We start from the raw sequence: 142,832 nt of genomic DNA on the forward strand, positions 1-142,832 counted from the left end.
TCCCCATTGATTTCTATTTGTTTCCATTAAAAATATGAAGATGTAGGTCCACGGGAACGTCTTGTTCTTCGTATGTTAGTTGTCTCATATCAGTTGGATAAAAAAACTTGGGAATTATATATATGGAGTTGGACAATCCTCCACCCTTGAGCTATTTTTGGGGTTAAGTCCACTGCTATGTGTTAAACTATCTTTAATTAGGTCATCCATTCTGCTCATAGTTGCGTCATTTGTAAATTTCACGTTCCAAAAATGTTTATTCCCAGGGATGAGAGATCTGTGTTAGTTGACTCACATCCGTTGAATGAATAACCTGGGAATTACATATATGGACTTGGACAATCCTTATTCGATCCGTACATAGAAAAATAATATTTTTCACAGATCGAATCGATCATTCACAAATATAAATCCACAAGACTGTCTCATAATAGACGTGTGGGTTACAATTTTTATGATATGGGGTATTCCAAGAAAACCTAACAAGCAGGACGGGCTGCCACATACCCCCAACTAAAGCCATTGATGATATTTACATATGCTAATTTTCCGCCGTTAACATAAAATGTGTGTGCCGTTAAAAATTAACATCAATACTAACGACGGACTGTCAAATTCGATTGTTAACGTGTTTCCTTATTTAAAGTTTGACGGCGAAATTCTATTCCGTTCGTTAATGTTTTACGATGGAACACGATGGAAGAATAAATAGTATTTATCTATCATGATTCGTAGGTTTTTCAACCACCTGTATTTTTGGTTAAAGATCAATAATGACCGATTAATCATGATAATTAGTATTCGAAAACAATTTTAGTCAAACAAGAAAATTATTAATTTACCGAAAACATATGTAAAAAAATATTAATTGTGTATTCAAATTTTCAAATTTATTTTCGCATCTTAGCAAGAATAATTTATTTTCTAATGTGACGAATTCCCAACTTATTTTCCTCCACAAAGTAAATAAATGATAATAATGATATTTAAAAAAAACATTCTAAAGTGATAATAGAGGTAGAAAATAAAAAAATGGTGTTGAGGATCGGATAGACATTACGCACGAGTAAAAGTAATTAAATTATTTTAAAAATATAATATAATATTATTATATTATATTTTTAACAAATTAAAGTTAATCAATTTATAGGATGATTAAATCGATTAAATGCTCATTAAATATATTTTTTATTTATTAGATATATGAGATGAACTTGAGTACTCAATTTTACTAAAATTAAAACAAACTAAATGGCAATAATACAAACATTTTAATAAATCCAATGCATAAGCATGGTAGATTATTATCTTGCAGGGAAAAAATTATAAAAATCATCATATAAATTGTCTAGATTGAGTTTCACTTATTTATATAGCCAAAATTCGATATCAATACGATACATTAGTAATTTGTTTAGACACAACTCAAATGTCGCTGATATGCTCAACAAAACTGAAAACTCCGACTGAAATAGATCTATAGGATTGTCGATATTTATTTCTTTTTTTTTTGCCCATCCCTCATAAAATATTTACGCGCTAAACTGCTAAGTAATCAAGCCACCCATATTTGAATTCAAAGCACACAATTTTGGAATTCAACAACACAATTAACACATGTGTTGATTAGTCAAAAATAATGAGGTAAGCCATGAGGTTTTATTTTTTGTTTTTTCCCTAAACTTTTCCTATAAATACCCATCCATTCTTCATTTCAAAATCACACCAAAAACACAAATCCTCTCATCTACAATCATAAGTGTAGAAGTGAGATAAAGGATTTAGTGTGAGATTTCTTAAGGAGTGTTTATCCTTGGAAGGAATAGGATTAGTGGAGAGAAAGTGAGTGTTAAAATCAGAGTGTTCTGAGTGAAATACTTTGTATTCTCAATTCTCTTGTCTTCTTTGTTATTAATAAAGAAGTGATCTCCTTGAGAGGTTTAGAGTGGACGTAGCCCAATCTTGGGGTGAACCACTATAAATATTGGTGTCCATCTTATTTATTGTTGATATCACTTATGATGTTCCGCTGCGATGTTACCTCGTTTATTTCCCTGATATCCCAACAACTGGTATCAGAGCTAGATTCTCAAATACTATAGGAAGTCCTCGTATGCTCTGTGGTTGCAGCTTAGTCTGAACTTCCACATCAGAAAAGGCTTTCTAGACAGTATTAGGGAAGTGGTTCTTTTGTGTTCAGGCTTTGACGATTATTCGTTGGTAGCATTCACAAAAGATGGAGGTACGCACAAGCAAGATGATTAGCCTTAATGGCTCTAATTATCAACTTTGGAAAAGTAAGATGAAAGATCTTCTATTCGTCACCAAGATGCACCTACCGGTGTTCAGCGAGTCTAAACCAGATGATAAATCAGATGCTGAATGGAACTTCGAGCACGAGCAAGTCTGCGGGTACATCCGACAATTTGTCGATGACAACGTGTATAATCACATCTCTAACGAGACACATGCTCGTACGCTTTGGACAAAGTTGGAGACACTATATGCCTCCAAAAGTGGTAACAACAAATTGTTCTATTTGAGCAAGCTTGTCCAGGTTCGATACAAAGAAGGAACTCTGGTCGCAGATCATCTGAACGAGATTCAAGGATTCGTGGAGCAGTTATCAAGTATGAGCATAAAACTTGATGACGAGGTGATAGCTCTGATTGTGCTAGCTTCATTGCCAGAGTCTTGGGAGACTCTGAAGGTATCACTCACGAACACAGCACCAGGAGGAGCCGTGAGTATGGACTTCATCAAGAGTGGCATCTTGAATGAAGAGATGAGGCGGAGATCTCAAGGTTCCTCTACCTCACAGTCAGATATTTTGGCTGCTGAGTCAAGGGGAAGAAGCAAGATCAAGAAAAACACAAATCAGAAGCCAAGAAGAAGCAAGTCCTCGGGGAGATATGCCAACGTAAAGTGTTATCGCTGTGGAGAAAACGGACATATTAAAAAATATTGTCGGCAACCGAAAAACAAACATGAAACCGATGATGAGCAAACAAACGCCATTGACGAGTTCAATGTTGTTCACGAGCTAGAGCAGGAGTCCGTAAATTTGGCAACTCAAGTAACTAGTTGGGTGATCGATAGTGGAGCAACAGTCCACGTCACATCTCGAAGAGAATGCTTTACATCCTACACACAAGGAGACTTTGGTGTGGTGAGGATGGGGAATAACGACTTATCCAGAGTCGTGGGAAAAGGAGATGTGAGCTTGACTACCGTGGATGGCTCTACACTGATCCTGAAAGACGTCAGGCATGTGCCAGATATGCGCCTGAGTCTGATATCAGTCGAAAGACTCGATGAAGAAGGTTTCTGTACAACCTTCCGAAATGGGGTATGTAAGATTTCAAGAGGATCACTTGTGGTGGCAAAGGGATTAAAGATGTCAAAGCTATATGTAGTTCAGGAAAATCATTCCGAAAGAGTGAACTACGCAGGGGAAGAAAACTCAACAGAGTTGTGGCACCGACGTCTTGGTCACATAAGTGAAAAGAATCTTACACGCCTTGTGAGCAAGCAAGTTCTGCCCGGTATAAAGCAGGTTCATATGAAACAATGCACAAACTGCTTAGCCGGAAAGCAAAACAGGATATCATTCAAAAGTTCACCTCCTAGCAGAGCCGAAAAAATTCTAGATCTGGTGCACTCAGATCTATGTGGTCCGATGCCATTGTCGCTCGGAAGAGCGAGGTACTGGGTAACTTTTATCGATGATCATTCTCGGAAAATTTGGGTGTGGACACTCAAAACCAAGGACCAAGTTGCGGAAACATTCAACAATTTTCTAAACTTGGTTGAACGGCAAACATGCATTAAACTCAAATGTATTCGAACGGATAATGGAGGAGAATACATTGGATCCTTTGATGAGATATGCAAAAAGAACGGAATCAGACATCAAACAACACCACCAAAGACACCACAACTCAACGGATTAGCTGAGAGGATGAATAGAACTTTGGCAGAAAGAGTCAGAAGCATGCTCTCACATGCAAAGCTGACTAAGGAATTTTGGGGTGAGGCCGTGGTTGCTGCTGCATATATATTGAATCGCTCACCTTGTGTTCCTCTCAATTATGATGTCCCAGAGCAGGTGTGGCAAGGCAAAGAAGTTTCCTATAATCATTTGCGGGTATTTGGCTGTGTTGCTTATGTTCATATACCAAAGGATGAAAGACAGAAGTTGGATGTCAAAACAAGAAAGTGCATATTTATAGGCTATGGCGAGGATCAACTTGGTTACAAGTTTTACAATACAGATCTCAAAAAGCCTATAAGAAGTCGTGATGCCATATTTCAGGAGAATGAATTCTTGGAGACTGCGGAAAAGGAGAATTCTGGATCTGAACAAGATCTGGAATGGTGGCCTTCAACGGTAAATCCACAACCGGTTGAAGATGAAGAATTGCAGAACGATCATGAAGATGATGATGAGATTCGTGTTCACAGTGAACCACCAGCAGAAAGTTCTCGTGGTACAATGACCACACGTTCTGGAAGAGAAGTGCGACCCTCAACCAGATATTCCTCAAATGAATATATCCTGCTAACTGACGGGGGAGAACCAGAGAGCTTCGAGGAAGCTATTACCAGTGAACACAAGGATAAGTGGATGGAGGCTATGCAAGAAGAAATGCAATCATTGCATGATAATGAGACGTTTGAGCTGGTGAAGTTGCCGAAAGGCAAGAAAGCTTTGAAGAATAAGTGGGTGTTCAGATTGAAGCACGAAGAACACAGTAGTCAACCAAGATTCAAAGCTAGGATTGTCGTCAAAGGTTTCGGACAGAAACACGGGGTCGACTTTGACGAAATATTTTCACCTGTGGTGAAGATGACATCCATCCGGATTGTGCTAGGGTTAGCAGCTGAGCTTGATCTGGAGGTGGAACAAATGGATGTCAAGACCGCATTCTTTCATGGGGATTTGGAGGAAGAAATCTACATGGAGCAACCAGAGGGGTTTGAAGAGAAGGGGAAAGAGGACCTCATGTGCAGATTAAAGAAGAGTTTGTACGGTCTCAAGCAAGCACCAAGACAGTGGTACAAGAAGTTTGAATCGGTGATAACTCAACAGGGATTCAAGAAAACCACTGCAGACCATTGTGTGTTTGTCAAAGATACCTCTGATGATGATTTGATGGTGCTTCTACTCTATGTAGATGATATGTTGATTGTTGGCAAAGATGCTTCTGAAATCAAAGGCCTAAAGAAGCAACTAAGCAAGATTTTTTCAATGAAAGACTTGGGGCCAGCAAAAAGAATTATTGGCATGGAAATCCATCGAGACAGGTATGCCAAGAAGACCTGGTTGTCGCAGGAGAAGTATATTGAGAAAGTACTTCAGAGGTTCAACATGGACCAGGCCAAAGCGGTTGGATGTCCTCTTGCCAACCACTTCAAGTTGAACTCAAAGCAGAGTCCTATTACAGAGGATGAGGAAGAAGAAATGAAAAGTGTTCCATATGCTTCAGCTGTTGGAAGTCTGATGTATGCCATGGTATGTAGTCGGCCGGATTTAGCTCATTCAGTAGGTGTAGTGAGTAGATTCCTTTCAAAACCGGGAAAGGAACATTGGGCTGCAGTAAAATGGATATTCAGATATCTACGGGGAACCTCTAAACATAGATTGAGTTTTGGAGGATCCAGACTTGAGCTTGTAGGCTACACAGATGCAGATATGGCAGGAGATGTTGACTCCCGAAAATCCACATCAGGATACCTGATTACATTTGCAGGGGGAGCTGTGTCATGGCAGTCAAAGTTGCAAAAGTGTGTAGCATTATCAACCACTGAAGCGGAGTTCATTGCAGCAACTGAGGCATGCAAGGAGCTATTATGGATGAAAGGGTTTTTGGAGGAATTAAGTTTTGTGCAGGATCAATATAAGTTGTTCTGTGATAGTCAGAGTGCAATTCATCTTGGAAAGAATCCTTCAATGCATTCAAGATCAAAGCATATTGATGTACGCTATCATTGGATACGGGATGTATTGGAGAAGAAGTTGTTAAAACTTGAGAAGATTCACACAGATGAAAATGGATCTGATATGATGACCAAGACATTGCCAAAATGGAAGTTGGAATACTGTAGAACTGTTGCAGGTTTGATCGAATCACAAAATGGGCTTGAGGGGGAGAATTGCTAAGTAATCAAGCCACCCATATTTGAATTCAAAGCACACAATTTTGGAATTCAACAACACAATTAACACATGTGTTGATTAGTCAAAAATAATGAGGTAAGCCATGAGGTTTTATTTTTTGTTTTTTCCCTAAACTTTTCCTATAAATACCCATCCATTCTTCATTTCAAAATCACACCAAAAACACAAATCCTCTCATCTACAATCATAAGTGTAGAAGTGAGATAAAGGATTTAGTGTGAGATTTCTTAAGGAGTGTTTATCCTTGGAAGGAATAGGATTAGTGGAGAGAAAGTGAGTGTTAAAATCAGAGTGTTCTGAGTGAAATACTTTGTATTCTCAATTCTCTTGTCTTCTTTGTTATTAATAAAGAAGTGATCTCCTTGAGAGGTTTAGAGTGGACGTAGCCCAATCTTGGGGTGAACCACTATAAATATTGGTGTCCATCTTATTTATTGTTGATATCACTTATGATGTTCCGCTGCGATGTTACCTCGTTTATTTCCCTGATATCCCAACATAAACGCGGTTGAAGGGTAAAAACTAGTTTTATCTTTAAAAAAACATCTCAAATTAGAACTTAAAATTCAATAGCTTTTCTCATAATAGTTCGGATAGGACTTGACTTTGGAATATGTCAATAGCAAAGAGCGTGATTTACTTTAAACAATTTCTCAAAAGCATTTCACATTTTGGGTTCAACCCGATTTGACAGTGAAAGCACACATCCAAATTACAACAGTAATTCTCGAATATTATGATGCTTACATAGATTAACGTGACACCTGGAATCAACGGTGGTGTTACAGCTTGTGACAACTCAAGATTTGATGGTTCAATTCCAGTCATTGTTTCTGTATATCTACACCATTATTTCACATTGTTATCAATTTTATCGACAAAAAACCATAGGAAAAACTACTAGTTTGGTCCTGTAATTTTTTATTTTTATGTTTTTGATTTTTTGTTATTTTATTGGTCAATTCACATTCTTAGTTTATTAAATAATTATTGTTTTGATTTTAGTCTTTTCACTTGACACGTCAGTTTTTTCGACTAACTAGTCATCATTTTCATGTGCTAGATCAACGTTTCGATGAAATAAAAACTAAAATGGGAAAAGAATAAATTAATTAATAGTGTAAGATTGTAAATTAACCTACAAAATGATATGAAATTAAATGAAAAACATGTCATTTAAAGATCCTGAAACATAATTTTCTCAAAAAAATGAAAATGTTAGAAACTAATAAATTATAAAGCAAAACATAAGAATTCGGACTAATTTGGATTAGGATCGAATATATACTTTTTTTATGACGAAAACTTGTATAAGACGGTCTCACGAGTCATATTGGTGAGACGAATATCTTATTTGTGTTATTCACGAAATAATATTATTTTTTATGCAAAGAGTATTACTTTTTATTGTGAATATGGGTGGGTTGACCCGTCTCACATATTAAGATCTATAAGACGATTTCCCATGAGACCGATTCTTTTTTTAATATATATTTGTAACTTCATGAAATTTGTGGTATCATGAGTTGGGAAGGCTTGAGGCGATGGTGACCTTTCGCGTGATTATTGAGGCTTCACGTGTCAGAAATTTAAATACATGAAAAATATTTTTTAGAATATGTTTAAATAATAAGAAATCTATGTCTAAAATGTTAAAGATTGTCTCACGGATCTTAATCACACCGATATTCACAATAAAAAATAATATTCATAGCATAAAAAGTAATACATTTTCATGGATGACTTAAATAAGAGATTTATCTCACAAATACGACTCATGAGACCGTCTCACACAAGTTTTTGCCAATATCAAATTACTTAGTGCAAGATTTGCCTGATTTGATTTTGATTACTTGGATCTGTACGTGCTAAAATGTATTCACGGTTAGAATTTTTATTTTTGAAAAAACAAGAATGTAAACAAAATTTAAAGTTGTCGCTACTTAATTAAATCACATTTTGTTAGTTTTTTTTTTTTATAAAAAAAAAAAACTACACACAAAAATATATTTTCTCGTCTACGAAGATAAATATAAATTGTTACTTGGAGCGTTTGCAACTTCAAAAAAAAAAAAGTGACTAATTATTTTTTACTTTAAAAAATCGGTTCTTTGTGTTTCATGAACGAAAATTTTTTTTTGAACACTAATATTTTGTATGATCCAAAATTACCATTCACGTCCATTTACATTTCACAATACATTATCAAACCTTATCTCCGATAAGAGTATTTTTGTTATATTTTTAAACATCTAATATTACGATTACTCATTTTCCAAACATCCTAACTTAAAAAAATGTCAGTAATCTATAAATGGGAGTATGAATGTCAGTATGAATTCGATTCCACTTACCATGGCTCGAATTGGGATTAGACTTTCATACATATATAATCTATGAATGGATTATTCGATTTGATTTAGCTCGTTTACAATCCCTATATAATATACGATGGGACATATTTTTGTTCGAAGAATGAGATGATATAATATATATAATATATGAATGCTAAATGTATATATATATATGGTTGAGATAATGGCTTATAACTCTAATTTTTTGTAAAACTTTAGTAAAATATTGATATATAATCAATTAATATCTTATTGTTCACACAAAATGATAACGTAGTCGTCTACATTTTGTAGCCATATAGTAGCCATATATATATATAGTTCTGAATGATAATGATACATATTATTTAAAGGGTAGGTCTAATGTGAAACGATCTCACACTTGACGGATAAGCCTATCATACTATACAAAGTGAAATTTAATACTTTTAATTTGAAAACAATATTTTTTCATGGGTTGGATAAGAGATCCGTCACACAAAATTGATCTATGAAACAATATCATAAGAGTTTTGTGTGTATTTAGAACCCGTCCATCAATAATTTTGCCGACAAACAATGAAGGGAAAGTTCAAATGTCACAACAAAAGAGTATTTTACATATAAATGTATAAACAAATATTTTTTCCGACGAGTAGTTTGTGTAAATAAAGGTAAATTAATAAAGCTTCAATCCCATCCGTTTAATGAACTATGTATTCGATGTTGATCCTCCCACACGATTACCTGAAAACATAGGCAAACATTAAATTAATTATCACTTTTAAATATTTATTATATTTCATTTATTCAACATATTTCTCATAAAGCGATTATATATAAATGAAATATAAGAAATATTGTTACTTATTATATAATGACACATTACAAAATTTATATTTTGTCTATGTACTTGAACATATAAAATGTAGCATCAATTTAACTCAAGTATAACATAAGTTAGATTATATACAATATACTAATCGGAAATAAATATGCATACATCATTTGTATAAATTACGATGAAAGACAGATATTCGATCGATGCACACCCCTAGTTATGAACGAAAATTTATATTAACTATATTCAAAGAATTTTTGTGGCTACAGCAACTTACCATTTGCGTTTCTCGCAAGAAAAGCTCGGATATGTGGATCCATAGGAAGACCAATTTCTTCATACTTATTATCATAAACTGTGTACCTGAAAAAGTCCATTTCCAATCCAAGAATTAATTATTAATGAAAATCAGCATATTATTTATTTAAAAAACGAGATTATATATATATATATATATATATATATATATATATATATATATTAACAAACGAGAAAATATATGTGTGTGTGTGTGTGTGTGTTGTAGAGCTATATTTTTATATTCACCTTTGACCAGGAGTATCAAATACCATGAAGTTTTCTCCTTGAAAGTTAATATTGCCTTGGGATATCATTGTCCTCTACAAAAAAAAAAAATGTTTTAATTAGAAAAAGCTAAATTATATATATAATGTGATATTCGACCAGGCTGAGTACTGCAACTCATGTCCTGTGTTCCGGTATATACCTTGTGTGGTGCAGCACCTTGAGCCGAGCTCTCTCCGACGATGTAGGTAGTAGAGCCACCACCATCCGAAACATCGTTTGCATTTGGCATGCCTTCAAATCGCAGCGCTCTACAATTAATATAGGTATAATAAGTACTAGTTTGTGTACATATATAAAAATTTACTGATTTTTCAAGAATATAGGAGCTAGTAAACATTATACACCTTGGTGGCAAGGCTGGCAGTGGATCGCCTCGCAGGTTTCCAATTAGTGCCTGCGATAGAGAAGGACCAAATATTTAGAAAATTTAAAACATCCGAACAGATCATGCAATGGATTTAACTAGTAGATTTGAAATTCTTTCAATTCAAATTCTTCGATCGATTATAAACACGGGTATATACATACTCGTGATTAATTCGGGCACATACGTACTTACCCGGTGCGTCAGAGACGGGCGCTGCTGAAACCCGAAAGAGTATAATGGTTCAGGTAAAAGATATCCTCTCGCAAAATTCTGGTAGTTTGCAGCATTATTTGTGGCTGCATGCAGCAACATAGCGTTGGAGTACGACGACGCTGGATAAATTGCTGCATGATCCCTGCAATTAAATTAGCTAGGCGTGAATCTGCTGTAATTAAGAATATATCAAGTGGGACATGCATTATTCACATTCTTGGGTTACGAACAATTTTACAACACACTAAAGATACAAAAATATGACTCTAATATTGACGAAAAATATACACTTACAAGCGTTGTTGTTGTTGTTGTGGTGGTGGTGGTTGTGAACGCTGTGAAATTCCTTGCAAGTAGACTGAATACAGATCTTCAGTAGTTCTTCCCGCATATGATAATGACTCTCTCTACTCGTTTATAATCAATCACATTCACATATTAAATATATATGGAAGAAAAATGTATACAAATGGAAAACCGCAATTTTTGGTCACCTATGTTTCTTTACGATTTTGATCATGTGTATGTTGTTCAATATCACTTAAGTATATTTCAATTCTGGGTAATTGTGGTTATTTTTTAGTAAAATATTGATATGACACTGCACACATCGTCATGTCGAAGCGACGTAGATGCATTGGTGGCACAACACATCAGCATTATATCAGCAAAATGACAAAAGATACCTCTGTATGAGAAGAAGTTGATTTGTCTTGCGACTCTGCTGCACCCTCCATTGATCTATTTCCAATTAAAGGAAAGGTGTGAAAATAAAGCGACTCCACAGATTTAGAAATACATGAAATTAATTTCAAAAGATTTTTACATCCCTTTTTTTTATAAACTCGGATACTACTTTATAGTTAATATTTTCTGTTTTTTGCATGGGATTCAGTATTTATATATATATGGGAGATTTATACCACTTCAAAATAAAGGGTGATGCATGTCACTAATTATTTATTATCTAATTAATATAGACAATCAACCAAAAATTAATCAAGAAAAATTAAGTTCTTATATCCAAAACCCACATAAATAAACTGGGAAAATTATTATAAAAACCAAATAAACGTATTAATTTTGTTAACGAATGAACTATCGGATCAAGGGGACATATGATTTATTTTCGTTAACGATCGAATCTATAACTTTTTAAACGAGAAATTATACAACTATCAATTTTTTTCGGCACATAAAATTCGTATCGATCAATTATATATGTAATCTATAGCATTCATGTTTATTGCCGATCGAGTACATTCAGATAAATGAAAACAAATGCAAATTAAATGTCAATACCTCAACTCGTACTCCTCCTCACTTGAGTCACTTCTCAAACCTATAAAATTATTCGAAATTGCACACGCGTAACAATAAAACGAATAAAAACGATAAATATAAAAAGCGAAAAAGAATTAAGAGCGCATGAATAGATGGTTAGAATAGCGAGTATACTTTTGCAAAAGACTTGGCAAAGAAACGAGTTTTCCAAATAGATTCGTGGTCATTTTTATAGTGAATAATATTAGCTTAATTAGGTTAAAAAGAAAATGAGATTGCATGTATAATAATTACATTTAATTTTGCCTTCAGGGTATCCCTTAGGCGTGATCTGTCCTGTCAGATAAGCACCCATGCAAAAGCACAAAATTATTTAATGCGTTGTTAAAATTCAAAACCCAAAATTATGCAAGGAAAATATTGCCATGAACTCCAACATTTTTACGGTTTATAATTATAATTTAATTTCAAAGGTCATAAATCCATTGAAACCACGATACATATATGTAATTACATGTTTTTCAAACATAAGTAGATATCATGTGAAACGATCACACAGATATGTATATGTGTGGGACAGATCGGTCTAGAGATGACAACTTTTCCCACGGATTTGTGGCCCCACGGGAAAACCCCGAAAGGATCCTCGATTTTTTCGGTTTTAGGTTCTGATTCGGGGCGGATATGTGATTACTACTCTATCCCCGAACTCGTTCTGAAAATAATATCAATAATAATATTATTAGTATCAATAATATAATAATAATATTATTTTTAAAATATTAATAATAATATTATTAATATTGATATTAATATTATCAATAATAATAACAGATAGTAATTAGTTTTGGTTTGAGAAATTAATCTCCGAATTCGTTATCGTCTTGTCATATTAATGTTTTTGAAACGGGATGAGGACGATGATGAAAAGTTGATCCTCGAAGTTTCGGGTTTGGGAATTCCTCGAACCCGAAAAAACAGAGATCGGGACGGACATGAGTTGTGGATGAAATTCGGGGACGGGGATGTCAAACCCGCCCCCGCCCCACCCCACCCTTCCCTAGGCCGGTCCTGTTTATCAAATGTATCATATTTCATTAATTATTTAAAATCAATTTTATTATAACTATCAAGTTAAAAGAAACAATATGAAGAGAAAGATGAAATTTATTTAAATGATGAGAATGTCTCATGAATATTTATCTGTGAGACGGATCAACCTTATCGATAATCACAATAAAAAATAATACTCTTAACATAAAAAGTAATAATTTTTCATAGATAACCTAAATAAGAAGAGATCTGTCTCACAAAATATGATCTATGAGATTGTATCACACGATTTTTTTCATTAAATGATATATAACTCGAAAACATGTTAGGTTAGATTTGAGGGTTTTCCAACGCATTTGTAATTGTCTCACGTAACGAGGTTAAGGATCACACGACTCCTTATCCGATTTCAAACGCTTTTCGGGTGACGTGTCGCCCTGTATTCCCCATTTCTCAATTCATACTTCGATACTTTCGTATTTCTTCATTTGCTGCGTGTCACTGATAATGTTCAAAACAGCTATTCCATTCAAAGGTATGTTCTTTCGTCGATGGGCATCTCACACTTGCTCAATTAAAGCAGTCGCATTATCATTCTGTTGCCATTTTTTGCTTTAAGTTTTTCCTAGCTGCATCAGAATTCTTGCATGTGTGACGGGTTTGTTTATGCGAATGTGAAGCTTGTGTAATCATGTATATTGCTGTAAAAGATTATGCAGTGCAATTCTTGGGCCAGAAATTGGTTCTTGGACTGAAGAAGTCTATTTCAGGAAATTGTAAAAGTGGACGTTTTTGGAGGGTTATGGCCTTTAGTATAAGTTTTCTTTGGAGGCTTTTTACCATTCTTGATTGCTCAAAGAGTTTAATATAATTAAGTTTGCATTTGGCAGTCATCATAGTGAAACATGGCTTTTCCTCTGTACTCGGGAGAGCTTTCGAATGGCCGAACCATTATCTTTCGTGCTAAATTGCCACTGGCTAAAAGAATGTGTTCCAATAAATGGAACCCCCGACACTTGGAATTGTCGAAAGCTCCTCAATTTTGTGAAGGGTTGGGGTTGAAATGCTCGAATCTGTTCTCTCGAGGAATGGATAGGATTTCTTCAACCTGTCCGAGTAATGCAATAATAGCTGAGGTGACTTGTACTTTTAGCCCTTTTTACTGCTTTTACAACATCGACTTTTACCTTTGGAACTCATCATAATGGAGATATTTGCAGGGCATAAAGAAAGTAAACTATGTAAGGGAGGTGACCCTCGTTGCATGGAAGGAATGGAGCTATATCGGGTGTGCAGCAGTCTTACTTTCATTGACATTGTTGATCATCCCTGCAGCTGATGCTGTGGATGCTCTCAAAACTTGTGCTTGCTTGTTGAAGGAATGCAGGTAAATAGACGGATACATGCTATGATGCTTGTGGAATGAGTAATTTTAGTAATTAGGAAGTGGCTTTAGGGTATCAACGCCCTGAAATCCCTTTACATGAGCAATCAGATCACTAAAAGTTGAAGTTCATTGCATTTCTCTATTTTGTGGTGGACTAATTTTTTAACATCTGGACATAGTGTTTACATGCTTGAAACCTAATGTGATTTTTCGAAGTTTTTGGCTTCTGGCTTTTGGTTTCCAGATTGGATTGTTATATTCAAAGGACTTGACTGATTGGTTCTGGATCTCCAAACACAATTAATTCTGCAAATATTGACTAATGGAAAAGGAAGATATATTTAGTAATATGAAATATAATATGAGAAATATATCAGCCAAAGATATATCCTTTTACAAGACGAATAAACTCACTCTCCTTGTCCCTAGCACAAGCTAGCAAGAACAAAACACAATAAACATGAATGAATCCCTTTCCCATTTCTCCCGCCTAATTTATCTTCTCCCCCTCCTAATCCCTTTCCTCTTCTCCAAGTTATTGTTTCTAGAATTCTCTTGATAAATGCAGAGGCCCAATTTATCTAGGCCCATGATACTAATCCCATCTTTAATAATCCAACCCAATTTTCTTAAGTGCCTAAACTTGACTAGAATTCATTCCTTGTCACCAAATATTCTTGATATTTGAATTAAATTTTGCATTGTAAGGGGCCATGAATGATTACTTCATCTTACGTTATCAAATTGCATGATGTTTGCACAGGTTAGAGCTTGCCAAATGCATAGCAAACCCATCATGTGCCGCTAACGTTGCTTGTCTTCAAACATGCAATAATAGACCTGATGAAACTGAATGCCAGGTAACACCGTCGTCGTCCTCTACCTTCATTGTGATTGTGTATCTGCCAGGTCGTCCTCGACCTTCATTGTGATTGTGTATCTGCCAGGTCCTTTTCTGATCAGAAGTAAATCATGTTTACACAGATCAAGTGTGGAGATTTGTTTGAAAATAGTGTCGTAGATGAATTCAATGATTGTGCGGTCTCACGAAAGAAATGCGTGCCTCGTAAATCTGATGTGGGTGAATTTCCGGCTCCTGACCCTGCCGTTCTTGTGCAAAACTTCAAAATCGATGACTTCAATGGAAAGTGGTATATAACTAGTGGTTTAAATCCTACATTTGACACCTTTGATTGCCAATTGCACGAGTTCCATACCGAGTCCAACAAACTTGTGGGGAACTTGTCGTGGCGGATAAAGACTCCAGATACTGGTTTCTTCACTCGATCAGCAGTCCAGAAATTTGTGCAAGACCCGAAATATCCTGGGATATTGTACAATCATGACAACGAGTTTCTTCACTACCAAGATGATTGGTAACTCTACTTTTTTAACATGATTCCATTATATTGCATCTGGCTGTGATGTATTAGCTGTGTTTGGTTGGATTTTGAGTGGAGATTGATTGCCAGACAAACTTTGAAAATTAGGTTTGTTTTTCTCAAAAAGTTTTACAAGCTATAGATTTTACGTTTCAAATCAATTATTCAACTTATAATAACATAATCACTTTGTCTCTCTCTTTTTTTCCCAACAATTGATAAGATTGTGTTTTGATTTAGATATTTGGATTTGTGGGAGAATTGAAATCCAAATGACTACGTTGGAAAGTGTGTTTGATATTGAAGAAAAAATATGCTTGAAACAAATAAAAAAGACTGAATAAAAGGCACCATAAGTTTTCATTCTTGAATACTGTACTTGCAAATGTTGCCTGGATTGTAACTGAATGATTAGCATCCGAAATGAACCTGAGCAGGTATATTCTCTCATCCAAGGTGCTTAATGAACCAGATGACTACATATTTGTGTACTATCGAGGAAGAAATGATGCCTGGGATGGATACGGAGGCGCTGTGCTATACACACGAAGTCCTGTTCTGCCTGAAAGCATTGTACCTCAAGTGGAAAAGGCGGCTCAAAGTGTCGGCCGTGATTTCAGCAAGTTCATCAAGACGGATAACACCTGTGGGCCGGAACCTCCCCTTGTCGAAAGAATAGAGAAGACGGTGGAGGAAGGCGAGGAGATAATCGTTAAAGAAGTTGAAGAGATTGAATCTGAGGTGGAGAAAGTGGCTAAAACTGAAATAAGCTTGTTCCAGAGACTGGCAGATGGATTTAAAGAGCTTTGGAAAGATAAAGACTATTTTTTGAGGGAGCTGAGCAAAGAAGAGATGGAGGTTTTGCGCGAGCTTAAAATGGAAGCTGCTGAGGTTGAGAAACTCTTTGGGAGAGCTTTACCAATAAGAAAATTAAGGTGAGTTATAGTAGTTTGTGTCGTACAAACAAAGTTTAATGAGAGCACAAAAACGCTGGAAATCCACGTTTGATCTTCTTGTTTCAATAACATTTTCTGTGTAAATTCCTGGCAATATATAGTCATAGCATTTCCCATTTTTGGTATATTGGATCCTTTCTTTTTTTATTGGTAGGATCATTTTCATTTTTTGGCTATCTGATTCCATGTATCATGAGACAATAAACAATTTTCGTAAAACGTAAATAAACATAATGTGGGACTAGATGTTAGAGTTTAGTTTTTCAGGCTCTCATCTAGTTGGCTTGGTGCGAGCATGATGAAATATTAATGGAGTAGACAGAGTCAGAACAGGGATCTAAGAACTAAGAGGTGTCAAATTCGGGAGGAACCATAAATGTGGAGATGCCCATAACAGTATACAAGATAGGGGTATTGGTCAAGGGGAGGAAAGTGATAAAGGGTTGTGCAGCAGTGACTGAACCTGGTGGTGACAGTTTTGTGGAAGGTTCTAACGGTCTCGCTGTTTTGTCCCAAAATGAACGAGGCAGTTTACCTCTTGAGAGAGACCCCACAGGCAAGGCCCTTCTACACCCAACAGTCAACACAAGATCCATATGTGGCGGAACAACAGGGTATTCTGCCTAACATTTAGTGCATTTTCCTTTTTTAAGAAAACCATCCTAAAACTAGTATCCAAAGTACCCGCCTCATATGTCCTTTGCAACTACCCTTGCTTTATTGCCTAGCTGCAAGTAGATCTCACCTTCTCTCAGTCTCCTGCTTCTCGTCATCAATAGCACATAATTTTGTAAAGCATAGCCCATATTAATAGAGTCAATAAAAGCATTAAACTCATTACAAACCCGAAAAACCATTCATTACGAACACTGTGAAGTATGCTTGAACTCGTATGTGTTTCTTATGTTATGAATCGAAAGCTTGAGATCTTTGAATATAAAAAAATTAATTTTCGCTGCGCTTAGTTCTGAAATTCCAAAGAATGCTGACAGCACTAACCATTCTAGCATCTTTACCCCTTGCTTGTTTAGGCCTATTTCTTGTGTTCTTTTGCAGGTATGAAATTCCTTGCTGTGATTCGCCTATTTCAGCCTATACATATGCTTGAATATTAGATTCCCCCCCCCCCCCCCCCCCCCCCCCCCGGTTAGGTGTTCTACACAATCTTGAAATGGCTGCTGACACTTCGAAGGACCACAAGAAGCAAAATAAAGTTCACAAATTGATTAATCTACCAAAAAAAAAGGTCCTTCGTTTGGGAAGCAGTATCCAAATCAGAGTAACAGAGCCAGTGCCAGAATATGAATGAATGGTGGACCAATTTATGGCTACACCAGTGGGGATGACTGAATATATATGCTGATAATAACTCTCAATCTAGTTGCAACAACAGTACTCAGAAAGAAATCAACACGGAAGGCTTTAAGATATAGTGGATGATCGAGTAAAAGTTTCTTTAAAAGAAGTTGAAGGTTTACATCTCTAATCTGGGTGTTATGAGGCACAAAATCGAACCTATTCATCCTTGCTTAATCCAATTTATAAGAAGTTGAAGATTTACATCTAATCTAGGTAGTATGAGACACAAATGCAAAATTATGCATCCTTTCAAGAATCCCACTTGCTTTCCTCTTTGCCCTTGAAGTTCCTGTTTGTGCTACCTGAGTGAGAATTTCACATGCATTCTCGACCCCCCTAATCTCCCTTAACTTTCTTCTATCATTATAACACATTGTGTAAAGAATCGCGACACAAGTTTCCTTGTTATGTTCATCAGTGTTGTCCATAAGTATATTGAAAAAGTGGACTATCCCACCGTGCTCTTCTATCTGTTCGATAGCCTTGTGATGACTAGAAAGTTTAGCAAGAATCTTCAACATTTCATCTGTAAGTATAGAACCTGTAATCTTGCACATCAAAACAGCAATAGCTCCTTCAGAAATAGCTTTCTCCCGATTCTCAACCACAGTGCAAAGATTTTTCAGAGCTAAGGCTGCATCCTTTGAAACCAGCGGATGCCCTTCTTCAAGAAGATCAATTAAGAGCTTAACAACGCCCAATTTTCCTAATTCGTGTTTCTTTGAGTCAAGGGCTGATAATAAAGAAAGTACCACAGCAGCATGGCTTTTAATTTCAGTCCTATTGACTTTTAAAGACTCCATTACGAGTGACACCGCTGATGGAATTTCAGATACCATATTCATGACGTCATTGTCATGAATGGATATATTCAAAATCGTTGCAACAAAATCTTCTTGAAGATCATCATCAGAGTATATCTCCTTGAGTAAAATTGGATTGAATAACTGAGGAATGGCGTATGAAACATCTGCAAAAAGAGCTTTGAAAGATGGAAATCTATTTGTGAGCATTCGGAGTTCTTTTCCTGCACTTTTGGCATCAGAAAGAGAAGAGGATGATAACTTTTCGAGAAGTTCAATCAGATGATCCGAGTTTTTGGCTGTATTTTCTTGATCGTTATCAATTATCCTGCATGGCACCTCACAGTTATGCAACTTGCACCATTTCACCACCATATTCTTGATTGAGAGATTCGGTATAAGAACAGTATGGGGCAGTAATTGATTTGTCCGAGGGCACGTCTGATGGCCATCTTTCAGCCCTTTCTGGATAAATGGCTGATCATATGTCTGCAAGATTCCAACCCAAAAATCTCATCACGTATCATCCAAAACGCATAGAACAATATGGTATTATAGGCTTCAATAATGGGCAAAGGCAGACATATTTCACTTTTTAAATTTAAATTCAAAACTTTGGATATATCAAGAAATGCTTTGGATACATCAAGAAGAGCTTTTTAATCCCATTCATTAATCCAAGAAAAGTTGAAGTAAAATCTAGTTTTTGCCTCAGTATTGTTCATTCGTCTTCCATTCATAATATATCCAAAAACTTGAGTCACATACCTTTCTTTCCCCATCAAATATAGAACTAACCATCAACTAAAAATTTAACAAACTAGCAACTGATTATTATAAAAACAGTGCTAATAATAAAATGTGCTGACATCGAAAGATGAGTATAAAAATGCAAAGATAAAACGAAAGAAGATCATAGGTACTCCATATCCAAGATTCACAAACAATTTCCTTTTTTTCTCATCGCACAACGAACAAACAAAAATCCAAGCCGATCCAACCTGACCAGAGGCTAAAACAACAGGTTCTTTGAAGAGAAGCCCAGAAATCGGGCACCTGAATTCAACAGGTACCCCTTCAGAATCCTCGCTCAAGCCATAGAGACCCTTCAATTTCTCAGATTCTTGGGGCTGATTTGACTTTGAGTTTCTAAGTACAAACAAAGTTCTTATTGCATGATCAGTAACCTCCAAACAGTAATAATCATCACTCTCATCTTCTTCTACAATGGCTTCCACCAATCTTTGCAACTCTTTCTTGAGCTCTGTAGCACCCTTTGCTCCTCCTCCTTTTTCGGCCATTCTCCAGGCATGAATTATATCAACAGAATTTGAACTGAGGATTGCGAGATTGTTTCTCTAAAATTCATACTTTTCTTGCTTTTCTTTTTCGTTTTATCATCACTGCCACACTCATATGAAAAACGGTTTAATAATAATATATTATTATTATAAAAAAATTTGTTGGTAGTTTTTCACTTTAAATTTCGATTTGATTTATATATTGTATGGTCCTTTCCATATTCAATATCTGATAAATTGCCAATTCTTCTTATGTTCACGAGTTCTTGAATTTTGTTGATTTGGATAGAAATAGAAAATTTGTGTTTTTTTCTGGGTCGGTATGTCTGCCTATTTGGTGGCAGCATGAGGCGGCACGTGTTTTTTTTTTCGTTAAAAAAATAATATTAGCAATCTATATTTTCTAAATTAAAAAAAAAAAAACATTTCTTGATAATTAAGTAAAGAGGGTAGATGCAACGTTTTTGTACAAGTCTATTATTAGAAAAAGGTTGGTTGGTCTAAATAAATTAATCCATCAAATAAATAGACTTGAATTGGGTGTTTTCATGCGTGTAACTTCTTCTTACAAGTTCGACATCTTTTCCTTTATATCATGTAATAAGAGTAGGTTTTATGTGAGACCGTCTCACGGATCTTAATCCGTGAGACGGGTCAACCCTACCCATATTTACAATAAAAAGTAATACTCTTAGCATAATAAGTAATACTTTTTCATGGATTACCCAAATAAGAGATCCGTCTCACAAATATAACCCGTGAGACCGTCTCACACAAGTTTTTGCCCATGTAATAATTAAAGTTTGGTTTATATTTTTATTTTTAGTGTATTTTATTTAGAATGTTGATACGACATCTTTCACACTTCTTAATGTTTGATGTCATATCATCGATATGGGACGTTAGGTTAATAATCCGTTTATCAATTTATGATATCACATTAGCATATCAACGAGATTAGATTAAAATCAAATTTTGATTACTTATAAATCCTAAAGCGAAAATATGTTAGGATGATGAATTTTGTAATTTTTCAAGATATTTTTGCCTCTATAATTTTATTTTCTCTTTTGTTTTAGTGGTTAGTTTTTCAATGCTGTGACCTTTTTTTAAAAAAATAATTGTTTCTCTATATAAAAAGTGACATCAATTAAAAATGTCAGGATAACTAATTTAATATGTTTTTTTTATTTTACACATTATTAATTTTTTACAAGTGTCATTATTAAGTATTTATAACAACATTTAATTAAAAGTGTACAAAAAAGTGTCACAACAACCATTTATTGTTGTAGTGAAATTTCCTCGTTTTCAAGATTTGTTTTTTAGTGGCTATAAGTGGGATCTTTGTGTTTGTGCATGAGTAGCAACTTAAGATAATAATATGAAAATAATATATAAAACTGGACATCGAGATTTACTTGAAAAATCTCAGCGAATTATTAGGATAAAAGTCATGTACAAGATTAAAAGAATTTCAGTATAATATTTTATGGTGTACAATCACTCACTGTGTTTCCAAAGATAACATGCATTCTCTTAGTACAGTAAAAAAACATCTCGTAAATATTATAAAACTAAGCACTCAAATGCTATGAAATGAGAGAAAAACTCGAATTGAATGATTTCTAAAAGAGAAGAGAAAGAGAACTCCTCGTCAGCGTGAAAACACGTCTTCCTATCTGAATGCTTATGTTGTCAAATTTGATACACAAAGCTACCGAATCATTTCGCTCAATAAACATGACATCCAACTACGAGCATCAATGCATTTAATTCATTTCATGTGTTGTCATCCATTTCTTTGCCGACACTTTGTTCATGCACAAGCCGGAATTTTATTTTCTTTAGCTGTTGTTAGGATTATGCAATGCTTGGTGATTAAGCTTTTTCTGTTATTTCCTCATATTTCTTGTTGTTTTTTAGTCTTTCTTGGAGCCGAATGTGGATGAAGTTATACTCTTGGTTTTGTTGTGGGCATTTTAATGTTTTACTAGATGATTCGTTGAGAATCTTGGATTCTAGACCTTTCCTCTTTTTGGTATATCTTTTCGGGAATGGATATGTTTTTATATTCATGCACAACCATGCGTGTGTGTTGTTTATCTTTAGTGGGAAAAAGGTCGATTGCTTCAGAATGTAATAGACTTGCTAAATTCTAAATTTTATTAGGATTGATCATTAAATAATTAAAACCAAAAAAGTGAATTTACTTTTTGTCGCAAATTATTTGTGCATGATGTATGTGTGACGTCATTTGTGGTAATTATATTTAAGTTCTACGATCGTAAAATTATAATAGTTCACTTGTTGTGTGCGGGTAAATATAATATATTTGACCATGAATATTTTGATTTTCTATTTTAAAAATAAAAAGACAAAAAAAAAAACTCGTTTACTTTTCTTATATTATTGGTGTGAGATGTGATGTTTTGGCTCCAAAAGTCCATGTTATGTGAGGTGGATAGGTCCATAGTTTTGATAGGTTGGTAAATTGTTAACTTAACCCAAGTTACGTAATTCATATAGAACGAATATGTTGATTTGCCTGAGGTTGTGCTTTTTCATACATTCTTTTCCGATAAAAATATGACAAAAATTTATGTGAGACAGTTTCACAAATTGTATTTTGTGAGACAGATCTCTTATTTGGGTCATCCATAAAAATGCATTATTTTTTATGCTAAAAGCATTACTTCTTATTGTGAATATCGATAAGATTGACTCGTCTCACAGATAAAAATTCGTGATACTGTCTCACAAGAGATTTACTCTAAAAATATCTCTAATTATGGTATAAATATCTCTAATTATGGTATAAATAATAGTTTTCATTTTCATAAACTAGGTGTCTTTTTATCCTGATATGATACAATATCATATATGAGTAGCATGTAATGTGATGTTTAAACCAAGTAATATGCAATGCAAGATATTTAGTTACTAAATTGAAATATGTAGCACAACGTGGAAGGAAAATATTTCACTTGGTTTTCAAAAGAGTGATGAATTACTAAAAAAGAAAAAAAGAAGAGTGATGAATTGAAGGTGGAACACTAAGGGAGACAATTGAATACTGGGAATTCAAAAAGGAGTTGAAATGTTACATCAACTTTTAAAACTATATAAATTATGTTCTTCGTTATTTTACCATTTATTTAGCAACCAATATGCATTTTATACGTTTAGAAAATTAGCATCCACATAATAAGTTTACATCACATGATCAATTGGGGATATACAAAATCCCAACATCATAAAAAGTAGAATAATTCTCAGCATCAATCTCAACATACTCCAAATATGTTCCAAGACTTCTTCGACAACTCTAAATTACATAGCCCTCAACCTAGAGTACTCCTTCCCATAATCTTCCAGAAGAACTCTCGCCAACATCCTGACCTGTTATCAACCACATACAAAGGAATAACCGCTCTCGAGGAGATGGCAAAATAGATAAGCGAAAAGTAACAAAGGATCAATGTTCAACATGAATGCTAACAACGTACTTCAATGTTACATAAACGAAAAGTATTGTATTGACAAAATAGATTTTATTTTCACGCATTGATGTTTTTATGAATACGTCAAATCACACAGCCATGTAAATGTCACATAAGCCATGTAAGTAACCTAATCGCATTACAACACTGTAGATACATAGCGTACTTTAATCGGTTGTAACATACCTTATCGAAATAGTCCAGTGGCTACAACAGAAGCTGGTATTCATAGTGAGGAGGTGATCACTCTACAATATCAAATTGCAAAACTAAAAAAAATTAATCGCATGTTGGACTTTCGAATTCGCATAAAATGGCTTAAACTTGTCAAACCCAAGCATAAACTCGAACCATATGACATTGAGCTAGGTTCGAACAACATACATTAAACTAAGACAGGCTTTACTCGCTCAAAATATGTGGCTCGAGTCTCAGCACAAGCCAAATACTTGGTGTAGGTGTGATTTATGGTTCAAAATTTTCACCAAAATCCTCGATGAACAACAAAAAATTACAATATTATAAACCATGTTATCAGCCTCTAAACATGATTTACAAATATTGAAACATCAAAAAAATCCAAAGATAAAGGCTAAAACTCGAAACACACAGCAATGATACTTAGACATAACAATATGCAACTGATATCTTCGTAAAAGTATTGTAAAATATTTGTATAAACTACGAACCATGTTCTACCATTTTCGGATGAAAAAATAAAAAAATGATGAAAATTAATGTTTTCAAACAAATCTTGCGTCAAGACAGAGCATGAAGAGAGGAGCGCAAAATTATGTATGGATCATCGAGATACCGAACAATCAGAGCTTAAAATGAAGTTAAATAGCCTGGATCTCTCTCTCTAGATGTTTAATGTGATGGTGAAAAGTTGTGAAATGCCACGAAAACGTTGAGATTTGACTTTAAAGAAATATATCACAAAGGAGTGGATTTGTGCCGGGTCTGGACCTATTGTTTTGAACTTCAACCAACTTTGACTCAAAAGATTTAAGGGGTCCGTGCAAGGTCCGTGCAGGGTCTGTGCACGGTTACATGTGTACTTTGCCCATGGAACAAAAAGAACTCTATGTGTCATGGCATCTGTGCAACCTCTGCGCCATTGTTCGTGTGCGCTTTGTCCAAGAACACAAAATTTAGCATTTCGTGCGGTGTTTGTGCAAGGTCCGTGGACACCATTAAACGATATACTAACACACAAATGTGACACGGGATATGATGCACATCAAAATTTAAAATGTTTTATGAACCACACATGATTAAAAGGCACCATAATTCTAGTAGTTGTAACTGATTTCATGCTTCAGCAATGTCATCATCAGAAGCACCACAAGTAAAGTCATCACCTGCAGGAAAACTTCTTGGACTGTTGCTATGCTTGACATGCTTGGGTTGTGGATCATTTACATCACTAAAAAATGACTCTTTGCGTTTTTTACTGCTTTCAGCCTCCACGTTTGCAAAGTTATGAGCAGTGCCCCAGGGATCATCACCAATTCCTCGACCTTCATTGACATCAACATCTTCAGAAGTGAATACAGCATCGATTTCTAGACCATTGTTCACAACAGCATCACCGATTTCTTGACCCTCATTGACATCAACATGGGATGAGAGGTTGGTAAAATTAGGTGCAAAGTTGATTCTTGGCGCGAACATTGATTTGTTGGCAAGAACCAATGTCTCTTCGTCAAATATTCTGATACCATTTCCTTCAAGAATCAATAGCCATGCTGCAATCAAGATCAGTCACAGTTACACCACTTGAACAAAAGCAAGAAAAGAAATGGGATTGAAATGAAATATAGCATGTTAGTGTAGTAGTGTCGATAGGAGTTTGGTGTAGCCATTATCTGAGTAGCTTAATAGTACCGTGATTCTGCAGCTTTCTATAAAAAAAAAATATGATTTATAAAACTGGGATACAATGGTATAAAACACAGTCCAGGTATACCAGCAACTCACCGATGAGAACTTGAGGATGCTGGATGTGAAGCCTATTGATTGGGTCCTCAATTCCAGCTTGAAGTTTTGCCCACTTAATTATTTCGGTGACTATTTGAGATTCACCAAAAGCATTAATATATGATATTGCAGTGGCGAAATCATTTGCAGACCTAATCCACAAATGAAAGGCATTACTTTTTGAGTTTGGAGAATTATATATGTAGACTTTAAGAACTTATCCCGTACAAAGCAAATCGAATCGCTTTGTCAGCAACTAACAGCCATAACAGAGCCACTTTTTTGGGTTGGTTGTCAGGTGAATGACTCCATCTTCCAAAATAAAATGAATAGTCAATCAATACCACAGCATCATACAGCACTTTCCGTAGAAGAATCTCATCTGTAGGGCACTGCAACAATCCTCAAGTTCAGTTTGCGGAGCATAAAAACTTTGAGATTTTTATAAATTATTCTCTAGCATGGCACCAAATTAGAATCATGAAAGAGTTCCACTATAATAAATTATTTCCAGAAACTACACTGCAAGATCCTTTGAAAAAATTTCGATCGTGTCAAGTAAACATGATCTATGTCTTTTTACCAAAAGTAGCAGAGTGACGTGCCACCAAATTAGAATCATGAAAAGGTTCCACTATAATAAATGATTTCCAGAAACTACACTATGCAAGATCCTCTGAAAAATTTTCGATTTATAGATGAAATAAATTGTGTCCATTAACATGATCTATGTCTTTATACAAAGAGTATCAGTGAGACATACCAATAAGGTTTTAACAGGCAAACTTGGCTCCAACAGCGTTTTGAAGAGTATATCTGTCAAGGAGCACACCATTTTTTAAGTATATTGTGTGAAAACACAAAAGCGAAGTACAAATATGGAATTTCATTTAGTGCAGGTAGAGACAATTTCTAGAATGAATAGGAACATTTAAGCAAAACTAGAGGGAAGAAAATTATTGGTGTTGAAGAAAGTTATCACTCTGAGTTGTCATTCAACCAAATCTTTTAATTTGGCTGGATGTGAATCACACTTTCTTAAGGCAATGAGGCATTACTAGAAGATGATCAAGTCCACAATCACGAGCTTCCGTTATTGTACAAAGAAAAAATGCACAAGGTATTTGAAGTGAGTTCCACTTTTATCATGTGAACAAAGATATTTCTATTCAATCACACTCCTGACATTTAAATTATAGTTGTTCCAATGTGCAATAGAAATTAAACATAATACATGATGCACGGCCTGATAAAGCCAAAACACCATAGCTAAATAGCAAGAGTACGTATGCATCGTTTAGCCTGTACAAATTAAGAAATTTGAAGTTGGCACCTAGAACCATAATTGTCAAAAGTGCAAGACGCATTAAAGCGCTCAAGTGTCCTGGGTGCAATAAATAAAAAATATTCTAAAAATTAAAAATAAATTCAAATTCTTTTAAAAATATGAAAAATAAAAAATCAAATATTGAAATCATCATTTTTCAAATATCAAATATTAAAACGCAAGAGCAAAGGGCCAAGGTGACACACGGGCAGAGGTGATGGGAGGAAATGCTACGCGATGTTGGGGTTTCATGTGCTCTTTTTATGGGGAAAAGGCGACAAAGGAGAAACTGCACTTTAAGGCAATTTCACCTCTATCAGATTTTTTTTTGGACAAAAGTCTGTTTTCTCCTAAGCGAGCTTCAATGTGAAGAGCAAAGAAACGCACGAAGCACGCGCTTCATGGAAGTCGTGTGCTTTGAAGCGCACTGAAGTGCAGGCAATGCGCTTCGCTGTGCTTTGCACTTATTAAAGCGCACACTTCTTGCAATTTTGACAACTATGCCTAGGACTTTAATTTAACAACAAATTGTCTAACATTCTCACCAATAAAGTAAAAATATTGAAAACCCTTGATTGTCTGGATAGCTAAACTTAACATATCTCTCCGTGAGACCTCCTCGTTAAGGCCTCGATCAATTCTCAGGCATATCCTTAGAAGTAAAGTTTCATTCATGACAGCCCCAGCCAGATACCGCGGCTGCTCAATAACATCCTTTAGAAACCTGTTATTTAGAATTGGAAAGAATGTAGCCGAAACACATGCATCACAGATCCCCCTGGTCTGATCAATGGTCCAAACCCTTATTAAGTCCACAAAATGTTCCCCAAAATTATTCAACCCCTCATTTTCTCCATACAGATATTGCGAGCAATAAATGCTAAAATAACAAGCAAGTTTTTCTACAACACTCCCAATCTCTTCCAACAAGAGTGTATTCCTCTCTGACAAATTAAGCCCTAAACGATATAAAAGATAAAGAATGGGGGCAATCAAAGCAATTTTTTTTACCACACCGCATTGATGTGAACATTTTCTTATTAAATGCAATAAACTCTTAATAAGAATAAATCTCTTCTGAGGCTTTAAATTCTTGAAACTGGAGCTGTGAAAGGAAATCGCAACATAAAACCATAAAATCTCCAGAGGAGGATCTTTCAGTTCTTGTACCAATTTTTGGTACAGAAGAAATAAAGACGAGAAATCCGAGCCATTTTTAGGGTATTCACGCATGAAGTAACTTATTGAACATTTGATCACAAGATCATGACCCACTTTTAGGTTCCGACCATCGATCAAGTTCATGACTGGAGCACTCATATTGCTTTAAGGGGGGGTCAAACTAAGCTATTGTAAAGATTAATTGGTGTTGCGTGTATGATAGGGAGACTATGGAGAAAGTTTGGTAGGTGAATACAACTGAGAAGCAATTTTCGCCAATGATATAAAGTGCGATGGAGAGAAATTTTCAAATGCAAAAGCGTGCAAAGTGAGAGCAACTTTAAGGAAGGCAATTTACTATTCTAGTAATTCGAAATCCAATTATAGCTTGCTTGTATGTTATACATTACAATAATTAGATTTCACAATTAAATGCGTTGGAAAGAAGAACACAGTTAATTGGAGGAAATTTTATATGCTAAGATAAATCGACTAGTTCACATAGAGCCTCTATTCCACTATTTGACATATATGCATATGGGAAAATTGATATTAGCGCTGATTTGGTACATAATAGGCTACTTAATCTCATTCGAACAACTTTAGAAAGACAAGATTCACGGGGCTAATTCATTCTGCAACAACTTGCAGAATATTAATTCAAATGAATCACGACAATGTCACAAAAGAGAACCATAGGGGCACCATAAGCTTATCGAGCAATGTGATTGAACATTGACAAAAGAAAATTGGATTCAACATTGAAACTGTAACTTGTATCAAATGTTGTTGACTGATCTATTTGTATTCCATCGCCTCTTCTAATATCACTTTCTATGATAAGGTTGTTACTTTATGTCCTGTAATATTATCAAACTCCTTGAAGCTGTATAAATATGAGGGCTCCATACCACGGCTATCATTAGTTGTTTCACCAATTTACTGCCTCACAAGTGCAAAAAATAATCTATCAATCACAGCCCTCTCACCATCCATGAATTTTCAACTGCCGAACTACGCATGGTATGACCTGCTATATCCCAAGTCTTCCCGTTGTCAGGCTTATGTTCTACGTGCAGCATTCAGACCGAATGTCTATATGAAATTACAACCCATGCTGAATTTATTCCTTAATCATATGAAATGAAATATAAAAAAATATAAGTTGATTCCACGAGCTTTCACAAGCTGTGTAGAGTAGTTTTGCATTATAAGAAACCCTTCATTACCAGATATTTACTTCAAGGACATAATAACAACAACAGAAAGGTCTTTTTTTTTCTGGATTTCGCTGTTCCCTTTTTTATATAGAGGACTTATTCAAAGAAAACTAGCATAAAACTCAGTTCTGTTGCTTAAAACCAGAGCCTTTATTCTCTTGCAAGACACTGAACAATTTGAAGCACGTAATTCTCTTGAGAAAATAAATCTAAAATAGTGCAACGTTACCATAACGTAGAATTGCTTCGAATTGGTATAGATTTTGGGGAGTATAGAAGTTTTGTAAGTGTTGTGATAATTCAAGATTAATAAATTTTCGTTTTATACTTTGATTACAAGTAAAATATGAAGTTAATGAAACCTCACCTACAAAGAAGCAGTTAAGTAACGCCTTGATCATGCGAACAGTATGAATTTTTGTGTCTTTAAAAAAATCTTCTTTACTCTGACCCGTACCAAAATTCAGACACAGCTTCAGCAAAAAAACTTCACATAAAACTATCCCTACAAACTCCTGCATCCCCTGCCTCGAATTCACCCCCCTCCAAATGCAATCACTCGAAACCGGAAAAAACACAGTCAAGTTTTCCCCGATACTGCGACTCCCACCACCTCGATCAGCAGTCCATACACGAACCAAATCCTCAAAATGCACAGCCATGTTTTCAAATTCCATAATTCCTTTCCCATAGTCATGAATTCCAGTGAACAACGTGATATGATTAGTAATATTCTCCAACAATTTACTGACTTCATATTTCACACTTAATTCGTTTTTTCCAAAATCATACAAGATATTGTACAACTCGTATACAACAGGAGCAAGCAGCACGACCTTTTTTGACGTGCTACTCAAATTAGAACACGAAATATGCAAATTCATCAAGTCTTTTACTATGAGAATTCGAGTGGGAAGGTCCTCCTTTTGTGAGCTGGACTTTGCGGCGTGAAACGTTACCGCTGAGTAGAACCATGTAATTTCGACAGGTGGATCGAGCATTGTTTGTATTAAACGGAAGAAAATCGTCTCAAAAAACGAGAAATCGGAGCTCCCATTTTTGTGCAGTTCAAGGAAGTGCTTGATTGATTCCTTTAACATAAGTTCCTGATTCTGAACAACGGAATTCATCGGCTTTGGGGCCAAGAAAATGAGGGAAATGGCAGGAGATCGGTGGTAAAAAAAGGCTTGAATTTGCCTACTTCAAGGATTCTTCAGGCTGAAAGGTGGAGATTTTAGGCTTCAAATTCAGTTTAATGCCCTAAAATGGACATAGTTGAAAATTTGGGGATTTGTAACGGATCAGTTATTTGAATTTCCCCACAGTATTTGAATTATATATTATATATTTTAATTTTATTGTGCATTCATCGTGTGTATTGTGTGCTTGTCTCATTCATTCTTTGTGCGTAATTATTTTTTAAGTTTGGTTAATTTTTATATAAAACTATTTTGAGTAGGTCTTTTGTCAAACGATCTCACAATCTTTATCTGTGAGACGGATCAACCTACCGATATTCACAATAAAAATTAATACTATTAACATAAAAAATAATATTTTTTATGGCTGACCAAATAAGATTTTTGTTAAAACAAAATACGATTGAGATTCATACAAATTTTTGTCAGATATAAGATAAGTACAAATATGAAGGGAGTGATTGTTATTTTTAAATTCATTTGTTTTTTAAATTGTCATAAATCACAAGGTTAATAAATTATAATTAACTTTATTTTATTTTTTTTTACCGAATACACGCATCGTGTGGTGCATAATGCGCTAACATATATAATTCATTACAATTATATTATTAAAAATCATTTATCTTTATATGAAATATATTTGAATTCACTTAATATTTTATATATTTAACCAAGTAAAAAAATTTTGAAATCACATTCGATTCAAAACAATCAAATCGAATAGATAATTAAAATAGTCCATTTCCACGTTGACCTGATTAAAAAATAATTGACAAAAATTTGTGTGAGACGGTCTCACGAGCTGTATTTTATGAGACAGATCTCTTAGAGCACCCACATTGGTGCATTCATGAGTAATTATTAACATCAATTAATATTCATGCACCAATGTGGATATATAAATTATTAATATTGGCTGTCATGTCAGCATGAAAATTAATCAGTATTAATCTCATTAATTCACATACTTTTTTTTAAAAAAAGACAAAAAAAGGCAAATGCCTCTTTTGAATATAAAGGTTGATATTAAATGAATGTGAGTGTGTATTAATAATGAGAAAGTGTTAATATAATGACTATGTGGCTCGCGGACCACATATTTTTTGAAAAGATGGAAGATTAATAACATAGATTAATGACTACGGATGCGGATGCATTTATTTGGGTTATCCATGAAAAAATATTATTTTTATGCTAAGAGTATTACTTTTTGAGTGGGTCTCATGTAAGACTGTCTCACGGATCCTAATATGTGAGACGAGTAAACCATATCCATATTTACAATAAAAAGTAATACTCTTAACATAAAAAATAATACTTTTCATGGATAACCCAAATAAGAGATTCGTTTTACAAATACTGCCTGTGAGACCCTCTCACATAAGTTTTTGCCTTACTTTTTATTGTGAACACCGATAGGGTTGACTCGTCTCACAGATAACGATTCGTGAGACCGTCTCATAAGAGACCTACTTAATATTAAAACCAAATCTATTATCAATCTTTCATAAATTAAAGATCGAATTATACGTATAAATAAATAAATAAGCTTTATCAAGCAGAGTTTTTGCTAAAAATAGTAATTTCTCGCCAAAATGTCATTTCTAAAAAAAAAGCTTTATCATGAATATTGACATATGTGCACTGCAATAAAACGATGACTTCAATTATTGTTTGCATGATTTTATCAATTCATTTAATTCAATTTTGAATTTAATTAATTTTTATATTAATTCAAATGTAATTTATGTATTATATGTTTTTTATTTTTTTATTTAAATTTGAAACTAATATCTATTGAAAGCATAAATTGAAACATATGATTTTGTGTTACTATGATATATTTATTTTTTATTAAAAATTGTATACATAAATTTTAAATACAAATGATTGCAATATATATATATATATATATATATATATATATATATATATATATATATATATATGTGTATGTAGAGTTTTTGCAAAAAATAATAATTTTCAGTCAAAATATTATTTCTAGAAAAAAACAGATATATCATAAATATTGACATTTGTACTTTAATAAATGATCATTTCAATTATAGCTTATATTGATTATATCAATTTATTTAATTCGATTTTGAATTTAATTAATTTTTATATTAATTCAAATGTATATATTATATGTTTTTTTTATTCAAACTGAAATTAAACTCTATTGAAAATATAAACTATATTAAAATTTTTGTATTGATTATATCAATCAAATTAATTAAAAACTGTTTAAATAAATTTAAAATACAAATGATTGCAATGTTCAGTATCACTCAAGAGATAAATCATTCAAAAATACATTTTGCTATTTTAAGTAATTTCCTATCCAAATTACTTACTAAAAAAATACAATATTTAATTAGTTAATTTAATTTTCTAAAAAAAAAATTGGTTGAATATTAAAATTTATCACTGCAATAGGGGTTTTCCAATGGACATTAAATTACCGTTTAATAATCATAAATTTTTTATCCCAAATACATATTATTTCGAGATTACCTTAATTTGAAAGAATTGATGTAGTGTAGTTTTCTTCCAAAACTATATGTATATTGTATATCTTGAATTGTCTTCTTAAACATTCAAATAAGAGAGCCCAAGAAAAATTAAAAGAGATAGATTCAAAAGAGTTTCAAATGGACATTAAATTATCAATAAACATGTATATTACCCTCAATAATCAGAAATGTTGACACCCAATGCATGCAATTCGAGATTTTCATAATTTTAAAGAGTTAATGTATGATATAATTCTGCTTAAAGCATCCAATTTATAATTTTTGTCTCTTGGGATGTCTTATTTGAATTTTAAATTATAAATAATAAAATATTACATATTATATTAAAAACCAATTTTATTCTATTTATCCAAAATTGAATTATGAAATGACTCATCTTTTCAGCACCATATATGAGCTGAATTCTTCTAAGATGTAATGTTCGTTTATAATATAAAACTTTAGCACAGTAATTTTAAAAAATATACATCTTGGGCAGGGAAGTTTCTTTCTCTACTCACAATACCACACCAAGAAGGAAGCCTGCGGAGATGATGGGATGGGACCATATCCGACGGTTCATTTCACCCTACCTTGTGAGGCACTGCCTCCATGAGGTGATCAAAAGTCCAGATTTAAACACACATACACTCCATGAAGTGATCAAAGGCCTAAATTTAATCACCATGTAAAATCAATGGCTGAGATCCTGTGAGGACACTGCCCACAGGGGTAGGGTCGAGTTAACCATATCCGGCCAACTAAACGCGGGAGAACCGTCGGTTTTTCAGCCTATTCTTTGGTTCCATGTGTAGACGTAATTTTACCCCAAAAAGCTTGAATCCAGTTAGAAAACAAAGTAGCATATGAGTTAAACCACTGAAGGTTGAAGAGGTCTAAACACTTCAGTTTCTCACATATAAATAGCTGTTGGAATGCCAAGCTGCGGGAAAACATTTTTGCTTCCGACATCCTATAAAAAATAAGTGTATCCAGTCCACTATACATGCTTAAATTGTGGACTCATAACCCAGGCAATGGGAATTGGGTAGTAAGGGCCTCCACTCGTTTTCGCAGATCCATTACCTTGTCGATCAGAGGAAAGCTTGGCGAAGTGACAAATTTCATAAAGTCTTGAAGTTTCGAGCCGGTGACAGATTTTTTGGCTTCTAGGGTGATTTGCACACCCTCCTGAATAAAATCTGCGGCTGCTATAAATTCATTTTCACTAAAACCTCGGGTAGTCATTGCAGGTGAACCTTTGCGTATCCCACCAGGCACTAGTGCACTTTTGTCGCCTACAAATTTGAATGGGTAAAAATGAGGGAAGCTGAAAGTTTCTGCGCAGAATACGAGCTCAGGCATTCAAGTATCCATTTTCTATTAAAATTTGATATAATAGACCTCCTTTATCAGACTATGTGCTAATCTTTTGTATTTTATTCAGAGAGAATGCTTAGCCTAGCCCCTTCTCATATACTTATTTCTTTATTATTTATACCTGGATAGCGATCTATGTCAACCCTGTATAGGCTAAGATTCTTGAAATTCATAAAAATGGTCGGGGCATATATGGCAGAAATGGATCTTGTACACTCACCAGGTACGGAATTTTTATTGAGGGTGATGGATGCCATATCGAGAATTTTCTCCACCCTAGCACCGTCTATCCCCTGCAAATGGGAGAAGGGTCGATATATTACAACATATCGCACATGATAAGGCATCCAAAGAAAATAGGCAATAATAAAACCAAAGATTACAAGTAGTTGATTTCAATTGTACACGGGTCGGTGGGCAATTGAGTGCTAGTAGAAAAAATTTAAGAACAGTTTGAGTATGAAAACACAGAATATTTTGACTCTAAATTTAATGTTCTGGGCTATATGAGAACAAGAAAGATGAAAAATAAAAGTCAGATGCTCACCAGGGGGTGGAGATCCACTAGGACCAGATGGTTATCACTCCCTCCAGAGACCAGTTTGTATCCCAACTCCATAAATCGGTTGGCAAGAGCTCTACAATTATTGACCACCTATCAGACAAATTGATGGTGTCAAAATAATCATACATGAAGGGATCATTGAAAAAATAAAATAAAACATCAAGAACCTTATTTTGATAAGCCTTGAAGGCAGGTGATTTTGCGTGTTTTAAACAAACAGAAAGCCCCCCAATTGTGTGATTGTGTGGACCTCCCTGTTCATGATAATAAACGGTTTGATTAACTAGAAATATATTCGACCAAAAACGCAAAAATTCCATAATGTCAATATTTAGAGCATACTCAATACATCAATGACAAGCAAAGCACAGACTCCACAGACCTGTAGACCTGGAGAAACAGCATTGTTAATGGCAGATTCTAAATCAACTCCCAGAACAGGATCCTTCTTGAAAAAGATCATGCCGCCTCTAGGACCCCTCAGAGACTGAAAAACATGTCCAAGTTATGGTCACCAAATTGAAGAGAATAAAATTTTATAAATTCAAGGATGACCCGCTGCTGTAAAATTTGACGATAAAAAAAGAAGACCACGAATTAATTTCTACTTCTCATAGGCGGCAAATAGCAATCCAGGTGCTTTGGCCCATGTTTATACAACTTACATAGAGCAAATAATTATAATTTATAGCCAACCTTATGTGTTGTAGTCGTAACAATGTCACAGTAATCAAAAGGATTAGCAACAACAGAGGCAGCAACAAGTCCACTTATGTGAGCCATATCCATCATGAGAAAAGCACCAACAGCATCAGCGATCTTAATATTAAAAACTAACGTTTAGATGCTGAACATGGCCGAAAACAGGAAAAAAAGCATGATAAGCATACGTTTTGGACGAAACAGAGTGGCTGTTTTCTTAAGCATGCGAGGATAGTCAAAATCTCTAGGATAAGCACTAGCACCAGCAATTATAAGTTTTGGACGAAACAGAGTGGCTGTTTTCTCAAGCATTACATAATCAACAAAGCCTGCAAAAAGTTTAATGTCGGTGATGGTTACAATTAATATATGAAATCATGCTACTTAAAATTCATAACAAAATACCAAGACCTGTAGACTCATCAAGTCGATAAGGCATGGACTCAAAATAAATAGATGTGCCAGAAACTCGTCTCTTGGGAGTCATGAAACCATGTGACAAGTGTCCACCGTGAGGTAAATCCAATCCCTGGAGTCACTCAAATCCCAATAAAAAAATAACGTCAAATAATTCAACAGATTGATGCGGGAGGAAAAGATGGTATTTTACCATTATGCGATCATGTGGATTAAGAACTGCAGTGTAAACCTCAAAATTAGCAGGAGAACCTGACAATGGCTGAACATTTACACCCCATTTTTCCCCATCCAAGCTAAATGCTGCAAGTGCCCTCGCTTGACAAAGAATCTCAAGTTCTTCAATGTACTCGTTGCCACCATAATATCTAGGCAAGTAAAAATAAATAAATCTGGCAAACTTGTCATGAAGTCCAGTGCTTATTATTGTACTGATGTCATTTTCCTTCATCCAAAGAATTACCTTTTACCAGGTAGTCCTTCTGAGTATTTATTAGTGAGGCAAGAACCAACAGCTTCCATCACTGCACGTGACGTAAAATTCTCTGAAGCAATAAGCTCTAAGCTTCTAAATTGACGATTCTTCTCCCTGTCAAAAATGGACTGAACTTCGGGATCTGCTTCACTCAAGCCATAGTCCACATAGTTGCTCCCAGCATCTAATCATCCATTTCACGATGAAGAAAACTTGCACTATATAATCAATTACATGAAGGGAAAACCATGGAACTTTATGCCAATTCATCCCAGTTGCCGGGAGAATAATGGGAAAAGTATCGAGTCGCAATTTCTCTGAAAGGCTCAAGCATTTTTCACTAACAAAAAATTGCAATAACAAAGAAAATGCCAAAGCTTCAAGGTCAAAAATTAATGCACACATATAAAGACAATCGTTAGTCAAAACACTACCAAATCTCCCGTAAATATCAGCCAATCAATTGCCACCTCAGCTAGCTTACACTCATTGAAACTCAACCGGAGAACGTTGCAGACAGCAGTTACAGAGAAAAATATACTCGAAAATTATGAACTGGCTTAATAATTATCACGAGAATGCAAGGGGATGCTGCACAAATGGCACTCCTATCATTTTAAAATGCCATACCCTGAGTTGTAATCTTTCATGATAACAGATTCAGCGACAAATTCTAATTTCTTGTGTCAGTAAAAGTATAAATGTGTAAGGATATCTCTTTAAACCAAAAAACACAAAATCATGCTTATCAAAATTTAAGGAACTAAAATCACGTGAGGCTCAGGTCTTCATGGAGGCATAATTAAGTTTCACAGAAAATATCAAACAAAATAAGATTCTGGGGCGAGAACCAAAGCAGACATTTATTGACATTTACAGAAAAGAACCACATATCGATGCAAAGGAAATTTACACACACACACACACACAACACTTGCAAGACTTAATGATAAATCCCGTACGCAGTCAGCAAGCAAGCGTGAAAATAATCCACTGTTTTTCAACATTTGAACTATGTTAGATTTATAATGTTTACCACATTCAATTTTATGGATAGGAACAGAAGCAGAAGAGGCTGGCTTCCCGGTAACCAAGTTCACTTCCAATGGAGACGACCCACATGGCCTCGTTGAACTCAATTTCACGTTATTTGAGCACCCATTGAGACCAACCAATTTAGAAGGAAATGCTGATCCCAGTGTCCAAACAGTCTGTTGAATAGAGCTCATAATTGCAGATCCACCACAAGCCTGCATGCTCTATCTCTCTGACGCCACACTTTCAAGTTTACGGTGTTTAAACAAGATCTCCTGCCTGAAGGGTAGAATTCAAGAAAATTAGCTTCATGAAACAAATTTTAAATTGCAGGCGGCTGATGCATAGCATGCAGGGTATGACAGCCATTTCACTGATTACCAAAAAAATCAAAGGAACGTGATCAAACTGACATCTTGTATAAGTTCCATTATACAGAGGTAACATAATTAAATCCAACAAAAGTTAATCAGCTTCTCCATACATGAATTCATCACGAAACATCCATAAATTCGACATGTTCAACCGGACTTCATGATGCTAACATCATTAACCAGCTCAAAGAAACATCATAAACCCCCAACCAATCCAACAATATATGTTTTAGTATATGTAGCAGTTTTGCACAAACCAAAACTCCGCATAGGCAACTCCCTTTCCTGAAAAAGTCAATTCAACTTCGCATAACACAACACGACGAAATCCCACAACAAAAACAACTTAATGTTAGGGGAAAAAAATTTACATTTTCCTATCTTTGATAATCCTTCGTAAATTATTTGGTCCTCTAGCTCAAAGCACACGTAAAACAATGAAAACAGTGTATCAAAACTCACACTTATCATGCTTATTCCTCCGTATAAACTGGATTTTCCATAATAATTATTTTAAATTGGTGTTTTGGTTCTCTCATCACAAGGAACCATTTTGTACGCAGGTTTTCATACAGGAGACGAGAGCAAGGTCGAAACCTAGCCAAGGTAAGAACGATCTCTCTTATTTTAGCGTTTAATTTTTTTTATTTATTAATAGTTATAAAAAATTAAATAATATGTAAATTAAGGTTTATTTTTTATTATTTTAAATATGTAATTCAGTTTCAATATTATATTTATATTTTTAAAATTTTATTATTGCCATTATATTTTTATTAATTAATTCTTAAACATGTCGTTTTTTATTCATTAAATATGGATAAATTAATAAATTAGTATGTAAATTTTTTTTCTAATTATTTCACAATATTTATAAAAAAACAAATAAATCTATATATTTGAGATGAAATGAGTTATAAATAATATGTGAGCTCTTGTGAGACGGTCTCACGGATCTTTATCTGTGAGACGGGTCAACCCTACAGATATTCACAATAAAAAAATAATACTCTTAGCATAAAAAGTAATACTTTTTCATGGATGACCCAAATAAGAAATCAGTCTCACAAAATTTTTTGCCCTAATATGTTACGGATATGATTAGTTTTTCCTTATTATTTCTTAAAAAATAAGAGAAAATTATAATTTTAATATTGTATATTTTGTCATTTTGTGCTCTTGATTATCTGTATTATCAAATATTAATTTTTAGTCATTATTTATTTGTTTTAATACATGTTTAGTCATTTTTCCACGTGGCGTTGAATTCGAACCGACATTATACTGACTTGTTTTATGTTACATCAACATTTATACGAAAAAATTGTAGAAAATTGAGAAATCGACACCTAAAACTAAAAACTATCAATATACATAATTAATATTGCAAACATGCTAATAAGTAGGAGAAAAATTAGAATATTTCCCCGGAATTAAACATATTACAACTCATAGTTTATAGATCTAAGCATAAAGCGTGTCTTTTCTATTTAATAATGTATGAACCCCTTTGAAAAACATCCTCAATTTTATTTATGGTAAAAACTTGTGTAAGACGGTCTCACGGGTCGTATTTTGTGAGACAGATATTTATTTGGGTCATTAATGAAAAATTATTACTTTTTATGCTAAGATTATTACTTTTTATCGTGAATATTGATACAGTTGACCTGTCTCACAGATTAGGATCCGTGAGACGGTCTCATATAAGATTCGCTCTTTATTTATAGATAAAATATAGAGAATGTTATTATTGTAATGTTGACAATCCATTTTATATTTAACTTGTAACAATATCTACTTTCTCTTCTCTACTATCCTTGTGTAACTATCCCTATATATTCCAAGTAATTTTTCATTTTTTTCTAATTATTTATGTAAATATAAGCTGAGCTTAAGTATTAGATAATACTTTTTAAAGTTTTATCATTAAAAAAATTTGTTGAGGATTTTTTTTTTCAAAAAAAAGGAAATTATATTTTGGTCCATTCACCGAAACAAGGAAAGGTTTTTTTTAATATATATATATGGTGTTATCTTACATGCACGAAACTATAATATCATGATGAAGATACCATTGATATATATAAATATATAGTTTTTTATAAAAACTTGTGTGAGACGGTCTCACGGTTCGTATTTTTTGAGACGAATCTTTTATTTGGATCATCCATGAAAAACTATTATTTTTTGAGCAGGTCTCTTGTGAGACGGTCTCACGAATCTTTATCTGTGAGACAAGTCAACCATACCGATATTCACAATAACACGTAATACTCTTAGCATAAAAAATAATATTTTTTCATGGATGACCCAAATAAGAGATCTTTATCACAAAATACGACCTGTGAGACCGTCTCACACAAGTTTTTGTCTTACTTTTTATACTAAGGCACCGTTTGATTCGTGTGATAGGATAAGTAAATGATATATAATAATAGTGATTATAAAATAAAAGGTAAGGATACACAATACATTATGATAAATTATATGATGTTTGACATGAGTTTAATTTGCTTGATTATTTTTGTTAATTATTTACTAAAATGTCCTCATCATATATTAGTTAGTAATATATTCTTAAAATGATTCAATAAATAAATAAAATATTTAGAATTAATTGATTTAAAAAATTACAAATAAAATTTAAATATTATATTAATTATTAAATTTTCATTAATTCAATTTTCCAAAAAAAAACTAAAAAACCGATTAATATTATAAAAAATAATTAAATTTTGATAATAATATAAATATACATTTATTGTGATAATTAAAATATTAATACAAATTTAAATAATAAAAAATGGTTAATAAAAATTATAATATTACAGTTAAAAATAATATAATAATAAAAAATATGATCAATAATAATTAAATTATTTATAATATTAGTCAAATTAAAAATTATATTTAAATATTATTAAATTTTTTGAATCTATAATTATTTTAAATTTTAGAATATTAAAAAAAAATTAAATTAATCAAACATAAACCCTTCTCCCCCAAAAGATTATATAATCACCCACATGAGGATAATAATGCATATAGTGCGGGTCGGGTGCGGGCTAAACGGGCCTATCACAATCTTAATCATGTACACCAAACACATGATAAGTGAAGGATTAACAATCAATCCCCCCTTATCACGCTCACCAAACAATGCCTAATAATATTATTTTTTATTGTGAATATCAGTGGCTTGATCCGTCTCATAGATAAAGATTCGTGAGATCGTCTCACAAGAGACCTACTCATAGTTTTTTATGTTGTATACTCAATGTCTATATTTATATGATCATCGGTGAATTGACAGTCATTTATTAGATGTATAATTTTTATGTGTTTTATTACATTTAATAGATAAATGTCAATTCATTTGTGTTCATATAAGTATGAATATGTAACATAAAATATAATATATAGTTTTTACTTCTATTTCGACAAAATAAAAAAAACGAAATTTAATAATTATCAACTTCATTTTTAATCTATGAATTTTAAATTATTTCTTAGATAACTTAATTAAAGTGAAAAGGGTAAATTTGTGAAAAATACATCTGTCAAAGTTCAAATTAAGATTCAGTACCTAGCAATATTTTTTTAAGAATTAGAACCTGACAATGCCATAACTTTAGGTTTAACTCCCCACAAACCCAAATTTACATTTTTGTCCTTATATTGTTTAAATAATATATTATTTTATTCACAAAAATTTCATAAGTCTTCTCAATCTAAAATATATTTTTTAAATAAATATTTTTTTCTAAATTATCACGGAATAAGAGTAAATACTTATTTTGACATACAAAGTACCTATTATTGGGTTTTAGATACTTGATTCCATTTTTTGAATACTCCAAATGTATAAGAAAATACTATATTTTCGATTAATCACCACAAATGTAGGGGGGTGTATTCAATCTAAACTTTTAATGACTTTTTTTAAAAGGTGGACTTTTGTGGAGTTGATGGATTTTGATTGACTTTTATAGAATCTCATGGAATTGTAAAACATATTTCATAGACTTTTATAGACTTTTTTTCAAGATTTTTGTAGACTTTTGTAAACTTTTGTAAACTTTTATAATTGTGATTTATTTTTTTATTAATTCCTTTTAAATAATTATTGGACATGTATAACCTATTAAATTTTAAATTTTTTTTATTTATGAAAATGTAAATAAATTTTACTTATTTAAAAGTTAAATAAATTTAATTTGTGAAAAACGACAAATGAACTATCCAATTTATTGAAATCAAAATTTCAATTCTTTATGTCAATTCAACATATTAATGAACAATATTTTTATAATTTCATAATAAAATTTTATTAAAATGAACAATTTATGAAATACAATAATCATAATGATTCAAGAAAAAAACAACAATTCATCTATTTTTACACATAAATATTGGCAATATAATAAATTCAAGATTGACCAATCATACCTTTGAATAGAAGAAATTTTTTTGAGAGAGAGAAGAACCCTAGAGAGCTTGGGATAGAAGATAGATAGCATATTTTTCAAAAAAGAAAGTCCATCAAAATCTTTGGTATAGGTGGAAGAATATTTTTGATTTTCTGCAATTGTACATAAGGCTTCAAGGTTTGTACATGAATAATAAAATAAGAATCCTTGAAAATCTATGGATTTTTTGGATACCTCTTGACTTTTGTAGAGTTTTAAAAAGTCAAGTTTGAATACCACATGACTTTTTAAAACTCTACCAAAATCCATGTTGAATACCACTAAACATATATAGAGTCATTAAAAGTTTAGATTGAATACCTCTAGATTTTAAAATTCCATAAAAGTCATTAAAAGTTTAGATTGAATACACCCCCCGTAGTCATTGTTGGGTTTTCATGAAAAATGAATTAAGATGACTTATTCATGTAATTTTATTTTTTCAAAAAAAAAAACATAGTTCATCACTTATCATGAAATAAGATTAAATAATTATTTTGACATATAAAGTACATATTTTGGAGTTTCATATGCTTGATTTGACTATCTGAATACTCCAAATATGTAATAAAATACTAGATCTTCGAACGATCACCATAAATTCATTAATTGGTGGTATTTTCATATCATTTTATTTTTTAAAAAAACATAAGTCATCACTTATCATGAAATAATATTAAGTATTTATTTTGACCAACAAAATACATATTTTGAAGTTCCAAATGCTTGATTTTACTCTTTGAATACTCCAAATGTATAAGAAAATACTGGATCTTCAAGTTATTGCAATAAATTCAATAATTGTTGGTATTTTCTTTGAAAATGCATTAAGATGACTTATTCATGTCATCTAATTTTTGAAAAAACGCAATTTCTCACTCATTGTTGAATTAGAAAAATTAATTATTTTGATCGATAAAATACCTATTTTCGGGTTCCAGATATTTGATTTGGCTATTTGAATACTTCAAATGTGTAAGAAAATACTTCAATTTCAAGTAATATTAAGTGACTTTTGATTGTGTCATTTGTGAAGTTAAAATGCGATACTTAAATTGATACACATAGTATCTAATTAGAGCATATAAATACATGGTTTTTCCCCGTAAATACTCATATCCAATTATTTGAGGATGTCAAAACCTAATTTGAAGTTAATATTAAGTGACACCGATGATGATATTCATGAAGCAAAAATGTGATACCTAAATTCATATAAATAATACATAATTCGAGTTCACAAACACTTGATTTTACCTTTTAAATACAAAATTCGATTGAGTATGTCAAAATATATAATTTGAATATAATATTGAATATTTTTTGATGATGAATTTGTGAATAAAAAACGTGCTACCTAAATTGATACAAATAGTACCTAATTGGATTTCACATATACTTGATTTTACCCTTTTAAGACTCAATTTTGATTATTTTGGGATATAAAAAATATAATTTCAAGTAATATTGAGTGTAATACCTAAATTAGTACAAAAAATATCTAATTCGAGTCTACCAATACTTTATTTTACTCCCTAAATGAGAATTATTTTATTTTGAGTTTGCATATACTTGATTTCATAAATGAGATACTCACAATATGTATTAAAATACTGGATATTCGAATAAGCAACGTAAGTTCAACAAATGTTGATATTTTTATGGAAGATACATTTGTATAACATATTCATCTTATTTAATAATAAAAAAAAACAAATTCTCAACTAAGCATGAAAATTTTAAAGTACTTAGTTTTACTTGAGAAGTACCTAATTTGAGTTTACAAATACTTGATTTCGTAAATGAGATACTCACAATATGTATTAAAATACTAGATATTCGAATAGACAACGTAAGTTCATCAAGTATTGATATTTCCATGGAATAAGCATTTGGATGAAATATTCGTATCATTTAATATTTTTTCTGTAAAATAAAAACAAATTCCCAACTAAGCATAAAATTTTTAAAGAATTTGTTTTTATTTGAGAAGTACCTAGTTCGATATTGCAAATATTTAATTTAGTACATGAGATACTCATAATATGTAATAGAATACTGGATATTCGAATATGCAAGGTAAGTTCACCAGTATTTTAATGCATATTGTGAGTATCTCATTTACGAAATCAAGTATTTGCAAACTCAAATTAGGTAATTCTCAAGTAAAACTAAGTACTTTAAAATTTTCTGTAATGCCCGAGAATTTGATTACCGTAATCTGAAATGATTTGGGTATAATTACGTAATCTGAACTTAATCTGAAATGATTTAATGATTAATTGAAGTGATTATAGCCGGCCAGTCCAAGATTAGATTGGGCCAAGAATATGAATGATACGAGTTTTGGGCAGAACAATTGGCGCCCGAGCGGTAGAAAGTAACCGCCCGAGCGCCAAAGCTCAACATGGTGTGTTTCGGGCAGAGGAGGTGGCGCCCGGGCGGTAGTTTTTGACCGCCCGAGCGCCAACGATACATCGTGAGGGCAGAATACCTCGTGCTCGGGCGGAAATTTATTACCACCCGAGCGCCGAGCAAAATGGAGGAAAAGTTGACACGTTGAGTTACATGCAACGTGTATATATATATATATATATATATATATATATATATATATATATATATATATATATATATATATATATATATATATATATATATGTGTGTGTGTGTATACAAACCATTTGCCTCAGAATTGAAGAAAGGGCCGAGGAAGATTCACGAAAATCCTTACGCCTTTTTATTTCAATCCGTCCGTCTGATTTTGAATCTGAGTACAGTACCGAGTTCCTATCAACGTAGGCTACAACTGGACGTAAGTTTTGCTACGTTTTGATATGCTTTGAAATTATGATGTTGTCAGAATTGAATAGAATTCATATATGATGTTCTTGTCATGTTAGACATCATAGAATCGAAGTCAGAATGAGAAACGGACTGACTATGTAATTGTTATGATTTTTGGAATCGATTGGACTGAGAATTCATATCAGATATGTATTGTTATTGAGATTATGACTGGTATCGATGTTGATTATGAGTTCTGGTATTATATCAGTGATGTTCGGACTGACGGGGTTATCGAGACTGTATTGATATACCGTCGAAACATCAGTTAATGGATATTGATCAGATTTTATTGTGATATGAATATTAATCAGAACAGGTATTGAATTGAATTGAATATTGATATTATATCTGTTCGGTATTGGTATTACCAGATTGGGAATGGACCGAGATAGAGTCGGGACTTCTTCTTCTTCTTCTGAGCGAGAAGATAAAGGTATAAGTCAATGTGGTATTGGGAGATCGACTTGAGTCGGATTAGACTTAAGTTTCCCTAAATCACATACTTTACTTTATTGCATTGATATTTGCATTGATTTGACTGATGTACTTGTTCCCTTGAATATAGATAGCAGGTATCAGATGAGTTATCTTGTGACAGAAGTTCCTGATAGTGGTGGAATCGCCACGGGAACATTGCACGATGTCTCGAGATAAGGATATTAGCGATAGAGCTACAGTCCATGACGGATAGGTCAGGACACCAGATGTTTGGTTATATCGAGTAATAGGAATTGGAATTCTGCTATTACGGAATTCGATATAGGAACACCATATTTGGTTATATCGAGTAATAGGAACGGAGTTCCTTCTATTACGGAATTCGATATATGAATACCACATTTAGAAACCGGGATCCCTAGACTAGGATTGAGTCTAGTCTGAATGATTGTTTATGTTTCAGATTTTGATACATACATTTGTTACCTGATTACATGCTTTATATGTGTTTATATGATTGCATGTTTCGTTGATTTATACTGGGATTTATTCTCACCGGAGTTATCCGGCTGTTGTCTTGTCTGTATGTGTACATGACAACAGGTGGGACAGGATCAAGGTCCAGGAGATGAGGAGAGATCGTGATTAGAGTGGAGGCTCCGGACTTGGATTGTATATAGGGGTTAAACACTTGATATTAGTTTTTGAACCATAGTTTGTACTGATTTGTAGACGGTACAGGACTTGTACTTTATTATATACTGATATGTATATTAGTTTGATTTCACTACGTTCCGCATTTTAAAAAAAAAATTTAGACCCTGTTTTATAATTGATAATTAGTCTCAATGATGATTAAGAACTTGATTAGCGTCCGGGTCCCCACATTTTCATACTTATTTGAGAATTTTTTTACCAAAAAAATTATGAAATAAGATGAATATGTAATACATGCTTAGTGATCGAGCAAAACTTTCATTGTAAAATTCTTAGTAACAATTAATAATATTCAAGATCGAAATAATCACAAAGTGCACGATGTCAAGTAATAATATAATCATGGACTTTCAATAATCGCAAGTGCACGATGTCAAAATGTTCCATGCTTAGTGATTGAGCAAAACTTTCATTGTCTAAGAACTGTATTTCTCAATTATTATTCTCAGTTATTCATTTTTTAGCAGTGATACTTCAGATGATTGTTTACTACTATGATTATTAAATAAAAAATCAATGAAATGGTTCAAGGATTAAATGATGAAATAAATAAGATAGAATGATTGATTAAAGTTCAATGAGAAATGAATTTGTTGGGAATCTCGGTTCACCTACCTCTCGCTAATCTTCTTAATTCATTCGACAATGATCTATGCTTTCGACGAGATTTCACATCCAATTGAACACACACTCTAAAGTTATGTCAAACTAATTCAACTCAGTGAATTAATTAAATCTCTTTAATTATTTATTAATGGTGAATTGCATGTCGTTTATTAAATCTCATAGCTTTCGACCTATTGTATTATGACTATTGACGTGTATCCGACTTCATATTTCTCTGTAAATTTTAAATCCACGGATTATGCTATTCGTTCCTATCACGGGCTATTCTCTCGAAGAACATTGTCCGGAAATCTCCAAATCTTCGCTCTAAGCCTTTTTTCTCTTTCAAAGCTTTGCGGCTGTTGAAAAGTCCTTGAACATGTCATCCAAATGCATTTTGGATAGAAATGCGAGCACTTGGTGTATTTACGTTACATATTCGAATATTTAGTATTTTAGTACTCATTATGAGTATATCATTTACCAAATCAAGTATTTTAAATATGAAATTAGGTATTTCGCAAGTAAAACTAAGTATTTGAAAAAGTTCAATGCTTAGTTGCGAATTTATTTTTTTAACAATAAAAAATAATTAAATAAAATGAACATGTCATCCAAATGCATCTTAGATGAAAATGTGAGCATTTGGTGAACTTACGTTTCATATTCTAATATCCAGTATTTTAATACTCATTCTGAGGATTTCATTTAATAAATCAATTATTTTAAAATTGAAATTAAGTATTTCGCAAAAAAAACCAAGTACTTCAAAAGGTTCAATGATTAGTTTCGAATTTGTTTTTCTTTTAAAATAAAAAATAAATGAAATGTACATGTAATATAAATGCATTTTGGATAGAAATTCGAGAACTTGGTGAACTTAAATTACCTACTAGAATATCCAGTATTTTATTAACTTTTATGAGTATCTCAATTATCTAATCAAGTATGTAAAATTGAAATTAGGTATTTCGCAAATAAAAATAAATACTTCAAAATGTTCAATGCTTAGTTGAGAAATTATTTTTTTAAAAAATATAAAAAATAATTAAATGAAATGAACATGTCATCCAAATCCATCTTGGATGGAATGCGAGCATTTGGTGAAATTACGTTGCATATTCGAATATCCAGTATTTTAATACACATTCTGAGTATCTCATTTACCAAAAAAAGTATTTTAAAATTGAAATTAGGTATTTCGCAACTAAAACTAAGTACTTGAAAATGTTCAATGCTTAATTGCGGATTTGTTTTTTAACAATAAAAAAATAATTAAATGAAATGAACATGTCATCCAAATGGATCTTGGATATTTATAGACTCGAATTAGATACTTTTTATATCAATTTAGTTATCACATTTTAACTTCACAAATAACATATCAAAAGTCACTCAATATTACTTGAAAATATATTTTTTATATCCCAAAATAATCAAAATTGAGTCTTAAAAAGGTAAAATCAAGTATATGTGGAATCAAATTAGGTATATTTGTACCAATTTATTTATCGAATTTTTAATATCATTAATTTCATCATCAAATACTACTCGATATTAAATTCAAACTATATATTTTGACATCCTCAAATAATAAAATTTGTGTATTTAAAGAGTAAATCAAGTATTTGTGAACTCGAATTATGTATCATTTGTATTAATTTAAGTATCACATTTTTACTTCACCATCAGTGCCACTCAATATTAACTTCAAAATATATTTTGACATCCCCAAATAATTGGATATGAGTATTTAAGGAATAAAATAATGTATTTTTTAGATTCTAATTAGATATTTTTTTTTACCAATTTAGGTATCATATTTTATCTTCACAAATGACACCATTAAAAGTTACTTAATATTACTTGAAACTCAATTATTTTCTTAAACATTTGAAGTATTGAAATGGCCAAATCAAATATTTGGAACCTCAAAATAGGTACTTTATCGATCAAAACAAGTATTTTTTTCTAATTTCATTATGAGTAGTGAGAAACTGTGATTTTTTAAAAAATTAGATCACATGATCTTAACGCATTTTCAATGAAAAGACTAACAATTAATGAATTTATGGTGATGTTCGAAGATCCAGTATTTTATTACATATTTGGAGTATTCAGATGGCCAAATCAAACATCTGAAACTCCAAAATAGGTATTTATATGTCAAATAAATATTTAATCGTATTTCATGATAAATGATGAATTATGCTTTTTTTTTTTGAAAAAATAGAATTACACGAATAAGTTATCTTGATGCATTTTTCATGAAAACCCAACAATGACTACATTTGTGGTGATTAATCGAAAATATAGTATTTTCTTATACATTTGAAGTATTCAAAAAGTGGAATCAAATATCTGAAACCCAATAATAGGTACTTTGTATGTCAAAATAAGTATTTACTCTTATTCCGTGATAATTTAGAAAAAATATTTATTTTAAAAATATATTTTAGATGGAGAAGACCCATGAAATTTTTGTGAATAAAATAATATATTTATTTAAAAAATATAAGGGCAAAAATATAAATTTGGGTTTGTGGGGAGTTAAAACTAAAGTTATGGCATTGTCAGGTACTAATTCTTAAAAAAACATGGCTAAGTACTGAATTTTAATTCAAACTTTAACAGATGTATTTTTCACAAATTTACCCATACTTAAACTTGTATTATATTTATATTTATATTGAGCGATCTCACAGCACGATATTGATTCCGTTTGGTCCATTAACGTCGTTACGAGATATCCGGTGTTGAATTGGGGACCACTAACGGCGTCTCCATTTTTTTTGAAGAAGCAATCCAGGCCGTTAATTATTTTCAACCGTGTAGATCGAGTTAGAGAGCGAAGTGTAAACGAGAGGGTATAAAAATGGGATTGTTGCTCGGAAGTAAAAAAGAAAGAGTAATTTCATATTCTTTTCATTCTTCAGAAGAAGAACAAAGAGCTTCTCTCTCGATTTTCTTCTTTTGTCAGATTTTTTTGAAAATTCATTAAAATGAAAAATCTGGTGCGTGAAATGCAGTGAATCTATAGTTTTCAGAAGATGGTCTTTGTTTCTGTTTTTGAGTTTTCCGAAGATATATGAGTTCTGTGTCTCGGATTTAACATGTAATATGTATGTATATTATGCATCACAGGTGCATTTTCAAGCGATTTGAAGTCGTTTTCAAGAAGTTGTGGACGATTGGATGAGATTCCAGGCTTTGAAAAGGCTGAAGAACTATTGGATTTCTCGAAAGAAATTTGAACGCAGAGGTTTGTAATCATCATCGTGTTTCCTTTCTGTGGTTCTTTTTGTGTTCTCTTCGTAATTAACGAGTTTATTTTCTTAATTTTTGTTTTACAGGTTCGTCTGCGTAGATTTGATGTTAGTTTCTTCTCTGTAAACATCGGAAAAAATACAAAAGCCTTAGATCGAAGCTCAGGTTTGTTGTTTTTCCCGTTGAAATTGATGTCGAAGATTGCAATCGAGGCTTGGATCTGTTCGAATGACTGGTTGAAATCTCTGTATCCGTGAGTTGACAGAGGCTGAAGGGTAGATTTCGAGTCTCTGGTCAAGTACACGACATCAATTCATCTTGCTCGAAGTTTTCTGTGAGAAAATCATCAGAAATTTTTCCGCCAAAATCAGAGTAGACAAGGTGTATAAATCTTCATCTCAGTAAACATCGGAAAAGATTGTTGAATTTGAATTGTTTCTCATAATATTGACCTTCTGTGACTGCAGATTCAGAGCAATCGGTTTCGGTGTTATTCGGTATCGATTCTCAGAGAATATTACGATCGATTTCGTCAAATTTTCCAGTGAAAGAGGAGAAAAAAACAGAGTTCTCCGCTGAATCCGTACAGTCCCGTGTTTTAATTGAAATCTCCAGGTAATGGATATGGTGATGGAATTTGGTGACTCGCCCGCGCATATCTGCCTTTTAACCCCCGAATCGCATCCATTTCCATCTTCTCCTACCTCTCAATCTGGAGATATCGTCTTCTCTGATTTAAAATTTTTCATAGGCGAAGGTGCCAACCAAACTTATTTTCTTCATATTTTTCAACCCTCCTTTGCATTTGGATATGACAGAATTTTGCTCAGTTTCTCCTCGATTCCTTCGGAAAACCCAGAAAACCAAACCAGAGTACCAGACAGTTCTGCATGTTTTACCATCCTCCCCTCCCTGCCGGAAACCCAAATCTATTTCCATTTCTTCGTCAATTCCTGGTGTTGTAAAATTTATGGGTTCCCCCTTGTTATTCTTGTTTATCTCTGCATTTGGCCAAAACATATAACCAAAGCGCAGCTTACAGAGCAATCCTTAGCCATCTGTCAGCTGAATTCTGCATTTTTTTTCCTCGGAGGAACTTTTAGCTAACAGAATCTGAACTTCCGTTAACGCTAATGGCGGAAATGTGATTGGATTGAACAGGTGATTTTGAATATGGAGAGGAACAATGGCCAATCCACCAATAATAGAGAAGGGCCACTATTGTTGAGATCCGAGCCCAGGTCAACAACCTCTATGATGTCGTCCGAGTTCGTGCTGCAGTGGGGTAATAGGAAAAGGCTGCGCTGCATGAAGATCCAAACGAACAAGGGCTCAAGCTCCGGATCCGGTCGACCCATGACCCGGGTCAGTCGTCGGGTAATCAGATCGGATCTAAGCAAGGATCCGAATTGGCTTCAGCAGATAAATGCAGAAAAGGCCAACGGGAATGTGAGTGTGAATCTCCGTCAACGTCCGCCCTCACCTTCTCATCGAATTTTGAGGTTTTCTCTCTCCCTATTTTTACGTTTAGATTTTTGAGATTTTGTTTTGTCAGGTTTTAGTTTTTTTAAAAAGTTTAAAAGAGTTTTCTAATTGTTAATTTTTTTTACATTACTAAGTAATTTTCTGTTTAAAAAAAATAAGCAAATTAGGATTTATTTCTATTTATGAAATTTTAATTTTGATCCATTTAAAAATTATTCTTTCTTTAATTCTATTACATCCTAAGTTGATCATATATTGTAATTGTAAGATTTATGAAATAACTGAATATAATATATAAAAATATATAGTTTTATTAAATAAATAATTTTTGAGAAGATAGATCTTAAGAGATATTAGGGGAATATGACGGAGCGCAGCATCATCAGTTTGCTGTTAAGTTTGGTATGCATTTATATTAAATTTTAAAATAATAATATTTTTTTTTTGTGGGGACATCGTCGTAATATAAAACTGTTTTTCCTTGATGGCAAGGAAAAGTTCATTTAATATTTACGTTGATATTTGTAAAAATAGTGAGGAAATATGTTTTAAGACGTGAAAATTTAAAAAAAAAATAGTATTTATTTTGTTTTTTGGGTATAAAAAATTTATTTTGCAAACAAAAACATATTAGGCTTTAATATTTTATCTGCAGTGGTTGATAATGGAAACTTTGGAAAGTGGGCCGCCATTTGTCCTTTGAGATCCCCTTCCTTTTTCATGAATGAATGAATTAGGAATTAGGTGATTACTAATGTGAATTTAGGACACGTATACTCTTCAGAAAATTCAGACATATTGTTTCGATCCAAAGGCCCCAATTTTCTGCCACAAAATTATATTCTAATATCCTTGAAGTTTCTCCTTCCCAACTCTGCATCGTTTTTATGCTTTAGATCAGATTTCTCGCAGTCTCTCAAATTTCTTGAATTCTCGAGCCTTCTAAATATAAAAGCTGACCCAAATCACAACCACACCCTACCTTGACGGCTCTCATTTTTCTACGCCACACCTTGTGATATACAACTACCCTACAAGGTTATTCCTGTAATTTAACCTCCACCAATTATTTTTCTTTAGTTTTTTTCTGAAAAAAAGTTAACCCTTTTTTTTATGACCAGCTTTTGGGTTGTAATTTTTTTCTGTAATTTGATTTATGTGTTGTGAATGTCTCGTGTTTTTTTATATGATGTGATGATCCTTTGCTGCGTTATTTTACTTGTTTTGGAGCAAAATTTTATAATCTGTGAATTAAAGTAGAAAGTATTTTGTACTTTTGGTAACTTCATAATATGTCAGTTTTTCTTGTACCCTCTCCACTTGGATGGGATGCATATGTCGTTCTAACCTGTAATTTCTTATTTCCTTTAGGAATTCAGAGAGTTGGATTGGTATGAGGGGACATAGCAACGGCGTGAAGGGATTGGCTTCACCGGATAGAGGTGGTGATAAGATCAAAGCTAGTTGCAGCACCAACCCCAACAATAAAAAGAATAGCAATAATAATGGTAATCAACAAAATGACCACCATCACCACCAGGGCAGTGGCGGAAGTGGTGGTTCTGGGTCATCGGAGACAGCCCATGAAGGGAAGAATGGTGGGTTTTTGTCATGTAATGAGCCTGTCGCCATAGTGTGGCCGCCTAAGTTTGTGATCGCCTTGACAAATAAGGAAAAAGAAGAGGATTTCATGGCAATTAAAGGCTCCAAACTTCCTCAAAGGCCAAAGAAACGAGCCAAGTTAATTCAGCGCACAGTCAATGTTAGTTTTACTGCTCCCCTCTCTTTTCTCTATTTGCTGCGTTCAAATAAGTCCATTATTTATCATTACCTCGAATTAGTTGCTTGCATTGTGCTGAAAGTATAGGATGCTTTGCTCTTTCACCCGTGATTTTGTTTACACTGTTTCCATTTATTCGTGGCTAGTTAGGTTGGCTCATTTATTTCAACTCTTCCGCTTGGTTCGTATTACATACTATGCTTCATTATTGGATTTTTTATAAGTGCGTTTTCCACATTTACTCATCTCTTCAAAAACAAGGATTACTAGTTTTCCATTTCTATCTCTGCGATCAGAAACCTTAGGCAACCATGATAAGCAATTCGATACAAACTTTATTAAGGCTAGGTGGTTTCAGCCGTGGAAAAGCAACTTGTTTTACTTTTTATCAAAATGGTGTGCCCAAAATGTTAGTGTGAGGCTAGACAAGGGATGCAAGCATGCATAACGTGCCCCTTCTTTCCTCCATTCCTTTGTGAATAAATGGGATGACATGTCTGTACGGGAATGTGCTTTTTGCTTGTTTAATGTTTATGTAGCCAAGTATTGTGCATTAAACTTGACATGATGGAACGGAATTAAATATATATATACACACACACATATAAACTAGATGAGTGTAATCGACATATCATGGCTAATGTTTTTCCAGATTTGTTATGCCCTGCTTGAAATTAAACTCGTGATCCTGAATTGCCGCGGGCGGTATTTTTAGAAGTTTGTACTTCGTATCTCATAACGCTACTTCCTACTAGACGAAGATTGATTAAAATGGAACTATTAACAAACAACGATTGAGAGTTGGTTTTTGACTTTCATGTTTTTTATCCACTAAGCGGATCCAGGAATTTTTGGCAGGGTAGGTAGGAGGAAGCTGGAATTCAAATAGTTAGAAATTTTTTTCCCAACTGAGACGCCTGGTCGCCCCTTCTGGGTAGTTACCCTTTTGTCATTTCTAAAAGCCATCGTTGAATAAATTTCTGAATTTTCCATCTACCCTGCGAGTCTTTGCTATTTTCATTAATTATTATTGTGGAGGGAATATGCTTTTGCCAATTATTAATTTTGGTGGGGTTTATTTTTCTTGTTTTCTTTCACGTATGTAAATATATGTATATAAAGCTTAAATATATGTTATTGGATGACCCACTCTGTCTCACCACCAACTCGATGTAAACAAAGCACTAAAAGGTTCAAGAGTCAATTTCTATCATTAGTGGTTCATAGTTTGGGCACCAAGATTAACATCTGATATTTTATTACCATCCAATGTCGAAAACATTCAATCAGTTTCATGTACAATATTTTATGCATGTCATTGTGAATTCCATTTTGCGTCATCTTATAAATTTAGATTGTTCATCAAGATACATGCTTTTAAAAATATGACATTTACTAAAATACATGAGATATTGAAGAAACAGTGTTATCCTGTATATCCATCGGAATTTGGATTCAAATCCGGTCTGATTCTGAATGTTTGGTTGCAATTGCAGTTGGTATGCCCAGGTTCATGGTTATGTGATCTAACCCTTGAACGATACGAGGTTCGGGAGAAGAAAGTTTCCAAGAAGGTACTCTCTTTGTTTCTCCATGATATAGCCTAAAGAAACCTTGAACCAGAATAACTTACCCCACCCCTAAGTCCATATTTCGTATTAGTTTCATTATATCATATATCTTTCTTGGTATATACTATATACAGATAATAGGTAGGAACATAATCTGAAACATTATGAAGTTACCAAGATTGTTATTAAATTGTTAGCACCACATAAAAATATCCTATTTTCTTCATCGAATATCTAAATGGACTCAAATTCATGATCATAAGGGGTATTATATAAATTGTATTTTCTTTTTTTGAAATTCTTTAATCGACATATCACTTCCCCATTTTCAGAGACCAAGAGGCTTGAAGGCTATGGGCAACATGGAATCAGACTCGGAGTAGAGGAATGTTAAGGAATCGTAAAAATGTGATATTTGAAAATTTGTACACTTGTTCAGCGCAAATGAATGAACGGTTCAATTTGACACTCTGCGTTACAAATTACAATTCCTTCCAAAATAAAAATAAAATAAAATTAAGCCAATAGCATTAAAATTTAGCGCTTCCAAAATTAAATTATTATTTTAAAATTGATTTAATTTAAAACTCAATTTTATACACACGTTATTTGCGTGTACATTCGATTTTATTATTGAATCACTCTTGTTAAAATAAAATAAAAACCAAATTTGGAAAATTTAAAAATCAAATTACATTTTCTCGTAATAGGGATGACATATTGTCGCATGCACGAGATTGCATGTTTTTTTTCAAATGAGAAGGCAATGAAGATTCTAAAACAAAAAATTATTTGACCAAAAGTATATATCTGACTGGTTTATTTCACATTTTATAGAGAACACGTGTCAATTTTTAGGCCCAATCAACAAGGCAAACCAAAAAACCAAGTGTAGCATAAAATTGAAGTGCAGAAAAACAACAGGTAACAATCACACAAAAGATGTCATCCTTTTACATACAAGTTTAGTAGCAGTTAGATGCCGATGCCCAACTTATTTCCTAGAATAATTCGGGAAGAGATTGTTTTAGTTACTTAACTACAGTGAATACTGCAAGAAGGTTAGAGATCATGACAGGGCATTCTCCCTTTTCATCATATTCAACAAACTCCCCTCCGGACAAGTCAACATCTGTAAACGCTGTTCCTTCAATCTAAGGGGAAATAAAACGAGTAAATAATGTAAACGAAAGCAACAATGCAGCACTCAAAAGAATCATGACAAAATGTTTGTGAAAGAGAGTTACATTTCATAAAAAATAGAAGAAAGCACAAGATTGGCAAAAAAAATAATCGACAAGTTGCAAGGAGAGCTTAAAATTTTAGTTGGCCAACTCAATTTTTCATGAAGCAGTTGGGAGGTAAAACTTGAAAGATTTGTAATCTTTCGTGTTAGGAAGTTGATTATTCAACTGTCCCTGCTCCCCCATTTGATGGTTGTGCTCCTCACAACAAGGAAAGCAACGAAACTTGGAACAGAACCACACTGAAGTGTAAACTTTGTGATACAGAGCTTTTCCTTCTTCCATATTCTATTGTATTTATTGGTGAACCTTTTGATGTTACGTTTTCTTTTCAGGTTTACTCTATTTAATCAGCCAAACCAAAAGTATCTGAGTACAACCATCGATACCTCAACATAGACATTGTAGGTTCCTTTCTCCAATTAGCAATCAAACAATGAGATAAAATTTATAGGGCCTTGGAATACTAAGCTGTCATAACTAAGGGCAAAAGGCATATAAAAACTATCACTGCGATAGAATTCCTGAATTATCATCACCTAAACTCCTTTATTAGCAGCAAGAAAACATCAACTATTTTCTCCACCCTTGTGTATTGTTATTTCCTTCTTCTATCAATAAATGCAGAGCATCGAGTTTTGTATATAAGAAATTAATACTCTACTAATTATGAAGTAAGCTTTGAAGATGCATGAGAAAAAAATGTTTTCACACTCAAACCAGATAAAAAATAATTTGACGTACTGATTGAACTTTCCACCCGCTACCAAATACAAAGTCCAGAGGCTCATAACCCCTGCAGTCAAATAACATTAGAGGAGCAGACTTTCCATTCTCAGCATCTGCCTGAGTAAGAGGACGGCCCCGGCCACTGATCATAGTCACAGTTCCTTCCCTAGTACAAAACTTGCACTAGAAGTTGAAAAAAATAAGAAATTACTATAAAATGACAAATTATCCTCGCCAAACCTAAATCAATTAGTCTAACAGTTATTTAAGAAAACAAAAATATATGTTGCCAGATATTATTCTTAATTTCTTACGCGTGTGTGTCAGGGAGAGTTTACCTTTTGTGCAAGATGGGTTTCACCCTTGCCTTTTGTAGAAGAAACTGTCTCATTCAAGCTAACACAAGTCTCTTTCTGTGTCACTTCTCCACAGTTTCCACATTTCAGCTAAATGTAGTAGATGAAAAGTACACAAAAGTGTGAGGAATGATTTTTGAAAGAATGAAAATTGTTACCGATTCTACTTCAAGTATATTCAAAACAAGGTTTAATCAGTGAAGATAACTTAAAAATCATTATCAGATCTAAATCCCATTTGAATGGTCATTTTCTGTGATATTCATGAAATGCCATGATCCATAATGTAAATAAGCTGAAACACGCCTTATGCCAAACAAGATGACCATAAAAGATTTTACAAAGTGATAATAATTCTTTTATGCTAAAACATGGGAAATAAACAAATGTCAATTACATATACTCAAATCAAGTTAACAATTTACATTAATCAAAACGAAGGCTCAAACGATGATCCCCATTCCCCACACTAATTTAACAGCTTGAAAGAGAATTTAATATGAAACAATTAGGCGTGACATTTACACGAATAGCAACGGATATTATTTAGCTTTCCAGCCCACCACATTGACAGTTACCAGCTGTAAAATACACATCAGGAAACAGGACATACTATTCTGGAAAGACCAGGATGCAATTACAGAGATGTAAATCCAGACAATACCAACCACAAAATCTCAGCAACATCATATAATTTACCTGCCCTCATATGCTCATGCAGTCATGCGTAAAGGTTTACGTTTACTGTCTGCATGTAGATTAGGTTCAAGCTATTTCAAAGTCAGTGCAACTAAATTAGACAAAATCTTTACCTAACACTCAGAGAATGCAATGTGAAAAATATAGGGGAAAATTCTGACAACACCATATTAGCATACTATCACAATGAAGGCATGGAATTCCACAAATAAATTACAAATGAGTTGAGCATGAAAACTATAATCCAAAATGGATGATTAAACAGCAAATGAAAGTGACAACTAAACTAAACTAAACAGGCGTACAATAATCTCTGCCCCTGAAAAACACAGAGAGGAAACCAAATCAACGCATTAACCTAAACATAAATAATAATCGAAATAAAGCGACAAAACTGAGAATCTATTGCAACCTATGGGTGATCAGAACTACCGAATCCGACATACAAGTTCAAATACGACCATAATTCATGAATAATCTCCGATTTAGTCAAAAGTTGTGGACAAAATCGACAAAAAAAAGAAAAGGGAGATACCTTGAAGTAGTAGGCGAAGTTAGCATCATCGCAACCGTCCTGAGGCTGGAGGTCAGTGAGATTCTCAAGCTCCGCGCTGATCATCAACATGTAGTTCACCATTCTTGACTGTAAAAACTTCGAATCTCCGGAATTCTCGCTCGTGTCCTTGCTCTACTTTTACGTAGGTATCTGAATACAATTGTCGCGTTTCATCCCAACGCGACATCGGGATTAAACCACGATTTCTTTTTCTATTTATACGCTAGACTCATTTGTGGTCGTCGATCATGGTTCGACACCTGCGAACCCTTGCACCCCACCACGGTCCCCTGAACGGAACCGAAATCGAAACCAAAACCGAAATTTTGTCCTATGATTAGGGTTTCTAAAACTAAAAAATTGAAATGGTATGTAATAGTTATCAAAATTACGAGGTTGAATTTGGATTTATGATTTTATTGGAATGGGTTTGATTTGATAAGTAATTTCAGTGATATTATTTTTTTATACATTTGACATTCATCGCAATTTACCGAATTTTATTTTGTTTATTCAAGTAAATCAATAAATTTGAAATTCATCGTCTCAAATCACTTAATTCAGATGCAACCTAAATTAATATAGAGTTCACTCACATGGAATAGATGTAAATAATATAATTTTTTTAAAAAGTAGATGTAGATAATTTAATTTATATGATAATAAATCAATAAATTTGAAATTTATCGTCTCAAATCACTTAATTCAGATGCAACCTAAATTAATATAGAGTTCACTCACATGGAATAGATGTAAATAATATAATTTTTTTAAAAAAGTAGATGTAGATAATTTAATTTATATGATTAAAATAGTTCATTTATATAAACTGAAGTTAGCCCTAATTTGTTTATTTCATTTTAATATAAGGATTTATATTTATGGATGATTTTAAATAATTAGATTGGACGATAAATTTAAAATCGAACCAAAAAAATATGTCATGTAACACAATTGATTTCAAATATTTCATTATAATTTTGAGTTACATGCATACAATAGATCTGAGATGTAAATTTTAAATCAAATACACTCAATTTCTTCTATCTAAATACAACCTCGTTGAATATGTTGCAAGAAAACATCAAACCACCATGCATCATCCCTCTACGATGCAGTATAACAATTTAGTAAGGAAGAAGAATCAACTTTGGCGGAGAATTTTTGCTTTATGGCGAGTGGGTCCAGCTCTGTTTTTTTTTTTATTCATCAAGAAAAGCAGTATTTGATGTTTTCTTAAGTTGGCCGGTTTTGGAATTAAGTTTCTGGTCATGAATTCAGTTTATGTTCACCAGTTTGTTGTAATTTACGTTTTTATTAGTGGGTGCTTTGATTCAAAGTAAAGTTTCTTGAAGTTTCCTATTTTTAACGAAAAAGCTTTGATCTTGATATATGGGACTCGATATTTTATGTTGACCTGTGAGGAATTGTTGAAGATCTCAACAAGTGTGAACTTGACACTCTTCTTGATGCTTAAATTTGAAAACGAAATCATAGAAAAAAGTGGGTTAATATTGGAAAATAGATAGTCGAGATGAAGAGAGGCAAAGATGATGGAAAATGTTAAGATTGGAACTTGGACTTAACTCAACACCAAAAGCTAGCTCAAGGGGAGAGGATTGTTCAAACCAATATATGCCACTCAAAAGTTATTTATCCAACCGATATGGGACAATTAACAGAAAAGTTATGGGCCAATGTTTCCAAGGCTTCATTTGAATGATACAGACAAAGGAGGGCCAAAAGCACCTCCAAGGAACAAAATTTAGTTTCTTCCTCTGAGCCAGGTAATGAATTTCAGTTTCTTCGTGTTCTTTCTTTTGAAATATGGTGGCTTCATACTTTTTTGTACGTTTAGCCTTTGCCTCATATTTTTATGTTTTTACTTGAATGCAGTCATCGTCATTAGATCAGGTTTCCTGTTTTTTCTATGCTGTGTGCAATCTTTTGTAGTCCATTGATACACAGTTATTGTCAGATTTAAGCGTAGATAGAGTTTATGTCATTTTTTCCTCTCGCCAGCAGCCTTCCAGACTAGTGTTTGAGAAGCAGTATATCCCATATTCTGAGTTGAGCTATCCGTTAGCACAAATAGAGCCGAGAAAAAAATTGGCTGAAGATGACTTTGCCGTTCCATTTTTCACAAATTCCAGGCCAAGTCAAGTAAATGACAGAGAAAAGGCAACTCCATTCAATCCCGTCCCTCTTATTTTAATCACACGTTGAAAATTTCAAAAGCAATTGTTGATGCTCTATTTGGACCTGACGATGTTGTGGGAATAATAGGTCAGAGACACTTTTGGAAAGCAAGAAGAACTATTACTAAGTAAGTTATATGCTTGCCCTATATATCTTCTGAATATGATTTAGAAATTTTCCAGATTAAATTTTACAGATGAAGTGTGGTTTTGAGTTATTGATCTGTCGCATCTGGAGGTTATTTATTTTCTCCACGATAATAGATTATTCTTGTAGCTATTCAGGTATTCTTGGAGGTTTTTTCTTCTCTTTTCGGTGCATTTCAGCTATCCCTTCATCAATTCCATCTTTGGTTTTCTGCAAAATTAACTTTCCGGCCTTTCAGTTTTTGACATAATATTTTCTTTATTAGCAGCCAACAACGAATTTTTGCGTGTCAGATATTCGAGTTGCATAGACTGATAAAGGTTGGTGCGCAGTTTAACTGGCTTCGGGTCTTCTTCCATACTGCATGCCAATCATGACTCAGGCGCGTCTGTCGAGTAAACCAACGTTCCTTCTATGGCCAATCAACAATCCACCCGAGAAACGAATTCAAGCATCCAACATGATGCGACTAACATGGATGGCATGCCACCAAGGATATTGAAGTACAATGCATCTTGTCAGTGGCGACATGAAATCAAGACACGTGCTTCCACTTTTTCCGCTGTCCCCCACTCCAACCATCGATGCCTCCCCTACCTCTATCCCTGACCATCCTCAGCCGGAACACTCTCCAGCACGAGTCATTAAGGTCGTTCCTCTCCATTCCAAGTTTGCTTCTGAATCTGCGCTGCAAGAATTTTTCGATCCATGCAAGTGGAAAGAAGGCGGCATGACTCTTCTATGTGAGACTTTACTGCTTAGGACTTGGATTTTAGTTCATAATTGGTCGTCCTTGTTAACGGTTTATTTCATCCTATTCGTGTGGACATTGTCTCCAAGATAGGATGATTGGTCAAGATTTACTCATACATATATAGGACCCATTTTTTTTTGAAATTGAATGTGTGCAAGATTTTTTTTTTTATCCGTTGAAATGAAGTGAAGATAGGCTACATAAGTAGGATCTCATCTACCCTTGTTATCTTGGTAGGGAGTATTGAAAGTTGTGGATATTTATTGACGTGATTAAGAGATAATGAATATGGTCAACGTGCATTTTAATTTGAATTTAGTACCTCCAAATTTATTTCTAAACTTAATATCACTTTATTTAAATAACAAAAACTTATGTGAGACGGTCTCACAGATCGTATTTGTGAGACGGATCTCTTATTTGGACCACCCATGAAAAAGTATTACTTTTTATGCTAAGAGTATTACTTTTTATCGTGATTATGGATAAGGTTGACTCGTCTCACAGATTATGATCCGTTAGACGGTTTCACATGAGACCCACTCTATTTAGATTTGAACACAAAGATCATTTTAAAATTTTGTGAAGGTCGTGTTTGTATAGAGTTGTTAGAAATTTTTATTTCACATGAACGTTTTAGGGTTATTTAAAATCCAAAAGAAAAACTTCAATTTTGATCTTATATATTTATTTATTTGTGATATTGATCTTCTAAGTTATCAAATTTCAAATTTAATCTATTTCAAATTTAATCTGTTTTCGTTGGGTTGTTTGTCTTTTGTTTTTTAAGGCAATGTAATCATTTCTCTGAAGTGACGGTGATATTGTGTTAATGTTTGCTCTGTCACATCAATACTCTCGATGAAAAATTATTAAAATTGTCAAAAATTGGAATATATATTATTAAAATTGAAATTTAGAGTAGGTCTCCGGTCTCAGGAATCTTTCTTTATGAGACGGTCAACCTTACCGATATTCACAATAAAAAGTAATATTTTTAGCATAAAAAGTAATAATTTTTTATGGATGACCCAAATAAGATATTTGTCTCACAAAATACGACCCGTGAACCGTTTCACATTAGTTTTTGTCAGAAAATTAATAGCATAAAGATCGAAATAACAAAGATGTAAATATATAAGATCAAAAATACAATTTTCACAAATCCGAATCTCAAAATTTTTTGTCCAAACTAAATCCTTTCTGAACATATACTTTGGTGAAGTGTGGAAACGACAACCAATACTGCATTAAGCCAATATCATGGAGCTAGTTAATTAGGTTATACGGTCATAAATATTTCTTTTCATTGATAATTTATTATTTTATTACAAGTTATATCTCAATTTCTAAACGCAACGAAAAATAAGAGATGCGATCCAGTTAATTTTTAATTTTAAGTAAAATATCGATAGATTTGCATATTTTTTTAAAAATAAATTGTGTATATTGCATTTATATATTTACACGTCATTAATTTATGAAAGTTATACCATTAAGTAAAACCAAATTTTAGAACCAAAATGTTTGGGGTACATATCTTGTGAGACGGTTTTACGAATCTTAATCTGTGAAATCGGTCAATCCTATCGATATTCACAATAAAAAGTAATAATTTTTCATGGATTACCCAAATAAGAGATATGTCTCACAAAATACGACTCTTGAGACCGTCTCACACAAGTTTTTGCCAAATGTTTGATAAATTCAATCATAAGAAAAAAAATTTGAGGTTTTTTTTAAATAAAAAATGTACTTTTGAAATTCAATTTTCTACAATGGATTATCTTTCAAAATTTTGTAGAATACCATTTTTGAAAAATGTTTGGTCATTATAGTTTATTTTTTGCACTTCGACCTATAGATTTTGGACTAGTTGGAACTCTAATATATCCAACGTGATATGGATCTTTAATGTGTAAAAATTATAGGTAATTTCTATTTATAAAATGGATTTAAATGAAAATGTGATATATATTTATATATATAATTGGCAAATAAATACAAAATTACAAAAACAAAGTCAGTTTCCCTCTTCTTCTTTTTTTAAAGCATATGTACACAAAGTTCTTTTTTTTAAAAAAAAAAAAAAAAGAAAAAGAAAGAAAGAAAAGGAAGAAAAATGGGCCCAATATTTTAAAGAGGTCCCTAATCGAGTGAATGGACCTAAATTAAAGATAACATATAAAAAATCCAATGGATCCATATATATATATATATATATATATATATATATATATATATATATATATATATATATATATATATATATTATATATATATATATATATATATATATATATATATTTATATATATATATATTTATAATTATATATATATATATGACGCACAAAAATGCGTTAATACTAAGGGTGTTCATCGGTCGATTCGGTTCATTTCTCGGTTTTTTATTTCGATTTTTTCGATTTTCGGTTTTAGAAATATATAATCCGATATCCGAACCATTGTTCTTCGGTTCGGTTCGGTTTTTTACCAAAACGATTCGGTTATTTCGGTCGGTTAATTCGTTTTTTTATAATTATTTAAATTAATAATATAAATATGTTGTAAAATATAACATGTTAACTTTCTATGTGTTTTCTTTGTAAAATATTTAAATATAAGGTCTAAATTATTTAAACAAACAACAATCAACTAAAAATTATTCAAAATGGTTTTTAATTCACTAAATATCGTATCAAAATATATAATATAAAAAAATTATTAATTTAATGAAATTTTGTTTTTTTCGATTTTTTCGGTTTTGACATATATAATCCGAAATCGAACCAAATAAACTTCGGTTTTAACATTTATATCCGAATTACAAAATTCGGTTTTCGGTTTGAATCGTTATTCGATTTTTTGGGTTTGGATTTTCGATTTTATCCGAAATGAAGTTTGAACATCCCTAGTTGATACACATTATAATTTTTTAATTAAAAATAGAATAATGAATGTTAATGATTTTTTTTTCAATATTTATACCCCTTTATCTATACATATTCTATGTCCATCTCTCCTGAATTTAAAATTCATATAATAAAGGTGATCTTGCATATGATCATAAGAATACAAAAATAATGGCACTAAAAAATTATCCACTTTTTATTAAATCCCAATCCACTTTGAACTTTAATAATTTTTAATGGACTTTTACATCCATGAACATCAATATTCAGCCGAATATATGTTATTGCACACAATAATTATAGTTTGTAGTAACAATTATGTTCTGTTCAATAGATATCATATATTTTTCAATCATTTGTGATAAACGAACAATAATATATGAATCGCACGTGCGATTAACGACTTCGTAAATGTATTTCATCCTACCAAATGTAAGATATGACATTTTGGATGTCTCTTGTAAGGTATTTACGAACACTTAACATCTTGTGAAATATCTTATCACATGTTTTTTCGAATTCGAAAAACATGTTATATTAAATACTTCCACGATGTAACCTCCATAAGATACTCTACAAAATAAATAAATATATAAATATATATATATATATATATATATGTATATATGTCTGTGTGTGCGCGCGCGTGCGAGGGCACACATGAGATTATAGTGGTATTTTACTAATGACTATGCGTTTTGGTGGGAAGGGATAAGAATGGACGAGGACAAGCTTATCAATTCTAGTGACAACTCACCCATTATTTTTAAATCCTTCTTTAATTAAACAAAAGTTTGGATAAACATATTATAATTACAATGTGGGGTCCATTTTAGATCGTGATTTGTGGGCCGTTGATATGTCATCTTAAGGGTTTTTTTTAAAAAATATTATAAATTAATAAAATTATTTTAAAATATTGTGTAAAAATAGTATAATCCGGGATTTACTGTCCCGGATTCATCTTTTTTTTTTTTAAAAAGGAAAAAAATTGGGGGCACGATTTTTAAAAAAAATAAAAAAGAGATCGACGACGGTTTACGCAAAATGCGACGGTTTAAACAAAAGCAGTCGATGTTTAAGCAAATACCGTCGCTAAGGCAAATACCGGATACCCTGTCACGGATTCTAAGAATCCGTGTCACTAGTAGGATTGCATATGCTCGAATATAATTGTTCCTCATATTCATTCTCGCAACTTATTTCTTTATTCGATTTATATTTGCAAAATCCATATTTTCTACTTTGATCATATATTAATATTATTTATCGTCAATTTCATTTGTAGAGATACGATGATTTAATGTTTAATTTCGTTGATAATATTATATTTACATATTAAGAAGTAATTTCTTTGTGTAATTTTATTTATATTACTTGTCATTTATTTCAGATATTAGGCTCGTCTGTTGATATTATTACAAGTTCCGTATAATTACGTTTAATATTTTGTTTGTATTATTTTATATTATATTAATGTAATTATAATTTTTGTTCACTAACATTATTAACTATTTTTTAATATCGCGATTAAGTATAATTTAGTTAAATAGGATATCTTTAATACCCGGATCTGCCTTATCGACAGGTTTGCGTAAACTGTCGCCGATCTTCTTTTTATTTTTTTTTAGAAATCGTGCCCCACTTTTTTTTTTCCTTTTTTTAAAAAATAAAAATAAAAAAGATGAATCCGAGACAGTAAATCCCGGATTGTACTATTTTTACAAACCCTCGCAATCTACCATATTTTTACAATAGTTTTATTAATTTATAATATTTAAAAAAAAAAAACCCAGCTTAAGTTCCAACAGTGCTCAAGGCAGACACCATCGCCTTCAGATCAATTTTCTGTAGGTCTTTTTTGTCAATGTTTTGATTTTCGAGACTTATAAATTATAGTCTAATTTTTAGTTAATAACATTTTTTTTCCACCATTATATCCTTATTAAGGAAATATTAGAAGTAATTGAATTTAGATAAAATAAAAAAGTTCGATTTTAGCTTTTTTTAATCTATATAAAAAAATTAAACAAGTATGTATTAATGATACTTTTATTATTGAAAAATGTATGTTTTATATATAAAATATTGGTTTTTTTAAATCTATATAAAAAATTTGAACAAGCATGTATTAATGATAATTTTATTATTGAAAAATGTATGTTTTATATATAAAATATTACAAAAATTTGTTTGAGACGATCTCATATATCGTATTTTATGAGACGATCTCTTATTTGGATCATCCGTGAAAAAAATGTTACTTTTCATACTAAGAATATTATTTTTTAGAGTGAGTCTCATGTGAGACCGTCTCACGGGTCATAATCCGTGAGACGGGTCAACCCTACCCATATTCACAATAAAAAGTAATACTCTTAGCATAAAAAGTAATACTCTTTTATGGGTGATCCAAATAAGAGATCCGTCTCACAAATACGACCCGTGAGACCGTCTCACACAAATTTTTGCCTATTTTTTATTATAAATATCGATAAAATTGACTCGTCTCACGGATAAAAATTTGTAAGACCGTGTTACAATAAACCTACTTATAAATACTTTGACGATAAATTATCACCAAATTAATTCGTCATGGAAAATGAGTGACCCCAAAAATCCCACGTCCGCTAGTTTACATTAGTTATTAAATTAAAATTTCGAAATACAAATTGGTAATGAATTCGTTAAAGTCGAACTTTGAGATTATTAATTTTAAATAAAAGAACATAATCGAATTTAAGTGGATAAGTAGATAAACTCCAGAATGTACAAAGTGTACAGAAATCTGCAAAATTCTTGGAGCCGAGTACTTCAAACCCGACCCAATTACCCATATTTACAAAAGAGCTTGAATGAGTCAAAAGAAACATATTTACATTCAACAAAAACTAGCCCGACCCGGTCACTCGGTTCACGGATTCTGAAACCCAAGTATCGGATCAACCCGATCCAGAGAATTCTCTTTGCTCAGTTTGGCGTAGATTCTCTCGCGCAGGTGCCTTCCTGATTCCACTCGTTCCATGACTGGTTCTTCCTCGCGACAAGTTTCCCATATGTCGAAAGCGGTGGGGATTCGTGGCCGGATCGGAGTTGTTGGTAGGCTCATGAATCCGACCCGATGGGTGTTCGGGCTCCGAGGAGATCCGAAACCGGGACCCAGCTGAAGACCCCAGGACGGTGACCCCATCCCCGTTCCTACATTCGGTTTGCTGATTCGCAGACAGCGAACCGATTCTGTGAGTTGACTCAGTGCTGCTACGCTCGGTGACAGCGGCGGAGATAAAGTCCTCGGGGACGGCGGCGGGGAGTATGGTGACGATTTCGGAGAGTATCCGAACTGGCCACGGTATTCGGGTTGACACGGAGACCCGCACCCCAGCCGACCGGGAGAAGCTTCCGGGCTAGAGTGTGGGAGAACCCGGAGCTGATCCGGTGTATGAGCAAAGAAACAAACGCGCCGCCGGCAGTGGGTCCCATCCTTGCATGGCTCCGTGCGATAGCGTGCCGGATGAAGCCAGCACTCGAACACGCCGTGCGCGTATTCACAGCCGTCGCCACTCCTACACGCGCCTTTCCTGAAATCAGGGCACGCGCTCCCAGAGTAATGGTACTTACGCGGGTCCCGGCGGCGGGCCTTCTCTCCAGGGTGCGCGTACGGGCACTCCGTCCAGTCATGCGGCCTCGCACGCGTGCATTTCTTCACCTTAAACTCGAACATCCGGAAATTATCGCAGGAAAACGCGTCCACCGGGAAGTCGAAATCGTCCGAATCTCCATCCTCTTCCACCACGACATCCTCCTTGTTGGAGGGCAGGTAACGCTGCAAAGCCGCCAAAGCTTTCTCGTAGTGAAAAACATCAACATTGTGTGTAACAGGGGAGTGAACGAGGGCCGCCGGATCTTCGGCGAAAGGGTAATCCCAAGACGGAATTTGGACGGTGGGATGAAGGCGAACTCGATCTCCGATCATCATCATCATCATCTATTATTCGTGTGGGATCGATCTATTGTAATGGCAGTGCCGCCATGTATTTGCCTGCCAAGTGGTTGCCATGGATTTAAAGTGGTTTTTTAACCATGGTTAGAGGTTTTGACTTAACCATGGTTGCGTTAAAATATCTGTTTAGGTTTATGAAATTTATTGTCATTATTCTTTATTTTATTTTTTATATAAATAAATTGTTTTTTTTTATATTTATATATCTGTCATAAAAAAAAACTTATTTAAAATATAATATATAATAATAATAATAATAATAATAAAGAGACAAAAGTAACCTTACCTTTGCACTTACTCCATCCTCTCATCAGTCGTGACTCCATTCTTGACTTTTGCGGAATGCCATGAATTCTCGTGGGTCCTAATCCTATTAAAACCGAGACTTAGCTTGTTTGGTATCTCAACTATATAGTTTTTTGATCCTCTATTCTAGAATTTGAGTATATTCAGTTAAGTTAAAATCAAACATATTTTAAGTTATTCACATATCAATTTACGTTTTTAGCGAGTATAGCAATCTTTGATCCGGTCGTCACAAATTTAAGATAAAAGATATTGTTTAGCCCAAATCTTTGAAATTCACTCGCAATGAAAGTCCTTAAAATAACAAACAATCAAATCGAGTCACATGACGTTTGATAAAAGAAGTCGGATTATTCCACATTTGGCACGAGCTCCACATATTTTCGTGAAATACAAATATTAATTAATATAATCACATTAGAGGGCTTTAATTTCCAAGTGGTGTAATTAATAACATAAGGTCAAATTATAAGTTGATTGAATCAGGTTGAATTTTTTTGTACCTTACTATTTGATTTTGTATGTTTCCAAAAAATGTATTTTAATACAACTTTGAGGAATTTTAGTCAAATTACCTAAATACCATCGGCCGTGAGGGTGTACCTCTTTTGGGGATTTGAGCAATGGAGAATCAATCACGCTATTCTCACCTGTAAGTCACGCCGAAGTACTTACATGATTCCACTCGCAAACTCTTCGGGACCAATCCGATTAAATTCTGGCCACACGATCAAGTTTGACTAAGACACGCAATAGAATAATAATATTATTTTCATTTTCTTCTTCAAAAAATTAATAAATTTATTACATGATATTCCCAAGCGTTTTCATCTCTAAACTCTTAATAAATTATTTTTTCCCCTTACCGAAATAAAATGAAACGAAACATCTCTCGTTCTTCTCAAGCAAAAAATAAAAAATAAAAAAAAAATTGGTGCATTTGTTTATTGACAAAAACTTGTGTGAGACGGTCTCACGGGTCGTATTTTATGAGATGGATCTTTATTTGGATCATCCATGAAAAAGTATTACTTTTTATGATAAAAGTATTACTTTTTATTGTTAATTTCGATAGGATTGATCTGTTTCACATATTAGAATTCGTGAGACTCACTCTTGCTTCTTTTTTTTTTAAAAATTATATTTTTCTAAAGAAATAGGAAGATTTAATTGCCTGCATATCCTTTTCTTCCTAGGAGGATGATACATAGGCTTGTATTGTGAAAGAACATTAGAGAGCTTGGTCGACAAATGTGTCTGCAAATAAAGATGTCGTACATGTGAAGAATATCACCATATTTATGTCCTTTTCACTCTTTCTATGTTTAAATGGGTGTTTTGGGCATGTTCAGAACGTTACAGTTTGTCCCCCAAACTCATAATTAAATTTATAATATGACGAAGAATTCGATCTCATGTAATAAATTAGACTATGAAATCATGAAATTAGATTTCAATTCATCCTACCTCGTGGGGACTGTCCCTATGAAAAGATCAAAGGCTCAGATTTATACAAACATACATGGGGTCCATCAACTTCTTTAAAATCAATTGCCCATATTCTGTGGGGCACTGCCCCACAAATAGTGTCGAACATTCCTTTTAACTCTTTCTATGTTTAAATTGGTGTTTTGGGCATGTTCAGAACGTTACAGTTTGTCCCCCCAAACTCATAATTAAATTGATAATCTGACCAAGAATTCGATCCCATGTAATCAATTAGACTGTGAAACCATAAAAGAAAAAGTAATATTCTTAGTCTAAAAAGTAATATTTTTTCGTGAATGACTCAAATAAGAAATCTGTCTCACAAAATACGACCAATAAAACCGTCTCAGACAAGTTTTCTTGCTAAGAAACATATGAATAACGAGTAAGTCTCATGTGAGACCGTCTTACGGATCATAATCTGTGAGACGGGTCAACCATACCCATATTCACAATAAAAAGTAATACTCTTAGCATAAAAAATAATACTTTTGTCATGAATAACCTAGTTGTGTGTGTGTAATATTTTTTTTCTTACTAAATTTAACATTACCATAAATAGAGTTTCTAAACATATATGTGTGTGTGTGTGCCGATATTTTGGCGAGATTTAAGGGGTGGTTGAGAAAGTAGGTGGAATATATGGAATTGAAAGCACTCACGAGATGCACGTCGTCACAATTTATCGGGGACCGGACGGTTACAATGGAATCGTGTTCCCCATACACAAACACCTATGCTTAGGCAAAGTCGTGCTTCAATTTTTGCTACACGACGAATTGTGTAAAACTCACGCTTTTTCCCTTTCTTAATTCTCCCTTTTAATTTTATTTTAATTGATAATGAAATACGGCTTTATTTTTAAATCAGTGGATCGGTTATACTAAAAATTGCTTCTCATTTTGAAAGTTTTCCATTTGAATTTGTACATCGAAAATACTTCCTTTTTTATTCAGGTTAATTTCAACCGTCATTTCAGATCTCAGAAATACTTCCTTTTTTATTCAGGTTAATTTCAACCGTCATTTCAGATCTCAGATCTATATGTTCGTGCAAACACGATTATACGCAACGACTCTATGTAATTACTTCGTGTTTTTCTTCATTTTACGAAAATTTATTATTATTTTTTGTCTCTATCATAGTCCTATTGTTTCACTTAAATAAACATACTTCAGAAATAAAGAATTCAATTAGTTTAACAAAAAAAATTCAGCTAAGACTGTTTCACATGTCAATTTTGTAAGATGAATATCCTATATGACATGACTCATGACAAAGTATTACTTTTCACACAAAAAGTATTACATTGCAATCAAATATGAATCAGATCGAACTATGTCACGAAAACACGAATAAAAATCCGTGAAACTGTCTCACAAAAGACCTTAGTCTTAATATAAATCGTAACGAACAAATGATAATTAATTTTATTTAAATATCCTAGCTAGCATCCACCAAACTACCTTTAAATTGTAATAAATGAATGGTGATTATTTGAATTTTATTAATATCTTCCCACCCAACCACCAACAAAGATAAAATGAATGATCTTTGAGGCCTCCACCCTACTTGTTTGTTAGTTGTTCATCAATGTATAACATAGAACCAGAAAATGAACCATCCAAGTTGCCGATATTGGCTAGGGATGGACACTGATCACACCTATTGGTATATTAGCATGTTATAGCAATCAGCGATATATACCAGCGGATCGTTGCACTCGAAATACGAGTGGTCGTAAAAAAGAAAAAATTCGAAAACAAATCTCAACACTAGCAACCTGGAAGGCTACATAAGTTGTAGAACCAAAAAAATGAAGACTATAATTTGTTTTAATTCATAAAAAATATTATTTTTTAATATATTTATAAATCAAATTGACTGATATAATAGTTCTCCTAAAAAAAAACTTTAAATAGAAAAATATATGTAAAGGGACCGGTCAAAAGCATATCCCCGATCATCCAGCATTATCCAAATCGCTATCCACACAGAGAACCTGTACGGACGCCACACCCACCTGTCACGTGAAAAGTACACGTGTCGATTAGTTAGTGGCTCCTTCATAGGGATTTGTCACGGGAAAGCTTGCCTAACAGTTTTCCGATAAAGATATACTGATTTTTGGGATATAAAATCGAATTTTCAAATTAAACGATATTTATTTTTAGAATAGGTTTTTTTTTGAAACAATAGTCACGAATCTTTATCTGTGAGACGAATCAATCTTATCGATATTCACAATAAAAAGTAAATTTTTTTGCATAAAAAATAATATTTTTCCATTGATGATCCAAATAAGAGATCTGTCTCACAAAATACGACCCGTGAGATCGTCTCACACAAGTTTTTGCCTTATTTCTAAATGACCCTATCTTGCTACATGATAAATAATTGTGTTAAAATGCAAAATATTCAAAAAAAATATTGTAATTTTTAAATATATATGTATGATTATAAAATTTGAAAATTAAATAAAAGTCTAATCTATAAAATATTAATTTTATTTGTTTTGATTTTTATTGATTGATATTTTCCACATCCTCAAAAATGTATTCTTATCCACAAGGAGTGAAGTGACCATTAAAGTTGGTCGTCGTACTCGTACTATAGTATAGACTTCGTCGGAGTGCAAACGAAAAAATAATTGAACATTATTAATTCGTTGAGTCTTTAATACAAAATAATAATGATAAATATGTTAAATTATTTTTTATTTAATTAATCAAACTTGTAGAAGTTTATATGCTATATGAATTAATCAAACTACATTTATCCAAGACCAAACCAACATAATAAATATATTAAAAGATAAATGAATTGTTGAATTAACTAAACAAACGGAACTTAAAATAATGAGATTAGATAATTGATTTTTTAAAATTTAGGGATCGGTTTTCTGAAACTTTTAAAAAATGGAGTAAATATAAGCCTAACCTCTTAGATAAACTTGTCTCAGACGGTCTTACTGGTCATATTTTGTTAGACAAATCTCTTATTTGGATTATTTATGAAAAAGTATTATTTTTTATGTTAAGAGTATTACTTTACACTGTGAATATCGATAGAGGTGACACGTCTCACGAATAAAGATTCAGTGAGACCGTCTCACAAGAGACCTACTCTATATCTTATAAACTCAAAGAGGAATACCAACCCAAAAAATTTGTCTATGGGATAATGTAACTTTCTTGAGTTTATAAATCGTTTTTAATCAGTTTAATATATCTATGTTAGAATACATATTCAGATAATTAGATCGATCTGAATGGAGCTCAAATTTTTGATATCTGAGTAAGCATTTGATTATTTAATTTTTGTTGATGTATAAGATATTTGAAGTTTTGATATGTTGTGCATTGTATTGGAATATTATTTTTGAGCAGTGGAAAATATGAAACGGATAAAAATATATCTTAGGGTTGGAAATACAGTCAAGATAATAAAGCTTGGTTTTGTTTTAGAATGGGGAAAGGATTGTTGGAATAGCAAACGAAAAACATCCTTAATTCATTTCAAAAATTTTGTGATGAGTATATTTGAAAACAACAAAATTTATCTAGATATTTGAGAAATATAAATTGAATTTATATAATATTAAAGACAAGATAATCATCAATTCATCATACCATATGATTTTAAATAGTAGAACTTACGAGGGTCTTCAATAATACATGCAAAAAGTAATCCACAACAGCCGTATCAAATATTATTTTCATTCTCTTTTTTTCCTTCATAAAATTGCACTTGTTAGGTATAGAACAACAGTATACAGACATACACAACAAATGAGAACACAATTTCTCCCATTTTTCCTGAAGATACAATCTATAGAGATCCTTTTTTTTTTACAGTTGCTACTTTGGTGATCTCAACAGATTATGTAACTCTCCATTCCTCTTTCTTTTTCTTTTTTCCTACTAATAGCCATAAGACTGATTGACATAGGCCCAAGGAAAATAATAATAATACCACTAATCCCTTTTTTTTTCTTGGACTAGAGAAATTGGGGTAAAATTTTTGCAGATGTACTCAACTTGTGCCTTTATTGAAGTCGAGGAAAGCATCCACTCTTGTGCATTTGGCGGCATCGGGTTCCCACTTCGAATGAACCTAGCCGAACTCTCAACTTCAGATGTGTAGCAACGCGCTCTCCGAGTCAAGAAACGAATGCTATTGTTACATCGTTATCTAATGATTACACACACTCTCTGATCTGTCCACCGTTAGCTGTCGCAGATGCATGAGCCGTTTGATTATTTGCCCAAACGAAGGACGTGCCTGCGCGTTACTGCAAATGCAAAACAGCTCAAGTTAAACTCAAATGCGGGAATAAACTTTTTCGAGCAGTCCCATTAGAACTTGAGCGAGTATATTGTTATAAACAAAGCACCACCTGTTCCAACATTCTCTTATTATATCCGCCACCAGTGGATCTACGGTAGGAGGGACATCTAGGTGTCTACCCTGGAATCCAACAGCTCCAACAACTTGCATTGAGTTCAGTTCTGTCCATGGAACTCGAAGAGTTGCTAATTCCCATAATATGACTCCAAAACTATACACGTCAGATCTGGAATTTGAAAAGTATGTTGCCATCAGAGAGATTTGACTATGACATTTCTAAAGAGTCAAACTTAATGGGTAGACACAATCGTCTCACTTTTCATTAGACTGTTCGTTCCTTAGAACTTCTGGTGCCATCCACTCTGCCTGCAAATTGGAGCCCAATAAAAAGTAATTCTTGGGTTGAGAGATTATGTGTCATAGAAAGGGTATTCTAATAACAAGCTCTACTAGGATACTACTAAGAATTACCGTTCCCGCAACTGATTTTGAAGATAGAAAAGTGTGATGCTGCAACCTTGACATCCCAAAATCAGAAACCTGGCATATCGTTCAAGAAAACATAGTTTAGAAGAAATCAATGAAAAATCGATTGACGGAAACGATAGTTTGGAAGGTAATACTTGGAACACACCTTAACAACCCAGTTATTATCAACTAGGAGATTTGGAGACTTCAGATCTCGATGCACAATGATGGGATGCCTAGTATGCAGGTAATTCATACCCTTGGCCTGCAAGAAAAAAGCACACGTACGGATGAAGCAAAAATTTGGTTGGTGAATGGAGAAGGAATTAAAAAGATCATTACCACATCAAGAGCCATTTTAATTCGCCTTTGTTCATCAATATGGATATGTGGACGGTGAAGTAGCTTATATAAACTACCCCTGCAAGTCAGATAGGGTTATAAGTATTACGAAAAAGATAAAGTATGCAAAGAACTATAATAATTAATTATGTAATATACTTAAGCGAGTTATGTGAGGATCATGAAAGAGATCATCAAACATTTATTATAAAATATGCCAAAAATTCTAACATAGACAAAACCATCAAATGATGATTCTGCTCATGTAAACATTCTTTCAACTAATGAGGCAAACCTTGGAAGTAATTCCGTCAATATGGACATATTTGGGGGCTGCGTCACAGCACCCGTGAGAAGAACAACATTAGGGTGTCTCAAACTCAACATGATTTCAACCTGCAATGGAGGAAAAAAATTTAATTGGTTTAGAACTACCAAGCACCTGGTGCGTCATGCATGAGACAGTTTCCTGATTTTGTGCTTACTTCACATTTAAATTGTGTGAGTGCATCGCCTGATATATCTTGCTTCATAAACTTCTTTACAGCAACTTCCTGTCGATATAGCCATAACAATATCAACTACAGACAATGAATATCATGCAAATGGAACAGGTAATACGTAAATAAACACCTACACCCGACATAATTTCTTACGGAGTGGTATTTTTTCTAGAATAAAAAGTAAATAAATAGTCAGTTCAACTCTGTTGCACCAGCAGTCCATTTCTAAGAACATGTCAACGATCACATGCCTAAAGCTGTTTTATGGAAAGTATCAACCATCTATCAGATCATGAAAAAATGATAACTTACTGTGCCATTCCACTCTGCTCGATAGACCTCCCCATACGACCCTGCATGATATGAAAGGAAACTGAGATGTGCAGTTTGACACTTCATCAACCCCAATCAAAGATCAAAACCTCCCAACAGATCTCAGGAAGCACAATACAAATCAAAATGCTAATATTGACCCGTAGTTAAATACATTATAAACCATTAATATTTATCCGTCCTTAAAAAACATCACCATTGTTCGTCAAATCAATACTGCAAAAAACCAAAGAATTGAAGTCTTGCTGATTTAAAAAGTTGCCTGCCAACATAACTTATAACAGAAGCCAAAACCTAAAACTTTTTATTTTTCAAGAATAATCAAGACCTACATGAAGTGTGGCGGCGGATACATGGAGAAAAAAAGGGAAATCCATAAGTGTGGCGGCAGATACATGGAGAAATTGTCATACTCATGCATGCAACCATTATGAGGAAATAAGACTCTAATTAATGACCCTTACCAATACCAATGCGTTCACCAATATGAAGATCCTCCCATAAAATTTCAGCAACTCCATTTAACACAGGATTCATTTGCGCATTGTAAATCATGTCAGCTCCAGACTGGTCACTGCATCCTATTTGTAGTTTTTCCCTGTTTTCAGATAAATTAAGTTCTTCACAATCAGTTGCAGTACCATCATTTGCGATCACATTATCGGTCCTGCCATTGACAAGAATATGTTCGCCTTCTTGAGTTTCGGAAGAGGGCTGAAACCCTGTAGACTCCAATTCAAACTCTTGTCCAGCCATGCCTTCAGCTGATCGTTTTCTTCTGCCATAATACGGAATTTGTTTGTCCAACCGTAATCCAGTAAAATAAACAGGTGATAATTCAGTTTTTAACAGCAATTCTTCACGGGCCGGTACACAATTCTCTGAAATAGCTGTAGAATATTGTCTAGGAATTTCTGATTTTTTGCCAGCAGTGACAGCAGATGTGGAAACATCTTCATTTTCAGATCCTTGTAAAGATGGCTTTTTCTTGCCAGGAAATGAAGACAGTTCATGTTCTCCTCTTGATGGATGATTGAGATCTACAATCATACACTCCAACGGCTCAGTCCGGATCATCCCGGTTCTTCTAATGCCCTTCCCTTTAGTGTTGACAACAGTCGAGGGTGATTCTGATTTTGAATTTCTGGTTTTGTTATTTCCATCCGCACCGGAAGAAAATGATTTGACTCTAGCTCCTTGGTCAAATGCAGTAGATGAACTTTTGTTTATCACTGTAACAGGAGAAAAATGTCTTGCATCTAAACCAAACGTTTGATGATGCCCACTTGGTAACTCGGCAGGGATGAGAGTGCCAGGAGCACCCATAAGATCAATAATGTACTCGCTGCAGCAATTTTTCAAATTAACCATCATACACTAAAGTCAGTAAGCAAAGGCCAAAATAATGTTTCTAGAAAATTTCAAAATACATGCAGCATGATTAACTAAAAAATTAAGAAAGACAGGAAACAGGAAAAAAAATTAACTTTGAATCAGAATATCAATTCATTGCATTGTAGTTATTCGAATTGTAAATTTGGGTATCTGATAGCCTGTGTTAATATGCAAACGAGGCACATACTCAAAATAAGAAAACTGAACAGCACAGCAAAGAACTTCAATTTTTTCATGCCAAGTTTTCAGTTTATCAAATGCAATCCCATTCTCTCCCCAATAATGCAACAGAAAAACCAACATACTTAATCCTAACTTCCACACCAATTAGTTGAAAAGGTAGAACTAGCAAAAAGAAATTTGTAAAACAAGACTACAAGTAAAACATCTTGGTTTATGAGATGACATGTAGGAAAAATAAAATCGTTCAGTTTGGAGAACTAATATATGTGTATCCGACCCCGCAACTAGCGGGAATGCACTATAATGATGATGATGATTAAGGCTTCAAGTAAGATATTACCTTCCATTATCCAATGTTATCAAGTTTACAGCTCCTTCATCGGTTCCAGTATAGTAACTGCCCTTGACTAGCTTACAAGGAAGCTTGATCCTATCAGCGAGCACCTGTAAGCCAACATTTAAAGTCACTGTTGAACAGGATATAAATTTTATGGAACACAGAATTCCGGTACTAGTTTTATCCAAACATCATGTCTCAGTCAGAGTGAACAGACAGCCGTCATGTTAAAAGGTAAATTTATAATGTAAAAGATAAGTGCAAGGGATACAAAGGCTATCACAACTACCTTAAACAGTAAGGCCCTGTGGCGCGAATGTCCAACATCAAGACAGCCAAGGGGAATGACAATTGCATTCAAACACATGCGCAATTCATAATTCCTTACCCTCCACCTTCTGAACATGTCTTCTACGTCATTAACTGGGCCTCCCATTTTGTCTACAATAAGGTCAGCCATTTTTTGAACTAACAAACTTATTTTCAGGCCCCGATCAAGGTCTCGGTGTTCCATGGACATGAAATACACTCTTTCCTCAAGTTTCCGGAGTTCCATATCAATTGCACGATTGACTAAAACAACCTCGTAATTGGCACCATCCAAAACAGAAATTGCTTCAAGATCTACCAGTGATGGCATTTTGGCCTGGACCACCAAATTCGAACTGGTTCCACAAACATCATAGAATCCATCCAATACTTGTTCGTCATAATTGACAACATTAGAGCTCTGCATTGAGAATATAGACACAAAATAATAGGTAAAACACCTCAATTTGGAATCTGGTGCTTGGAGTCATTCTGCCTTGAGAGGCGGGAGGGAAGCAATAACATAAAATCAATTGCTTTGACACCATCCTTTTAATCAATGATAAAGAGTACTGACTGAAAAGCGAAAAATAACAGCGATATTCAGTTCAAAACCAAATTGATAAGAGTCACAGTGCTTAAGATCAAGTCAATGACTAAACTAAAACATTGAATTCGTCATAAAATTACTCTGTCACTTAACAAATAACTGTAGTACCTATAAGCACACAGCACCCACTGAAGAGCTAATTCAACAATTTCACCAAAAACTTATCCAATTAGGGATTTATAAACCATAGTAACAAAACAAAGTTACAAAGTGATTGATTAATATTTCGTCCCCGCTAAATGGGCATGGACGTACCTGTAACAATTTCCTTCGCTTATATTAAGATAATACCGAGCTAATGTATAAGCTTTATTTTTTTAAAAAAAAATATTTATTACAGCTAATGTATAAGCTTTAAACGAACAAATGCCGTGATTTCATATCCAGAGCTCAAAAAATTAGCAATCAGGAATTTTGCTGAGTTAAATGCAAGATCTCTAGTTGACCGACCCACAATCAAAACATACTTAATTCAGAATAGATTAAAATATAATAATCAATGAAAAAAATTTACCCAATATCGTAGAGATAAAAAGTCTGAGCAGCTCTGAGAAGGAGAAAATCCGAGGCTAATCTGCTTAGCAGCGTCGATCTGAGCTGTTTCCGGGTCATCGACACTTTGCGCCGGATCCGACACGCTGATTGCCAACGCCAATTGAACCTGAAATTCCTCCTCGAAGAAATTGAAACTACTTTCAGCCTCGTCGGCCAAGGACAACGCGGCCGCGGGCAAATCGGACGGCGATGGTAACGAAGAAGTCGACGGCTGAGACGGCGTCGTTTGCTGATGATGATCGCCTATGTGAAGCTTCCGCAGAAAGTGTTTCACCTTCGACATGTTCAACACTCATCGACCGGGAAAAAGTCGCCGCTAAATAATAGACAACCAGACGAGTGAAATGAATCGCATGAGGCTAAACTGCGCAGCGGTTGCGTACGATTTCTGAGTTTCGAGAATGATGGAGTCGCGAAACGGTAGGCGTATATTAGAGAAGAGTTGAGAAGCGGGTTTTAACTTGCGCAGTGGATCGGAAACAGAGTGGGGGCATGGAGTTACTGAGCAAGTCTTGATAGCCAAACCACCCAGCTACACAAATAAAATGGATATTAAATTACATTTTAAAACATTATTTTAGTTTTTTATAAATATATTTGACAAAATTAAGGATTCGCTATAAAAGTAAATTATATATTTTAAATCACTGACCAATAGAATTATTACAAGGATTTAACGCAATTCGCAGAAAATTTATTTTATTTAACACGCGACATACAAAAATAAAAGTTCAATTACAAAATAATGTCATAGAAAATACAGCAAACATATGTACAAATTTACGTATGAATAGTCATAGCTAATATGTTCCCATTTTCAGGAAAATTCTCCGATGAAGTGTCCAGACTGCACAAATTACTTGTCTCACTAGCGTGTATAAATAGTACTCAAGCATTGTCTCTAGTTAATTTCATAATTTATTCACATACAACTTTTTTCTCCGGCATTATTTATTTTACACACTTTTTGATTATTTTCTGACATAAACATCGGAAAAATTACGTCGTGAAATGATTTCGACGTCGACTAATATCTGTGTGCACTCATTTCATCATGAGCATGCAGAACAGGTCAGGCCAAGAATCGCAAGACTAGAAGATTTGTGCTTGTCGCGCCGAATCTTACTAAATCTTAGTATGATCGATATCTAAAAGTTTTTTTAAGATGGAGTAGGTTTCTTGTAAGATGAACTCACGAATCTTCACAATAAAAAGTAATATTTTTCATTAATGACCCAAATTAGAGTCTGTCTCACAAAATACGATCTGTGAGACCGTTTTACACAAGTTTTTGCCTTTGAGATGTGTGATAAGATTTCCATGTAATGAAGAAAAAAAACTCTAAGAAATGAACTAAATCATAGATTTGTTTGTTTTTCACATGTATTTAAAAAATCATTAAAAAAATAAAGTTTACAAACAACAAAATTCATGTTTTACCCTTATCTATTTCATTCAATTTTAACTTTTTTACAAGACTTGGCTGTTAAGAATGTAAAAAAATCAAGGAAAATATATACTAAATATAAAAATATGACTGAAAAAAAAATTGTTATTTATATATTCGGGACAGAATAACTGTAGAATTTACCCCAACAGAAAAAAAAAAAAAAAAGAAAAAAAAAAGAAGGAAGCTGCAAATTGAAATTAATGTGTGAAATTTAAAATAAATATTTTTTTCCCATACATTTTAACCAGTGTCGGTGGCCACGGCTACGGGTGCAGTGTTCAATTAACCAGCCTAAGTAATCAATGTGACATTATTAATTTAAACTCGTCCTAAAATTAAGATCATAATTAATTAGTTATTTCATTAATCAAAGCGTCATCAGTAGATAATGGATTAACTAGTATTAATTATTTCTTTTAAGTCTTTTTGGATTGACTTTCTGGGAGGCAGCAAAAAGTGATCAGTCCACTTTTATTAATTTAATAATTATTTGAAAATCACTTTAATAATGTCGATTATTTTACTGCTTAATTGCTAAACTTGTGTAATTAAACCAAATTATTGGTCAAGTACATGAAAGGAAAGGAAGGCTCCAACTGATTACACAACTTATATGTGACGGATATGTTTAGTACTCTTTAATGGGAAAATTATTTTATATAGGTCTCGTGTGAGACCACTAATTTATATACGTGGACACGTCGATCCGATTTATACTTATAGCTAAAAAATAATATTTGTTTTTCATGATTCAAGTACGAGATTCGTAGCATAAAATTGACATGTGAGACAGTCTCATAAAAATGTGTGTGCTAGTTAAAAACATATTATGTTGTATGATTTAGTGGGATTTATTGTTAAAAATAAATAACGATAAAAAAATTCATTTCATCCTATTTAAGAGGGCTGTCCGTTTAACAATTTGTAACTCACCAACCCAGAAAATAAAATGTTGGGCTGCTAATTGTCTACAAAACTGAGTCTTATCATATATTTTTTGGTCGAGTTGATTGGAGTTTATTATAATTGAGTTGGAACCTAATATCTCGTTCCAAACTCGAGATCTTATACCGATAGAACGATAAAATGATCAACTAAATACTCACTTTTTATACCAACTAAATATCATTCTTACATGATTTAAGGAAGAGTATCCAAATTTCATCATTCAAGTAAAAGGTAAGACATGTGTTAGAAAAAATAGAATGACAAGGATAAAATAATATATTAGATAATCAAAATAAGGAAGGGGCTAGCGTCTCCACACATTACCGTTATAGATTTGCGGGATCAAATCAAATTATTAGAAATTCATATATTTTTTAGATTAAGTTGGATTTCATATCATTTAGTCTCTAATAAAACGGATATAAAACGTGCATTCGGATCATTTAATCAAGCTCAAATACAATATGATATTTCAGACTCGACTCGACTCGACTCAAAGTCGAGCGGACAGAAAATAATATAAATAACATCTGAGACTCAAACGCAAGCACACAAAATACATACAAAGCCAATCCAAGCATGAGACAAAAAGCCATTTGTGTCAGCAAGTTGAGAAAGAGAGAAGGGAAGCAAATGAAAACCAAAAGATTCCAAACTTTGGTGAGGTGGTACACGACCATTCTTAGTTAATGCTCAACTGTTCTTTTTCTTCTCACAACCCCAACAATCTTAAAGTTGGGGGAAATGTTGTTGGCTAATTTACCCTAGAAAAATTCAATGCTTGTAATTTGTAATAGAAATTAAATACCAGATAGAATCAATAAAACTTAAGTCGAGATATTGCTAATATAGGTAGTTTCATACTCATGGGTAGTTGAAACTAATGTATAAAACGAGAGTAGGTTTCTTGTGAGACGGTCTCACGAATCTTTATCTGTGAGACGGGTCAATCCTATCGATATTCACAATAAAAAGTAATATTCTTAACATAAAAAATAATAAGTATTATTGATGACTCAAATAAGAGATCTATCTCACAAAATATGACGTCTCACACAAGTTTTTGCCGTAAAACGAAGATGAGTATGTTAATTGGTGAAATCCTAATCCAACCATGAAGTTTAGAAGTAATAAAATTATGACACACTTGCACATGACTTGATTCTTTATATAATAAATACTAAGTATGAAAGGAAAATATCTATATTGAGACAAACTCAATAGTCAATTATGTAATATATATATATATATATATATATATATATATATATATGGGCGGAGCCAGCTAAGGCCCAGTGTGGGCACTTGCCTACACTGGGCCTTAGCTAACTATGTATATATATTATAATTTTTAGGAAAAAAATTAAGTATATATATATATATATATATATATATATATATATTATAAGTTGTAAATCAAAAATTTTAAGTTTTGATATTCTAATATTATGTAATTTCCCAAATTAACTTAAAGAACAACAAAAATATTTCTTTAATAATTTATAGACTCAAATTTTAGATTCTTACTTGATAGTACTATTCTGATTGACAATATGTAATATTCTATACAATTTTTTCCACATAAGCCCCATACTTCATATGATTTGATTAATAATCATTCCAATTCATATTTACTAATGTCACATTTTTTATATTCCCAACAAAATCCAGAATTTTATGAAATTTAAGATCGTTTTTTTCATTTAATATTATTCGATCATTCAACTGTTTTATTTTTTTGCAATCGAGAATGAATTTATGCATATTTTTCGTTTGTAAAATTTATATTTTCTATCAGATTTTGTTTTGATTGTTGGTTTTGTACGCAATATTTTTTGTCATTTTTATGATGTTTTCCATCAACTAACAGATGTTTCTGGCTTTGTGTAGCTTGTGTTCTAATCTTAGAACACATTTTTTATGGTTTTTGTTTAATCGGTTTTTTTTTTTGCTTTATTAATTATAGTATATTATTGCCTACACTGAATAATAATTCTGACTCCGCCCCTGTATATATATATATATATATATATATATATATATATATATATTATTTGGATCAATCAAAAAATATTATTATTTTTATACAAAAAAATTATGTATTATTTTAAATATGATCAGGATTGATCGATATGTGATATCAAGCGTCTAACGTGATGAAACCACAAATATTTAAAAGATTTGTGTATTAAATATGGTACATTTTCTCAAATTTATGGATTATTACTTACATAATCGATGTATCCAATATTATAAGAATATATTTATCGAAGTCATCGCACTAGATTCTCGACCGAGTCACGAGAAATAAATACACCAAACCTTTCTTTATCTTCACTTCACCAAATTTATTTCTTTAAATTTCGAATATAAATCCCACTTTATGGTTTTATACAATCTACAGTTTCAACACACAGGAACTGCTAGTCTGTCACTTGATATTCTTGAAAATGACTGATGACAGAGTTTACTCGTCGAACAAGCAAAATGGCACCGCCGCCGCAGCAAGCCACCGCGCCACCGCCAACAACCAACCTACCAACTTCCCTGCATCAGCGAAAACAAACCCAATGCGTCACCACTACCGCCCCACCCCCACCTCCCAGAACCGCCGAAACTTCAGTTGCCGCCGCTGCTTTTGCCTAACCTGCTTCTGGGCTACTCTCCTCCTCATCGGAATACTACTCCTCGCGGCCATCGCCGCCGCAGCTTTCTACGTACTCTACCACCCCCACCGTCCCGCTTTCTCCGTCACCTCCGTCAAAATCTCGTCTTTCAACCTCACCACCACCCCCTCCGACGAGACCACCCACCTCACCACAAAAATGAACCTAACTCTCTCCGCGAGAAACCCAAACAAGAAGGCGATATTCTACTACGATCACCCCATGTCCATCACCGTACTGTCTCCATCAGTCATTATATCAAACGGGTCATATCCAAACTCCTTCACCAGCTCTCCGGAAACCATTTTCATAATCCACTCCACAGTGGTACTCAATTCTCAGCTTCTAGATGTGGATTCAGTGAACTCCTTGAAATCAGATCTGAAAAGGAAAAACGGGCTACCAATCAAGATTGTCATAGATACAATTATGGGGGTGAAATTGGAAAAGCTGAAGATGAAGAAGATCGGGATCAGAGTTAACTGCGATGGGATTAAAGGTTTGATGCCAAAGGATAAAGAAGCAGCATTAGCAAATTCCTCGAATGCGAAGTGTAAGGTTGATCTCAGAATCAAGATCTTGAGATGGACATTTTAGTGTAATTATGATCATTACTAATTTTCCATAATTTCTTTCGTATTTTTTTTTAATTATTTTTTTTCTTTTTTCATTGTTATCAATTAATTATTCTGACCATTATATTCCTATCTCTATTTTCTTTCTTCCGTTTTTTTTCTTTATTTGTGAGACGATTGCACGAATCTTTATCTATGAGACAGTCAACCCTATCAATATTCACAATAAAAAATAATACTCTTAACAAAAAAAATAATTTTTTTATAGATAACTCAAATAAAAAATCTGTTTCACAAATATAATCCATGAGACCGTCTCAAATAAATTTTTGTCTTTCTTTTTTTAAATCAACATTCAATGGTTTTTCTGGAACTATTCTTCTGTAAAAATAAATAGAACAACGAATTTTGTATCCCAAAAGTTTTCGGTGACTCTATTATGATTAATGAAAGAATGGGGGTCAAAAGAGAATATTGAGCACATAATTAGGATATCGGGATCTAGTGGGACAAATAATAACAAATTTTGATGATTAAATCATTTTTATTTGCAATATTATATTTATTTTTTAAAAAAATAGTTTTTTTTACAATAATTAACGTTATAAATGATATGATCGATTTATATTTTATTTATAAAAAATATATACAATAATCCCAAATTTAATTCCTCAAAAAATTTCAACCACACAACTAAGGTAAGTGTCCAATGTTTTCTCAAAATACTTTCTATATGATAAAAATTTGTGTAAAACGGTCTTACAAGTCGTATTTTGTAAAATAGATATTTTATTTGGTTCATTCATAAAAAAATAATTATTTTTATGCTAAAAATATTATTTTTTATTATAAATATCGGTAGAGTTGACCGGTTTCACCGATAAAAATTCGTGAGACCTATCTCACAAGATACATATTCTTACTATATTATTCACGTGAGTTTTCATTATTTTAAGATTAACGTGATAAAATAATAATTTGTGAATCGTCCGCTACGAGTGTCTAGTCATCATCTTCGTGGGTATGCATTTGGGATTTTCTTGGACTTTTTCGTTGGGATTTATTTTTAATTACTATTGATTTCTAGTAACGTCTGTTCTCACGTGATCTGATTTAATTAATCTTTATTTTTATAATATTGAGTGTAGGAATAAACTAACTCCCAAGCAACATTTTGTTGAGCGAGTTTATCACACAAAACTTATCTTATACAGTTTATTTGATTAACATGATTTATAAATTATGACATTTGTATTAAATTTACTTGATACACATCAAAAGATAAATCTTAAAATTTCTCATTTCATAAAAATAAAAAGTCAAAAACTTATGTGAGACGGTCTCACAGATCATATTTGTGAGACAGATCTCTTATTTGGGTCATCCATGAAAAAGTATTACTTTTTATGTTAAGAGTATTACTTTTAATATGAGTAGGGTTGACCCGTCTCATGGATTAAGATTCGTGAAACGATCTCACACGAGACCCACTCAAATAAAAAAGGAAAGAAATGAAATGAACGTGTGTTGAAAGTAAATTTTCTATTCCATTTTGTAAAACAGTGCCTCGGTCTTGCAGATATAGTTGAAATTTCACATCTGACATGCTCCTATACAGGGACGGATCCAGGAATAGAAGTTGGGGGGGGCTTGAACTCAACATGATAAGTTGTATATTATTAAAAAAAATTTACATTATATCGTTCAACGAAGTTGTGCTCTACGAGATTTTAAAACATAAAATTCATCAATAATAGAATTTACATCAATATGTTTAGGTAAATCTCGTTTAATATAGAGTGTCAAACAATCGACAAGAAAGTCATCCTCCATTTTATTGCGAAGTGCCGTCTTCACATGCTTCATTGCTGAAAAAGCCCGCTCAATAGTGGTAGTAAACACAGGTAATGTCAAAACAAGATTAATGTTCCATTTTGAAATAGTTCAAGTTATAATCCTAAACAAGAATAAAATAATTATTAAACAAATAAACAAGTAATAGTCAATCAACAACAAACAATCAAGAAACCACAAATCACGCACAGAGAAGCTATAAAAAACAAAATAAAAAATGTATAGCCGATTCTTACCTGGATCGTTGCCTCGCCGATGAGCAATTCGATTTCTTCGGGAGTCCGCAATTCTATTTTGTCGCTAAAGGGCTTGGGACTAGGGAGAGAAATTTTGTAGAATTGAGGTGGGCGGATCAGAGGATATGGGATGAATTTGGTCTCATCCTTGTAAATGGACGGGACTTGATTGTTACATTGATGTAACAACCGTCGCTATTAGCAACGGTTTTTCAAAAAACAGTCGCTAATAGCGACAGTTTGAGTTTAAACCGTAAACCGTCGCCGATCAAATCGGCGACAGTTTTAGTAAAACCGTCGCCCATATTAGCGACGGTTTCTGAAAAACCGTCCCTAAAAAAAAGTGGGCTGGGCTACAGTCCAGTACAACCCATGCATAAATCCGTCTCTGCTCCTATAAAAATAGGTGGGACTTAAATAATCCAAGTAATATTGCATGATTTTCAACCAATGATATCATACAAATGCCCTATCTTGATTTATTTTGTTAGAACATATATTTTGTGAGACGGTTTTACGAATTTTTATTGTGAGGTGAGTCAATCTTATCAATATCCACAATAAAAATTAATACTCTTAGCATAAAAGTTAATACATTTTCATGGATGACCAAAATAAGATATCCGTATCACAAAATACGATCGTCTCACACAAATTTTGCCTGCTGTTTATTAGTTGGGAACAAACCTTCTACATTTTTCTCTGAAATTAAATATCTAAATCTAAATTTGACACTATAAGTCATCCTCTCGTCTTAAATTACTTGGGTGTTCAAAAATTATGTCCACAAGGTCGTATTTTAATGTGTTTCAATGATGTAGGTCATAAATTAAATACATGAAGATATTTAACATTGTTTGGAACTTGTCGTGAAGTTTTCTTTTATAGAAATTAATTTGAAGTATCATGGGAAGTACTACAAATCTTACTCCGAGCTTGTAATCCTTGATTTGCCCAAAATTTAATAATTGACTTAGAATTTTATCTTGTCCACAACTGAAGAAACTGTTACCCGTTATATGTGATGAAATATATCAAAATTGTGCATTCAATATGTTATTATTATCTCAGTGATAGATACATATGTGAACACAATTTGTAGACAATATATATATATATATATATATATATATATATATATATATATATATATATATATATATATGATAGAGTGGATCTCATGTGAGACCGTCTCACGGATCATAATCTGTGAGACGGGTCAACCCTACCCATATTCACAATAAAAAGTAATACTTTTAGCATAAAAAGTAATACATTTTCATGGGTGACCCAAATAAAGACCCGTCTCACAAAATACGACCCGTGAGACCGTCTCATACAAGTTTTTGCCTATATGATATTTCGAGGAAGAAAGGGCAATTGCATTGTATAGTTGAAGAGCTCAACTACTAAACACTGAACTTCAAAAAGCAATTAATAGATTCCCAGGTATGAACTTACAAATTTACACAAACCATATAATCCATAAACTTCATAACAAGAAGCTGTCGCAAGTTCGAGATAAACACATTACTCACTTAAACCTGTGATCTCCCATCACTCAGCTTTCTACAAGCCATCGACTTTTGAAGAAACTGAAATTCTTCCATGGATTTTTTTTTAACCCTATTGATCTTTTGCTTTGCCTTGGTCGCTTCCGTCAAGTTCATATAGCTTCGTTTATTGTTGTTGTTGCTGTTGCCATCGTCCGTTCTATCTGAAGTAACATTGTTTCTTGAAATTGGAGTAGTGATAATGGACGACGAAGTCGAGCTTTCTTCGTGCCTAAAATCAGAACTCGGGCTGGAAGATGAATGGTTAGCAGCTTGTCCTAATATGGGTGGCGGCTTTGCTGATATTCTTGTACTGATGTTGTTTTTCCTGACTTTTACTAAAGTTGGTTCGGCTGATCTTGGATGAATATTTCTTTTGGTGGAATCTATGGAGGTTTTGGAAAGTGGAGTTTTAGAAGAAGCATGCTTGTTCGATTGCTCCATTAACCTGGTTTCCCAAGGTTTTGCAGCCATCCAACGTTCTAGCCAGCTCCAACCCCAGCTTTTTTTATCCAATTGGTTGTTTTTCATCCGAGAATCAATGCTTTGGCCTGACTTCTGCTGCTGGATAAATCAAGAAAATAATCAAAACGCAACACACTTAACCATTCCATATAAAGCCTCTGTACGCAACATATTCATTTGAGTTGACACTTATTGGACACGAGGGAGAGAGGGTTGACTGCCTCGCTCGCCCTTGTGCCGGTTTGCGCTCACAAAAAACAGGAGAACAAAGATTAATCCAAATCTTTTGCCTACACAATACCTTTTGAGCGAGAGAGTATGCAATTGCCCTTTCTCTCTTGAAAGCTCCCTCTTGCCTCATGTGTATCTTTGCCTTAATCTCCTCGAGAGTTCCTCTACTTCCACACCACCCATCCTGAAGAGTCCAATCAAAAACAGTTAATCGTCAACAAAATAAGCTGAGAGGCGATCTAATGTAATCGGGAGGTCCTTACATACTAAATTGACCCTTTTTTTTTACTGGAATGGGGGATGACCTCTGCACATATTTACACAGAACCCATTCTACCAAAACTCTACACCATGGTTTCCATTAGCAACTAATTACCATTAATTCCTTTCTAAGTAAATAGCAAAAAAAAAATATCGATGTGCGATAAGCGTGCTACCACCCATCATGATGGATCCGGAACTAGTCCTCAACAAATGAAAATGTCAAAAAATTCAAAGAAGGCTACCTCAGCCTGTTTCAAGATATCATCCTTGCTGCGCCGCTCATCCAGAATCTTTTGCACAGCCAATCCCTCAGCTGACATACGTACATTACGAGCCCGGATTCGAGCTTGAACTCGAACAAGAGCCTGCATACACCTAAGAGTTACAGCAGCTTGCTTTCGGACCTGTCTGCCTCGAACTATGGCTTGAAGTCTCACCAATCCTTTCAGTGCCCTTAAAGCTCTTCTTGCCTAAAAGTGTTTTCACTCGACAATAAAAAATCCATTTGACTTGAAAAGAGAAATATAAATTTTAAGCATTTTCTAAAGAAAGCTTTAATTTTCAATTCAAATGCACTGGAGGCAAACAAAATTCAAACTTGATAAACACACACAAGCTAATATTGTCAATTCAAATGAATCGTTTTTCAACCAAAAAAGTCAAAAGTTCCGAACAAAATAAGCACAAAATCTTCATTGAACATCAACTGAAGCAAGACATATAGAAATAAAACTATGAAAACGAGAAGACTGACCAAAAAGCCACGAAATGCAGTTTGAATCCTAATAGCTGCCCATTCTTGCTTCACAGCTTTAAAATCTTTAGGAGGAGCCCTCACTACAGCAGCCACTGCGGCAGTGAATGCATCGTTATTGTTCTTCAGTGACATAGAATCAAATGAACACTCCGAGCCGCCAACAAATCTCCCATTTCTTCTGAAACTTTTCCACGAGGACGCACCAAAATCCCCCAAAGAACTCTTCCTCCATAACCTCCATTTGCTGCTCTTCTCCCCCAACTTTTCCTTTAAAGAATGTAACATCCAACATAAAGATGTGAAACAAGATGATACAAGAAAAAAAAATCAGGAAAAAACGCAAATTTAGTCAGAATCTGCATGAAATATCTGTGGGTTTTTGAACTTACATAGTAGTCATCTTTTGCAGGCTTCTTGAGTCCTATCAATGCTTTAACCCACTTCCCCGAAGCACCCATTCGAGAAAACCTCTGAAAATAAGCAAGCTCCAATTCCTAAAAAAAATCTAAAAAAAGAGCAGGAGAGAAGACACAAGGTTCGTTGAATTTATGAAAGTGGAGAATGGAAAGAGACGCATAGAGAAAGACGAACTGACAAATCAACTGTTTAGCCTAAACACAATGAAGCACGGGCATTGATAGAAGACAGATGCATCATTTTTATACTATTTAAATAAATCAAGACAATGGTTTTTGGATTATATAATTTTTTTTATAATAATTTAGATATTTATAGATATATAATTAAATTATTAAAAATTATTATTAATTTTTTATAATAACATGATTAAAAAATGTCTCGTGACATTCATATTTGTTTAAAAATTATATTAGCAATTACATAATTTTGTAAAAAATAATTAAAAATGATCAATCAAACATAGTTACATAATTATAATTACACGATTAAAAATATCACACATCAATAAATGTAAGACTAAAATCAACATTTTACTGAAATAAATTTTCGAAAGTTAAATTCAAATATTGAATTCCATCTCGAATACTTTTCAAATCCATTGATTTTAAGTTTTCCGACCATAATCATTTAATTATTCTTAAAATATTCAATTACACGGGCAATTTTAAATTTTTGAATATGATACTTATTTTCCAAAAGCAACAACAATTTTTTTTAGGATAAAACTTGTTCAAAAGTGATTGTTTTGTAGTATCCGAAGAATAGATTTGAAATTCAAAAAAGAGAATGGGTTGTATTCCCGCTCCATTGATTGTGTTTGGCTCTAATTGCAAGGATGGGACCCAAATAACTGAATGGATCCTGAAAAGGCTCAACCCGTTTTATGCAGACAAACAATCCCTAAAGTTTAGAGCACGAAAATTGCTTTGTCTATGGATTATATTTGTCTTCAAAATAAATAAAGGCAGCTAAATAATATGCAGTAGAAGAGGGAAAGGATTTTGTTTCAATTCAAAATCAGTCAAAATCGATGGTTAGAGTTTCATTTCAATCCATCTTAAGATATTAAAATGTGATATTAGCTGATAGCGACTCGACCATGATTCTTTTTTTTAGACAGTCGACCGAAAAAGAAATATTTTCAACATAAATAACTAGACTCTGACAGGTCATTAGTTTATTATATATCTCGAACTTGGATGAAAGATTTTGTTTTTGAATGATATATATGATATAACTAGGTAGATATTTTTGAAAAGAACTAGTTATTCTGCACACGCGATACGTGTGTGTACAGTCTTTTTTATCATTATCGATGGACTTAAAGTGAAATTTAACAAATTATGAAGGGACTAAATTGATATTTGGATTGTTGAAATAAAAACAATAAAAAAAAGTGTGTGTTGAATTTTTTTTGAAAAAAACAAAACAAAACAAAAACAACAAAAAAAGTTTAATATTAGTATCAAGAAAAAGTTTGTATCCTTTCTAGATGGTTACTGTCATGTCTAATAAAATAGAATAAATTTTTGATGTATTTCAAATTTCATCATAATTATCATTATAATTACATAAACTAACAAACAGATGAATTAGAAATACACTCGAAATAAATTCATTTGAAAAAATAAATACACAACTTTAAGTCCTTCTATCCAACAATAACCTTCTTGTTGTTAAAATCAAGATGACCGGGTCACACCCAAACATTTCGATTTCGATTTCGATTCCGATCAGGATCGAAGTCACCGATTTTCAATGTGTAATTTAATTTTATGCTCGTGGTATATAATATATATTTTTTTACCGTAAAAGTCATTCATGCAGATTTGATAAATTATTTTTCCCGTGACTTAAATCAGATCATATTTTCGATGTCTTCGGTTGAATCCCGACATTTGCATAGGATTCCTTCGTCAGTGCTGGACCACCCGTATATCAACAACAATAATATATATATATATATATATATATATATATATATATATATATATATATATATATATATATATATATATATATATATATATATATATAGCAAATGAAGGTTCAAATTTTGCGAAGCATAATCGGAACATGCAAATTTCTTTGTTTTTTCCCTATAAAGTTCGTGAAAAAGTTGGTTTAGAATCATCATTTCTTCGTAGTTAACACACTCGATATATAATCATGTATTTCAACTTTCAAATTGGCTATGTTGTTTAATTTCTAGTTTGATGTACAAAATTTTGAAGTCGACATCACGTGAAATTTAGAAAGTTGGATAGAACCAAGTAAAGATGTTTGTTTTTTTACTAAAATATAAATATATATTTGAGAATAACGGTGTATCTCAGATCTTTCAAATCAATAATTGTTCAGTCGTTTTTATTGTGTAGGAGACAATTATCCCAACTCAAAAGAGGGAGAAGGGACTTTTAAAAGTTTCTAAACCTGTAACTCCTATCATTTGATGGTATAAGAACGAACCAACTTTGGATTCGTCTGTCTAAAAATCTTATAGAAAAAGTAACAATCAAAGTCATGCGCTCCAATATCTATCTTGCATTCACACATCTTCTACTGTTCAACTTTACTCCGCTGTGTTAAAAAGAAAAATTAACGATATAGATAACTAAAATCGTAAAAATATGATATTTTTGAATAATATTTTAGTTAAAAAAATCGAATCACAGAAAATCATAGATATCCTAACAAATATCATCATATTATAGAATATTGGGGGAGTGGATTATTAGTATTATTTTTTTTTATTTTTTTAACAATTTTTAAAGCGGGGCACAAAGATTTGTTGTATTAGTTCAATCTTTCATCAGGGAAAAATGGAAATGAGATTTAGGGGTGTATTCATTATACATTTTTAAAGATTTTTACAGTTTTTTTTTGAGTGGTTTCATGTGAGATCGTCTCACGGATCTTAATCTGTGAAACAGGTCAACTCTACTCATATTCACAATAAAAAGTAATGCTCTTAGCATAAAAATAATATTTTTTCATTGATGACCCAAATAAAAGATCCGTCACACAAATACGACCCGTGAGACCGTCTCACACAAGTTTTTGCTTTTTTCACATGATAGACTTTTGTGGAGTTGATAGACTTTTATTGACTTTTATATAATCTCATAGAATTGTAAAACAAACTTCATAGAATCTTATATACTTTTTTTCCAAGATTTTTGTAGACTTTTGCAAACTTTTTCATAGAATTATGTGAATTTTGTAATTTATAATTGTGATTATTTTTTATTAATTTTTTTAAATAATTATTGGACATAGATAACTTCTTCAATTTTAAATTATTTTTTATTTATGAATGTAAATGAATTTTACTTACTTAAAAGTTAAATCAATTTAATTTGTGAAAAACGAGAAATGAACGATCAAATTTATTGAAATCAAAATTTCAATTCTTTATGTCAATTAAACATATAAATGAACAATATTTTCATAAGTTCATAGTAAAATTTTATTAAAGGAACAATCAAAATAATGAGTAGTTTTTTTATTAAAAAATCATTATTGACAATTTGATCAACATCGCTCCATATTCCATTGGCTATGATGTACATCCCTCCATTCATTAGCATTTGTTCGTTGTTGTTCATGAGTACCAAATGACTGATCGAAGTTGTCATTTTCATAAACTTGTCAATTGAGCTTCATTATCTGGTTCAATTTGAAATTCATCAAATCGACACTTATTTCGAAGAAAATTGTGTAATCCAACACAAGCCAATACAAGCTATGTGTTGGTTCGTATATGAAAATGGATGAGTCATCTTGAATATTTTGAACTGTGATTGAAATATACCAAATGTCCACTCAATAATATTCCTCAAATAAGCATTACGAAGATTGAACAACTCTTTAGCATCTTCAAGGTGGCAACCTTGACCTATGAGTTCTTGAAGATGATAACGTACCTTTCGAAAATGAGCCAAGAATTGACGTCGATTTAGATATTTATCATCCACAAAAAAAATATTTACCCATCAAATCATATTTGTAGAGATAATTAGCTAATGAATAATATACAAAATCTCTGAAAACTAAAAAAAAATTTGTCATGCTATATACAAATAATATGTCGAACAAAAAAAAGACAATTATTCGTACTTAAAATAAATAATTAGTATGTTAAAATATTTTTTAATTAGGGTAACTTTATAAAATTTTAATATATTTATTTACTATAGTTATATATTTGTTGATAAACTTGTAAAAGTATATATCAATCACCCACGTTTTAAATATGAGTGAGTTTCATGTGAGATCGTCTAATGGATCTTAATCTGTGAGACAAGTCAACCTTATCCATATTAACAATAAAAAGTAATACTTTTAGCATAAAAAATAATTCTTTTTCATTGATAACCCAAATAAGAGATCTGTCTCAGAAATACGACCCGTGAGACCGTCTCACACAAATTTTTACATTTAAATATAACTAGCGACCAAAACAAATGTTGATGTATATGTCGTAATAGATAAAAACTAAGTAAATAAAAATTTGAGGAAGATAAAGAAATATATAGAGCGATAAAATTTTTGAGTTTGAGGTGATAATATATTCTGGATAGACAGTGGATAGAACATAATTTTGATTTGACCTCTTTGCCCTTTAACAATATAAATAAATGAGTATTTTTAGACAAAATATATATTTGACGTTAATAATAATCGTTTTATTAAAACTATATATAAATGAATAAAACTAATAAGTTCGATAACATAAAACATATTCAAAAAAAAATTTGAAACCAATAAATTATAAATTAAATTAAATAAAAACATATTTTTTTAAAAAAACTTAAAATATGAAGTGGATCAGACACACTATTCTAGAAATCACATTAGTCTCATAAATAACATTGAACATTTATTAGCCAAACAATATTAAACTAATTTAATCATTATGACAAAAATTTGTATGAGACGGTCTCACGAGTCGTATTTTATGATACATATATCTTATTTGAGTCATTCATGATTAATGAAAAATTATTACTTTTTATGCTAAAAGTATTACTTTTTATTGTGAATACCGGTAGGATTGACCCGTCTCACAGATATGATTCATGATATCGTCTCACAATAGACCTACTCTAATATTATAATCTTGTTCCTGAAAATATTGACACATATTTTTTACGAGAAAATGTTACACAAATATTTTTCATGTATATAAATAATAAATACATGTTTTTTAATATTTTCCTTATCCGGCTGCTTCTTTAGTTACCTTTTTTAATCTGGTTTAATCATATGAAAGTCTGCGGAACACACATACGCGCTTGCAAAGACCGCAGCAAAATCAAAGTGTCTATTGATTTTTGTGATTGTAACTGATATATTCACTGAATCAAGAAATGCCCAGATTGTCTTTATGTTAACCTATCCCGCCTCATTGATCTTTTTATTAATTTTTCGTGAATTGTCATTATAATTTGTTTGTGAAGATTGAATTATCATCAGTTTCAATTTGATTTTAGTATCTGTTAGAGGAGCGATTAAATTGATCACTGTGAATAGAATGGAAAGCGTGGGTAGCAAGTTCAAGAAGATTTGTGTGTTTTGTGGAAGTCAGCCTGGACACAGGAAAGTCTTCAGTGATGCTGCTAATGACTTGGGAAACGAACTGGTTGGTATCCTTTACCTTTAATGGGAAAAAAGATTCCATCTTTTTGTTGAATCTTTATATTTCTTGGCTGCAATTGACTTGTTAATTTCCCTTGGTTCTGAGTCAAGGTATTGACTTTTGGGATGATTTTTTCCTTTACGAAAAATGGGATCCTACTTTTGTTGATTACAGATTTTCAACGACCCTGTAGGTGTTTTCAAGAATTATATTTGTCTATGCAAGTGTTTTTCCTTCACTGTGGCGTTGGGATTTTCATGTTTAGAGTTCAACCTTGAAATACATCAAATCATCTTCATGCTGTTCCATTTATTTATTTCATGTTATGTGAAAGATTTTGTGTACTCTGTGAATGGTGCGTGGTTGCAGGTAAATAGGAAGATAGACTTGGTGTACGGTGGCGGAAGCGTCGGGTTGATGGGGTTAATTTCTCAGAGAGTCTTTGATGGCGGTTGCCATGTTCTTGGGTGAGCTTTGTAAAAAAAAAAATATATATTAAAATGCGATTGATATTCTCTGCTGTAAGATATCCTTGACCCGGTTTTTTGCTATGCAGAGTAATTCCCAAAGCTCTAGTTCCCTTTGAGGTATACCTGCAGCTGAATTTACAGCTTCTTCTTAGTGGACTTCATGCTAAAATGTTTATTTCGTTTATTAGTTTTTCATTGAGCAATCAAGATTGCTAGGACTTGGCTATGTTGCGAATCGAATAGAACTTGCACCATTGTCTATTTAACTTATGGTTTGATATTCCGAATCCTCATAGGGGACCTTATATATTTGTAGTTTTTATCCATTTATTTATTTTCCTGATGAGGTACTTTATTTGAGTGACATTGACAGATATCAGGCGAAGCTGTTGGAGATGTGAGAATCGTTTCAGATATGCATGAGCGTAAAGCTGAAATGGCTAAAGAGGCTGAAGCTTTCATTTCCCTTCCTGGTAAATGAACATGAAAAGAATGCATAAATATTTGTTTTCCCAGTAAATATGTTTTTCCTTAAAAGCATCTTGATTTTCTAGGAGGATATGGAACTATGGAAGAGACTATGGAAATGATAACTTGGGCACAACTTGGAATTCATAAAAAACCGGTGATGCATCCATCTTTATTCAAAGAGAACGAATGGATTTTTTTTTTATTACTTCTTGATATATGTTGCTTTTTTGGACAGGTTGGTTTGCTAAATGTTGATGGTTACTATGACTTGTTGCTCAGTTTGTTCGACAAAGGTGTTGAAGAAGGCTTCATCAAACCAAGTGCTCGGCAAATAGTCATTTCTGCTCCTACCGCCAACCAGCTTTTGACTAAGATGGAGGTACTCGAATATGGGCTTTCTGTAACACTCAAATTATTTGCATCACTGATGTTTTTGTTAGAATTAGTTGTTGAGCTTTGGAATTTTGCAGCAATTTGCTCCTTACAACGACAACGTCGCCCCGCGTGAAAGCTGGCAAATGGAGCAATTGGGTTGTTACACACCTGTAAGAAAATCAAAATGAAAATCTTGTTTGACGTAGGCGTTATAGTCTCACAGATATATGATGTCTTTAATAACGTGTGTTCCACTGTGGCCGCGATTCTTGATTTATTACACGTTAAACCCTTTCATGTATTGCACGAAAAGATAATGTGTGATATTGTCTTGAGATTGTTAGTTGGTGATATCTTTATTCGACATAGTAAGTTGAGAACACAAGCGTGAATTGATAGTATTTCGATATCGGTAATACATTCTCACAGGGTGATCAAATCGTGCCCACTCGGATCGAAGTTTGTTCTATTTACTTGTTCTTCGAAAATGCACCTAGTGTTTGAAAAAGGCCTTACATATTTACATGGCCAGTCAACAGGGCATGAAACTTTCAAAGGAGAACAACATTTCCAAACTTCCAACATTTTCCATCTACCCTCTGCGAGTGTATTCATGATTCACACAGACAAGTATGCAGTTGTAGCTGAACTGAGTCGATTCGTATCATTACGTGTTTTAAGCATGCTTATTTGTCAAACAAACATATTGGATGACGGTATATTAACGGACTTGATCCACAGTTGGATTATCGGAACACACCATGTAAGAAACTGTACATTGTCAAAGAATCGATCAAGCAATAGCTATATAGAACCAAAGGATTCGCATTTGGAAGATCCTGAAGTCAGCCCACGATGTTAGCATATCTTTTCTTGCGTATGATCAAGATTTTGTTTTCGAGGGAGGCGATAGTAAATGATGCAGTGTGCTGGCTTGTATAACAGCACTCGGATTCGTGTCCCGCGTACGTGTGCCAAAATTATGTTCCACACCACTACGTGCAATAGATCGCCGTGGCCTTGGAAAGAATCGTATCAGTCTTATCGATGTTACCAGTAGGATTACACCGATTATGATGAATAACCTGCATTCGTAAATAACCAGATAAAGCAATAAAATTCTTATCCGGCGATGCTGCTGTGTGGTCATATTATACAAATTTTTTTGGAGATTAATGAAAAATTGAGTAAGATTAACGAATATGTTGGGAGATATGAAAATGAACATAAATACATTTTGAGTAAACAAAATGATATGGTAATGGTTGCGAAAATATTAAACAGATGAAGATGGTAAGGAAAGAATAATGTAGATCGGTACCATCCGATGAGAAGCAAGAAACGAGCTACAGGTGCTGAAGGCAATCGTTCCCCTAAAACAAGAATACCAGCGAGTACACCGGTCACAATCGAAGCAACCGCTGCACAAGTAGACACCACAATCGCCCTTCCATGCTTTAAACCACGGGTCTGTTCGAAACATATACATGACATTATGATCTTGAAAACACGGGGACCAAAAAATGAATTCGTCTTAACATAAACCTACACTTAACACTCGATCAAAGCAACTTTTACCTTACCTGGACAACAAATCCAGACGCGCTGCAGCAAATGCTGATTGAAATGCAGGTGGGAAGCATCAACTTGGAAAATTCCTGCTCCACAAACACAAATCCCATCTTTGATACAACTGATGCGATCCTGAAAATAATTTTTATGAGAGGGAAAGTAACAAGAATACAAGTACACTTTTTCAACACTCAGGAAGTAATATATACCCGAATAAAATGCCGGATTCCAAGCCATATATTATTTCCTCGATGACTTCATATTGCATCTGTGTAGCAAAATGTGAGGACATAAATCAAGTTCGTGAGACACACTTGTGTTTGTCACAATGATATTGTAGCATTACCAGCAGAAATATTCAAAACATACCAATTCTTGTTCTCTTCTTTGGCGTCTGTACACACGAAGCCACCCATTAAGAAGTACCTAATATTTAGCAAAACATTAAAAGTTCGAGGACGTTAAACCAGAACAACTTTATTACAGTTTCATACCATTTTTCTCCTTTGAGGATCAAAGAAACATAACAAAGCAAGAATATCATAATACCATCAATTAATTATATCAAACAGTATTCTAAAAAGCGGTAGGCTGACGGCCACCCACCGCCTAGTGCCTATGGATTAAGGCGGCACCAAGGTGTTTTTTTTTTTTACCTAAAATATCTAATTTTTCTTGTTCATATCTATATTTCTCCAATAATTTCTCTATATCGAATTCAAACTCAAAAGTAATGGCATATCTTTCTCCTTATCCGATACAAATTGAATGAAAAATATGTCAGACAATCGTTTCAATTTATTTTAAAAAAAATTATGTATTACTTCAGACGGTCGCCGAGATGGAGCTACAAATCAGGGGGTGAGTGACCGCCCAGCGCCTAGGCGGTCCTGAGTAGCGTCTTTTAAAACATTGATATTAAATAGGCACTTGCATGTTCATATCATAAAGTTCTTACATTACACAACTATAGTTTGAATAGAAGAAGAACAAATTGCATGGCACTGTTAAATTGCACTATTTTTGTACGGGCTTATAACATCATCAATGCTATTGCTAAAAAGATTGATTACAAAGAGCAAAGTGAAAAAACGAGAAAACGAAGAAAAATCCATGGCTCATCCACAAGGATGCTTTAACACATATACCCAAAGAAGGGAAAAGTCTTGTTATTCCCCCATGATTTTTAATGCAACCACCTCATTTATGAATAGGTTAGTATTTTTGGATAGTGAATCTACAGGAAATCGCTCTAACTGAATCACAATAAAATCACAGAACAATAATCATCATAATCTTTTTAAAATATCAAGTATTCAAGTGTAATTAAAAATATCATATAAAGTAAGGTGCTTACAAACAAGATTGCAACCACAAATGCAAGCCATGGTAAATGAAAAACTGAGATGGAAGATGCCTTTTGCTCCTCTCCTCCTACACCGATTCCTGTACCATAAGATGAACTAAAATAAGACCAGAGAAGGACTGAGTAGATGCGTATTTTGGGAATTTTCACTCGTAGTCATGGGCATACACAATGGGGGCAAAGGAAGGTGCGGCTCTCGTCCATGCCGCAACCACCACCCCTCGAGTGAAAAAAATTAAATAAAATTTTAAGAGTACATTTTTTTTTCTAAAACTCCATTGTGTTTGTCCCCCTCTCCATGGAACTCTTGAGTCTGACACTGTGTAATGGTCCAGAAATATGGAACTCGCATTACAAATATACAATGAGATACCAAAATTAATACAAGTACACGAGAAGTCCACATCCCAATGAACTTACATTACCTATAGTGCCGATGCCAGCCAATGTAATTCCAATCCAGTCAATTGTGTTCATCATCTCCTTCAGATAAAAATGAGAAAAAACTGAAAGGATAGCAAGTCCGCAACCAGAAACAGGTTGAATAACCGATACCTGTGTCACATGTGATTTTCACGAATCCAATCAATGTGATTGCAGAGCACATTAATTAATAGTTGAACACAGAAAAAAGTGTAGCACGTACAGGTGCTTGAGAAAGTGCTAGTAGCATCAAGAACGCTCCAAGAATATCCATAAGAAACCCAACAACCCAAGCTTTATTGGAAGCATACGTTCTTATTACCTGAAAAAATGTAATTATGGTACACTTATGCTGTACTTTTATTTTAAAATAAAGCTGAAAATCCATACCCCCACAACCCCCCACCCCCAACTCCAGGAAAAAAAACAAGGAGAAGATGAATAATAAGAGCCAAGAGGATAAAGGGAAGGAAAATATAGTCGAAGCACTAGCCTGCATCTTATTTTAAAATAAGAAGCACCCACAAGGGATAACATGTAATTGATAACATACAATTGCAAACTTGAGGATTCAATTTCAAGCATTTAAAGAATTTGTTAAAGAATCCCAAACAAAACCAGCTTAACACATTGAGAATGGAATCTATGACACCTGATTTTGAGTCCAAAACCGCAGCTACTCATATTATTAAGTAACCTCCGGTAATACCTAGGTAGTTTGCTCATTGTATCAAATCATAAAAATGCATATATGCTTTATATTATGCTCCTCACACAGCAACTGTCGCATTCTTCTTAGATATATGAATTTCCTTCCAAGTTATTATTTCCTCCTTAAAAGAAATCAGAGACTTTGCTACATATGACTCTACCTGATCAACAAGAATGGTTTTTTTCAGAATATTGACAAGTACAACAAATCCATAAGCCAGTATATGTAAGCTTCAAAAGAATTCAAAATACGACATGGCAAAGGATCACAGCACGAGAACACTCTGAGTCCTATATTTAGATTGAGCTAGTTCACCCGTTGTAACTAACACTTAGAATTTAAGCCCAGATTAGTCTAATTGATTGACTACAAACCCCTTATCTTTCCCAATATATAGCGTGAGCCTACTCATCAAAATCTAAAGCTGAACAAATCATAACAAGGTCATGCAAAATTTCGCATAAAGGACTAGACCGGATCCTGAGAAATAAATAACCCCGGTTATAGAAAACTAAACAAGAAGTCTGACCATGATCCATAAAATACAAGTGCAACCAAAAAAAAAAGCGACAATCTTTGAAGGGTCCAAGCAATAATTAATCAAATTAACAACAACAGAGAGATTAAATGTTCCCAAGACTTACATAAAATAAAAGCACATCAATCAAATCTCACAGATTAACATCAAATGCTTAAAAAAATCCAAGAATACAAAACCAAATACACACCCATGTATTAATTACCTTGAGCTTGAATGACAGAGGCGGGAGAATGAGAGTGCCCTTTTTCTGTAGGACCTTGCCGATGTTGTTTCCCGCGGTGGCGACCACCGTCAAGAAAACAGATTCCCACATCTCTACCACTCAACACCGCGTGTGTTTCTCTATTATTTTTCTTCCTCTTATTTAGGCTTTATTTTTCTTTATCTGAGTGAAATGCTTATATGATTTCGCAAGAGGCGACAATATTTTCTGGGATTGTAGCGAAGATCTCTGTCTACTGCCAGAGATCTCCCCTCCGTCGTGGTGGGATTATTCGCCTATACGTTTTTATCTAATAAAATAATAGCGGGTGCAATAGTTTAACATTTCATCGTATATTTCTTTACAAAAGAAATTAAGGAAAAATAAATACATTTTTAGTTCTTATATTTTCTTATTAAAATATTTTTAATCATTAAATATTTCAAAGTAACATTTTAAATCCTTAAACTTTGTAACGAAAATAATATTCACTCTTAATTTTATAATTAAATATAATTACAGAGAGTAATGATATTTATTAAATTTTAGGACAAAAAATGACATAAAAGTTAGCAAGTAGAAATATTATGGAAAAATGAAAATGGTAAATAATCACATATCGAGGATATAAATATTCTTAGATGGCCCTCACAAGAACTTAATTTAAGTGTTTTTAACTTTGAGTAGGTTTTTTTGTGAGACGGTCTCACGGATTTTTATCTGTGAGACGAGTCAACCCTACCTATATTCACAATGAAAAGTAATACTTGTAGCATAAAATGTAATACTTTTTCACGGATCTTAATCTGTGAGACGGGTCAACCCTACCCATATTTACAATATAAAGTGATAGTCTTAGCATAAAAAATAATACTTTTCATGGATGACCCAAATAAGATATCTGTCTCACAAATATGACCCGTGAGACCGTCTCACACAAGTTTTTGTCAAATAAATATTATTTAATTTAGTTAAAAAGTGATATATCATAGTAGAAAACATTTGACTAATTCGTCTTATTTTTTGAGTGATCATGTCGCACGTAATTTATCCGGTATGAATGTTTATTAACTTAGATTACAAGATACTGCGATAGTCCAGAAGTTTATCTTTCTAGACATCAGTCGTGCATTGTTACAGATATATCACACGAAGATTTGAGTTTATTCTTGAGAATTTTCGAAGAAAACGTTTACTCAAACAACCAATCGATGTATATGGCGTCCATTCTCTGATTAGAGAGATTAATAATGCAATATTAGGTTCTTCAAAAGATCAGAGATGATATAAATTTGAGTTCTCGATGGGTGTGACGTCTCCAATATATAGATTAGCCTAGACTGGATGTTGATGCGGATTTTGACGATCATAAAGGCTGCTATTCGATTGGGGAAATAATACGAGACTGCACTTGGCAAATCATGGTTGTCACAACTACCCCAATTCGTAATCCAAGTTCAGTTTTAGGGGTGAATTCACTGTGGTTCTGAATGGGATGAAGCAGCATTAAAATGGCTTACGGTGGAGACACCAGGTGGTTCAACAACGATGAGACAGGTGAAGCTGGACAAAGAATGTGAACTAAGAGTTGAAGTCGGTCCCGCCGCGCCTCTCCGCCTCCGGTTGCGCAGCGGCACCGCATAGATATTAAGTTTCCTAGTTGGAGGATAGTTTGTGTTCACTAGTAATGATGTATTTTGATTCTGGCTTATAGTTTGATTGTACACACCATATTTTTTCTTGGTATGGTGCAACAATTGAAATGGATGGTGCTACGGAAACTGATTATACAGCTGATGAGGTATATCTGAGATATCTTTCTTGATCATGTTATATGGAAATTTCATGTGTATGTTCCAAGGTCCTTCGCTACTCTCTAAGGAGAATTCTCAGTTTCCTATTTCCGCTTCAGACACCTATGATCAGTTATGTGCATGCTATGCTGGATGCTCGAAGAAATCGTGCCAAAGATGCACCCAGTGATTCTGATACTTCACAGGTACCATCAGTTAATAGATAGACATACTAACAAGGCTACCGTGCTCTCATTTTAAGCTACCTTTTACCTACTAGGTATTTTTGCTCATATTTTTTAAATATCAACATTTTCTCTCTCTGGTACCCGATAGCATTTTTTTTGGTTTTTTATTGGCTTAGACTCTATGCATGCATCCAGTTTTTTCAGAGCATTGAAATTAGATCCCTAATGGAACTCAAGAAAGCTGGCGCTCTTGGTTTTTTAACAAATGATCTCCGTAGATCAGTTTCCATTCACATGAAATCAGGCTTGCGAAACCTTTGTCTTCTAAGTTCAAGACACTTTCATGGAGCAAAAATGATAAATGAGCAAATATTCTGCCATAATTCAAATTTGTTTGCCTTCTGCAGTTGTTTGGTTTGAGTTGGATGTATGGTGCAAATTGATGAATTTTATGGTCAGCATGGCTGCGGCTGTTTTCGAACTGACGATCTCATGGTCACAATATCATATGCCTTTAGACGAATAATTTTGATCTACATCTTCATCTGTCATTAATATTTGTTTTCTATGCCTTTTGCTAACAATTATGATCAAATACCTGTTATTCTGAAACTTCTAAAAGTGCTGTTTGTCCTTTCGTATTTTGAAGTCACTTTATTCAGGGGCCCAGGGTTATTGTCATGGGACCTCCGGATTCTGGAAAGGGTACCTTATCAAAGATGCTTTTGAGTTGGGCTGCTAAACAGGGATGGAAACCTACTTTGGTAGATTTAGACATAGGCTAGGGATCTATTACGATACCTGGATGCATAACTGCAACTCCAGTTGAACTGCCTGTCGATCCAGTTGAAGGAATCCTTTTCGATATGCCCCTCGTGTACTTCCACGGGCATGTCACTCCCAGGTAACGGAGTGGTTTGTGGAGAGCATTCCACCTTTTATATTTTGATACTAATCCACTTACCTGGTGTTGCATCACACATCTTTTACCGCTTGTTTGTGGCCATTATGCATTTCTTTGTCTTTTTTTATCTTTAAGTTTAGCTTCCTTCCAACTTGGTGCTTTTCAGTGTCAATATAGATCTTTACAAGGTGCTGGTCAAAGAGCTTGCTCAAACTTTGGAGAGACAGTTTACAGGAAATCTCGAATCTAGAGCTTCAGGCATGGTGATTAACACCATGGGATGGATTGAAGGCGTTGGGTACGAGGTGTTTGAGTTTTATATAACCTGTTGGCTATTTAAAGAGATTCTTTGTCGTCATCCCAACTTACAGTTTCTGTCCTATTCTCCTCTTGGTAGTTGCTGCTGCATGCTATTGATACATTGGATGTCACAGTTGTTCTCGTTCTGGGTCAGGTACAATATTATTCGGGGTTAATTTTAGCTTATAAAAAATGGCCTCTTTGAAGATTTCTTTTGTTCTATGTGTATTTAAGTGAATGATGAAAGGAGAGGCAGGTGTCTGTGTCTCTTTGCATGTAAGTCCATGCCTATTTGTTAATGAGAAACATGGATCTTAATGCATGAAAATTGTCTTTTTCTTGCTTGCACATGAACTATGTCAGGAAAAGGTTTGGAGCATGCTAAGAGATGTTTATAAAAATAAAGGGTAACATAGATGTGGTGAAACTTCAGAAGTCTGGTGGTGTTGTCTCTATGAATACAAAAGTTCGTCAAAAAGTCCAGGGCTTACAGAATATGTGTATGCTATGTTTTTAATTTCTTTGTTGTAATTACGTTAATGCAGACTTGTTGATTATGAAGAGGCATTGCCTTCCAGCTAGTGTTATCAATCCTGACACGTGTATTGATGTAATTTTTTGCTTTGTTTGATTGCAGAAATATTTCTATGGCCTTCTAATGATCTTTCCCCAAATTCCAGTATGGCAAATTTCAGTGATTTAAGCATATATAGCGTTGATGGTGGACCACAGGCTCGCGTTCTGCTCTGCCCATTGGCACAGAGCCTTGGGCAAACCCTACAAGATTGATGCATGTTACTATTAACCAGGATTTACTCCACTTAGTTCTAGCCGTGTCTTTTGCCACAGAACCAGCTGAAATTATTTCAAGGTATAGGCAACTTCTTTTTAATCAACTCTTTTAGAAGTTGGCCAAAAAAGACATCTGAGAGCATGTTAACTTGTTAATTGTTGATTCAAGAAAGGATTTTCTGAATTATTTTCTTGCTTTGATATACTTAAAATCTTTAAACAATTCAACTCGACTCCCCTTAGAAGTTGGTTGTTCCTAATTGGTGCCATTTTTAACAAATCTTCTATTTCTAAGTGCACCTCATTTCATTATTTCATGGAGGTGGACGAATATTCACGTCATATTCGCCTAACTCGCCTATCTATAATTTTTATTTTATTTTATTTTTGGCACGTCTTTGTTTGTTTCTCGAATAATCCTTTCTTCTCCTCTTCTCAGTGTTGTTGCTGGATTCATCTGGATCACTGACATAAACTTTGAAAGGTATGGACTTAAACCTTCGTCCTCAATAAAGTGTATTAATTCACAATTCACCCACCCTGCTAACGTGACACCTTTTGGAATGTGCGGTAAGAAAATCACTTATTTGGCACCATCTGTTGTAAGCCTTTCTGGTAAATATATGATCATGGGAAGCCTGACTTGGTATGAACCAAGAGTGCACTCTAAATCGCAAGCTCTGCCCTTGCTTCAACATCTGATGTGACGATCGGTGGGATGTAAGATAACATAAGATACCAATCAGAGTTGATTATTGTTTATAATTGTGGTCTTGCAAATGTATAATGATTTTGAGAGGTCGATGAGGATGAACGCTTTGGTTACACAGTTGAGATTGGCCAGTCATTCCCTATTTCTTGTAATGTAATCAACTGATGACTGCTAATCTACTTTAGTTAACGTTTTATTTTTGTGGCCCCTGTTGCTGTTTTCGTTTTCCTTCCGAGTCATTTTGAATCAAGGAAAACGTACGAACCAATTTTTATCATAACCAAAGGAAAAAAAAGTTGCAATCTTCCCCTTATCGAAAGGAAGTAAACCTCTTCAATTTCTAATGCACCATAATCGTTTAAAATGTTGCAAACATTCGTACAAAGGTACCACATGATCAATTAAAATGTAACATTTGGTACAGGAGAATATTCATTATTTTCACTGCTGCACGAATTTGCTCAACTATATAGCAGATAAAACCCAGGCTTCATAATATCTGATGGAGGCACCAGCGGTCAGGAAAACCAGCTTCCACGGCAAACAAAAAAGGCCAAAAAAAATAGTGACCATGACCATAAACATACACACATATTATATACATAAGTATGCCAATTGATGGAACATCAGCAGTCACATAAATTTAAATATCCAGTTTTAAGACTCGAGGAAACTCGAGTTCTTTTGGACAATTACAATACTCAAAACAAACCAAAAGTTCTCAACAGCAATCAAATTTGGAGATGTATCGTCTCTGCTGCATATCAATAGGATTCAAAAAGTACGAAAACAAGATGGTAAAAGCAATTAAGGTAATGACTTTAAGCTCATACGAGGTTACAAGGTCGCCTGTTGGTAATCACTAGGCACTTGCAACTTAAATATTTATGGGCTCATGTCACATGAAGGGATTTGAAAAACATAGTTGATTCTCTCTTTAATAGGTACGAGTAGACCAAAAACGCAATTAGAGGAGATCAGCAACATTGGCAGGAAGCTCCTCAACAACCACGTTATAGAACTTCTGAATGTCGAATAACATTCGTTCATCGTCTTTAGTAACGAAGTTGATAGCAACACCCTTCCTCCCGAAACGGCCACTTCGCCCAATACGATGGAGGTAATTCTCAGGCTGGGTCGGCAAATCATAGTTGATTACTAGAGAGACCTGCTGCACATCAATCCCACGTGCTAAAAGATCTGTGGTGATGAGTACACGCGAAGAGCCTGATCTGAATTCGCGCATAATGATGTCTCTTGTGTTTTGGTCCATGTCACCGTGAGTGGCAGAGACTGTGTGATCTCGGCCACGCATTTTGTCTGTGAGCCAGTCCACCTTACGCCTGGTGTTAACAAAGATGACACTCTGAGTAATGGCTAATGTTTCATAAAGATCACAGAGAGTTTCGAGTTTCCATTCCTCTTTGTCAACGTTAACATAAAACTGCTTGATGCCCTCGAGTGTTAGTTCATCACGCTTCACAAGAATGCGAACAGGCTTATTCATGAATTTTCTCGTAATTTCGAGAGCTTCTGGTGGCATAGTAGCGGAAAATACACCAACTTGAATCTTAGGAGGCAGCAACTGAAAGATATCGTATATCTGAAGAAAACAACATTGGCTTCAAATAAAAAAATGACACTCATCTCCACAGACAAATTATAAGTAAAAATCACATTGTGCTCAACTATAAACAGTAAAATTGTCGATAGCCCAAAATAAAGTTTCTAATCACTACACAAGCAATTTAACATACCTGATCCTTAAAACCTCTGGACAGCATTTCATCTGCTTCATCCAAAACAAACATCTTGATGTAATCAGGACGAAGAGACTGCCTTCTCAACATGTCAAACACACGACCAGGAGTACCAACCACGACATGAACCCCGCTGGACAGAATACGCTGATCTTCACGAACACTAGTACCTCCAACACAAGCATGAACCTTAACACCGAGATAATCACCAAGCGCTCGCATAACCTTCTCGATTTGTTGTGCAAGCTCACGAGTTGGTGCCAGAACTAAAGCCTGGCATTCAACAACATTGTAGTCTAGCTGCTGCAGAATTCCAGAGCAGAAAGTTGCTGTCTTTCCTGTTCCAGACTGAGCCTGTTGAATCACATCAACCCCCTTGCAGAAGGGAACAATACCTCTTTGTTGAATTGCAGAGGGCTTCTCAAACCCTTCAAAACGGTACAAAAATAGGGTCTTTAACATCCAAATAACAGAAGAAAGGAAGCCGAATATATAAACAAAGCATCTCATACTGTAAAATTATAGAATAAGGGAAAAATGCATATTATAACTCTTGCAATAGACTGATAAACTAGCAAGTAGCAACACTGGTATAACAAAAACCTTACTTTTTGCATAGGTCTTTAAAGAAAGAGACAAATCACCAATCAGAGACATGAGCCATATTAAGATTGCAGGGGAGGTTAATTCAATCATGAAATACATAACAATAAAATGAAGAATTAAGCCGCACATCTTCCTATACATATGGTTAAAATATACCATAGGCGTAGATGCCCCTTAGGAGATTTTCCTGCAGGCCCATAGCATCAAAACTTTCATGCACTTCATCATAACTTGTGAAGAACTCCTCATTATCAGCTCCAAGTCTGAAATAAAAACAGATGATGAAAGGCTAGAGAAAGGACACAGCAAAGATGAATTGTTTCTATCAAAAGAATGCTCTTTCAGAAAACTGAGTGAAGGCATGATGGAGAGCTTACATTTCATTCATTTTGCTATCATACTGATGAGCATCAAATTGGGAACCTTCAGGTGCCATTCCAGCCATGACTGCAGTACAGGAAACAGACAAAAACAAACACTGAGCTATGTACTCAAGATTGACAAGAGTGACAGTGACAAACATCATACACATGATCTTGCACGGTATATAAGATGGTAAGAACAAATGTCGTGACTTTATACTAATATGACCTGGCATAAGTAGGGATTTGATCTGTATTTCAAAGATTCAATCACGCGGAAGAAAAAATCAAGTAAAGGACACGAACAAACAGATCGACAAAAAAATAACAGCCGTCAAATCATCCAATACACCGGAATTTTAAAACAAAAACAAGAATTTACGAAATAAATCAAGTTTACCGCAATCAAAGAAAAAAAAACAAATCTCAGCTTAATCGACACTCAATCATCAGAGTTTGAAATAATTCATTCAATCACCTAATAAGCTTGACGATTTTATTACCTGATAGAAGTAAAAGTTCGATTAACAGGAAGATCTGAAGAAAGATCGAAAGCGTGAGCAATCAAAAGAGACTCCTTAGATCTCGCCTCGGCGTAGAAGGGCAGTGTATTTGTGTGATGTTAGAGATTGAGACTGAGAGCCTAGACTGTTCCCCTTGTCTTCTGAGTGAATTTCCAGTTTTGTCCTTGCTCTCCGACGTCGTCTTGCCCATAGCCTAGATTGGGCAAATAGACATTCTTGGTTGGCACGATTTCAAATTAAATATAATAATTTAATTATATATTTAGAATAATTATATATATATATATATATATATATTTTATTTATTTATTTATTTATCTTGAATTATATTTTGTAGCCAAGGTGATTGATGAAATTCTACTTAAATTTTTTTGGGAAACATGATTTATTTTAGAGCTTATGTTTGGTTTTGACGTGGACATAATTTCTTTGTCATACCACAAGATTATAACTTTTTTTTAATATGTGTAAACTCGTAGTTGTTATCTCTAGATGTGTATCAGGTAAAAATTATTCAAAATTTATTTAACAAATAAAGAAATTTTTTTGACATTTTGAAAAATATATATTTATTATTTTTTGAATTACAAAATAATATATGAATTTTTGAATATATATTTATATTCTTTTTATTAGTAACAATTTCATTCAATCAAATATTTAATGTTATGATAAATAATTCAATTTGACAGCAGAATATTATAATCATCATTTGAGTATTATCTCAAATAAAATAAATATTTTTATATTATAATATTTAAATTTTAAATATATTCATTATATTATATATCAATAACTTAAAATAAGTATTCAAATGCTGCTTATTATTTTTAATTACTAAGATACTAATTTAAGAAAATATCAAAGAAAAATGTTCACTATATTTACGACATCGGGTCACTTAGGCCCAATACGTCCAAAAGCCCATATGAATATCATCCTGGATCATAAAATGGGAGTGCCCAAAGAGCAGATTTGGGCCTATAAATATCATACCCACTTCAATTAGTTGATCATGTTCACATTTCGCAGTTATGGGAAAATGATTCTTACAACTCAGTTAATTGGTCGGTTTTTACATAGTATTTAACATCGGATATATAAATCTCACCTAAAATACATACAGTTGGATCGAACACTCGTCACTTTATAAAAAATTAGAGCTGATGATAACGATACAACTTAAATATTTTAAATACTATAACATTTCAAACGTCACAATTCGATCGGTGTTCCAACAATAACAATTATTGCACCATAACAATATCTCTCTCATTAATTTCATTTCTTGCATGAGAATCGAACTCGTGATCATGTTTCTGATATCAATTGTAGGATCGAGCGCGCTTGACACTTTACCAAAAATTATAGTTAGTCCTAACTGTGTAAATCTGATTATATAAACCGTATAACAACTCAAATATCACGGTTCAATCATTCTCCCAACACATAGAATCATGACATCTCAACACATACATACATAACTCTTTACATTATATAAGAGTAAATGAGAAAATAAGATTTTACGATATTTCAAATCCAATTATGGTTAAAGGTAATAATATTCTAACAATGTGTAATTTGCATATTACTACATTAAATTTAACAGTTTACCTAATGCACATCGATATGTAATAGTTATGGGTTCCAGTCATAAAACCAAAAAAAAATTAATATTAAATTGTAAATATAGATTTTTCAGATACTTTTTAAAGCATTTTTCAAATATAAATGTTGGTTAATGCATATATATTCATATCTAACAAAATATCTGAAGTTTAAAATAAAATATAATATATTTTTTTCCAAAAAAAAAAAAAAAAGACGTGAAGTGGTGGTGGGAACCCTATTTCCACTTGTAGGAGTTGGCCACTTCCATAAAGGGAAAAGTTTAAATTAATTTAAATAGAATAAAGTGAAAATGGTACAAACAAGATGTCATCATTGGATCAGCAAACCTATTAAGTACAACAATGTAGACTAATCAATCACAATCATATGACTTAATCAAACTATTTTACGTTGATTATGTTGGATAATGTGAACTACCTACTTTTGCTTAGCTAATTAATGTTAATAAACATGTTTAATTTAATTACAGCTTTTATCATCTAAATACTGGGACACACTCTCTAAAAAAATTATTTGATCTATAAAATGTTCAAAATATATATTATGTACACGATAATTTTATCCCTGATTCTCGTTCTTAAAGCAAGTAAATATATTAAAATCTAAGGTGCAATAAATTTAGAAAATTTTAAGGAAAATCACGGTGTTTGTCATAGATATTTTTCTTTTTATAATTTTGATTATATTATCAAATTTCAGTTTTAATAAATTATTTTTATTTTTTTGAATATTTTTAATAATTTTTTTTTGCTGTGACATCAAATTCATCTAAATGATATGGATGTAATTGTTTGCATGCACTTAATCATTTATCAGTTCGAGAACAAGTCATTTCCTTTTGGACCGATCCACAAAAAAAATTGTGAAGAAGTCAAATCTAATTTTTTTTTATCCAAATAATACTTATATATATATGTATTATATAATATTATTATTTATTAAGTAAGAGGACCATCATAATCACTGAATGGTCTACTCGATGTGACAAATTTCAAACGACAAACTCTAATTTCTATATTTTAAGATTAAAAAAATTAGTTCTTTTTAAACCATATACTATATGAATCGAATCACTAGTACATATAAAATATTATGTATATATACAATGAAAATAATTAAAAATTGAGTTTAAAGTGATTAAATTATTTTTACAGTTTATTTGACAAATTCTATCACAAATACAATTAAGATAATTTTGTCGTTTCAAATACATTTTATAATCCGATGTATAACTCTTTTTATATCGATCTTTCGTAATCAAAATCGACTAGATCCGTCCACTTGTCACATGCATGCAAAACGAAGGAAGGTCATGAACGTGCGTGGTGGGGAATGGGGAATAGTATGACGATTACACAAAACTACCCAACATTATATATATATATATATATATATATATATATATAATTGTGCCATTAATTTATTTAATAAATAAAATGTAAAGTGTGCATACTTTTTATACTTTGGGCGCCGTATAAGATACAGGCGTGAGTTTATGCCCACTCAATCTCTGTTCAATCCTATTGGTCCATGCATTCGTCGGGGGGCTGTAGGCTTTATCTTTTTCTTTATCTTTTCAATAAAGAAAAATAATCTTAATATTATTTTATTCGAAGATCATGATCCTAAATTTATATATACTAATGTCTAATTACTATGTACACGTGATACGTGTGTACATGTTTTTTTTTATAATTACGAGATACTAAAGTAAAATACGACAAATTAGCGAGGGACTAAAGTGCTATTTTATTGTTAAAATTAAAAAACCCTAAAAACAAAAGTTTTTGTTGAAATTAAAAAAAAATAAAAACAAAGTGTTAATATTGTAGCACCTAAAGGCAAAATGAGAAAGTCCCACCTTTATATATAGTTAGATGTTAGTCAATCGACACAATTTGTAATATGTCTGTTATTAATTATGAATTTCATATTAGATATGTTATATTTTATTTAGACTATAAATTTGTGACATCGATTCTATATTCTCTATATAAATAAATCATTATTTTTGTGACGATCTCATGATAGTATATGAGATATGTGACGTGATCAGACCAAAAAAAAATCATATTGACAGAAAGTAATAATCGTGAATCGAACCGGATATTCGGTCTCCATAATTGACATGTTAGACACTACAAGTTGTTGTATATCTTATTTTATATGTATCTATTTAGAGATATATAATTTCTACTTCAAAATTTTAAGTACTACATAACTTGCCTTCAAATTTGGTTGCTTAAATCTCCATATGTGTGTGTGTATTTATATAAGCGTTTCTTTGATTTATTCATTTATTTATAAGTTTAATTTCTTACATCTTCTCGATTAATGAAATTATCAAGTGCGTTGAAAGTTGGAGTACATATATTTCGTACGAACGAAGTACTATTTTCAAAAATACTTTTTTTTTAATTATTACAGGTCCCAATGGATTCAACAATTGGATTATTGGAGTTATCGGGTTATTAGTCTAGGATTTATCTTTTTAACCATAGAAATTCTTTCTGGAGCAGTATGGACTAACGAAGCATGGGGATCTTATTGGAGTTGGGATCCAAAAGAAACTTGGGCTTTTATTACTTGGATCATATTCACGATTTATTTACATACTCGAACAAATATAAAATTACAGGGTACCAATTCAGCAATTGTGGCGTCTATTGGATTTCTTATAATTTGGATATGCTATTTTGGGATAAATCTATTAAGAATAGGACTACATAGTTATGTTTTTCAGATATTGGATTTGAACGGTAAATTCTGAATAAATTTGACACTAAGAAAATATCAACCATATTAATCAAGCTTTGGTGTTTATTATCTAATATATAGATATATGTATACATACAGATGATAACTAATTTTTAAAAATAGCTAAAATGGTTGTTTCATTTTTTATATACATGTTGTTTTGGTATTATAAGTATTCAAATTTAAAGTTTGGTTTTGTAAGTTAAGTTATGTTGTCGTTTAGTCATTTTTTGTTAGTGCTATATAGAAGAAAAATATTGATTCTGATGTGACATCAAAAAATGCTAATTTGTCTGATTCCACGTCATTGATCGATAAAAAAGATTATAAAAAACGAAAACACAACTTAATTTACAGGTTCAAAACCCAAATTTTAATATTTATAAAATTAAAAACCAAAATAGACATACTTGTACAATCATGTTGATTATTGTTCCTAAAAAAATATGGAGTGAGTCTCATTTGAGACTGTCTCACGGATCTTAATCTGTGAGACGAGTCAACCCTACTAATATTCACAATAAAAAATAATATTTTTCATGGATGACCCAAATAATAGATCCTGTCTCACAAATACGGCTCCGTGAAACCGTCTCACATAAATTTTTGCCTAAAATATGTTGATGAACCTTAGCGTTTTGTAAATAGAATATAAAGTGAAAATCTCAAGTAGAAGTAGAAAAGTTCAATGCATGTTGAGATAATAATTAATAGTGACATTACCCCATCAATGGAATTATTGTTTTGAACCACCATTCATAGATGGATTTCAGACAAAAACTTTTATAAAATGGTCTCAAAAATTTTTATCCATAAAATATGTATGTTATTTGGATTACCCAGAGATATATATATATTTTTTTATAAAAAAATTTAGTTTTTATTTTAAATATAAACATGATGGATCTATCGACGTATCATGGATTTGATATCCTCCGTGGCTACGTTCGCACCAATTAATAAAAGACTTCATGCAAGTGGAATGAATATAAATGGTGGCATTACCCCATCCATTGATTTGATATCCTTCGATCGTTCACACCAATTTCCATGCAAGTTGAACGAATATATTCTTTCCTACTAAAAACATCATCCCATTAATTTTACCTCTTGAAATATGTCGCCGGATCAATATATCGTTACAATATGCGTATTCGTTCTCCACTACTGTAAGTAAATATTGAAATTTAATTAATTTGTAATAGGGAGAATAATTTTTTTTGGTATACCACTGATTTGCCAAATCTGGGTTTTGATATACTAAATTTTCAAAGTCTGATTCTTGTAATTGTGCATTAACTTTTATAATTTGCGACTATTTTAGTCAAGTTGCTGGTTTGACACCAGAAAATATTAACGTGATATGAAAAATTGCTGACCTATCATGTCACATCAGTCTTTTTACCAAAATAGTAGAAAACAAAAAATCAGTGTACAAAAAATTATAGAAGTTAATTGATTTAAAAAAATCATTTTCCCTGTGTGGAGGGTTTGTATATGTTTATAATAGGTAGCATATATCGGGAATCGTGTTCATTTAAGTAGAAATATATTATAGTCCATTTTTTTAAGAATTTTTTTGTTTAATTTTTGTAAAATTATATATATTATTCCCATATTAGATGTCGTCATCAAACTATCAAAATGATGGAATGAGTTTCGATACAAAAGTTCTTTGTTCTTTATATCTGATGTTAAGAAAGTGACACAAATCTGGCGTTTTGGGAGTAGAAGTTAAAAACTGTTTCAATTTTACCTTCAATATTTTTATTTTTTCCTTCAATTTTATAAAATACTTATTTCATCTAATTAACAATATACCATATTAAATTTTAATATTTAAAATTTCAAAAACATATGATATATATATATACACACACACATACATATATATTGTAATATTATGAGAAGAAAACATAAGAAAAAATTTGATAAAGAAAATTTTCTACCAACACAATATATTTGTTTCAAACAAAATAAAATGAGACTATACATTAAATTTATAACATGTGTGCAAGAATCACTAGCATTTATGAATGAGTATGTCTATTGTGAGAAAGTTTCAAAGATCTTTATTCGTGAGATAAATCAACTATACTCATATTTACAATAAAAAGTAACATTTTTGACGTTAAAATTAATTTTTTTTCACGGTGTCCTAAATAGAATATATGTCTCGTAAAATTAAAATGTGATGAGGTGATTTAAATTTGTCGTGAAATAATCAATTTAAACCTAAGATATATTGAAGCTCATGAGATAAGTTTGCAGTCCAATAATATAATTATGCGCACACACATATACGGGTTGAGGCGCAGCATCTACATTAGATACGCCCCTGGATGTTTTATGGTAAGCAAAACATGTACAGAAAATGGAGTGTGTGAAGTTCGAGAGGCCGAAGAACTTGTCCTTGTTGATTCTATTGCGTGAACAACTTCTCTTCATCTCCATGATTTTATTTTTCAGACCGACTCCAAGATGGTGGTGGATGCAATCTCAAGGACAGATGTGGACTTATCGGCCGTCCACTCTTAGATGAACAACTTCCCTTCTGAGTGCAACATGACAGGCGAACATGGCGGCTCATTCTCTTGTTCGGGCGGTCATTTCTTATGCCAGTCCTTATGCTATATATCATGTCCCAGATATTATTTGTGATGTAAATTCCCAAGATTGTACTGTTTGTTTACTTAAAGGTGATTTCAAAACAAAAAAACAAACAAATCTCACATAATTTATTTCTATGTTATCATTTGATCTTTTAATTATCAAGGAATTAAGAACCCTTGGAATAAATAATTTTGATACACAAATTAAAAACTCTATTTTTTAAACAAAAAGTTATGACAAAAATCAACAATTCTGTTTATCATTTATTTCACAAATCTCATATAATCTGTTTCCAAATTATCGTTTCTTTCAATATATATTTTTATTTATCCACCAACTTATTCAATTTTTTCTTTTGTTAAATTTTGATTTCGATACATAACTTATAAGTTTCAACTATTTCGATCTAATTGTTGATAGGGTCGGAAAATGTGAACGTGACCCCCCACCTGCCTTCTTCAGTATGTTTGGCCATGTTCTCCAGATAAGCACTAACGAATACAAAGTCATGCGCAGAAAAACGTTGAATGAGTTTGACCATAAATACAGATAGGGATAAAGAAAGAGATAAGGCCTATTGGGTAGTAAAAAAGATTTAGAATGACAAAGATGCATTGGTAGGAGCAATTCCATTTATGGACTCTGATTTTTCTGTTATATTTCAGAAATTTTCTTTCGGGAATTGATGAACTTCATGAAAAGATCGTAATCCCACTTCTGAATTATTATTATTTATTTATGCATTTGTATATCAATACGTTAATACTTTTTAAATTTAAAGTGGTAGATATTTTAGATCGGATTTTTAATCTTAAAAATGTGAATCTGATTTTTGTAAAAAAAAAATAATTATCGAAGGGGAAAAAATAAAAACTTTATTGTGATTCTTGAAAATACATGATTTTCATTTTTAAGAATTAAATTTAATTAAAAAAATTTAAAGCCTGTCCAAATATCCAAACAAAATTACAATATTTATTTAAAAAAATTAAAATTTAAAAGCCTAATAATAAACAAATATTAGAGAATTTAGTGAAAATTTATAGATTCAATAAACGTGCTACATTTTCTTAGTAAATGCATATGATATATATGAGTCAATCCCCGTTTCAGTATCTCATTTGTTGTAAGAATCAATCAATATTTTATAATTTTTTTAAAACTAAATTTCATATTTTAATTAATAGTTTTTTCATTATAAAAGGCTAAAATGTTTACTATTATTATACTATAAAAAATAGTCTAGATAACTAATTTTAATCGAAATGTATTCCTTTAAATTAAGTGACTAAGAAAAGAAAATATTGGCATGGCGCACCATGTGTTTGAATATCAATCAAACTAATTAAAATTAACATGATAATATAATTTCTATATTTCAATGTACTGGAAAAAAGGATATGGGGACTGAATTTAAATAAACGGAATATAAATTATAGAAATTATGATGATAACTTATAGCTTATACGACATCGAGAATTCGAGTTTGGAATGAGTTTCGGATTCGAGACTCAATTATAAAAAATCTTTTCACGGGTTTAAAAATGAAATTTATAGAAGTCGAGTTGCCTAGGAAAAGATAACACACTCTGTTAGTGATATATACATAGTATAGTATATCTAATCTAATGCCATGATAATGAGGTTCTCAAATCCTTACGAAGAAAGCCCCACAATTATTCCATAATTGGTGGAACCGTTGGTGGTTTTCTGCCTATAAAATGGCAACCACTCTCCATCAATTTTTCGTACCCCAAATCAAGAGGCAGTGTTCCTTTTTTCTAATGGAACAGTGCTTCTTGTACGTGCTCGAGGGTTTCCCACTTTAGGGTTCCACCTCCGCTGCAACATCATCTTCTTCTTCTCTTCTTCTGTGCATAATGACTATATATATATATAATGTATTATAAACAAACATATGGATCTGCCTATTTCTGTGCCGATTTCTTGAAGTTCAGAGGGTAAAAAATATTTGGGTAAAAGGAGGTGACAGAAGAGAGTGAGCACAAATGGTGTTTTCTTGCATGAAAGATCTGTACATGCTTGAAGCTATGTGTGCTCACCCTCTGTCTGTCACCCCATCACTCTTTCCCCCTCTATATATATGTATATATGTTTATTTACACACATAAACACACGCTAAAACATGTATTTGTGGAGAAAAGAAGTATGTTTCTCTAAAGGGTTTTTGTTGTGCGATTTTTGTTTCTGACTCAGATTTTAAGATGTAGGGCTTGAGGGTACGTTTCTTGCAGGGATTATGGTCGTTTTGGCGGTACAAGTTCTTGGATTGTGGGAAGACACTCGAAATTAGGTCTAGGGTTTCTGGATTCAGAGGAATCTTGGTTGTTTTATGTGAAGAATCTTCAGATCTGGACTTGTGGTGCTCCAGATTAATGTTTCTTCTTTTTTTTACTACCAAATTAATTTTTTTAACCTTTTTCTCAGGGACTGAATTTTCTTTTTCCTCATTTTTTTGTCTTACAACCAAAACTGCTACTATTTTTGTTTGTTTTTGAAACTCCACATGTATGATTTATTGTTTTTGATAAACAAAAATAAAGACTAAATTTTGTTTGTGTGTAATTTTTAGTGTTCTACTCATTATTTTTGCTGATCTCACTGAATTTGCAGGCATAGCTCCACAGGAAGAATGGAAGTTATGATTATTCTTGTCAATTTGAAGGCAGCAATTGGGATGTAGACAGAATGGATAACTGCTCTTTGTTCGGTTGTGTAAAAAGAGTAGTCTATAGGGTTTTGTATTTTTGTTTGGTTTTCTAATTCTTGATTTTATTTGACATTTACTAATTATATCTTTTGTTTTTTCGTGAGAAGAGATTCTTTACGTACAGATAAATTTTAACATATAGAATGTGTTAATATTTTTAAGTTTTTTTTGAGAATAAAGCTTCTCTAATATGTGTAGCTCAATATATGTATTTAATCACATATATGTAATGATGAAAGCCACATGAAAACATGTTGTTTATGAGTTTCTTGCTGTCTCTTTTAAAGATCCAAACATTCAACATGTTTAAAGTGGCTGTAGGCTGTTAAGGTAACCTTAATCTTTCAGTACTTTGGCATTAAACAAAACATAACTTAGTTTAATTAACTAATATTGTTGCTCCTTTGCTTTAGATGTAAGCTCTTGGAGATCATTTCGTGCTAAAAAGCAAGAAATACCTATTTCAAAGAGATGATTAATTTGTAAAAATTCTAACTGGATTGTTTTAATTGGTGATGTTGGGATCATTTGGTTTTTGGTTTATCTATGATTCATTTAGTTTTCATGTGGAGAAGGCAAAAGGAGTATGGGAAATTAATCTCACTCACTATCATAAATCACTAACTACTATTGAAGATATTGTTTGTTTATAAGGATGAAACTCCACAGTCTAAAAACTAATGCAAATAGAAGAAACATCGAGTGTTTTAGAAGACGTTAATCACTTGGAAGAAAGGAAAGCGTGGTACTGTTGCTTTTCTTTGCCATGGTTTTGTTTGATGGATGGATGTGTGAGTAGATTGACAAGAAATTATTCTGAAACCTTAATTTTATTTTAAGTAAAATGGATACAGTGGATTTGAGATATGAATTTAAAATGGAATATCCCCATATCCCCATATCTGCTTATCCAAATGCACCTTTCGGTTTAGGGTTTACTCATTAAATTCTCCCTATTTTTTTTAATAATTTCTTGGTGGGGCATTGATTTTTCTATTTTTTTTTTCATTTTATGAAATATGGCTTCAAATTTAGTCTCTCAATAGACTTGATTTGGGCAGCATCGTATGGTTTGGTGATTTTTCCTTCATATGCACGTCTCTCTTGTGCTTTTTGTGGGAGTAAATTGTTCGTTTTAAGTTCGGATAAAGGGAAAAATCGAACCCTAACTGCTTATCTATTAAACTATAAAATAAGGAATTTGATCTGTATAAATTATTTAATGAAGTTATTTTTTTGTACAAAATATTTAATTAAGTTTTGGTAGGAGTGCAAATGTTTCTTCAGTTTCGAACAAAGCAACATATGGAAACGAGCTGCATGAAGTTTTTATTTTTGGTAAATAACAAAGCTTTGATAGTAAAAAAAAGTATCAAATATACTCTTTGGCCAAAACAAAAACAAAAACAAAAAAAATAAAGTAGAGAAAATGATTTAGTGAAGATATTTTGTACTAATTTTGTTTTTAAGTTTTGATTAATTGTTAAAGAAAGTGTTGTTAATGTGGTATTGTCAAAAGGAAATAATTCTATGGGTAAACGAAAAAAATCAAGAAAGTATTAAACTTAAATCCACTTTCACCAGAAGACATTGGCTTCAGCATCTCATTGACACTTGAATCAAATAATAATATTTAAAAGCAATTGCATATTGGCTATCAATCACATATGGTGTCTGAATAACTAAAATACATAACACTGAGTGCTGTAGAAGGGACTGCATATCGGCTATCTGAAAACCAGTTCTTGACGATGTCTTGAATTGGCCATCTATCTACCAATCTGAAACCACATTCTGATGCAGCAGAAGTTAAAGATAGCTCGTCGACTTTGCGCAAAACGTGGCATAGAATCAAAACTGGTTTTTGATCCTGTTCCATAATTCTGCTGGATGACATCGATTTTCGTGCAGTAGCGAACAAGGGATTAATCGCCTGAGGAATATAAGTTACATCCGTGCCTAACATCAAAACCTTGCCTGTTTAGTTTCTGGATAGCATCTATATCATTTCATTACCCCATTCTAGTTTTCTCACTTGTAGTGTATCGAGAAATGGTGATCTGAGGTTTGAGGATATATTTTCGGTCAAGAATTCGAGTGCTTTTGTGTCACCATCAGTGGCAACGACAATGTCGGCAAATCTAGCAAGCAATCATTGAACAGATTCCACTGCAGCCACATCCAAGTTCTAAAACCCTTTTACCAGAGACAATTTTATGATTCGTGGCAAGTACATAAGCCATTAACTTGGCTGATACCCCATAGCATTAAGCCGGTTGATGTGCAGGTATGTTGGTACTCTTTGGAAAGTAGTCTTATCTTGAAATAGTAATCATTTATTGCAACATCAACCACCTGAAAAATATGATAGAGAGCTATTCAGGCAAAGGCTCTTAAGATGAAAGAACAAATCCTATATTAAGATTCAAGGTTTCGGGGTACATCAGGTGTAAGTAAGCGTTGAAGAAAGTTAAGGGACGAGCAAAGGGTAAGGTGATCACCTCTTCACTGGAAGATGGCACAACAAACATTTCAACGGCCATGCCCTCGGATAAATCAATTTCAAACCCATTTTCAACATCTTTTGGTTTATCATTATCCCATTGTAGATGACCTCACTGCACTTCCAATTATACAGTGAGCTGCCTGAAAAACAGCTTGCACCCATCGCCTGCACGGAAGAATACAATTTTCTTATAAAAACGAATGAATACACAGTCAAGATGGAATAGGTTTAGAATTCAAAGAATCCTTATGTGGCATCTTATGAACGGGTGAATGTAATTGTGTTATTGGTGGCATTTGGAAGAAGCAAAAGGATATAAAGAGAGCAAATAATCTCTTAGCTGTATTTTTACTCTTCTTTTCTCGTGTTTGCTAGGAAAATTTTCCATGACACTAACTTTTACAATAGCTGAATTAAGAAAGGTACATTTCTGAATTAAAATGTAAAACTGCACAATTTCCGATATCATCAACTAAGCACAACCATCTCATATTCTAGAGCAGGGTGTCTCTGTATGAAGATGAAATCAGATATGCAGAGCGAAGAAAGTACATGGGGTTCGTGATATTTAAACAAATGATAATACATCCCAGCGCCACCAATGTTTATCCATTCAAATGTAAGAGCATTCCCTATTTTAAGTAACAACTGAATTCAGAAAAAAATCATATATATAATTAATAATATGATATTGCCTAGAAGGATTCTTTATCACAATAATCTCAAATGATTTACCTATTCATCACGATCTCTCTTGATCTATTTTCCACTTGCTTGCAGCACAAAACTTGTTCTTTCATGTTGAATCCACTTTCTTTGAAAAGATTTTCCAAGAACTTAACTAAGAAGTAGATCGCTCGCTAGCAAAAGGAAGTATTTATTTGAAACTGGATATCTTCATAGCAATTCAAGAAGCTTCAATCTGAATAAAGGTAGCTTACAGTTCCATCGCCCCTCACATAGAAATTTTCGATGATCTTTTGTTCCTTGCCAATAAACCTTTCCTGTTGGCATGATATATTAAATAAAAAGACGTGCCTTGCAACATACGAGACAAATACAAGTTGAATTGATGCATTAAAGGAAGAAATTCTAACAAAACTACTTCCATCGCATCATTCTGGGAGTATTTAAAAGCTATAAGAATAAATCAAATTGAAATAGGTACCAGAAACAGGAATTTCATAACACAACAATCACAAAGATTAATGAAATCTGGTCAGACTCTTACCTGAGCAAGATCACTGGTAGCATAATCACGAAACAGTATATGACCATTTGGCTTGGTGTGGAATAACGAAATATATTAAAAAAAATTAGAGCATATTAACTCAACAATATGATGTCAATGTGGCTCAAGCAATCAATCAATCACCTTGAGAACATTTTTGATATTCTGTACCACTGTAGACATTTTCTCTGGCGACACTGCAGATAAAACAAATATCTATTTAAAAAGTCAGACAGTGGGTTAAAGGCAACATTCTTTGTAACCAAAAGAGGTATAAGAAAATAGACGTGATTTAAACACCACATTGAATTACTATATAAATTTAACCATAAGAGGAAAAATGCTGGAATAAATCATCAATGATTAGATCACAAACAAATGCATCGACCCTTGCCTCTGTGAAGTCCCCGTGCCTTTGGAATAGCATACACGACAGAACTACATGTTATCAACAAACGCCTTCGAATGTTATATTCATAACAATGGAAACTCGAGACATCATGATGTTCACAACTGGAGATACAAAATACTGATATTAGCCAATTGCATAAACATACATTTAAATACATTATCATTATCCCAAAATATTAAACAAGAAATCTAAACTTAACCAGATCTACAGCACGAGGTGAGAAATCACATGCATGCACAAATACATCTGGGTATGTTGAAAGCAAAGGAAATACAGTATTTCCAGCTCCACAAGCAACCTAGTCAAAAGCAATTGTGGTAAAGGTCATATTTACAAGAAGTTCACATGAGAAGCAGTTGAATATCTCAATTATTTAACATCGGGTAACTACAAATTGTAACCAGGGGGATGGAAAAATGGGAATAAAAAATTTCCTGCACGTTCCTGCCTAATCCCTTAGGTAATAAAAACGATCCATGGGGCATGAATTAGATGAGTTTGATGCTGAAATAAAAATTAAGTAAACTGTTAACCAACCGATACTTGGCATAGTGGAATACCTCCAAAATAACCTGTTTTCCTTCTTCCTACAAAGATAGCAATTTGATTAAAATCTGGTTTGGTTCAAAATTACTAATGTCGAGGTTGTATTACTTACAGAGAAGTGGTGTCCTCATTCTTTTGTCGAGGTATGCCGATCTTTAAAAAACTGAGGAATATGAAAACGCAAAAAAGTAACATGATCCCCCCGATGCCTAAAAGTGGTAAAAAATTATATGAGAAGAGACAAGAAAGTCAGGAATCAAGCAACTGCCAGAAACTCTAATAAGTGGATTGGTCACGCTTAAGTAAACCCTGTCAACGTGGCACAAGTGATATCAACTTCCTGAGTCTATGTCCAGTTTTTCACATTCCAAACATGATAAACATTAGCAGAACCACAACAGAAAACCTTTGTCCAAACTTAGCATCTTCACTTCTTGCATCCATAAGACTTTCGTTAATCATATATCCCCTGAACACAAGTTTGACAATCATATTTCTTCAGCTTATTGGATAAGATGGAATGAATGAACCAACCCGGTCTTGATGACGTTTATAAAATATATCCCAGTTCTTCTTTGCATCTCTTTCATACTTCTCTGGTAAAATAAATACCAATGTAGCGAATAAAGTTTACATATAATACGTAAGAAGCTTCTTTGAAATTAAAGTGAAAAGTGATGGCAGAACCTCTCCAGAAGCCAGATATTTCATCATTTGGAGTTGAATATATTTGTATCTTTGGCTGTTTTGGTGGTTGATTTCTGTCCACGCTTGCTTCCATTTTAGAGGTGGTTGACATTGCCCTCTATCTTTTCTACTACAAATAAATTGGTGAAACAATACAATTCAATAATTAATATCAAAGCATTAATCTTCGTTTAACAAATAATGCAACAAAGACTTCTGGGAGTTCAAAAAAGCCTAGTAAGTAAAATTTTCAAAGTTAAGTAACGCCAACTAAACTTTGAGATACTTGGGCGATCAGCTACATAGCAATCAGTCATTCCAACAACACAGAAACTAAACCACTGCTCAAAGAGACGGAAAAAAAAATTGAAACTTCAAAATTATTATAAAATATACAGGCGAATCAAATCTTCGGCGAAGAACAGAAGCTCCATTTAAAGTTCTATTAACAGCCATTTCATTCGTAGATTCAGCAACGACTGCTTAGAATTCATAAGTATTCGTCAGCAAAGGAAAATTCAAGCAGAACGACAAAGTAAATTAAAAAAATCCAACCTTTTCCCAATATCTTCACTAAATGGAATGAATCGAGCAGCGTTTGCTCCACTTGAATCGGCAACCTTTCCCTCGGTTCAATAAAAAAATTTCCGCAAATCAAAATTTATATATATCTGATCGAAACCCATTGGGTAGCATTGGAGCTGTCGAGATGCAGAGGAGTCGTGAACCTATCGTAAGATCAGTCAGCATACGTAAATTTGGGTCAACTTCCCTTCACAAATTCCAATTTCCGAAAATAACCTCCCTTCGTAAAATGTCTTTTCTATCCCTTATTTAAATTTGTGATATTGTTCTTATTTATTTTTTGGTTTCTTGTTAGTTGATAAATAATAAATTATGCGAAAATTTAAACCTTACTAAATTATTTATCAAGAATCAAATAGCAAGCTTTGATTTGTCATCAAATGGTGAAAAAAATATATGTCGTCATTCGATCGCTATGAGTTTTTTCAATCGTCTTTAAGTTTATTTTACACGAACTTTACATTTTATACTTTTTCATGATAAAAGTATACCATGATCTTAAAACTTGAATTTGATCACAATTTACACGATTTCACTAAGTTTCAATTCAATTGCTCTCGGTCGTTTTTTGATTTATTTTACGGTAGCTTTACATTTTACGCTATCATCAATTAAAATATATCATAATATAATAAATATTTTAAAATATAAATCTTATCGCATTGTATACTATTTCACTATGTCACCTATTAGTTAATATTACACTAGTTTTCATTTTTATTTTCTCATCCATGAAAATTACACAATTATATGGTTAATATTAAAAGAGCATAAATTTAGTGGTAAATAGTTATAAATTTAGTGAATAATAAAACAACATGATTTAAGTCATATTTCATACTATAACATTTACTTTTTTTTATTATATATTGTTTTAAGATTTGCATTCTGAAAATATCAAACAAGTCCCTAATAAGAAAGTGGCCAACCAACCTGACCCAAACCGCGTGTCCTAATTCTATCAATGTCACCGCCTATCCTCAATCCCAATGGGGGTGTTCACACCTACTTTCACACGTTGTCTCTCACTAAATATATACGTATATATGCGTGTATATATATTGAATGTCAGTGTTATCATCTGACATCGAGTTTTTCAAACCCCGTTTCATAAATTAGACTTTCGCATACATTGCGTTCACATTTGTTTTTCACGCATTATTTGGAGCAATTAAACTGCACGCTGTACATGAGGAGCTCCTTTTTGACAGGAAATCCCGATTTAGTCTCATTTTTGGTTGATTTCGGCTTGTCTCAGGAATCCCATCTGGAGATGAGTGACAGCAAGCAGCATCAGAGAAAGAGAAGGCGGAAAGAGCACACGAGTGATGATGGGGTTGGGTCAATCGAAGATGGTGAGAAGAAAGAAGGGACTGTGAAGACTAAAGGGCTAGCAGAGATCTTGACTTCTTTGGTTATGCTGGAGGATCAAGCGAAGGAAGATGAGGGAGAGGTGGAGAAGGTGAACCGAGAAGAAAGGATTCATTTTGAGGGAAACCATGGTAAGAAAACTCGTGCAATGATGGATTATTCCTCCAATCTGCAGGATTATCACAGGGATGCGGAGTTTGCTGAAGGGACGCGGAAACGAAAGGCCCGGGCTAATGCTTTGGCTGCCACTATCGCTGCTGCTATGTCCGTTAGTGCGGCTGATGTGGAGGATTCAGTTCTGAAAATTGATGATAAAGGCATCGTGAGCGATAAAGCACTGGCGGCTGGGCCGCAGAGGCGGCTGTGGGTTAAGAACAGGTCGAAAGCATGGTGGGATCAATGCAATAGTCCCGATTTTCCGGAGGATGAATTCAAGAAGGCGTTCAGGATGGGGAAAGATACATTTGACTTGATTTGTAGTGAGTTAAACTCCGTAGTTGCTAAAGAAAATACCATGCTGCGGGATGCTGTCCCCGTTAGGCAACGTGTCGCAGTCTGTATATGGCGGTTGGCGACAGGCGAGCCGCTGAGGCTCGTTTCCAAGAAGTTTGGATTAGGGATTTCCACTTGTCATAAGCTCGTGCTCGAGGTTTGCTCCGCGATAAGGAACGTTCTGATGCCAAAATACCTTAGATGGCCAGATGAGGATACCATTAGAACAATTCGGGAGGATTTCGAGGCCATGTCCGGGATACCTAACGTGGTAGGATCAATGTACACCACACACATACCAATTATCGCTCCAAAGATCAGCGTCGCGGCTTATTTTAACAAGAGGCATACCGAAAGGAATCAAAAGACCTCATATTCGATCACCCTTCAAGGTGTTGTGGATCCTAGAGGAGTGTTCACTGATGTGTGTATCGGCTATCCTGGTTCAATGCCGGATGATCAAGTGTTGGAGAAATCGACCCTTTTCCAACGAGCGAATGCCGGTTTCTACAATGGTGTTTGGATAGTTGGAGGATCAGGTTACCCTTTGATGGATTGGGTATTGGTGCCTTACACGCAGCAGCATTTGACTTGGACGCAGCATGCCTTTAACGAAAAAATCGGGGAGATGCAAAGAGTAGCTAAAGATTCATTTGCGAGATTGAAAGGGAGATGGGGTTGTTTGCAGAAAAGGACTGAGGTCAAGCTTCAAGATTTGCCGGTGGTTCTTGGGGCGTGCTGCGTTTTGCATAATATATGCGAGTTGAGGAATGATGACTTAGACCCGACACTTCAATTTGAGCTCGTCGACGATGAAATGCTTCCCGATAATGGATTAAGATCTGCCAACGCGATGAAGGCAAGGGATAAAATCGCTACATAATCTTTTGCACCATAACCATGCTGGCACATCTTTTCTATCATAGATGATGGCGCAAAAAGTTTCCCATTTTCGCCCAAGTTTATGTCTTTCAAAGGAATACGTATAAATTATACATACGACATTGATGTTGTAACTTTGTTACTTAAATTTATGATTGTTGTCTCGTAGATTCAGATCATACTCAGAAACCACAGATCAAATGTAATTCATTGTTCAAAATTGCAAATTTCAATTGTTTTAGATCTTTTTTGCTTTATCGCTATCTATGTACATACGTATCAAAAAATGCAGTATGAAACGAGTAAATTTATTGTGAGATGAGTTGACGTCGGTTCATATTTGTCAATTTTTTTTATGGGTCGAGTCGAATATTGGTTTGGAAAGCATGATACAGCGCATAGATTTCAAATCAGGAACAGCAAATGGCATGAATCATCACTATCCAATCAAAAAATATAATGCCTCATTCTTGTGCTGAAAAGAAGTAATAAAATTATTATTCAAGGTGTTGTGTTGACCTTATTGATTGTTATGTCAAATATAAAATTGAAGTTGATTGCTTTGTGTGCAAGTTAGGTGTGAACGAAGTCAAGAAGGCAAAAGCCAACACGACTAATTAATCAAGCTTTCACACCTTTGAGCTTATTGTTCACATCTAAAAAAAGGAATGTGCAACTTAATTACCCTTTATAAATGGAAAGAAAATTCAATTATATGGTTAAAAAAAAAAACAAACTTTTAATTTGGAAAGAGTGACTACAATTAATATTGAAATGAAAAAAATCTTGTGAGATTGCCTAATATATCAATTTTGTGATATAAATATCTGACATGATGAATGAAAAATATTATTTTTTACATAAAGATTATTATTTTAATCGTAAATGTAATATATGTTGATTTGAGTGAGAAATATTATTTTGTAGGTCAAAAATATATCATATAATATATCTCGATTTGATTTAGAGGTATTTCATTTTAACTGAACATGAACTAGATCGACCTGTTTCACGTAATCGATATGTGATCGTTGCACGTGAAATCTACTCATATTGAAATTACATAAATTGATATGAAGTAGAAATAAAATTCATCGCAATTTTGTTCATTTAAACAAATCAAGAAATTTGAAATTCATGATCTCGAATTTATTAATTAATTACAAAATTAAGTCCCAAAATATAATAAACAATTCATCTTCCTTGACCCCGCTGAATCCACACAAAATATCCAACGTATGCACCCGCAAGTGGGGTGCCATGATGATCATGTGAAAACATAAACAATAGAGGATAAATAAATAGGGAAAGAAAGAAAGCCAGTAGGCTATTAAGTTGAACATAATTTACGGCAAAAATTGGTGTGAGACGGTTTTAAGGTCGTATTTGTGAGACGAATCTATTATTTAGGTCATCCATGAAAAAAATATTACTTTTTATAATAGGAATATTACTTTTTATTGTGAATATCGATGGGGTTGACTCAGGGACGGATCCAGGAATAAAAGTTGGGGGGGCTTGAACTCAATATGATAAGTTATATATTATTAAAAAAAATTTACATTATATCGTTCAACGAAGTTGTGCCCTACGGGATTTTAAAACATAAAATTCATCAATAATAGATTTTACATCAATATGTTTAGCTAAATCTCGTTCAATATAGAGTGTCAAACAATCGGCAAGAAAGTCATCCTCCATTTTATTGTGAAGTGCCGTCTTCACATGCTTCATTGCTGAAAAAGTCCGCTCAGTAGTGGCAGTAGATACACGTAATGTCAAAACAAGATGAATCAATCTAGTCAACATAACATAAACACTTGACCGTCTACTCTCGGTCAGTTGCTGACACAACTCAACAAGTGTAGAAACCTTTAAATTCTGCATCACATCAAGTTTATAATGTATCAATTCATACTCCAAAGCAACAATTTCTTGAGCTGTGAAATCTCCAGGATAAAACTTCTTCGCAAGCTTGCAAATATCATCACTGTTAAATGAGTCAAATGAATTTTTAAGATCTAAAGCTGTACTAAGAGAAAGAAGTTCCACCGATGACTCATTGAACCGAGTATTTAACTCCATCAAAATGAAATCTATTGCTGCATTAAAAACATCAAAGTGGTGATGATGTTCTATTGATGTTCCATTTTGAAATAGTTCAAGTTATAATCCTAAACAAGAATAAAATAATTATTAAACAAATAAACAAGTAATAGTCAATCAACAACTCAACAACAAACAATCAAAAAGCCACAAATCACGCACAGAGAAGCTATAAAAAACAAAATAAAAAATGTATAGCCGATTCTTACCTGGATTGTTGCCTTGCCGATGAGCAATTCGATTTCTTCGGGAGTCCGCAATTCTATTCTGTCGCTAAAGGGCTTGGGACTTGGGAAAGAAATTTTGTAGAATTGAGGTGGGGCGGATCAGAGGATATGGGATGAATTTGGTCTCATCCTTTTAAATGGACGAGACTTGATTGGACTAAGACATTGATGTACGACGGTTTTTGAAACAACCATCGCTATTAGCAACGGTTTTTCAAGAATTAAAACCGTCGTCGATCCACATCGGCGACGGTTTTACTAAACCCGTCGCAAATATTAGCGACGGTTTCTGAAAAACCGTCGCTAAGAAAAAAAGTGGGCTGGGGTATGGCCCTAAAATAAATCCGTCTCTGGTTGACCCATCTCACATATTAAGATCCGTAAGACGATCTCACATGAGACTCACTCATAATTTACACACTACAACTCTTCTTTGCAGTATTATTAAAGTAACTCTCTTAAAAGCTTATTTTAAGTAATTTTAAATTTTATTCATTGAAATGTTTGAAAATTATACGTAGAAGCTGAAAATCGCTTAAAAGAAGTTATTGCAGATATTACATAAATATTATTTCTCTAGCATAATTACAAATTTTATTCTAACATAATAACTACATGCTTAAATATATTTCTTAATCTTACACATAAATTAATTAATCACCTCTAGTACATGATTCCAAAAATACTAGTTAGAAAACTTAACAATAATTACCATCATAAAACATCCAAATTGGAACAAGTATTTGAAAGTCCTCTAAGAAGAAACACTAAAGCCAGGAGAAAATGGGTGTGGGTCGAGATTGAAGAATGTAAGGCAGCTATCCTGGTTTGATTAGAGTCGTCAAAATGGATCAGATCCGTCGAACTAGCTCATCTTGCCATGAAAAATAGGTGGGCTGGTTTATGATTTTACTAGCCCGTTTAAATGGATTGTGGGTTGTGGCGGGGCGGGCCACGAGTTTTTTTTTTAAAAAAAATATTTTTAAAATTTTTCATTAATTTTTTTAGAATGAACGCATAAGACACTTATTTTTAAATATTTTTTTTAGAAATTTAAAACTGATATTGTTATGTTTTTAATGTCTTACGTTATTAGTTTTTTATAATTAAATTTATTTTTATGGTATTCAATATTTTGATATGTGATTTTTTTATTCAAAATATAATAATAAATATCAAAATTTTATATATTTTGTTTGGTTTTGATATTTATTATTTGTTATTGTGCAACATTGTTTCAAATATCAAGTATTTGTGTTGTTTTCATATTTTTTAATTTTTTTACGGACTGGCCCTCCTAGACCGCAACCTACGAGCTTTTGTTAAAAGTTATAAAAGTTGAAGCAAAAGCTGATTTTCATTAACACTGCAAAGCACTTCAACCAGGCTATAATCCATAAAATACTTCTTATAAGCTCTCCCAATCATTCTCTTAGACTCGAACGTCATTCTAACTCCGAGACATAAAAAGATGGAAAATAGAACATTACCAAAAGACCTTTATTGTCAAATCAATAAAATATCTTAGAAAACAATTTTTTAAAAATATTGAAAATAAAACCAAATATTACCAACTGCATTCCCAAGCAGGACCAATACTTGGTTTACCTCCTTATGAATAAACCCATCCACATTTTATTCAAATTCAATTCATGCTCATAGGCTGGATCATATAATACACCGCCAGTTGAAATATCTTCCGACTGATATACCCATATAAGCATTTACAAAACGTTATATGTAGATTCCAGAGTAAATATAAAGATCCTGTCTTCATGCTTCTAAGCGAATCTCACATGTACACGGTACATTAGATTGCATGTTCACCCACATATGGAAAACATGCCATTCATCAGTATACATAACAAGGAGACAAACATTTTTGGGATGATATATAAAACATTCAATATAATTGGTTTGAGCAATATGACTTACAATCCGTCAACAAAGCAGAACTCAAGGGTTTAGTCACTTGGAGAGCATGGCCACATAATGCAACATGCTGCAAATCTAAATCTCATTCAGATAATTAATGACATGACAGAAATTTGACCACAATTCTCAATAACGATATTTGGTGGAGTAATCTTTTGGAGCAATGACAAGACCACGACCTTTCCTAGCACCACGATAAACGGTCTCAACAATGTCGATGAACTCTTGCTTATCTTTTAGAGCCCAGTTGATCTTATTGTTGTTTCCAGTGCCAAGGTCTATCATAATGTGTTTGTTCCTAAAGAAGAACATGACGGTTGACGGGTCATACAACTCATACATTGTGTTGAAATCAGGCACCTCTGAGATATCTACCAAGTAAATGACAGCAAAGTTCTTTAGCGTCTCAGCAACTGAAGCCAGCACTTCATCCATCTGGGAAGTATAATTATACAACAAATGAAAAGATCTAAAATCATTAATGCAACCAGAGATGTAAATAAGTCGAGCTTATAAATTTCATGGGTTCAAGCTTGAGCCTCTACAAAACTTGAGATCAAGTTCATCGAGCTCAACTTAAAGAATCTCAAGCTCAAGCTTGCAAACTAGCTCACATGATCATATCACGATAACGAGATCAAACGTTTGGACACTAATAATAATGTGTTCATGGGTTTTATATATAAAATAATCAACATTTTTATGTCATAATCATTAAATTCCATATGCAAATATTGACATAAGAATGATATATTTATTTTTCTACATCATTAAAATTATAAAAAATTATTTAAACTAGTGAACTAGCTTACAAACTTTCCAATGATTAAAATTGAGCCTAAGCTCATCAAAAAGCATAAGCAAGTGTTCTCGGGCAAGAAAGTTCAAGTTTTATTGAAGCACATGTAGAGTTGGATTAATAGACTTAAAAACTGGGTCAACTTCCTCTCCTACAATAATGAACTTGGCCACTTAGGTAGTGCTTGGATTCATGAATTTAAAATCAATGACTCTGAATTTATGACTTGTTTGGATATACAAATTTTAATTGAATTTGAAATGTACTTTATATTAAGTTAAGTAATTTAAACATTAATTGTGGTGGATTCTAAATATCTTGGGTATTATTTGAAATTCATTCCTCAAATCCTTCTAAAATTAAATCTATCGATCCAAGTGCAACTTTAATTATATGATAGGGATAGAGTTATCAAGACTAACATATACCTCCCTCCAAATCAAATTTATCAATCCAAGTGTAACTTTAGACAATAGGGTTATCAAGCCTGATAAACTAGACAAAATATTTGGTGTTAATTGAAGGCCATGTATATTATCAATCAAACTCCGAGGAATGATACAGAAAACACGAGTTTCATCTCACGAAAGACAAATTTTGCCTTAGTTTGGTAACTATACAACATGAGGTGATTAAGCCATCATAAACAATCTATATGATCACTAATTGAACCACTGATTGTAGCTACTTAACACATTAGAACTTCCAAACAACAAACACATAATCTATAAGTACATCTAGAACTCCAAATTTAAGTTGATTTTTTGCATCACAAATGGGGGCAAATGCTCTCCCCAGGTTAGTTTGGCCGCTGCCGTTCCCAAAACCAATAATAAACCTCCAATATGAGCTGTCTTACGAGAACTGCAGAAATCGAACATTTCATGTGTTCAGTTGAATCTTATATCGGCTAAGCTAAAAAAATATTCAGGAAATAAACCTGAAAAACATGAAGCTGTTTAAAACCAAAACCCAGAACCTCAATCGATCCCAATCACTGAACCCTAAGTGATATGATTACAGAGCTCAAATTACAAAAACACGATTCCAATTAGACACACACAACACTCACCACCGCGTGAATCAAACTGAAACTTCGCAAAATTAAACTACTTTCAACAAATACATAGATGTGGGTACATCAGAGTAAAGTAGCACGAAAAATCACCTGCATACAGGTTTCATCCCAATCGTGACCAAAACGTATGAGCACGAGGCGTTCCTCCTCGGCGAGGATAGCCTGATCCACGGCCCATCCGGAGTGAAGGTGCGGCAGCAAATACGACATCGTTTGGATGTTTCCTGAAACTTTACTCTTCGGCTTTTTGTACTGACTTTTCCTGAACAGTGAATTAGCTTTCGGCCTTCCTGATTTTGTAAAGGCTCTAATCAAGCAATTGGCTACAATTGATATTTTCTCTCCAGTATCTTTCCTACAATCTTCTGCGATTTATACTGAAACCGTGTGGACTTTTTAACTTATTGACTTGATGGGGGTATTTTTGGGGGAACGAATTCTAGAGCGCCGGGGTGCAATCATTTTTTTAGAAAAAAGATTTTTTGGCTTTTTTATAGTCTAACTAATTCTTTATTTTATTGACTTTTTGATTCATTCTTTTTTTTCCTTTGTTTCTCTATTTTGTTGTGAAAGAATAATTTTTTTATGTTTCATTTTTACTTTTTTTTTCCTCTCCAATTAGTCCGTTTTTTTCTCTTCTCTCCATTCAATTTATTTTTAGAAATTTACAAGAACGGAGAGGAAGACTCGAATATACAAAATTCGATTTTCTTTGATTTTATGCCGGAAAGTTGACATAAATTAACCTTTGTCGACTTTGTTCTTTCTACTGCGGAGACCATATCCGCAGTAGATGTATTTTGTATTTCTAAATGAGTTTTAACCTTAAATGATGGATGCAATAATCAATCATTCAGATATAGCCTGTGTGTTTGATTAGGGAATCTCCCTCATTAAGGATTTATCAACCTCCAACTTGGGCTAATAGATAACTTTGTATCATACATGGCAAGATAAACATATCAGCCGACATTACTGAATAATATCAATAACCAATCCAGTCCATCCAATATAAGGTCAAAACAATCTTTGTTACATCCATTCTACACTTATTTGGATCAAATTATATATGTACACTTATTTGGAGAACAAAAGGGACCAAACATATATGTAAAATACTTACAGAACGTACAAGTTAGTGAAGTTCATTGATTTGAATTACTTCTTAGCAAGACAAATGTGATAAATCGAATGAAGATTGGCGAAACGGCTATGACTATCCTTGACATCCCCCATCAATATCAACTAATTGTAATTGGTAGATCACCTGAAAATAGAGGAGTAAGTTTGCAGAGGGCATTGTACCTCCAGTGAAGAAGTACCCAGTAATCCAATCCTCCATTGATGTCCTGCAAAGTGAATACTTTTAATACAAAAAAAAAAAAAAAGAAATAGTAATTGACAGATATCAATACCTCAAAGTGGTATGCAAATGTTTTATGGCAAAAATAGTGGATAAATAGAAGACTGTCTGATTTCATCCATTTGGAGAATTATTAAGAAAGTATTGATGGTTTTTCTTATGCTGTTTCAAATGGACAAAAGAATTCATTAGTGGTGCCAAGAACAGGCAAATTCTCATCTCCTATAATTGATCAATAAAGGGTAAGCCACCTCAAACATTTCGATGGAAAATATTCTGTCATAGGAAGCTTCCATATCAAATGTACTGACATCTGCGACTACTATATCGATATACTGCTGCTGAAGCTCCCTGTGATAGAAAGTGGTTTTCTCAGAATGATCCTCTCTAAGAACGATTTTTGTTTGGGAAGTAACATGGACAAAAAAGATTGTGTTGATCTTCACTAACGAGTTGAACATCAATGTTGGGCGCAGAGCAATCGAAACATAGTGCTTGAATTGTTGTACGTTTAAAAGATTTAAGTTGTACCGTTACCACCCGTTATAACTTTTGATAAAACGGTAAGTATTTGGTTGTCCTATAATTGGTAATCAAGTCAAGATCACGGGTTCAATTCATATTAATTATAATGAGTATAATTATGGAGAAGAAGATTGTACTACAATAATTTTTGAGTAGAACATGCAAAATGTGTTATTTGATATATTTATATGTTTTAAAAGATTTAATTTACACTGTTATCATCCGCTATAAATTTTGAAAAAGTAAATGATCGCTAAGTATGGCCTTTTAGAACCAAAAAATAAATTCAAGATTCAAGATTCTCCGCATAAGCACAAAAAATCATCAATATGGAATTGGAAGCCATTAAAGGCTCTGACCCACAACCATAATCATCGGTTTAATTGTTGTTTCTTTCTCCACGTGTGTTCTATTGAAGGGTTACCTTCTACTTTTAACAGACTTAATCTGTGTGTGACTTGGAGTCAGAAGGGCAAGATGTTGAAAACTCACCCTTCCCATGTATATTTGGGAATGGCAGAACTTGAAGAGACTCTCATGGATTGGTGTACTATTAATTGTAGTAGAAACAGGACTCATAATTCAGCAAACTATGAACCCAAAGTCTTCTTGCTTCATACCTAGGTGATAGGGGCTACAACACTTGACATTGGGAAGCACTGGATTGATCTAACAAAGTTGCTCCTAATGACTTTGGATCGGAGGAGTTAGAGAGTGAAGAGGGGGGCTCAGGGAAGTGGAATACTAGCTTTAAGCTCACAGGCATAGCAAAAGCTGCGATGTTGAATGTTAGTTTTGGATTTTTCATGATGAATAGTATTCCATTTGAGTCAGATAATTATGTGAAAGCTCCTAATGTTGAGAACGAACGTGGACTAACAAGAGCAAATTATATTACTGATTTTGGTAATAGATACCGTAGTGCTATCCCGACAGGTTTAAGTAAACGGTCACATCGTCGGTCCCAGTTACTAGAACTGAAATTTCTAGACGAAAATCTCCCAAACCAAGGATCTGAACTCGCAGATTCAGTTTCTTTGTTGTACCAAAAGCTGGACCAGGAGAAGATGCGTGTAGTTGTAGAGTTTGATTACGTTCATGAGTATTTACAGTCCCTAAAACCCAAGACTGCCCCCTCTCTCGAGTTTGCTGGTGGTAATATTGACATGAGGTTGATGATACCAAGCTTTCAATAGTTGAGGGAGGTTTAGAAAGATCCCTGATGGATCAGGTGAAGCTATAGAACGACATGGTACTGAAAGAATAGACAGTTATCTAATTGAAATTATTAATGTTGCGGAGTTTTTTGATTGGGAAGAGACAGTTGTTGATGAGAACATTGAATGTAATCCGAAGCTTGGTTGCGATGACCATGACGAGATTGATGATACTAAACACAAAGAAAAAAATAGCATGTCCATTAAAGAACCATCTGATGAAGAATTTGATTTAGTTTTTAATGACATGATGGCATCTAGATCGGCAGATTTGGATTCATCACAGGATGGATATAAACAATTGTCAGGAGCAAGAAACATCCGAGAAAATCCAGTCTTGCAATAAGTATAGTAAGTTCCATGAATCTCTTAGCTTGGGTGATGTTGCAGAATCTATAGGAAACGATTTTCTTAACATGTTTTGCCGTAAGCAGAGTACAGATGACATAGTTTGTGATAGCTATATTGAGTCTCCCAGAGATCAGCTATTGAAACAGTTTGAGGAGGACAACCTTACATGGGAAAACGACTCTCTTGACACTGATGTGATGGCAGAGCAGGAATTTTTTGTTCGTACACCCAATGGCTATCGGAGAAAGCCACATGCAGAAGATTTTAGTTTGTCCCCAGCAATTCTAGCTGATGAACACTATCTAGGTAGTGTAACCCACTCAATTAGTAAACAAAAAATGCTAAGTTAATCGAAAATTTGGAAACGGAAGCTTTAATCCGTGAATGGGGTTTGGATGTGAAGGATTTTCAGAATTCTCCATGCTCTAGCTCTGGTGGATTTGGAAGCCCGGTCTATATGCCCCCAGCAGAACCTTTAAAGTTGCCTTCTCTTCAAGAATGCCTTGGTCCAATCATTCAGATAAAGGGTGGTGGTTTCTTGCGGTCAATGAATCCTTCACTTTTCAGAAATGCAATTAATGGGGCTAGATTAATCGTGCAAGTTTCTGCTCCAGTTGTGTTTCCCAAAGCGATGGGGCTCAATGTCATTGAAATACTTCAGTGTTGGGCATCTGTAGGAGTTGAAAAGATGTATATTCAAGAAAATAAATTGATGCCTTTGATATCACAGGGAAGACGGTACAACAAGTGGGGCCAGAGGTTGAATCAATATCAGGGGCTTTTAAGAGGTCTGTGAATTCTTGAATATAGAATCATGAAGTTGCCATCAATTCTGATATTTCATTTTAAAAGACTTGTTTTGTTTGTCTTCTTTTTTTTTCTGAAAAGTTGCAGATGGGATTCGGACGAGATAGATTTGGATTGTGCGTCTTTTGAAAATATTGTTCCTGTGGCTATAAGCAACTTTGAAGGTCTTTTAATTGAAGGACTGAGGATTCAGTCTGGTTTACCAGATCAAGAATCACCTTCGAAAGTTGGGATCCAGTTTGTCGGGAGTTCTGCTCCAGATAAGGCTACTGAAGTTTATATGAGCTATGGTTCTGAAAGGACATCAGGCTCGCAGGTCCTTGGTATTGATGAGTTAGTGAAATGCTCTTTGTCATTGGAAGACTGGATGATGTTAGACGTTGAAGGTTTTGACACTGACAGTGGAACTGATGAAAATGGTTCGAAACTTCTTGCAGCTCATTGCACTGGGTCTTTAGAATTGAGGCGTGGACGGGATTATGGTACTTCAAATAAAAATTTCGTAATGGGTTTAAAAGTGTAGCTTCGAGATCCCTTGCGTGATAACGAAATGGTTGGTTCCTCGATGCTTGCAATGATTGAAGTCGAGAGAATTCCCTCCCCTAAACTGCCCTGCACGTCAGGTAAAACTTTAAATGATGGAAAAAATGGTTTGGACGGAAGATTGGTTGAACAAATTGTTGGCTCCGAGCAAAAAAGGTGGATCTTTGAAAAGGGTATCCCTCAATTTAAATTCTCGGAAGTCCATATTACCGGCCTAAATACTTCACTTGGTAAAGAGCTTTGGGGAACTAATAAACAACAGCAATCAGGATCCCGGTGGATTCTCTCTAGTGGATTGGATCGAACGAACAAGAATCATATTTACAAATACAAGGCAATTGAACAATCTTCTTCTAGAATAATGAGGATGGCGTAGCCTGTGGACGTCCTTTGGAGCATATCGTCACATACCCAATGTGGAGCAGCTAGCTACATGGGATGAGATAGTTGGGCTAAATGTGCACATAAGAAATCCTGATATTATATTCCCATAAAAATCTAACAGCTTGCGGAAAAAAACAATACATATTTGATCGTATCAGCTTTCCTTTTGGTAAAATTATATGTTGTAACTTGTCTAGAGGATCCAGACCCGAACAATAACCTCTCCTTGTCTAGAGATAAATTTGCTGTGAGATATATTTAAAGCACAGATGACTTTGAAGCCTGAGAGCCATATGTTACTATTAAATACAAGATACTGCTTTTCTTGGTAATTCTAGGATACAGTTCTTTCAAAACGCTTTTGAGAACGGTGGCCAATATTCGCAACAAATTACCAGATGTGAAATTTGTTCAATTTATTCACTTTTTGCAACAGTTGAGCATCCCACCAGAAGCCTGGAATCTGTCTATTTAAACAACTGTCAAGAATTCTGATAAATTCTTCAAGGTACGTACAACTGCATTATATATTTCTTGAAAAGGTGTAGAAAATCGAACGATAGTGATAACATTTGTATGAAATTTCAATTACTGAAATCAAAGCTAAGAACGTCCTTGATGATTGTGGACGCCCTCATAGGTTGTTATGACATATCGTTGATCATCTTTATCTCTGTCAACTCTCTTTTTAACGGGGCATCCTTCAACTGCGCACCTGTAATAGTTCCTGTTGATTGCATATTATGATCAGTGGTGCAAATTTCGAAGTTATTTAACAAAGAGTTAGAAGCCGTGTCTCCAATCTTGAATTGACACAAACTGTAGTATAGTAAATATTGCTGAATTGGTCCGTTTATCAGCTTAGTGATACAACAATTGGTTTATCCGAACCGAGGCTTTGAATTTGAATGAGATGAGACTGCGTTACTCATGCAATAGAAGTTAATATTGTAGAAGAATTATGCATCGTAAGATAATGCGGAACCTTGGATTGGGGCTATTTTTCACCATCTTTTTTCCATACTTCCTCCACTTGAAACCATCATCCAGTATCTCAATATCTGACTTGGTTTTAAAAGCAACCTTTTCTCTCATTACTTTCTTCTGCTTGTCACTTTCTCCTGTTATCACATTCACGGCATCTGGCATCGCATCTGAAATATTGATGAGAGGGCAATATGAGCTATCATGCAAACCTTTACATTTATTATCAAGGAAAGAAAATGATAAAAATCATCACGGAAAATTTGGACATATTTTCCTTAGAGGGGGCACGATTACTTTGCTCAGCCCTTGTTTAATCCATCGTCTGTGCATGACATATGCTATGAACAAGTGTTCTTTGATATGTTGTACACTCGTATATGTTACAGAACACATATATGTAATATTTGATGCTTTAAAAATTGAAACTTGGCTATGAACGACTTGCTTACTATTACTAGAACTTTCGTGAAAAGAGTTGTTGCTCCCAATAAAATTAATCTTGTCATCATGATCATTCACCATGGAGTTCGAAATTTGAGATATATAAGCTTCAGGTAATGAAGCAAACTGCTGGGTTTTCCTCAGCAAAGCACCCATTGAACTCCGATAACTCAGAAACCTCGAAGTTAGTTTTGCGGGAATATGTGCTCACCGAGGAGCACTGTGGCCAAAAAGTGGCATGAAAGATATCCGACTCCGGGTAATTTTCAGCCATGATCATCAACTCATGTGCGTGCGCATATATATATATATAAGCTTCTTGGGTTTAGCGGTCTTTCTTGGCAAGCTCCTGTTATGAGACCAGAACCTTCATGTTTGTTTGCTTATTGCCCATCAATCAATCCTGTGGTGGCCAAGAATTCTGAGCTGGCCCACATTGTCATAGACTTTGAAATTTAGCCGAAGAAGCTGAAAAGTATTCTGGAAAAAACGGGAGTTCTCTTGAAATGTTTTTCATCTGTGAAATGAACCTGCTCGACTAGCCCACTCTTTTTACATGGGCGGAGGCACGGTAGTCGGTAGCACGAGGAGAGTCCCTTGACCTCCTCAGCCCAAAACTTC

General features: G+C 33.4%; 15 protein-coding genes, 1 long non-coding RNA gene and 4 pseudogenes across 24 annotated transcripts; 8 read left to right on the forward strand and 12 right to left on the reverse strand.

The window, feature by feature from the left end:
• The first annotated feature begins 13,227 nt into the window (after window positions 1–13,227).
• LOC140816682 (violaxanthin de-epoxidase, chloroplastic) lies at window positions 13,228–16,712 on the forward strand. The gene is made up of 6 exons (XM_073176080.1): window positions 13,228–13,395; window positions 13,751–13,996; window positions 14,081–14,247; window positions 15,011–15,107; window positions 15,232–15,623; window positions 16,067–16,712. The coding sequence occupies exons 2-6, from the start codon at window positions 13,766–13,768 to the stop codon at window positions 16,566–16,568; spliced, it is 1,389 nt and encodes a 462-aa protein (XP_073032181.1). The 5' UTR covers window positions 13,228–13,395; window positions 13,751–13,765; the 3' UTR covers window positions 16,569–16,712.
• A 760-nt stretch (window positions 16,713–17,472) lies between these two features.
• LOC140817505 (U-box domain-containing protein 9-like) lies at window positions 17,473–20,237 on the reverse strand. The gene is made up of 2 exons (XM_073177224.1): window positions 19,749–20,237; window positions 17,473–19,236 (listed from the first exon to the last, which is right to left on the reverse strand). Exons 1-2 carry the CDS (start codon window positions 20,046–20,048, stop codon window positions 18,154–18,156), a joined length of 1,383 nt encoding a protein of 460 aa, XP_073033325.1. The 5' UTR covers window positions 20,049–20,237; the 3' UTR covers window positions 17,473–18,153.
• A 2,975-nt stretch (window positions 20,238–23,212) lies between these two features.
• On the reverse strand, window positions 23,213–30,548 carry LOC140817431 (uncharacterized). The gene is made up of 7 exons (XM_073177100.1): window positions 29,610–30,548; window positions 26,298–26,350; window positions 25,763–25,926; window positions 25,535–25,686; window positions 24,916–25,302; window positions 23,738–23,799; window positions 23,213–23,450 (listed from the first exon to the last, which is right to left on the reverse strand). Exons 1-6 carry the CDS (start codon window positions 30,370–30,372, stop codon window positions 23,795–23,797), a joined length of 1,524 nt encoding a protein of 507 aa, XP_073033201.1. The 5' UTR covers window positions 30,373–30,548; the 3' UTR covers window positions 23,213–23,450; window positions 23,738–23,794.
• A 3,164-nt stretch (window positions 30,549–33,712) lies between these two features.
• LOC140816663 (serine hydroxymethyltransferase 3, chloroplastic-like) lies at window positions 33,713–38,520 on the reverse strand. Its single transcript, XM_073176054.1, has 12 exons — window positions 38,371–38,520; window positions 37,536–37,813; window positions 36,488–36,683; window positions 36,218–36,392; window positions 36,019–36,136; window positions 35,818–35,936; window positions 35,602–35,724; window positions 35,288–35,392; window positions 35,073–35,159; window positions 34,888–34,995; window positions 34,561–34,633; window positions 33,713–34,258 (listed from the first exon to the last, which is right to left on the reverse strand). Exons 2-12 carry the CDS (start codon window positions 37,753–37,755, stop codon window positions 33,984–33,986), a joined length of 1,599 nt encoding a protein of 532 aa, XP_073032155.1. The 5' UTR covers window positions 37,756–37,813; window positions 38,371–38,520; the 3' UTR covers window positions 33,713–33,983.
• An 11,369-nt stretch (window positions 38,521–49,889) lies between these two features.
• On the forward strand, window positions 49,890–55,565 carry LOC140816262 (uncharacterized). 5 transcript variants are annotated; one of them, XM_073175396.1, is made up of 9 exons: window positions 49,890–50,005; window positions 50,136–50,253; window positions 50,345–50,423; window positions 50,524–50,639; window positions 50,726–50,873; window positions 51,420–51,760; window positions 53,115–53,505; window positions 55,020–55,097; window positions 55,427–55,565. In XM_073175396.1, exons 6-9 carry the CDS (start codon window positions 51,432–51,434, stop codon window positions 55,475–55,477), a joined length of 849 nt encoding a protein of 282 aa, XP_073031497.1. In that variant the 5' UTR covers window positions 49,890–50,005; window positions 50,136–50,253; window positions 50,345–50,423; window positions 50,524–50,639; window positions 50,726–50,873; window positions 51,420–51,431; the 3' UTR covers window positions 55,478–55,565. The 5 variants fall into 5 exon arrangements, with proteins under 5 accessions (XP_073031497.1, XP_073031496.1, XP_073031498.1 ...); XM_073175395.1 differs by having other exon boundaries at window positions 50,345–50,641; XM_073175397.1 differs by having other exon boundaries at window positions 50,345–50,556.
• A 404-nt stretch (window positions 55,566–55,969) lies between these two features.
• Window positions 55,970–58,887, reverse strand: LOC140816867 (uncharacterized). The gene is made up of 4 exons (XM_073176350.1): window positions 58,658–58,887; window positions 57,406–57,513; window positions 57,083–57,250; window positions 55,970–56,248 (listed from the first exon to the last, which is right to left on the reverse strand). The coding sequence occupies exons 1-4, from the start codon at window positions 58,757–58,759 to the stop codon at window positions 56,126–56,128; spliced, it is 501 nt and encodes a 166-aa protein (XP_073032451.1). The 5' UTR covers window positions 58,760–58,887; the 3' UTR covers window positions 55,970–56,125.
• Window positions 58,888–60,360: 1,473 nt separating this feature from the next.
• On the forward strand, window positions 60,361–61,951 carry LOC140816721 (uncharacterized). Its single transcript, XR_012114614.1, has 3 exons — window positions 60,361–60,465; window positions 60,657–61,004; window positions 61,293–61,951. It is a non-coding gene; the product is annotated as an uncharacterized lncRNA (long non-coding RNA).
• A 5,470-nt stretch (window positions 61,952–67,421) lies between these two features.
• Window positions 67,422–68,735, reverse strand: LOC140816733 (zinc finger CCCH domain-containing protein 20-like). The gene has a single exon (XM_073176159.1). It carries the CDS (start codon window positions 68,674–68,676, stop codon window positions 67,606–67,608), a length of 1,071 nt encoding a protein of 356 aa, XP_073032260.1. The 5' UTR covers window positions 68,677–68,735; the 3' UTR covers window positions 67,422–67,605.
• A 5,437-nt stretch (window positions 68,736–74,172) lies between these two features.
• On the reverse strand, window positions 74,173–80,394 carry LOC140815946 (serine/threonine-protein kinase EDR1-like). 2 transcript variants are annotated; one of them, XM_073174992.1, is made up of 13 exons: window positions 79,830–80,394; window positions 78,686–79,126; window positions 78,400–78,503; window positions 76,946–77,826; window positions 76,457–76,501; window positions 76,131–76,195; window positions 75,941–76,041; window positions 75,646–75,724; window positions 75,470–75,568; window positions 75,307–75,375; window positions 75,152–75,201; window positions 74,885–75,061; window positions 74,173–74,779 (listed from the first exon to the last, which is right to left on the reverse strand). In XM_073174992.1, the coding sequence occupies exons 1-13, from the start codon at window positions 80,151–80,153 to the stop codon at window positions 74,680–74,682; spliced, it is 2,535 nt and encodes an 844-aa protein (XP_073031093.1). In that variant the 5' UTR covers window positions 80,154–80,394; the 3' UTR covers window positions 74,173–74,679. The 2 variants fall into 2 exon arrangements, with proteins under 2 accessions (XP_073031093.1, XP_073031092.1); XM_073174991.1 differs by having other exon boundaries at window positions 76,131–76,199; window positions 76,461–76,501; window positions 79,830–80,393.
• A 4,136-nt stretch (window positions 80,395–84,530) lies between these two features.
• Window positions 84,531–85,656, forward strand: LOC140816556 (NDR1/HIN1-like protein 13). The gene has a single exon (XM_073175903.1). The coding sequence runs from the start codon at window positions 84,719–84,721 to the stop codon at window positions 85,529–85,531; it is 813 nt and encodes a 270-aa protein (XP_073032004.1). The 5' UTR covers window positions 84,531–84,718; the 3' UTR covers window positions 85,532–85,656.
• Window positions 85,657–89,001: 3,345 nt separating this feature from the next.
• On the reverse strand, window positions 89,002–91,511 carry LOC140815880 (protein IQ-DOMAIN 6-like). Of its 4 annotated transcripts, none has more exons than XM_073174891.1 (5): window positions 91,259–91,511; window positions 90,867–91,130; window positions 90,355–90,582; window positions 89,919–90,032; window positions 89,002–89,716 (listed from the first exon to the last, which is right to left on the reverse strand). In XM_073174891.1, exons 1-5 carry the CDS (start codon window positions 91,325–91,327, stop codon window positions 89,138–89,140), a joined length of 1,254 nt encoding a protein of 417 aa, XP_073030992.1. In that variant the 5' UTR covers window positions 91,328–91,511; the 3' UTR covers window positions 89,002–89,137. The 4 variants fall into 4 exon arrangements, with proteins under 4 accessions (XP_073030992.1, XP_073030993.1, XP_073030991.1 ...); XM_073174892.1 differs by having other exon boundaries at window positions 89,002–89,710; window positions 90,867–91,136; XM_073174890.1 differs by having other exon boundaries at window positions 89,002–89,713; window positions 90,867–91,136.
• Window positions 91,512–96,501: 4,990 nt separating this feature from the next.
• Window positions 96,502–98,585, forward strand: LOC140815883 (cytokinin riboside 5'-monophosphate phosphoribohydrolase LOG8-like). The gene is made up of 7 exons (XM_073174894.1): window positions 96,502–96,933; window positions 97,300–97,397; window positions 97,487–97,517; window positions 97,774–97,873; window positions 97,955–98,025; window positions 98,107–98,250; window positions 98,342–98,585. Exons 1-7 carry the CDS (start codon window positions 96,826–96,828, stop codon window positions 98,432–98,434), a joined length of 645 nt encoding a protein of 214 aa, XP_073030995.1. The 5' UTR covers window positions 96,502–96,825; the 3' UTR covers window positions 98,435–98,585.
• Window positions 98,586–99,100: 515 nt separating this feature from the next.
• Window positions 99,101–103,394, reverse strand: LOC140815881 (probable magnesium transporter NIPA9). The gene is made up of 9 exons (XM_073174893.1): window positions 103,063–103,394; window positions 101,831–101,929; window positions 101,610–101,739; window positions 101,176–101,264; window positions 100,188–100,244; window positions 100,028–100,086; window positions 99,830–99,950; window positions 99,568–99,716; window positions 99,101–99,331 (listed from the first exon to the last, which is right to left on the reverse strand). Exons 1-9 carry the CDS (start codon window positions 103,171–103,173, stop codon window positions 99,130–99,132), a joined length of 1,017 nt encoding a protein of 338 aa, XP_073030994.1. The 5' UTR covers window positions 103,174–103,394; the 3' UTR covers window positions 99,101–99,129.
• A 1,179-nt stretch (window positions 103,395–104,573) lies between these two features.
• LOC140817147 (protein CLP1 homolog) lies at window positions 104,574–107,954 on the forward strand (annotated as a pseudogene).
• A 412-nt stretch (window positions 107,955–108,366) lies between these two features.
• LOC140816346 (eukaryotic initiation factor 4A-11-like) lies at window positions 108,367–111,192 on the reverse strand. Its single transcript, XM_073175554.1, has 5 exons — window positions 110,983–111,192; window positions 110,495–110,564; window positions 110,274–110,380; window positions 109,509–109,939; window positions 108,367–109,354 (listed from the first exon to the last, which is right to left on the reverse strand). The coding sequence occupies exons 2-5, from the start codon at window positions 110,560–110,562 to the stop codon at window positions 108,719–108,721; spliced, it is 1,242 nt and encodes a 413-aa protein (XP_073031655.1). The 5' UTR covers window positions 110,563–110,564; window positions 110,983–111,192; the 3' UTR covers window positions 108,367–108,718.
• An 11,103-nt stretch (window positions 111,193–122,295) lies between these two features.
• On the reverse strand, window positions 122,296–126,890 carry LOC140816478 (uncharacterized; annotated as a pseudogene).
• An 876-nt stretch (window positions 126,891–127,766) lies between these two features.
• LOC140816828 (protein ANTAGONIST OF LIKE HETEROCHROMATIN PROTEIN 1-like) lies at window positions 127,767–129,689 on the forward strand. Its single transcript, XM_073176303.1, has one exon. It carries the CDS (start codon window positions 127,893–127,895, stop codon window positions 129,447–129,449), a length of 1,557 nt encoding a protein of 518 aa, XP_073032404.1. The 5' UTR covers window positions 127,767–127,892; the 3' UTR covers window positions 129,450–129,689.
• A 3,845-nt stretch (window positions 129,690–133,534) lies between these two features.
• LOC140816777 (thioredoxin-like protein YLS8) lies at window positions 133,535–135,938 on the reverse strand. The gene is made up of 2 exons (XM_073176219.1): window positions 135,684–135,938; window positions 133,535–134,151 (listed from the first exon to the last, which is right to left on the reverse strand). Exons 1-2 carry the CDS (start codon window positions 135,801–135,803, stop codon window positions 133,843–133,845), a joined length of 429 nt encoding a protein of 142 aa, XP_073032320.1. The 5' UTR covers window positions 135,804–135,938; the 3' UTR covers window positions 133,535–133,842.
• Window positions 135,939–138,260: 2,322 nt separating this feature from the next.
• Window positions 138,261–141,033, forward strand: LOC140817327 (protein PLASTID MOVEMENT IMPAIRED 1-RELATED 1-like; annotated as a pseudogene).
• Window positions 141,034–141,182: 149 nt separating this feature from the next.
• On the reverse strand, window positions 141,183–142,799 carry LOC140817000 (probable WRKY transcription factor 12; annotated as a pseudogene).
• Between the last annotated feature and the right edge of the window lie 33 nt (window positions 142,800–142,832).

Source organism: Primulina eburnea, chromosome 16 (assembly GCF_022965805.1).
Source record: "Primulina eburnea isolate SZY01 chromosome 16, ASM2296580v1, whole genome shotgun sequence".
Lineage (NCBI taxonomy): Eukaryota > Viridiplantae > Streptophyta > Magnoliopsida > Lamiales > Gesneriaceae > Primulina > Primulina eburnea.

What these genes read in the sequence shown, in the direction of transcription:
- LOC140816682 (XM_073176080.1), top strand. Translation starts at nt 13,766, where the DNA reads ATGGCTTTTCCTCTGTACTCGGGAGAGCTTTCGAATGGCCGAACCATT. An exon ending in GTAATGCAATAATAGCTGAG is followed by an intron (nt 13,997 to 14,080) that starts GTGACTTGTACT and finishes AGATATTTGCAG; the next exon opens with GGCATAAAGAAAGTAAACTA. An exon ending in TGCTTGTTGAAGGAATGCAG is followed by an intron (nt 14,248 to 15,010) that starts GTAAATAGACGG and finishes ATGTTTGCACAG; the next exon opens with GTTAGAGCTTGCCAAATGCA.
- LOC140817505 (XM_073177224.1), bottom strand. Translation starts at nt 20,048, where the DNA reads ATGGCCGAAAAAGGAGGAGGAGCAAAGGGTGCTACAGAGCTCAAGAAA. An exon ending in TTGTTTTAGCCTCTGGTCAG is followed by an intron (nt 19,237 to 19,748) that starts GTTGGATCGGCT and finishes GGAATCTTGCAG; the next exon opens with ACATATGATCAGCCATTTAT.
- LOC140817431 (XM_073177100.1), bottom strand. Translation starts at nt 30,372, where the DNA reads ATGAATTCCGTTGTTCAGAATCAGGAACTTATGTTAAAGGAATCAATC. An exon ending in TGCCTGTTAAAACCTTATTG is followed by an intron (nt 25,927 to 26,297) that starts GTATGTCTCACT and finishes GGATTGTTGCAG; the next exon opens with TGCCCTACAGATGAGATTCT. An exon ending in AAAGCGATTCGATTTGCTTT is followed by an intron (nt 25,687 to 25,762) that starts GTACGGGATAAG and finishes TTTGTGGATTAG; the next exon opens with GTCTGCAAATGATTTCGCCA.
- LOC140816663 (XM_073176054.1), bottom strand. Translation starts at nt 37,755, where the DNA reads ATGCAGGCTTGTGGTGGATCTGCAATTATGAGCTCTATTCAACAGACT. An exon ending in TTACGACTACAACACATAAG is followed by an intron (nt 35,393 to 35,601) that starts GTTGGCTATAAA and finishes CATGTTTTTCAG; the next exon opens with TCTCTGAGGGGTCCTAGAGG. An exon ending in TAGTGGATCTCCACCCCCTG is followed by an intron (nt 34,634 to 34,887) that starts GTGAGCATCTGA and finishes TCCCATTTGCAG; the next exon opens with GGGATAGACGGTGCTAGGGT.
- LOC140816262 (XM_073175395.1), top strand. Translation starts at nt 51,432, where the DNA reads ATGGAGAGGAACAATGGCCAATCCACCAATAATAGAGAAGGGCCACTA. An exon ending in TAATTCAGCGCACAGTCAAT is followed by an intron (nt 53,506 to 55,019) that starts GTTAGTTTTACT and finishes TTGCAATTGCAG; the next exon opens with TTGGTATGCCCAGGTTCATG. An exon ending in AGAAGAAAGTTTCCAAGAAG is followed by an intron (nt 55,098 to 55,426) that starts GTACTCTCTTTG and finishes CCCCATTTTCAG; the next exon opens with AGACCAAGAGGCTTGAAGGC.
- LOC140816867 (XM_073176350.1), bottom strand. Translation starts at nt 58,759, where the DNA reads ATGGTGAACTACATGTTGATGATCAGCGCGGAGCTTGAGAATCTCACT. An exon ending in ACTTCGCCTACTACTTCAAG is followed by an intron (nt 57,514 to 58,657) that starts GTATCTCCCTTT and finishes TACTACATTTAG; the next exon opens with CTGAAATGTGGAAACTGTGG. An exon ending in GCGGGTGGAAAGTTCAATCA is followed by an intron (nt 56,249 to 57,082) that starts GTACGTCAAATT and finishes ATTTCCCCTTAG; the next exon opens with ATTGAAGGAACAGCGTTTAC.
- LOC140816733 (XM_073176159.1), bottom strand. Translation starts at nt 68,676, where the DNA reads ATGATGATGATGATGATCGGAGATCGAGTTCGCCTTCATCCCACCGTC.
- LOC140815946 (XM_073174992.1), bottom strand. Translation starts at nt 80,153, where the DNA reads ATGTCGAAGGTGAAACACTTTCTGCGGAAGCTTCACATAGGCGATCAT. An exon ending in ACAGGGCCTTACTGTTTAAG is followed by an intron (nt 78,504 to 78,685) that starts GTAGTTGTGATA and finishes GTTGGCTTACAG; the next exon opens with GTGCTCGCTGATAGGATCAA. An exon ending in AACGAACAGTCTAATGAAAA is followed by an intron (nt 75,062 to 75,151) that starts GTGAGACGATTG and finishes TTCAAATTCCAG; the next exon opens with ATCTGACGTGTATAGTTTTG.
- LOC140816556 (XM_073175903.1), top strand. Translation starts at nt 84,719, where the DNA reads ATGACTGATGACAGAGTTTACTCGTCGAACAAGCAAAATGGCACCGCC.
- LOC140815880 (XM_073174889.1), bottom strand. Translation starts at nt 91,327, where the DNA reads ATGGGTGCTTCGGGGAAGTGGGTTAAAGCATTGATAGGACTCAAGAAG. An exon ending in CTGCATTTCGTGGCTTTTTG is followed by an intron (nt 90,583 to 90,866) that starts GTCAGTCTTCTC and finishes AAACACTTTTAG; the next exon opens with GCAAGAAGAGCTTTAAGGGC. An exon ending in ATATCTTGAAACAGGCTGAG is followed by an intron (nt 90,033 to 90,354) that starts GTAGCCTTCTTT and finishes TGGACTCTTCAG; the next exon opens with GATGGGTGGTGTGGAAGTAG.
- LOC140815883 (XM_073174894.1), top strand. Translation starts at nt 96,826, where the DNA reads ATGGAAAGCGTGGGTAGCAAGTTCAAGAAGATTTGTGTGTTTTGTGGA. An exon ending in GGCGGTTGCCATGTTCTTGG is followed by an intron (nt 97,398 to 97,486) that starts GTGAGCTTTGTA and finishes TTTGCTATGCAG; the next exon opens with AGTAATTCCCAAAGCTCTAG. An exon ending in AAGCTCTAGTTCCCTTTGAG is followed by an intron (nt 97,518 to 97,773) that starts GTATACCTGCAG and finishes TGACATTGACAG; the next exon opens with ATATCAGGCGAAGCTGTTGG.
- LOC140815881 (XM_073174893.1), bottom strand. Translation starts at nt 103,173, where the DNA reads ATGTGGGAATCTGTTTTCTTGACGGTGGTCGCCACCGCGGGAAACAAC. An exon ending in AAAGAAGAGAACAAGAATTG is followed by an intron (nt 100,087 to 100,187) that starts GTATGTTTTGAA and finishes TTTGCTACACAG; the next exon opens with ATGCAATATGAAGTCATCGA. An exon ending in TTCTTGCTTCTCATCGGATG is followed by an intron (nt 99,332 to 99,567) that starts GTACCGATCTAC and finishes TTACGAATGCAG; the next exon opens with GTTATTCATCATAATCGGTG.
- LOC140816346 (XM_073175554.1), bottom strand. Translation starts at nt 110,562, where the DNA reads ATGGCTGGAATGGCACCTGAAGGTTCCCAATTTGATGCTCATCAGTAT. An exon ending in GATAGCAAAATGAATGAAAT is followed by an intron (nt 110,381 to 110,494) that starts GTAAGCTCTCCA and finishes TTTTTATTTCAG; the next exon opens with ACTTGGAGCTGATAATGAGG. An exon ending in CCAGAGGTTTTAAGGATCAG is followed by an intron (nt 109,355 to 109,508) that starts GTATGTTAAATT and finishes TGTTTTCTTCAG; the next exon opens with ATATACGATATCTTTCAGTT.
- LOC140816828 (XM_073176303.1), top strand. Translation starts at nt 127,893, where the DNA reads ATGAGGAGCTCCTTTTTGACAGGAAATCCCGATTTAGTCTCATTTTTG.
- LOC140816777 (XM_073176219.1), bottom strand. Translation starts at nt 135,803, where the DNA reads ATGTCGTATTTGCTGCCGCACCTTCACTCCGGATGGGCCGTGGATCAG. An exon ending in GGGATGAAACCTGTATGCAG is followed by an intron (nt 134,152 to 135,683) that starts GTGATTTTTCGT and finishes TATACTTCCCAG; the next exon opens with ATGGATGAAGTGCTGGCTTC.